General features: G+C 36.3%; 16 protein-coding genes, 1 long non-coding RNA gene and 1 other non-coding gene across 22 annotated transcripts in view; 13 read left to right on the forward strand and 5 right to left on the reverse strand.

Annotated features, from left to right (window-relative positions):
- The window catches only part of LOC130999448 (serine carboxypeptidase 1-like), a 4,605-nt gene extending 3,082 nt beyond the window's left edge, over nt 1-1,523 (reverse strand). The window contains exons 1-2 of the mRNA XM_057924975.1: nt 1,147-1,523; nt 899-1,035 (exon numbers count right to left, since the gene is read on the reverse strand). Coding sequence (XP_057780958.1) covers nt 899-1,035; nt 1,147-1,295 — 286 coding nt within the window. The 5' untranslated portion in view covers nt 1,296-1,523. The remainder of the gene's footprint in view (nt 1-898; nt 1,036-1,146) is intronic.
- Nucleotides 1,524-9,674: 8,151 nt separating this feature from the next.
- Nucleotides 9,675-12,398, forward strand: LOC130999456 (uncharacterized). Of its 2 annotated transcripts, XR_009093521.1 has the most exons (3): nt 9,824-10,446; nt 11,747-12,019; nt 12,222-12,398. XR_009093521.1 is itself a non-coding variant. In XM_057924983.1 (2 exons), exons 1-2 carry the CDS (start codon nt 10,000-10,002, stop codon nt 11,810-11,812), a joined length of 513 nt encoding a protein of 170 aa, XP_057780966.1. In that variant the 5' UTR covers nt 9,675-9,999; the 3' UTR covers nt 11,813-12,147. The 2 variants fall into 2 exon arrangements, 1 of the variants encoding a protein (XP_057780966.1); XM_057924983.1 differs by lacking the exon at nt 12,222-12,398 and having other exon boundaries at nt 9,675-10,446; nt 11,747-12,147.
- A 2,605-nt stretch (nt 12,399-15,003) lies between these two features.
- Nucleotides 15,004-18,263, forward strand: LOC130999450 (probable sodium/metabolite cotransporter BASS3, chloroplastic). The gene is made up of 5 exons (XM_057924977.1): nt 15,004-15,630; nt 16,196-16,291; nt 16,397-16,703; nt 16,777-17,024; nt 17,820-18,263. Exons 1-5 carry the CDS (start codon nt 15,254-15,256, stop codon nt 18,055-18,057), a joined length of 1,266 nt encoding a protein of 421 aa, XP_057780960.1. The 5' UTR covers nt 15,004-15,253; the 3' UTR covers nt 18,058-18,263.
- A 2,899-nt stretch (nt 18,264-21,162) lies between these two features.
- LOC130999458 (transcription factor IBH1-like) lies at nt 21,163-22,219 on the reverse strand. Its single transcript, XM_057924985.1, has one exon. It carries the CDS (start codon nt 21,925-21,927, stop codon nt 21,460-21,462), a length of 468 nt encoding a protein of 155 aa, XP_057780968.1. The 5' UTR covers nt 21,928-22,219; the 3' UTR covers nt 21,163-21,459.
- A 5,970-nt stretch (nt 22,220-28,189) lies between these two features.
- Nucleotides 28,190-32,455, reverse strand: LOC130999444 (fimbrin-2). The gene is made up of 13 exons (XM_057924970.1): nt 32,145-32,455; nt 31,892-32,065; nt 31,351-31,592; nt 31,093-31,264; nt 30,825-30,863; nt 30,678-30,746; nt 30,458-30,574; nt 30,104-30,315; nt 29,840-29,995; nt 29,481-29,680; nt 29,211-29,380; nt 28,846-28,942; nt 28,190-28,697 (listed from the first exon to the last, which is right to left on the reverse strand). Exons 1-13 carry the CDS (start codon nt 32,229-32,231, stop codon nt 28,417-28,419), a joined length of 2,016 nt encoding a protein of 671 aa, XP_057780953.1. The 5' UTR covers nt 32,232-32,455; the 3' UTR covers nt 28,190-28,416.
- A 4,414-nt stretch (nt 32,456-36,869) lies between these two features.
- TRNAK-UUU (transfer RNA lysine (anticodon UUU)) lies at nt 36,870-36,942 on the reverse strand. The gene has a single exon. It is a non-coding gene; the product is annotated as a tRNA-Lys (tRNA).
- A 3,421-nt stretch (nt 36,943-40,363) lies between these two features.
- Nucleotides 40,364-43,283, forward strand: LOC130999461 (uncharacterized). Its single transcript, XR_009093522.1, has 3 exons — nt 40,364-40,502; nt 42,356-42,422; nt 43,025-43,283. It is a non-coding gene; the product is annotated as an uncharacterized LOC130999461 (long non-coding RNA).
- A 10,823-nt stretch (nt 43,284-54,106) lies between these two features.
- LOC130999457 (uncharacterized protein At5g48480) lies at nt 54,107-55,559 on the forward strand. The gene is made up of 2 exons (XM_057924984.1): nt 54,107-54,537; nt 55,051-55,559. Exons 1-2 carry the CDS (start codon nt 54,260-54,262, stop codon nt 55,268-55,270), a joined length of 498 nt encoding a protein of 165 aa, XP_057780967.1. The 5' UTR covers nt 54,107-54,259; the 3' UTR covers nt 55,271-55,559.
- A 9,541-nt stretch (nt 55,560-65,100) lies between these two features.
- Nucleotides 65,101-67,090, forward strand: LOC130999459 (uncharacterized). The gene is made up of 4 exons (XM_057924986.1): nt 65,101-65,523; nt 65,661-65,867; nt 66,342-66,533; nt 66,779-67,090. The coding sequence occupies exons 1-4, from the start codon at nt 65,518-65,520 to the stop codon at nt 66,827-66,829; spliced, it is 456 nt and encodes a 151-aa protein (XP_057780969.1). The 5' UTR covers nt 65,101-65,517; the 3' UTR covers nt 66,830-67,090.
- A 1,542-nt stretch (nt 67,091-68,632) lies between these two features.
- On the forward strand, nt 68,633-71,762 carry LOC130999452 (uncharacterized). Of its 2 annotated transcripts, none has more exons than XM_057924979.1 (8): nt 68,633-68,885; nt 69,001-69,163; nt 69,510-69,595; nt 70,090-70,202; nt 70,317-70,382; nt 70,555-70,664; nt 70,759-70,824; nt 71,099-71,762. In XM_057924979.1, the coding sequence occupies exons 1-8, from the start codon at nt 68,791-68,793 to the stop codon at nt 71,471-71,473; spliced, it is 1,074 nt and encodes a 357-aa protein (XP_057780962.1). In that variant the 5' UTR covers nt 68,633-68,790; the 3' UTR covers nt 71,474-71,762. The 2 variants fall into 2 exon arrangements, with proteins under 2 accessions (XP_057780962.1, XP_057780961.1); XM_057924978.1 differs by having other exon boundaries at nt 68,654-68,885; nt 71,093-71,762.
- Nucleotides 71,763-77,143: 5,381 nt separating this feature from the next.
- LOC130998805 (putative pentatricopeptide repeat-containing protein At1g12700, mitochondrial) lies at nt 77,144-78,694 on the forward strand. The gene has a single exon (XM_057924212.1). It carries the CDS (start codon nt 77,144-77,146, stop codon nt 78,692-78,694), a length of 1,551 nt encoding a protein of 516 aa, XP_057780195.1.
- Nucleotides 78,695-86,893: 8,199 nt separating this feature from the next.
- Nucleotides 86,894-88,797, forward strand: LOC130999447 (putative pentatricopeptide repeat-containing protein At1g12700, mitochondrial). Its single transcript, XM_057924974.1, has one exon. It carries the CDS (start codon nt 86,948-86,950, stop codon nt 88,673-88,675), a length of 1,728 nt encoding a protein of 575 aa, XP_057780957.1. The 5' UTR covers nt 86,894-86,947; the 3' UTR covers nt 88,676-88,797.
- Nucleotides 88,798-92,105: 3,308 nt separating this feature from the next.
- On the forward strand, nt 92,106-119,901 carry LOC130999445 (pentatricopeptide repeat-containing protein At1g63330-like). Of its 3 annotated transcripts, none has more exons than XR_009093520.1 (2): nt 92,106-94,651; nt 119,764-119,901. XR_009093520.1 is itself a non-coding variant. In XM_057924971.1 (1 exon), the coding sequence occupies exon 1, from the start codon at nt 92,220-92,222 to the stop codon at nt 94,215-94,217; it is 1,998 nt and encodes a 665-aa protein (XP_057780954.1). In that variant the 5' UTR covers nt 92,106-92,219; the 3' UTR covers nt 94,218-94,752. The 3 variants fall into 3 exon arrangements, 1 of the variants encoding a protein (XP_057780954.1); XR_009093519.1 differs by having other exon boundaries at nt 119,761-119,888; XM_057924971.1 differs by lacking the exon at nt 119,764-119,901 and having other exon boundaries at nt 92,106-94,752.
- On the forward strand, nt 100,225-101,286 carry LOC130999455 (putative pentatricopeptide repeat-containing protein At1g12700, mitochondrial). The gene has a single exon (XM_057924982.1). It carries the CDS (start codon nt 100,227-100,229, stop codon nt 101,148-101,150), a length of 924 nt encoding a protein of 307 aa, XP_057780965.1. The 5' UTR covers nt 100,225-100,226; the 3' UTR covers nt 101,151-101,286.
- Nucleotides 116,586-118,612, forward strand: LOC130999449 (uncharacterized). The gene is made up of 4 exons (XM_057924976.1): nt 116,586-117,265; nt 117,342-117,441; nt 117,520-118,275; nt 118,436-118,612. The coding sequence occupies exons 1-3, from the start codon at nt 116,586-116,588 to the stop codon at nt 118,210-118,212; spliced, it is 1,473 nt and encodes a 490-aa protein (XP_057780959.1). The 3' UTR covers nt 118,213-118,275; nt 118,436-118,612.
- A 7,375-nt stretch (nt 119,902-127,276) lies between the features above and the next one.
- LOC130999460 (pentatricopeptide repeat-containing protein At5g41170, mitochondrial-like) lies at nt 127,277-129,251 on the forward strand. The gene is given in 3 exon segments (XM_057924987.1): nt 127,277-127,896; nt 127,931-127,979; nt 127,982-129,251. Coding segments are annotated over 3 exon segments (1,797 nt in total). The 5' UTR covers nt 127,277-127,320; the 3' UTR covers nt 129,154-129,251.
- A 2,331-nt stretch (nt 129,252-131,582) lies between these two features.
- Nucleotides 131,583-135,159, forward strand: LOC130999462 (putative pentatricopeptide repeat-containing protein At1g12700, mitochondrial). Its single transcript, XM_057924989.1, has 3 exons — nt 131,583-132,445; nt 132,529-133,958; nt 134,054-135,159. Exons 1-2 carry the CDS (start codon nt 131,636-131,638, stop codon nt 133,543-133,545), a joined length of 1,827 nt encoding a protein of 608 aa, XP_057780972.1. The 5' UTR covers nt 131,583-131,635; the 3' UTR covers nt 133,546-133,958; nt 134,054-135,159.
- Nucleotides 135,160-142,418: 7,259 nt separating this feature from the next.
- Nucleotides 142,419-143,526, reverse strand: part of LOC130999463 (receptor like protein 22-like) — a 13,613-nt gene continuing 12,505 nt past the window's right edge. The window contains exon 3 of the mRNA XM_057924990.1: nt 142,419-143,526. This exon is cut by the window's right edge and continues 353 nt beyond it. Coding sequence (XP_057780973.1) covers nt 142,597-143,526 — 930 coding nt within the window. The 3' untranslated portion in view covers nt 142,419-142,596.

Here is a 143,526-nt window from a genome sequence, read left to right on the forward strand (position 1 = left end):
ATGTGCCATAATATCACAAATGATGTTTAATGAATTTGCAAAGATAGAGCTCATTGTTCATTTGCATTACCCCATAAAAAAGTAATACAAATTTAACTTTCTACTTAACAAGATAGCACCAAAATCAGAATCTTTACCAAGATTTGCCTTACCCCATAAAAAATGACTACAAATTAACTTCCTACCTAACTAGTTATCACCAAAAACAGAATCTTTACCAAGAAATAGAGCTCATACAACAAGATCAAGACTCATTCTTTTCGCTAAACAACAATTTCGATACAAACTAAGCTTCACATCATTGTTACTCCACCTCAGCATCAAAGTCAAAATCTTGCCAAAACAAGTCTACATCAAGATAAAGAACACACACACAACGGTGGACACAGGTGAGGGGAAGGGGGGCTTCAGCCCCCACCAAGTAAAAATCTTATAAGATCGTCAAATTATCAGATTTTTCTGCGAATTTTTATACAACAGCCCATATCATCAAATTGAATCGTAGGATAATTGTCTCTAAAAATCTTGAACTCGAAATTTAAAAATTACAGCCTCTATCAAGAATTTTTCTTTGTGTGTGTGTGTATGTGCAGAGAGAGGGAGAGATACTCATTTAAACCTCACTGTTTATTTGCAATACCCCCATAAAAATATGACTATAGATTTAACTTTCTACCTAAAAATATACTACCAAAAACAGAATCTTTACCAAGAAAATAGCTTCTATAGTTCTATAAAAAGATCAAGACTCATAATCTTATTGCTAAACGACAAATTCGATACAAACCAAGTTCCACACCATTGTTAATCCACCTCAAACACCAAGGTCAACATCTTGCCAAAACAAGTCTACATCAAGATAGGGTGCAGAGAGAGAGGAGAGAGAGAGTGTCATTACCATGCTCGTAGATGAACCCATCGAAGCTAGAGCAACCGGGCCCACCGTTGAGCCAGAGCACAACAGGGTCCTTGGATGGATTCCCCTCAGACTCCACAAAATAGTAATACAATTTCTTCTCATCAATGGTGACATACCTGTGTGAGAGGTGAAAAAGCAGAAAGACCCTTTATCCAGAACGAGAAGAAACAGACAAAATCGAGAAGAAAAATCAGTAAAACACAGAAAAGATTCAACCTTTGACTTACCCAGAATAGTGTTTGGAAGGGAAGCTGCCATTGAAACCAGGAAGCTCTGTAACAAGAGCTCCATCAGGAGCTGAGAATGCTGGATTCGAGCTGAATGCAATTTGAATCAAAATAAGACCCACACAGTGAAAAGGGTGTAAAAATCTCATTTTGCAAAATGGAAAAAAGAGGAGATTTTTTGATAAATTATTTCTTGAATTTCCAAGCAAGAACACACACACACACACTGTGAAGATTGGGGTTATATATATTTTGACTTGGGTGTTGTTGGAGTCTTAGTTTAGCTTACAAGTAAAGTGTGGAGCAAAAGTGGGGGAGGTTATTACAGTGGAATTCCATTACACTTTTGTTTTTTTGTTTTTCCCTTTATTTGTTTTTCTTTGGGTTTTGTTCTTTAATATTGTAACCGTTATTTGTGAATGAGAACAGAAAAAAGTACTCTTGTCGTATTTAAACACAAAATCTTTTATCACAATAGTTTTGTGACTCATAGAATTCAAGATTTAGAGATAACATAAAAACTCATATGAAAAAAGGAAAAAAAAAAAACTTATGACATACTACTACTATCTTGTTGTGCATTCTACTTCTTTTCTATTTTGGTTGATTTTGAAACAGATTGATGTAATCATAATTTAATTACCACAATTAACACGGAAACAAATTAACTAAAATAAAATATGGATATTACACAGTTTTAGTAATTCGGGAAAAAATATGTAACAGAAAATTGAGATGTTAGTTATTCGGGAAAAAAAATTATAAATGTTAGTAATTCTTTCAAAAAAGGATTTTATAATGTTCAATATCGACTTTTATTATTAATGATTTATGGCGTATTTGATAAAGTCTCTGAATATTTCTAAGTTCTAACAAGCAATGTAGACTAAAGTTAATTAAAAATATGTGACAGAAGTGGGAATATTTGGGGAGTTCAAAAATTTGAGTCAACCTCATTATTATCCATAACTGTTGCATCATCTTCCATAAAACGTCAAATTAAATACTCCTACAATCTTCTGATAAATTTGACTTTGGGTCCAAACTAATGTTTGTAGAGTCAAAATTATTTTGTAAACCATAAACAGAATCCTCAATTATCGTATCCAATATGAATAAAAATAACATTTTAAAGTCCAAAATATATTATATTAATATATATACATTTTTTAATATTCCAAAATGTTTTAAAATATATATATATATATATATATATTTTCCACAATGTTGTTATTTGTGTTACACTTTAATTTCAGAATAATTGTTCGCATCTAAAACTTCTTGTTTTCGTAACTCAATGATGGTAATGCTTGGAGGTGTTTTTCATATTCATAGACCATCTAATCATGCCGTCCATTGTTTAGCTCACTATGCTAGAGATTTAGAGACCGACATTGTTGACGGTGATAACTCATAAATAAAGCTCTTCTTCCTATTTAAAAGAAAGGGTTAATTGCCGGAAAAACCATATACTTTTTCGATTTTTAGTTATTTCCCATGACAAAAAAAGTCTGAACAGAAATCCATGAATTGAAAACTTAATTACTCCCTCCGTCCCACAAAGCATGACACAGTTTCCTTTTTGGTCTGTCCCACGAAGCATGACACATTTCTAAAAATGGCAAAAAAATTATCCTTTATTCACATTTTCACTTTTTCACCTACCACAATTAACACACAAAATACCAATTTCTTAATTCTCGTGCCGAAAAGAAGTGTGTCATGCTTCATGGGACGGAGGGAGTATAATTTTCCCCCGCGTCCATTTTTTCCCCAAATTGAATCCGAGGTGGCAATCGGATTTCCAGCGTGTCATCGCCGGGAATTGGAGTTTTGCGGCGATAGTGAAGCTTTTTTTAGTCCCGTCACCTCGACCTCCGGCGCCAGCAAACCAGTCAACGGTCGCCTTGCCCGAGCCTCGTGACTCCACCCCGAGTCCCCGACGCCGGCGGCGATTGGCAGTTGGCACGACAATTAGTTTTGAGAGTACTGATTTAGATCCCAGCTCCCACCTCCGCCGCCCTCATCTCGCCTCCAACCTTCGCCCTCTCGCCTCGCCGCTTCCACACACCGCCTCCGCCCTCCTCTTTCCTCTTCCAGTTCGCTCGCCTCTATTCTCATTAATTAGGGCTCATTGCTTGACAAAGCAGGGGGAGGGAGACAGAACCAGATCTGCGGCGCCTCTTTCAGAAATTTGGGTAACTGATTCAGATCCCGGCTCCCACTTCCGCCGCCCTCGTCTCGCCTCCAACCTCTGCCATCTCGCCTCGCCGCCTTCGCCCTCCCCTTTCCTCTTCCAGTTTGCTCGCCTCCATTCTCATTAATTAGGGCTCATTGCTTGACAAAGCAGGAGGAAGAAGACAGAACCAGATCTGCGGCGCCTCTTTCAGAAATTTGGGTTTCAGGCGGCGGCGATGTGGCTGCCTAGTCATCAATTTGACAGATGGAATGAATTATGCCACGTTGGATCGGAGCTCCATCGGAGATCGCCGGAAAATGGACGCGGGGGAAAATTACAATTAAGTTTTCAATTCATGGATTTCTGTTCAGACTTTTTTTGTCATGGGAAATAACCAAAAATCGAAAAAGTATATGGTTTTTTCGGCAATTAACCCTAAAAAAACAAAAAAAATAATTATTTTCGCTTGAAATAATCTAGAAACTGTTAAAACATGGTATAAAGGATTTTGTATATAGAGAAGACATGTTATGAGGCTGTGAAGTTTGTATTCTATTTCATGATTTCGTTGAGTGTTACAGACTCCCTTTTATAGGGTTACATTTGATCTAACTAAGGTAAGAAAGTAAAAAAAGGAAACTTCTATCAATGATCTTTGATTGATAGATTGATTCTGAATCTCCTTAATTGATTTCTTTCCTTTCAACACTCCCCCTCAAGTTGAGTGACGGGATTTCCGATACTCAACTTGCCAAGAACTTCTGCAAAAATCTTGGAGTTCACGGCTTTGGTTAGGATATCTGCAAGTTGGTATTCTGATCGTACAAACGGTAAAGTCACAATGCCGGCTTCAATCTTTTCTTTGATAAAGTGCCTATCAACCTCAACATGTTTGGTTTTATCATGTTGAACAGGGTTCTCAAATATGCTGATGGCAGCTTTGTTGTCACAGCACATTTGGCATGTTTTTGTTGGATGAAGACCTAACTCCATTAATAGTTTCCTTAACCAAAGAACTTCAGTCAGCCCACTCTTGATTCCTCTGAACTCTGATTCTGCACTCGAGAGAGACACCACCTTCTGTTTCTTACTCCTCCATGATACAAGATTACCTCCGATAAATGCAAAGTATCCTGCTGTTGATTTCCGATCGATCGGGTTTCCAGCTCAATCAGCATCCGTGTAGGCCTGTATCTCCAAATGTCCTGTCCTCTTGAATAGCACTCCATAATCAAAGGTTCCTTTCAAGTACCTCACAATTCTGAGCGCAACTTCCAAATGGTCAGCCTATGGTTGGTGCATAAATTGACTCACAACACTAACTGCATAGGCAATATCAGGTCGGGTATGAGAAAGGTAGATGATTTTTCCCACCAGACGCTGATATTGTCCTCGATCAGTTAACTCAGCTCCTTTCACTATTTGTAGCCCATGATTCACAACAATAGGAGTTTCTGCTGGCTTGCAATCTAGCATCCATGTTTCTGCTAGAAGATCTAGAGTATACTTCTTCTGGTTGATGAAGATCCCCTTCTTTGATCTGAGAACTTCAATTCCAAGGAAGTATTTGAGTTTTCCTAGGTCTTTCATCTCGAATTCTTTGAACAAACCTTCTTTCAAGTTCTGGATCTCCTCTGTGTCATCCCCTGTTATGATCATGTCATCAACATAAATAACCAAACAGGAAATAAGAGCACCTCGTCTTTTTAAGAATAAGGTATGGTCAGAGTTGCTTTGTTGGTATCCAAACTTCTTCATAGCTGTGGTGAATCTCCCAAACCAGGCTCTGGGAGACTGTTTGAGCCCATATAAGGTTTTCTTCAGCTTGCATACCTCACCATCTTCAAAATCTTCTGAAAAACCTTGGGGTACCTCCATGTAGACCTCCTTATCTTCTTCAAGTTCTCCATGAAGGAAAGCGTTTGTAACATCGAACTGATGGAGGTCCCAGTCTTTATTAGCAGCAATGGAGAGGAGGACTCTAACGGTGTTCATCTTTGCAACGGGTGAGAAAGTCTCTTCATAGTCGATCCCGTACATCTGTGTGTATCCTTTTGCGACTAGTCGAGCTTTGTAACGCTCAATAGAACCATCCGGTCTCCTTTTGATTGTAAAAACCCATTTACATCCTACAGTTTTCTTCCCTTTCGGCAACATGCACTTCTCCCATGTGTGGTTCCGGTTCAGGGCACCTATCTCTTTCTTCATAGCATTTCTCCAATGCTCGATCTTGAGAGCCTGTTCTGCTGTTTGTGGGATCTCCTCATCATATAAGGCTGCTTCATAGGCTGTTGCACTCTTGGACAAGTTTCCTTTGGCAAAATTCCCAATAGAGTACCGAGAGTTTCTCCCAAACTTTTCTGGAGAATAACGTTTAGGAGGAATACCCCGAGTACTTCTTGGTGGTAACACATATCTTTCTTCATCCACCGTATGATCCTCCTGTACCTCCTCCTGTTCTTCTTCAACCATTTGAGTAATAGGATTAGTTGAATCTGAAGCTATGGTACTAGTTTCAGAAGCCCTTACCTCAGATATCAGCAGCGGAGAAGATATAGGCGGCTCATGCAGTGGACTGGATTGTTCAGATGTGGATGAGGCATGCTCGGTGGTCAGGTTAACTTTTTCTGTTGTATCTGCTTCCGGTCCTGGCATTGGTAACCAACTTAACAAGTCGATCTCACTTTCTTTCCCACTCCCACTCTCCCCCTGACTGTTAAGGTGGTGATTGTAAAAATACTCAGTTTCAAGAAAGTCGCAGTTCATGGTGGTTATGATTTGGCGGGTTTGAGGATTGTAACATCTATACCCTTTTTGATTAACCCCATATCCTACAAACACACACTTAACGGCACAATGAGAGAGTTTTGTTCGTTCATGTTTGGGAGTATGGACAAACACTGAACAACCAAAGACACGAGGTTGAAGTGTAAGGGCTGTAGGTACAGTGGCAAGAGTAGACAATTTTTGTAAAGGGGTTTTAAGCTGGAGAGTTCTAGTCGGAAGACGATTTATAAGGTAAACAGAGGTAGCAACAACTTCAGGCCAAAAAGAAGTGGGTACATGTGACTCAATCATCATAGCACGAGTCATTTCAAGTAAAATACGATTTTTCCTCTCGGCAACACCATTCTGTTCTGGGGTGTGGGGACAAGTGGTTTGGTGGATTATCCCTTTTTTCTGGCAGAAATCTTTCATGGAATTATTGACAAATTCCCCCTGTTATCAGTTCTAAGAGTTTGGACATTTTTCTGAAATTGAGTTTGTATCATGGTATAAAAATGGGTAAATTTTTCAAAAACTTGAGATTTGTGTGTGAGAAAATATACCCATGTCATCCTAGTACAATCATCAATAAGAAGTAGAAAGTATCTAAAACCTTGTCCCCCAGCAATAGGTGAAGGTCCCCAAACATCAGAGTGAATCAGAGAAAAAATAGAATCAACTTGTGTATCATTGAGTTTAAAAGTTTGTCTATGACTCTTAGCCAAAACACAAGTTTCACAAGACAATGTTTCATTTTTAACTAATTTAGGAAACAAAATTTTAAGATAACCCGTGGAAGGATGCCCTAATCGACGATGCCAAAGCCAGGCTTCCCGGTCTGCAGTTCCGTGAGCCAGCATCACCTTGCCTTGTTGAGCTATCTCATCCACATAGTACAATCCATTCCGCTCAGTGCCACGCCCAATAATCTCCCCTGTCCTGATATCCTGAAGAAAACAGAAGTGAGGATGCATTAGCATGGTACAATTGAGCTCTTTTGTAACATGACTAATAGATATTAGTTTATGAGAGAGAGACGGAACATATAGACAATTGGAGAGCCGTAGAGTTGGAGAGATTTCTATAGTCCCAGTTCCCTCAACACGGGTTAAATCACCATTTGCAGTTTGAACATGTGTTCGATATGATGGTGATGACTCAATGATATCAGTTTTATCGAATGTCATTGTATCAGTAGCTCCACAATCAAAAATCCACCCTTTATCTCTATCCCTATTATCACAAGAGGTTTGATATGCAGCGGAAGTATTTAGGGGGCGATTTTGTAATTTGTGAGAAGCTAGGGGGGCAGTTTGCATAACATGGGGTAATTTTTGCAATTCAGAACAATCAAGGGGTGGCTTTCGTAATATTTCGGAACTTGGGGGGGTAGTTTGCGAAGACACCAAACCCTCTACCTGATTTTAATTCTCCCCAATTTCCTCCAGCCGCCTCCCCCTCAAGCCCGCTGCCTCCATTCTGCCCAGCCGGAGACGACCGGTCCACGGCCACCGCCGCTGCTCTCGCGACAACCGCCGCTGCTCCGGTCTGCTCCTGACCGTCTCCGATGCTGCTCGCCACTTTTCCTTTTGCCATTTTGTGGTTGTCTTCCCACCATTCCGGGTAGCCGACGAGTTGGAAACACATTTCTTTGGTGTGTTTGTTCATGCCACAATGAGTGCAGTAAAGTTTGGATTTATCTTCTTTCTTGCGCGATGATGGATTTCCTGAGCGCGTTTGAGAGCTTCTGCCGGCGGTGGTCTGTGGCGGACGGATTTCAGTCCGTTGAGCAGGGCGGTAGGTAGTGGCGAGCCCGGTCCCGATCCCTCCCGATGATGAAGTGTCGGCGTCAGAGCGGTTGGTTGCCGGCTGCAAGATCTGTAGCCGGGCGGCCTCCATTCTTACTTTTGAGAATGTCGATTCTGCTGAGGGAGCAGGGGTCTCCTTGAGGATATCCCGTCGGACATTGTCGTATTTTGCGTCCAATCCGGAGAGAAATTGGTATAGCCGCCGGTTTCCGATCAGTTTCCGGTATTTGGCTATGCCCTCTTCGCAACAGCCAAGAGGATTTGGCTCCCTTCTATCAATATTGAGCCATATTGCCTGTAACTCGTTCCAGTAGTCTTCAAGAGTAAGTTGCCCTTGGTTCACCTTGTTTGCTTTAACCTCCAGGTCGTAAATTTGGAGCGGATCGGCGGCTCCACTTCCGTAAGTTACTGCTAAGCTGTCCCAAACGGCTTTAGCCGTCTGATGTTGGGCGAAATTCATCACCAATTTCCCCTCCATGTTCTGTATTAACCAAGAAAAAACGGACAGATCCATTTCTTCCCATTTGTAGTAATCGGGATCTGTGATTTTTGGTGGTGGTGGTTGTCCGGTAATGTGTTGGGATCTGCCTCTGCTGCCTATGGCCACCTTTATGAGGCGTGCCCATAGCGGATAATTGTTGCCGTCTAACTTGAACCCGAGTATGACGTTGTCGGAGTTTCTCATTAGATTGGCGATTTGTTGGGTTAACTCACTGTTTGTATTTGCAGAGTTGGTGGTTTGTTTCTCCTCTAACATCTTGAATTGATTTTGCAGGAAGAGTAAAAAAAAGTGTAGGAACGATGATGAAATTTCTGAGTTCCTAGGATCACTAAACCTGCTCTGATACCATGTTAAAACATGGTATAAAGGATTTTGTATATAGAGAAGACATGTTATGAGGCTGTGAAGTTTGTATTCTATTTCATGATTTCGTTGAGTGTTACAGACTCCCTTTTATAGGGTTACATTTGATCTAACTAAGGTAAGAAAGTAAAAAAAGAAAACTTCTATCAAGGATCTTTGATTGATAGATTGATTCTGAATCTCCTTAATTGATTTCTTTCCTTTCAACAGAAACAATACTTTGTATTTAATAAATATTTATATATTTTTTCTTTAGATTATTCAAACTATAGAATATTGCTTCTAGATTTACATAAGACTTGTTTATAATAAATCATACTCAAATTTCATATTTATTCAAATTAAATTTGTTGATTCAATATTTTACGTAATTTATAACTATTAGAGTAAGATTTTAAAAAATGCTAGAAATAAATTTTGACTTCTGTCGAAAATTAACAAATATTGAGATGTCTAAATGTAATTTTTCCACATTTTGTAAAATGTCTAAATGTAATCTGTCAACATCTAGCTGCTTCCGTGATTTTTTGTAATTTTTCATATTTTTTTATAATTCTTGTACATGAAAAACATAGCATTATCGGGAGTATTATATATCCCGACTAATCGATTTAGGGTTAATTGCATAAGATGTCACTAAATTATAGTACTTGTATCAAATTAGTTATTAAATTTTAATTTGTTTCAAAATGAATACTAAACTTATATTTGTATCATTTAAGTTTTTAATTTAAATTCTCTAATAAATTTATATTTGTATCATTTAAGTTTTTAATTTAAATTCTCTAATAAATTTATCCCACATGGAAATTAAAGTGCCACATAAGTAAATTAACCATATCTACCACATCATTTTTATACAAAATAAGGTAAATAAAAGAAAACCTAATCGATTTATGTCGCATTTCAATGCTCATCAATTATCACCCACTCCTCCCCCACTGGACCACACTCCATTACTCGCCCATCCATTCAAAATCCACCACGTGTCCACATCAAAATTCCAAAATCCCCATTTTACCCCTAAAGTCACAATCTCCTTCATCCGCCACGTGCCCAAAATCATAAAACAAAACAACCAATTATTTCACCACTCTCTCTCTCTCTCCCTCTCTTCCCAACCTCATCCGCCGCAGCCGCCGCCGCCGCGGCGCCACCGCCCTTACCGAAATCCAGAAACCCAACATGCCATAGCCCCCCCAAATCAACAAACCCAAAAAGAAAAATTTCAAAAAATGCTCTCCCCGCGCGATTTACTCTCTCTCTCTCTACTAATCTGCTCATCATTAGTAATACTCCCATTCTCTCACTGCGTGGAAGAAGCCTCAATCTACGAAGCTCTGCAGCTCCACGGCCTCCCGATGGGCCTCCTCCCCAAAGGGATCAAGAACTTTACGCTGGAAAGTTCCGGAATGTTCGAGGCCCGCCTCGACCGCGCCTGCAACGCCAAGTTCGAGAACGAGCTCCACTACGACATGAGAGTCTCCGGCGCCCTCCGCTACGGCCGCATCGACGAGGTCTCCGGGATCTCCGCCCAGGATTTGTTCCTCTGGTTCCCCGTCATCGGAATCCGCGTCGACGTCCCCAGCTCCGGCCTCATCTACTTCGACGTCGGCGTCGTGTCCAAGCAGTTCTCTCTCTCCTCATTCGAGACCCCCCGAGATTGCTTCGCCGTGGCTCAGGTTCGACCGTTGCTCTCGTGAATTCGGATCTCTTTTGGATTCTCTTTGTGTTGTGGAAATTCTAGAAACAGGCTGTGTTCTTTAAATTTTGAGTTCGAGATTTTTGTGAGGCATTTGCTTATGATTATGTTCGATGATATGAGCTTTCTTCACAAATAATCGATAATTTGATGGTTTTATAAGCATAACAAAGAGAAATTTTGTTGCTTGGTGGGGGCTTAAGCCCCCCCCACCTCTTGGTAAAAAAAAATTATAAGCATAACAAAGAGCTTTCTGCATAGTTCTTGGTTGATTAATTTGTGGTTGAGTATGTAAGAATCTTTGAGAAGGAAAGTGAAATTGGTACATTGAATTATAGTTAGCTTAGCTCTTTCTTTTTTCACTTGTTTTGTGGAAAAATTGTCTTACTATATAAGTATAATCTAGGTTTCTTGTTTGTGATTGGAAGTTTTCGTTGGGAGCAAGAAATAGGACTTGGGAGCTTTTTGCATGGTTCTTGGTTGATTTGTGGTTGAGTGTGTTAGAATCTTTTAGAGGGAAAGTGAAATTTGGTGCATTGAATTTACTAGTTAGCTCTTTTTTCCCCTGTTTTGTGGAAAAAATTGCTTCTTTTGCTTTACTACATGAGAGTTTTGCATAGTTGTTAATTGATTTGTGGTTGAGTGTGTTAGATTCTTGTAGAGGGAAAGTGAAATTTGGTACATTGAATTATAGTTAGCTCTTTTTTTTTTTTTCCGGCCTTTTTGTAGAAAAAAATGGATCTTTGCGAGTATAATCTAGTTTTCTTGTTTGTGATTGGAAGTTTTGGTTGTGAGCAAGAAATAGGAGTTTCTGCATGGTTCTTGATTGATTTGTGGTGAGTGTGTTAGAATCTTTTAGAGGGAAAATGAAATTTGGTGCATTGAATTATAGTTAGCTCTATTTTTTCCCCTATTTGGGGGAAAAATCGCATCTTTTGCTTACTATATAGAGGGAAAGTGAAATTTGGTACATTTAGCTCTGCTTTTCTTTTGCCCTTTTTCTTTGGAAAAAAATGGATCTTTTGCTTACTGTATGTATGGTTCTTGCACTGCATTTGGACAGTTTAAGAAGGTTTTTCAATATTTTGCAGTTATGATTCTTTTTCTGAAATATATTAGCACTAGTTTGGATTGGATTTGAAGAAGTTATCCTTTGTCTATGTTCTGTTTTTCTAGATGAGATATGATGGAACAGCTTGTGAGAATGGCTGCATTCAATTACTCGAATATATTGTTGGTTAGAGGATCTGATTGATCATCGATTTGTTAATTCTGATCAGATCCCGTCGGAGAAAGTGCAACCGTATGAGCTTGATCACGGGAATGCTGCTAGAACGACGTGGTAGCTCTTGCATATGAACGTTATGCACATTAGCTCAATCATGATACTCGCAGTTGCACGTTGCCTATGTAGTGTGCTGAGTCGGGAAAGTAGTCGTCTTGGATCCTCCCCCCGTTACACGATCAGCATTGCTTCGAAGGAGAAGGATCCCAAGAGTCGAAGATATGGGATTTTGGAGACGAGGAAGCCGGTGCTCGTGGCCGGGAATCAGGTGATAAAACTTGCCTAAGTATGTTACCATGTGAGCTGGAATTGTTGAATTGATTTCCTTTCTTGTAGTATATATTAATGTACATTGGCTGTCAAATAATGAATGAAAAGTGCCCCTTTTTTGCCTCATTGATTTTGAATTATGGAATCTTGGAGTCTAATTATTCATATGCTTACAAACTCTTATTTCATTTTGACTACAGCCATTGCTGCAGTTGTTTCTTCATGAAGAAGGTATGAATTAGATTCAAGTTTAGAGAGGGAGAGAGAGAGAGAGAGAGAGAATAGGCCAAAGGGCTAAGCATGTTAGAAATGTTAGATGACTTCTTGTGATTGTGCTTGCAATGCTCCAATATTATTTAACTTGCCTCTGTCTCTCACCTTCATCGTCGTTCTTCCTCGTTGTCTTGGTGTGGTGTTGCTAGACGCGCCTTGGCAACGACCCGGGCCTTGTCGTTTGTGATGAAACGGGGCGGGGAAGTGATCCCCGCCGCGCTTATTTTTCCGGCTTGCCGTGTGTTATAAATATAATCCAGATTTTGGTGCAGTTTGAGAGATCAGATTTTTAAAAATAATTTTATTAAGGTTCTATTTTGTATATTTTGTATAATCTAAAATTGTAATTTCGTCTGTTTCGTATTTAAAATTCTAACATTGTCCCTAACGAGAGGCACCATGAAAAAACGTTTTTTTACTGAAAATTTTCTAACGAATTTTCTTCATTAAATAATTACCGAGTATTTAGCGAGAGTTTTTTGAGAGATAATGAATTTACCTTGGTGCGTTGATTTTGGAATAGAGGATCTCGTCCCATTTTTTCAGATGCCTAAGCAAGAACATAAGAAAGATACCATATATTTTCTTTTGGGTTAATTGTAGTTTATGGTCCGAATTTTTGAGTCATTTGTAAATATGGCCCAAACTTTAAAAAATATAAAAAAATTAGTCTGAAGTCTGAACTTTGAATTCATTTGGAAAAATGACCCGGACTTTAAAAATACAGAAAAATAACATGAACTTTGTAGTCATTTGTAAAAATGGTCTGAACTTTAAAGTCATTTATAAAAATGACATGAATTTTAAAAAATACAAAAAAATGACATAAACTTTGAAGTCATTTGTAAAATTAGCCAAACTTTAAAGTCATTTGTAAAAATAACACGAATTTAAAAAAAATACAAAAATAATTTGAATTTTGAAAATTTGTAAAAATGGTCTGAACTTAAAAAAAATACAAAAAATAATTTGAATTATGAAGATTTGTAAAAATGACCTGAATTTTAAAAAATTTAAAATGGCTCAATCTTTCATAAATACTACAAAATTTAAAATGACTTGAAAAGTATGTGAAAATTCTCTGTCTGTGCGTAATGTGAATTTTATGTACTTGAAGTTTAAAAAATTCGTGTTGTCAATAATATTTTACGAGAGAAAAATTATTTGTACGAGATTAAAATTCTTATGATAAGAGAATTAATTATCATACTTTATTATAAATATTCCAAGTGAATTTATAATTTTCATATAATTTTTCGCGTCAATGTCGGACTTTCCACGTTGTCATAATTTGATTCCGAAAGTGTAAGCTCATGCCATTTTTATACATTTGATAAAAATTGAGTCACTTTTTGTATTAATATAGTTCGTGCCGTTTTTACAAATGACTTCAAAGTTCATGCCATTTTTTTGTATTTTTTAAAGTTAATGTCATTTTTACAAATGACTTCAAAGTTCAGGCCATTTTTATAAATGATTTCAAAGTTCATGCTATTTTTTTATATTTTTCAAAGTTCAGGCAATTTTTGCAAATGATTTCAAAGTTTAGGCTATTTTTTTATATTTTTTAAAGTTCGGACCATATTTACAAATGATTCCAAAATTCGGGCCATAAACTACAATTAATCCTTTTCTTTTTTGGTAATTTGATTTTTTTTTTCAATTTAATTTTAGCTAACCCTTTTCTTCATATCATTTCGTTTTCAAGGTGGGAATCCATTTCTCGAAAATACGAATTTATTTTAGAGTAGAAATGAGAGGCTGATGTTTGTAGGTTCAATTGATATTTATGTTATTTGACTATTAGAACCTAACATAATTTTCAGCTTTTGAAGTTTTGTACTATTTTAAAAAGTTTGATTCCTTGTATATGGTTATGAATTATGATAATTCCCAATGCCTTCAAATATAAGGGAAAAAATATATTGTTAAAAACTCGCGTGTTTATTTCTATAATAGTGACAAACGATGAAAATAACCACACAAAATATCATGTTCGAAAGGAAAAAAGAAAATTTCATATATTAATATTCGTGGCATAATTAGTATTTTCTTTTCCCATTTTTATGGAATATTCTGCTGAAAATAGTCTATCGTTTGTTATGGACGGAGGAGAAAAATGATCTTTTTTTTTTTACAAAAAAAAATTATGTTTTATGTATCTCTTTATAGTGTCAATAATTGCGATATTACACCAAAGAAAATTCCTATCAATAATTTTTTTTAAAGAAAATTCCTATCAATTATAAACAAGTGATTAATGATATATACTAGATTGAATATTTAAATAAAATTATGTACCTAGCTATTTCATAGAGAGTGTTAGGAGTATTTATAGATTTTAAAATATATATATAACGTGTGTATGTATTAAAAGTTATTATCCTATGGGCCTAATATGAGCCTTTTTATGAGTGTTCAATATTATTTTATTTTATTTTAAAACGAAAATTCATGAGTAGCTGTAGCTTGACAAATAAATTATTGAAACTTTCTAATAGCATAATTAAAATCTAATTTTTAGATATATAGTTTTTCAAAGATGCTTGCATTGCAAGATACCATACAAAAGCAAAACATGTGTCCCATTTTATTTGATTCCTCTATGAATGGAACCAATAATCAATTATTGATGATAAATTCCCCCAATTTATAATAATATCCATCCGTCAACAATAAATCAATAATATATCAAATAGAATTAGAAAATAGTGGTGTGATATAGATCAACGACACAACTTATTTTCATGTGATATCCATGTGATTACAACCAATCAAATTACTCCACCTATAAATATAGCATTATAAATAAATAATTTTATTTGTGACATCAAACGTGAATATATAATAATTATTCTATTAAAAAAACACTTTAATTATTACCTTATCACCTCCTCCTCCACCGCCGCCGTCCACAACTCGCCGGGAAACTCTCAGTTTCCTCCGGCGAGCCAAAGCAATGTCACAAACGCCTTGCCTCTCGCTCCAAACCGCCCCCAAAACACTTCTCCTCCGCCGTATCTCCGCCTCCAAGAGCTCAATTCCCATAAAAAGCAATCTCTTCTCTCCGATTCCAAACGCGATTTCGGGAAACTGCAGAGGTGTTAAACGGGGCTCTTTGATCGCCGTTGGGTGCTCAACTTCGTCGCCCTTCATAGGGAGGGTTGGGCTGCACAAACGGGAGGGGAATTTCACGCTGCTTTCATTCGGCGCCGAGAGCACGATTGCGGCAGCGGAGGATAAATCCGATGCGTCTCAAGTTCTCTCCGCACTGCTTCCCGTCGTGGTGGCTCTCACCGCCGTCGCCGCCCTCTCCAAGCCGTCGACGTTCACTTGGTGAGTAGTCTTTTCTTTTGGTAGGGATTGAGTTTTAAGAATTAGGATAGTGTTGATAATGTGTTTGTGAAATTGCTCAGGTGAAGTTTTCTATGCTCCTTAGTTTTATGGGAATTTGTATCCTTTTTCTTTGTTTGGAGGTTTTTCCAGTTGAGGAATTCTTTGATTTTATTTAATGATTTGTCTGCTTATTTGAAGCATGAAGAAAAAAATCACAACTTTTTCTTTTTTGTGTTATTGTTGTTTATAGTTGATTCATTAAATATCTCTTAAATTAAGTGTAGTTCATTATTTTACTGACATAACTAATCTGACAGTGATTCTATTGAATGAATTTACATTTAGTTTCCTTGAATTTCCCCTCTCTCTCACTCTCTCTCACACACACACATAGTTGTCTATCATTCAGGTTGAATTCATGGACTGTTTCAGCTCAAATTTGTTTCTTGTGTTGACGAAATCTTGGAATCTTGTCATTGGCTTTACATAAGTTTAATGCTTTCTTAAAGAGTTAAAGTTGTGTATATTTTCTCTGTTTTCTTGTAAACGATAGAGAAACGTGCAGGGTGTCGCGAGAGCTGTATGCTCCTGCACTCGGTGGAATCATGCTGTCGATTGGGATCCGGCTCTCCATTGATGATTTTGCCTTAGCTTTTAAGAGGTTTTTATTCGTTTTCGCTTTGAAAACTTTGTGAATACTTTGGTCACATTTCGATATTGAGAATTGGCATGTGTAGGCAACAACTGTGTGTGAATTTGATTGCAGACCTCTGCCATTATCCGTTGGATTCATGGCTCAGTACGCCTTGAAGCCGGTTCTTGGTGTGGTCGTTGCACGTGCCTTTGGGATGTCTCCGATGTTCTATGCTGGTTTCGTTCTGATGGCGTGTGTTGCAGGGGCTCAGCTGTCGAGCTACGCCAGCTTCTTGAGCAAGGGGGACGTGGCATTGAGCATCCTCTTGACCAGCTCCTCGACCATAGCCTCTGTCCTCGTCACCCCTCTTCTCACCGGCCTTCTCATTGGCTCTGTTGTTCCAGTTGATGCTGTTGCAATGTCAAAATCGATTTTGCAGGTGATTTTGATTTACCAAACTGTAGTTTCGTTTCGAATGGTTGATCTCATACTATTTTTTCCATGTTTTTCAGGTGGTTCTTGCTCCTATCGCTCTTGGCTTGGCGCTGAACACTTATGCCAAGCCCGTTGTATCCATTTTGCAACCCGTGATGCCATTTGTCGCGATGATCTGCACTTCGTTGTGCATTGGAAGCCCTCTTGCCATAAATAGGAGCCAGATCCTTTCAATTGAGGGGCTGAGATTGGTTGCTCCGGTGCTGTCGTTTCATGCAGTCGCGTTTACCTTGGGATATTGGGCCGCCAAAATTCAACCTCTCAGGCAAGTAACTCGGAAAACTTCTCTATATTGCAATGTCTATGCATGACACGAGGCACATGGGACGCGCAATCTTCCATTAGAATTTGTATATGTCGAATTTAGGACTAGGTGAAGAAGAAAGAGTAATACATGATCATATCATATACATTGCTCGACTCCAAATCTTGATTTCGCGAACTCTGCAACGTGCATATGCTCGAATGCTCATAGCTCCATGTAATCTATTAGTTTAGCTAGCACTAGGCTATGTGAAGTAGAAAAAGTAACGCGTGATCGTATCATATATATATTTACTCGACTCCAAATCTTGATTTCACGAACTCTGCAACGTGCATATGCTCAAATGCTCATAGCTCCATCCAATCTATTGGCTTAGCTAGCACTAGAACTAGGTGAAGTAGAAAGAGTAACGCGTGATCATATCAGATATATTTACTCGACTCCAAATCTTGATTTCGCAAACTCTGCAATAGGCATATGCTCGAATGCTCATAGCTCCATCCAATCTATTAGCTTAGCTAGCACTAGAACTAGGTGAAGTAGCAAGAGTATCGCGTGATCATATCATACATATTTACTCGACTCCAAATCTTGATTTCACGAACTCTGCAACGTGCATATGCCCGAATGCTGATAGCTCCATCCAATCTATTAGCTTAGCTAGCACTAGAACTAAGTGAAGTAGCAAGAGTAACGCGTGAACATATCATATATATTTACTCGACTCCTAATCTTGATTTCGAACGCTTCAATGTGCATATTCTCGAGTTTGATATATAAACTGATCCTCAACAGGTTAGAAGAAGAAGTTTGCAGAACAATATCACTGTGCACAGGAATGCAGAGCTCAACCCTAGCAGGGCTTCTTGCAACTCAGTTTCTCGGAAGCACTCAAGCCGTGGCCCCGGCTTGCTCGGTGGTAGCCATGGCCATCATGGGCCTCTGCCTCGCCTCGTTCTGGGGCACAGGGTACAGAATCAGAGACCTGCCGGCTTGCCTGGTCCCACAGACTAGTTCGCCCGCCAGCGCTTGAGGTAATGCTCGATTTTTGCGTCGTCCCGACGCGCCACGTCACACTGATAGTATAGTCCAACTTATGGGGTAACAGGTATAGCCACATAGAGTATAGTCAGTTGTGCAGAGTTTTTGGTTTGTTATTTCTGCTTCTTTAGCTGCACTTGATATTCTTTATGTATAGTGATCTAATTTTATAGAAATTAATCTAAGTTTTTTTACTTTTGTGTGTGTGTTGATGCGTTGTGCCTGCGGTATTAATCGGTGTGATTGTTTCGGGTTGGATTGACATCCCTCTTCGATCGATATATGTCGCTGAAAGGTATATGCATTGAAAAATCAAGTGATCAAGATTTTTGTGTATGTTGAAAAAAGTTGAAACCACACATTTCAAGAGATCTTGTTGAATTTAGGCAACTAAATTGACTTGTAGTTGAGAAAAAATGGAAATATGTTAGATATTTATAGAGGGTTGGAATTTTATTTAAATTTAAAATTACAATTATCTAGAAACACACACATGATCGATCTAAAAGAAAGAAATATAGAAATGAATCAAGTCCATAATAAGTTATTAACACAAGATATTCACGATTCTCTAACTCTAAAAATTTAAACAAAACTTCATTTGTAATTTGCTAATTATAATAAATTGATTAATTTTGAACTTATTTGACCGTCTTATTCTTCAAATACTCAAATCTTATATTATTAATTTATCACTCAAAATAAAGTGTGATTTTATTCATAGCCTCAATTTTACTCTTTATAGCCCATATCTAAAATAATATTGTAATTAAAAACTTATTATCACTAGTTTTTATTCACTTGGGTTTCGTTAAAGAAATTTCTACTTGGGCTTATGGGCTTCAATTTCTTTATTTTTATTTTTTATATATATATATATATGAAAACTTATGGTGTAATTACTTATTATCATTTGATTACTTTCTTGCGATTTTGAAACAGAACTTAAATTTTGTGAACATAATAGAATTGTTTTTCTCTTCTTTATTATTGTCTTCATTGATGATTGATATCTCCCAATCATTTTTTGCTGGAACTTAAAATATTTCTCCATTCTACTTATGTTGTAAAGTTCAATTTCTTCTTAACCGAAATACCTTGGCCTCCCAATCAGTTTTTTGCTGGAACTTAAAATATAGACGAAGCTACATCTTGGTTATAAATGATGAACTAATTATACTACAAACATGTATGTATGTGTATATATATATAGGGTGTGGTTCTAGAGAGAACTACATTATTTGTGAGAACGAGAGAACCATCAAATCTAATGCATTCACTGTAAAAATTAATGCATTCGCTGTTAAAATTAATGCACTAATTTTTTTTAAAAAAAATGCTCCCTTCAGGATTCGAACCCAGGTTCTATATTCATCCAACAAGATGATGCATCCACCGTAGATCTTGATGATCGAATGGCTGAAAATGGTTCTCCGTTCTTTTTTTATTTATGGTTTTTTCTTGAACCTCTCCCTATATATATATATATATATGCATATTATATACTCCCTCCGTCCACCAATTTGTGTGTCCTAGGGGAAGGGGGTGAGGATTTTAAGAAAAAAGTGTATTGTTTATTTGTTGAGTAGAGAAAATGGCACGACGACTTTTAAGAAAAAAATTATTTACTCCCTCCGTCCACGAAATGAGTACCACCCATTTGTGGACGGCACGAGTTTTAGGAAATGTATTGAGTGTAGCGTGAATAGTTTAAGAGTCCCATTTTTTTAGTGTGTTAATTAAAGAGATGTATGAAGTACACTTGCCAAAAAGATAAACGGGTACTCATTTCGTGGACGGACGAAAAAGAAAATATGTATACTCATTTCGTGGACGGATGGAGTATTTGTTAAGGACACAAATTGGTGGACGGATGGAGTATAAATTTAGGATTAAGCAAAAATGAAATTTTATTTGATACTTAACATAAAAACTCCTATGAAGACGTCCAGATGTAAGACCTCATTGATATTTATGGTGTGTTTATTTTGAGGTATAAGGGAGGGATAAGTTACATTTACCACTTTATACTTTGTTTGCTTTGATGTATAAAAAAATTCGGGCATGTTGTATAATTTTTCTGGCAGCCCCTTATCCCTTGGTAAAGGGATAATAATTTATACTCCCTCCGTCCCTAAAATAACTTTCTCTTTTTCCATTTTGGGACGTCCCCCAAATAACTTCCTCTTTCTTTCTTTCCATTTTTGGAAACCTACCCCACCACTAATAATACTTTATTTATTCTTACTTTTCACTTTTCACCACTCCCAATACTAATTATAACACTTTTCACAACTTCCAATAATAATTATATCACTTTTTCTCCAATATCAATTCATTTTACAACTTTTTATTAAAACCCGTGCCGTCCCCAAAGAGGAAGCCATTTCAGGGACGGAGGGAGTACCTAAGAGTGTGATATAATTTTATACCACGTTATAAGAAGTGGATAAATATATTATCCTTCAAATTAACCAAATAAGATATAATAAATGTGATCCACACTTTAAGTGATAAGTTTATACTTCATTATATTATCCCTATATTTAATTAGATGGACCTTTAATCTACATAACAAAAAAATCTAACAAGGCATCGGCCATCTCCACCCTCAACACGTACTCTTACGTTTTTATCATCATATAAATAAATAAATACATGGGATATGGTAAAAAAAAAAAATCAACTTTATTCTGTTAATGGTGAACAAACACTACTACATCACTAATAATTTGTGATTTTTATGCATAACTTGAATATATATAAAATATTATTTCATGCGGACTTAAAAAACATAATCTTGGAAAAATCATTAATATGTGAAAAAAAAAAAGCATAACTTTACAATATAAAAAACATTATTTCATGCATAAAATACCATAACAACAAAGAAATAATTAATTATTTTATGCTTAAAAAAACATAATTTTAGATATATAAATAATTAATTTGTTCAAAAAAAACAAAACATATCCAAATTTATATCTTATTTCATCTATATACATTATCCAATACAATAGTGTTGTAAATTCAATCACATAATGAACATATGTACATCGATGATAGTGAAACATAATTAATATACAAGACGAAAATGTAACGGGAAAACCCTTGCAGCTATCCCCCTTTATTTCTACTTACATAACGTAGCGCACAAATATACATATAATACAGTTAAACATATATAAATGGGTCTGGTGTAAGACAGTCTCATCATACGACGTGTCAAAATTTGGATCCAGATCCATATTCATCGGTATATTTATAATCTGAATATCCGAATCCAAATTCTAACCCGTAAGACAGTCTGACACAACTTTTTTTTTTTACATAATTAACGACAATACAACATTAACCTTAATTAAATTATACATATAACAACACATCACTTAGCTTACAATATTCTCGAGGAAGAAGAGGAAGAAGAAGAATCGAGAATCTCTCTCATGATCTGCACCTGAGCTCTAAGGCACTTTATGTAGTGACCCGTTTCACTCAACAAGCTGCAAGAATCCATGGCTTTCCCGCCCGGTACGACGTCGCACAGCTCGTTCAACCCGAGAAACCTCGTACCGATGTTTCTAGGGTTTCGCCTCGCCGTCTTTCTCCCACTCGTCGCCGTCGCCTTGCTGCGGAGCTTCCTGAGCAGGGCCCGGCTCCACGCCCTCCGCGGCCCGACCGCGGAGGCCATGGAGGCGTAGGCGGCTGCTCTCACCGCGCGGTGCCTCCTCCTCCTCTCCGCCGTTGATGGTGGCGATGGCGACGATGAGATCTTGTGGCTGAGTTTCTTCATGGCTTTGAGAAATCGGGAGGCCAGCTTCTTCTTGAGGGGATTAGGGTTTTGGGGGGAGGTGCTCTTCATTGGGAGATGTGGAGATGGTTTTTTTAGGGTTTTTGAGGGGAGAGAGAGAGAGAGGAGAGAGAGAGAGATTTGTTTCTGACAAGAAGGGCCTCCTTTGATCAGTTGGGAGTTCTGACATGAGAGATCTGTTTATATATATATAACAAAAGAGTACGTGCGTTGATCTTTGATCATGTCGGGAGAGAGAGAGAGAGAGAGAGAGAGAGAGAGAGAGAGAGAGAGAGAGAGAGAGAGAGAGAGAGAAGGATTGGAAATGGGAGGTGAGACTGAGAAGGGGGCCAGCAGAGGGGAACAATATGCTTGAAATGGAATCTCCCATTTTTATAATGTGTGTTAATTATATTATTTTTATTTAATAATAATATCTCTGGAATTAAATTAAAAGGGGAGAATATAAATGTATTTAAGTTTCCTAGCTACTTTCGTTTTTCAAAATGGAACCTTTGTCTCACTTTTTGTTTGTAATTGGAATATCAAATTTAAAGATCTCTTATGATGGACTAGAATTTGAGATTTTTGGCATCAAATTATACTCCCTCCTCCTCCGTCCAGGTTATTTTGAGACTTTTTTTTTTAACATGAAAATTAAGAAAATAGTAATTTATGTGAAGGTGAAAAAGTGTAATATGAATAAAGAGTAAAACTTTTGTTGAATAAGAAAATGTCGCAAGATCGGTGGAACGCCCCAAAAAGAAAGTGTCTCAAGATAGGTGCGACGAAATAAGTATTAACTATTCTATTATCATATCAACATCTTTTGGTGATCGATTATGCGTTCCATTTTCAATTTTTATATTGTTTCATAATTTTTTTTCCCTTCAGTGTTAATTTATTAGTATATTTTAGTATAATTATTTATTTTTGAATTTTTTTAATTAATAATTGATTATATATCATGTTACCTAATCAAAATTAGGGTACATAATTTTTTTAAAATTCTAATTATTAGTTATATATAACTAGTAACTGACTCAGAGCACTCCCAGCAAAAATCTCAAAATTATGCTCCTATATTCCTCCCTAAAACTTCCCTATTTAATTTTAGGATTTCGATTTTATAAATGCATACACCAGATCTCCTATTTTCTACATAAAAACAATAATTATGGCCCTACTAATTATAAGCTTAAAATAAATTTAGGGTGAGTGTAAATTTAAGATTGAATTTAGGTAGGTGTAAAAATTTTTGTGGGCCCCATCCAATTTAGGGGATCTGCTGGATGCATTTTTTATCTTATTTTTAATTGTTTTAGTCTAAATTTAGAGTTAGTGATGCATTTAGGTGATCTGTGCTGGGATTGCTCTCAGTCAGTATATAATAATATCGTATTATTTTTGGAACAAATTAAATAGTCATATAAAATAATAAAATTATACCGAGATACGTCCCATAAAAAGATAGTGGAATACAATAAGATACAATAAAATGTGAGACATATGGATACAATGAAGTTAATTTGGTGGGGTTTGGATTAATCCAACTACCATATGATTGCACATGGCTTCACTACCTATTTTCAAATGATGGCCCCTTCCTCTCTCTCTCTCTCTCATGCATGTTTACTCACAAATGTTTAAAATTAATCTTCTCCTTTTTGGCATGTATAATGGGTGGCGGACTTATATATATTTAAAACTATAGACTTATTTTATTTGATATATTAACTCTATATGTTATAAGTAAATAACTTTGGTAATTGAAGTTTTATATGTTTGAATAGTTTCATCAAATTTCAACACCGATCGACTAGACTACTCGAATTAATGAACGTTACGTGTCATATAGAGATGGAAAGCATGTTAAATGGGTAATTATGCAATTAAATAATAATTTAGTTGTTGAAATAATAGAGTTCTTGGCTTAAATCCGTTGTTGGAATTAATTTCATAGCCATCGTGAAAAGCCCAGATCACCTAACCCTATCCTTGGACTCTTCCAATTTGCATGCGAATATATATGTTCATTCATACATTATATAATCGTCTTTTTTTTAATTATTAATATTATATATTAATAATCTCATAATTGTACATTTGATATACAATATAGTATTTCACAACATCAATTTAGACCCTATACTAACTGCCTAATTATTTAGTTTACATCGACTTGAACTTATAAAATTATTGACGACATGTCATTACTTTTACACGAATTAATTTGAAAATACACAAATGGAGGGATTAATTAGGGCAACTACTCCCTCATTTATATTGTGTGTGTAGGTGTTTGCGCGCGCGGTGTACTCTACATACCTACCGTGAATATAATGGTCAACACTGCTCACGTTTAGTCCATATTATTATTATTTATTTTGAAAAATAAATTAATGGTATCATCAATAATATTTTCTCAAAACTCAAAATAAAATAAATGAATAAAAAATTAATACTAACATAATTTATTTATTTTTGAGACGTAATACTAATATAAATTAAACATGAACGATGCTAAAAAATAATGCTCATATTAATTGGTAGGCAACGAATCATTCCTTTACATTTATATATACACACGTATGTGCCACAAATAGAACGAATAAAATTCACACAAGAAAATGTAACTTTATTTTTGTAGTTGAAGGAACATTGTATCATATATTATAGTCATTTGCAAGCTGTCAACCATCAATCCGTGATGAAGATCGTTTTTAAACAATGTTGGTTGTGGCCTAGCTAGATTCTCTAGACCATCACATATGCTAGAAGTCTATGTCGCCAAACTATTATATATATAGGGTTGGATCTATGAAAAAATCAATATATTTCGTTCTGAATAAGTTAATAACTTTATATCGAATAAATCAAGACATCGCATGAATAAACATTTATTCATAAGGGATTATAGCCAAAAAATACACGAACTTTGATAAAAGTTGCAATTTTCACCCGAACTTTCAAATTGGCCAAAATATACCTGAACTTATATTTTTTGTTGTAAATTTCACCTCGACGGAGTTCAATCATTGCAAGTTCAGGTGAAATTTACAACAAAAAATATAAGTTCAGGTATATTTTGGCTAATTTGAAAGTTCAGGTGAAAATTGCAACTTTTATCAAAGTTCGTGTATTTTTTGGCTATAATCCCTATTCATAATTAAAAACACCACCTTCAGGATTTGAACCTCAGACGGCCTTCAGTAAATTTATTGACTTATTCAGACCGCCCTTCTCCTTCTCTCAATATTTAGCCTTCTCTATTGATCTATTCCCTATATATAGGAGAGAGCTAAAATAAGTACACTTCTTAAGATATAAAATAAGAATCATTTTCAGACCTTAATTAGATCATCAAGGTCTACGGTTGATTCATCATGTTGGATGAATTCATAGTCCTGAGTTCGAATCCCTGAGGTAGCAAAAATTTATTTTTCGCAATTCATACTTTTATACATCGAATTTATACGTGTTCTACATAAAATTCATACATCTTTCCTAATTCTTATTTCTTATTTTAAGAGATGTTCTCACGATAGCCCTCGCCTATATATATATATATATATATTCAATTGCATCCTAATTATTCTTTCATGACAATAAAAACATTCACAACCTTCATTCCCATGTTGTGAGGAAATTCCATATGCAATAATAACCCGTAAATTATGTAGGAGGGACCATTTTTTTTTTTTTTGAGGGAGTGACAAATTAATTTGAAAATACACGAATGGAGGGAGTAGGGCAACTGTCTCAATCTCTCACTAAAAACATAATATTAATAAATGAGGAAGAAAGGGATGAAATTAATTATAGAGTGAGAAATTAAATGATGATGATATATATACACACGCATGGGGCTATGAGTGATGTTAAAATTAATTAAGAAGGTAGGCTTCGGAAAGCAAAACATGAACATGGGTAGGGTCAGAATTTGGGTATCAATTGACATATATACATCAAACCCTTTCTTATATTAGGACAGGTTAACTAATTACTTCGTAATTATTAGTCTAATTATTCTTATATAAATCAATATTATCCACATGCATGCATGCATGAGTGAATGACCACTATCGTTTTGCCTCTGACTCAGCGACAGGTGTAATCTCATTATAAACTAGTATACGCGCCCGTGCGATGCACGGCCAACATCAAAATTAAATAATATTTTAAATAGAAAAGTATATCTATTTAATATATTCAAAATATAAATCATATTTTTAAAAGTGAAATATTTCACATCAATTAATTAAAAAAAATTATGAATACAAAAACATGTGAAATTTTAACTTTATATTTTCAATATTTCAAATATCAATTAATTAATTTTAATTGATAATGAGTACAATACATAAATTTATCAAATAAATAAAGATCTACAAAATCATCTATTTTTTATATAGTTTAATATATTTTTTGAATGCATATTTAAATTATCTTTACTCGATCATTTTGTCTAAATAAAAATTTTACAAATAAAGTTCTCAAAATTCTGATTTTGCAAAAAGAGATAGGATTTATTTTCATAAATAATAATTGCTCAATTGATTAAGTTTAATTTTATACTCCCTTCTTCCCACATTAATAAGTCATAAGGGCCGGACACAGATTTTAAGAAATAAATAATTTATACTAATAAAATAAGAAAGAGAGTACTTGTTTTTTTTTTTAAGATATGTTTTTCAAAAAAGTAAGAGAGATAATTATGAGTGGATCACATTGACATATGATTTAAATAATGGGTTATATGATTGCTATGTAATAAGCTTCCAATTTAGGAAATGACCTATTAAAATGGAACGTCCAAATAAGGAAATGTGACCCATTAGTATGCAACGGCGGGAGTAATATTGAATAATAATGTTCCGTTATTTTAGTTGGGTTTCGATTTTAATAAAAAAATAATTTGAATATATATGACAACATGCATATTTATATGCATTTAAATTTTAATTTGTATTTTTTATAGACAAATAATTTTTTTTATCAATCGATTAGTGGGAAAAAAATGGGGTTGAACATGGTATAATTACCATTTAAATTCAAATAGACGTGCTACTACAAAATTAAACTGTTCAATTTACTTTTTTTATTTTATTTCTAAATAGGATCAATAATGATTCTCCGATTAATGATTTTTCAATGGTAGTTTTGATGCTTAATATATACGTAAATCTAACGTAAAATTTAATTAAAAATAATAATAGTACATATGTTAATATAAGTAAATATAAAAAAATAACACAAACATAACTACAAATTTAATATTTAAGATGATATAATTAATTATTCATCTATAAATTTATATTAAAAATATTTTAACCTCTACTTCAAAAATAATATTTTTAAATTGAAGAATTTGAAATGAGCTAATATAATAAAAATATAAAATAAAATTATTTTTAAAAAAGAATAATAAAACAACCGCAAAAAAAGAAAAAAGAAGAAGAAGAATGGAGATAGGAGAGAGGAGAAAGAAGAAAGGAAAGAGAAAAAAATTAATTTTATGATTTCAAACTACAATAACTTTTTCGAGTTAATTTTATTTTATGTAATTTTTACATCAAATTGAAGATTTTGTCATGATCTTTAATTTAACATCCATATTAAATATTTTTCATGAAGAGAATTTGATGATTTTTAAAAAGAATAAAAAAAGAAAGTGAGAAAAAAATGGTGGATATCAAAAAATATTATAGATTGTGACTTGTGAGAAGTGATAGACGTGTGAGTTGGTTAGCTATGAGAGAGAAAGTGTGATGAAATAAGTGATATAAGGAGAGAGAAAAATTGGCGGGTAAAACTATCCGTTGAAAACTGGTGTTTCGTATATATATATAGATATAGATTTTTCATTAGTATATATGCAAATGCATTATTATTATTATTATTATTATTATTATTATTATTATTATTATTATTATTATTATTATTATTATTATTTTGTTAAATTATGTAATAAATAAAAAAATTTAAAGATCGTGAGACAAAAAATCGAATCCAAAACTTCAGGCATTGGGTATTAACCTTCTTACCGCTAGTTCAACACACGCGCACAATGCTGAACATTATGTAGTACTGGTTTAGGCAGCCTACTCATTACATACGTTGTAAACTAAATAAACGTGCTTATTCCAATGTGAAATATATAGTTTGGTCCAAATAAAAAAACTTTTATTTCAACCACAATTGCTCCATTTATTGGGCTGTGCAAAATCAATAATGGGCTCTTTTTTCAGCAAAAAATATATAGTAATTGATTCTTAAATTAAAATATACGAGTTGGGCTTGAGCGCCTGAGGTCTACTTATCAAATATATATACAAAATACAAAAATAAAATAAAATAAATCGAAATACTCAAATCAATCCGACTCCATTTATTTACACCTTCGTATTAAATCAGGACACTATCCTTAGAAATAAAAAATAGATGAGAAAATTACGAATACAGTATATAAAAAATTATAAGATTACTCACTTTAAATATAAATAATGGATATACAAATTATGAAATTAACTACATACAAATGAGCATTTTGTTCACCGGTTATTCAATGGCAATGTCATCTATGGATGACTCAGAGGCAGTATCTTCCATTGTCGAGCTCGAGCTCGAACTTGAACTCGTCTCACTCCATGAAGATGATGCACGAGGGCCGCGTTCATCTAAAGAAGGATTTTTCAAGCTCCAATACATAATGCTTGCTACCAATGTGAGGATCATCTTCTGGTTCACCTCTATTATGTCTTCAGGTAGCAAAAAAATCGAGCACCCGAGTTTCCTTGCAATGCTTATAATGTAGGTTGCGTTCATCTTCTTCTCCTCATCTACATCACTCAAAGTTTCCAAGAAAACACGAAACAATGAGGTTTGGATGAAGACATAGATAAACTGTGTCTGTCTGAAAACATGTATGTAGTATTCAGAGAGATGCATTGATGATTGATGTGAATGTATAGCTAAAAATGTACTCACCATTCAGACCTTTTGTCACAAGACTCCAGTTGACAGAACTGGGGTGAACGGTGCTAAGTAGCTCGAGGAAAAAGAGTCCACTAGACAAACTCTTGTCCTGCATTTTGAAGTTGAAGATACGAGAATAACAGATGACACGACAATAATATAAGTTCGTCTAGATAAATGTGGATTGACTACTGGATATAGTATCTATATTTCACCAAAGTTTGATATTTAAGAGTTCAAATGTCGGAACTCCACAATAAGATTATAGATCAAAGTATAAGATAGAGGTAGATTGATCAAAACTCAGCAAATGCACATGGAAAACCAAGAACACAAGTTGAAGGCTACAAAATTGTAAGAATCTGGTTAAATAATACCTTGAAGCTATCCATACGGCTTTGGCTCCCGGAATTTTTCACCTTGCTATTAGCCCACCCTAAAATGTCAGCATCACAAATTTCCTTTTTACTCGAGTGGCGGCACCTCAAGTTCTTCAAGAGTTGAAGCATTTGAAGAGTGTTGCATCTCATCAACTGCCAGAGATAGGCTGAGAATAAAGTATGAAACCTCCTTAGTTTACATGAAATATTCGACTTTGAAGTGATTCAACAGCACTTATGTTAAAGGGATGTGGAGGAGGAATCTACCCAATATTAGCTTCTTGTTTCCTTGAACAATGTCGTTTCCAGAAATATTGACGAGGGAAAACTTCAATTCTTTCCCGATTTTGACTACTTGGTTGCAGTTTTCGACTTTTCTGAATGGCATTTTAATTGGTGGCCTAGAAGCTATTTTCCAGTTAACTATGCCGGGGGACACCTTGTCAAGTGTCTCTAGGAGAATCCATCTGCAAATAATCACAGGCTATTTAGAATTATAACAGAAATAACAGTTTTATATGCCGAATTTACTAACCACTAAAATTAAAACTGAACCAAAAAGATCCAAAGTAGTTAAATATGAATAAGTAGTTAAATATGAATGGTGTATATGCAAGTGGACTTGCCCGTCTCTAAGATCTTCAAAGACATTATCGATATATGAGGAATTCCCATGACTATTGAGCCAAAAGCGAAACGCCCTTTCTTCTCTTGAGATCTGTGAGTCATCAGGTAGTATTTCAAGAAATGATGTCTGCTTTGTTTGAGTTGATAGTCCGTTCCTACATAAGAAAGTAGTAGTTGGCATATAATTCAAGATGTACTTGGCATGACCTCTCGAATTCAATCTTGTGGTAATACTTCAACATAAAGATAATCAGTTATCTCACCTGTGCTGGAAGATGTGTGCTACAAAGGCAAGATTGAGGTTTGGAGAACCTTCGGCAATATCTTTTGCCGTTAAGTATCGCTTGCAGCCCATCCTATCAGCATGCTCAAGAACCAACATTGCTCTTTCAAGAGGATCTTTTACTTTTAGTGTAGAAGGATTACTGAGTTCGGGGGCAAGAACGTTTAAGAGATGAGCATAAGCCTCTGCATCCTAAACCAATTTTTATCCACTTGAATGTTAATAGCGTATAAAAACAGATAATAAGGGGGAGACCGAATATTGAACTGAACTTTGTATATCAGATGCCGGCGACACAAGAATCGTTGCATTGCAATTATTTAAATCCACATACCTTTACATCAGTTGAGAAATTCGTAACTGTTTTCATGTATCCTGCCTTCTTCAACTGAAAATTCATCCATCTGAGTAAAATCTTTTCTGGTGGTAAGTTCATAAGCTCTTCCACATCCTGATATTTCAAGATACAGGGTGAATACAACGTGACAGCTAACTCAGACTTCTACAAAATAGTGTAGCACATTGTCTGACATTATACTGAAATTAGTACTCGCCTTACTATCATCGACCAGCTCCACCAATTGCGGGGTTTTCTTCAAGTTGAGGTCTGCTAAAAGTTGTATCTGAAACAGCAAATGACATAGAAATCAAATTCTAGCATTTGTAGTTTTGCTTTAGTCTTGAAGTACTATACAACTCACCTTGATAATTTGAGAGATCAGTCCAAGAACAAGATGCTTCTGAAAACAGAAAGAAACAGTGCCAACTCGTGTTAGAAGCTAATGCTTATAATGACAACCACAATTTCACAAGACCTGACGAGCATAGTGAATACAAAGCATAGTTATTTGAAAAGTAACTTATTCATGAAACAGAGTAGTATATTGCTAGTTTTTTTTGGATAAGCAGCAATGTGAGAAATAAAACTCAGGCGAGCCCTCCTGAAGCATGAAACGATAGCCAACGTACCCTTCCTTCAATAAAGTCTTCATTCCCTATATTGACAACAGTGCATCCAATTGCCTTGGCAGAGTTGAGGCATAGGGTATGATTCTCATTCCTTTCCCATGGATTAAGCATTCTCTTTGTATTTATTGCTCGTTCATCTATAGTTCCCGGTACAGCAATGTTAATAAGCTTACTGCATTCGATGCAAACATTTCGTAAATAAACATTTTAACACATGATCAAGAAACCAGCATATGGGAAAGGACAGGCGAAGTTCACCAGATAAGAACTCCATCCTTGGCAATCTCAAAGAGATCATTTGTCGTGGGATCTACAGGAAGGTCTTTCTTCAAGAACTCATCACGAGCAAGATAGTTGTTGATGTGTGCAACGTATGACGCTTTCTCAGACTCGCTTATTGTATGAAGCAGCGCGGAAGTTGGAGATTTCAAAAATGCAGAAGCACTTCTGGCTCCACTTCCCCTCCTCTCCGTTGCAAGTCCTTGAAGTTTCAAATAGACCTATCATCAAATGATAAAAAAAAGAAGCATATGTTCAATAATAAGTGTAATTATGTGTAAAAGGTTCACTAAAAATGCATTTCCGAAGCTAACAACACATTGTCTTCAAATTTTCGAAAACTCAGAAGTAACACAGATTCAGGTTTTTGATCCTTCACACATTATAAACATCTAAAAAATAAAAACTATCTCTATCAATCTAACTATTGAAAGTTCTAGCACTGAACATTTATATGTATATATATCTTCTCAATTGAACAAAAAAATTACATAAATAGAGAAAAGCAGGATGCTACTACCCTCAGAAACAGTTCGAAATCGACATCACAATCCGAATTCCCATAGGCATCTCGAAGAAACTCAGCTCTCTCATTGTCCGTCAGAATCTCTCCGACGTGTTTCAGCCTCGACATTTTCCCCGCCAGCTCCGACAGTTTCACGCCGCCGTCATTCTCTCGCCTCATCGCCGTGAACTGCGAGAACAATCGTCTCACAACAGCTCACAAAAAAATTGCCAATCAATAAATAAACCAAAAAAACATGAAATGCTACCGATGATTTCAAACTTCGGAGCTCAGCTTGAGTGAACTGATTCTGCAGCCATGAATCTGACACCAACACCCCGAAATATCCCGCCATGAATACTCGAATTTCTTCCTTTTCAACTGAAACAGATACGAGCTTTCAATCCGTGATTTTCTCTATAAATCGAGAGTAAATTGAGATAATTAAACAGTTCTTTTATTTCAATTGAAGAACCGTTGTTTGCTGGTAGTGATAGAGTGATAAAGTTGAGGGAAAAAATTGATTTTCTTTTCTTCATTGTTTGAAATGTTTAAAAATAAATAATTAAATAAATTTGTACTCAACGGTCACTTTGTTAGTTGGACTTTCCGCTCTAATAAACCTACTATCACATGTATGTGATGACTTTAAGAGCTCCATTGCTGATTTACGTTACAAATTTAATCTTGTATTTTTATTTGGGTTAATTGCATCAAAATACCTAACTTTTTCTCAAATTTTGGTTTTTTGACAAACTTTTTAATTGTAGCAAAAATTTTAGCTACGTTTCAATTTATTGCAATGTCCATCCCGCGTATATTTCCGGCCAAATTCATGCTGAGGTGGACCCCCGTAAAGCTTAGGTGGCATGTCGTGCCGGGTAATGAAACATTGTCGTCTCAAATCCATTGCAATAAATTGAAACGTAGCTAAAATAAATTGGCGGAAATGAATTGATTTGGTCGGAAATATATGCGGGACGGACATTGCAATAAATTGAAACGTAGCTAAAAATTTTGCTACAATTAAAAAGTTTGTCAAAAAACCAAATTTTGGGAAAATGTCAGGTATTTTGATGCAATTAACCCTTTTTATTTCACTAACATTCTAATATTAATAATTTGTGATTTAATTATTCATTTAATCATCAAATAATATAATTTAAAATATTATATAGATTTATTTAATTATGTGACAGATTATTTATTTATATAAACATATTTATTGTTTTTTATTTGTATTATTCGTATTTTTCTGATTTTTCTTGATTAATTCTGGGCTATTTAAAGATAAATATTTAATAATAGTATATTTTGGACTTTTAAGAGTTCAAAATTGATAAATTAAGGCTATTAATTTTGTTAGTCAAAATGAGATTGACTTAAATTATTTACTTTATAACCCATAAATTTAATAATAATAATAATAATAATAATAATAATAATAATAATAATAATTATTATTATTATTATTATTATTATTATTATTATAAAATACTCACTAAATTTAATATTTTATTCATTACGTTGATAATATTGTTATTATACACTATTTTAAATCAAATACTAATATTTAAATTAACATAATTATTTTTGTTGTCAATTAATCTAACTCATAAATAATTAATATTTTGTAATATTTTATATAATTTAAAATTTTAAAAATAATTAAATATATTGTGCCTCGTGCATCGCACAGGAAGGCGTATTAGTAATAATCTTTTAAAATATAATCGACAAATTTTCGAGTCATCACAAACTCATGCTTTAAATTTTAAACTAACTAATGAGGGCCGAATTTTTTAAATTAATTTACTCCATTTGAATTATAATATTTGCCCCTCTTTATCCCTCAAATACTTCGAATATTTTTCTGATCCATATAGTTCTTCAATCTCAAAAATAATGTTGACACAATTTAAATTTTAAAAATGCTCACATAAATTTGTCTACATCTCATTCCTCTGCATTTATTTATATATAAATGGGAAAAGGTGCAGATTGACCCCGAAGTAGTAGCCTTTATAGCGTATAACCCCTCTTACTTACTGTGTGTGCAACTAAACCCCTGAACTCCGAGAAAATGATGCAAATTCCCCCTCTGACCTAACGCCGTTAAGTGTCCGTTAACGTTTGGATTTAATTGCACCCTCTACTTCAGGGGTGGATCTACACCTTAATTTTTTTTATTTTATTTTTTTATAATTTCAGCAACCCACCTCCGGCATCAACTTAACCGCCCCCCGTACTCATCGTCTCCAACTTACACTTTGTCAACTCGCACGCGCTCAATCTCTTGATCGTCGACTGCTTACCTCCGACATGCAGCAGCATCACCAACTCCAAATGTGGAGCTGGATCGAATCCTGCTTGGTCCAAATCCATATCCGTATTTTTTTACTTAGGTCAGGATCCGGTCCAAATCCATTAGGTTCAAAAAAACGAGATTCATGTCCAGATCCATTAGATTCACAGGGTCTCGAGTCCTGACCCGGATCCATTCTTATTTCTCTTTTAAAATAAATTTACAAATATTAAATTAACCAAAAATAAAATCATAATTATTATCTAGAGTTTTAATAATTATTCAAAAATAAATAAATAATTTAAATATATATTATATAGATAAATATATACACAATTAATATCATAAGATAAGCCTAAAAGGTTAAGATGTTGGAGGATATGCTGTTGTGCGGGGCGGTGAAGAAGCTGGTGGCGTTGCTGCATGTAAGCGGTGGGCAGTCGACAACCAAGCGATTGGGCGCGTGCGAGCTGACAAGGTGCAAGTCAGAATCGATGAGTACGGGGGAGTTAAGTTGATGCTGGAGGTGGGTTGCTGAAATTATAAAAAAATAAAAATAAATAATAATAATAATAATAATAATAATAATAATAATAATAATAATAATAATAATAATAATAATAATAATAATAATAATAATAATAATAATAATAATAAAGGTGCAGATTCACCCCTGAAGTAGAGGGTGCAATTAAACTCAAACGTTAACGGACACTTAACGGCGTTAGCCTTTAGGTCAGAGGGGGGAATTTGCACCATTTTCTCGGAGTTCAGGGGTTTAGTTGCACACACAGTGAATAAGAGGGGTTATACGCTATAGGGGCTACTACTTCGGGGGTCAATCTGCACCTTTTCCCTATATAAAATATATATAATTGAACTCATAATTTGTTTTGTGTATTTAACGTATAGTTTAACTAGTATAATTAAATATGACATAAATGAAAATAAATATTTCGAACAAAAGGATGGTCCACAAATATGGTTTTTAGTAGCTGTATTGGCAACTAAAATTAGTTGATATATGAGGTCTCATAGTTACACACATGAGCTCATATCATTTCTCATCATTAAAACATATATGTGTGAGATCATTCAAATCTTATAAATGAGTGTGAGTGTGCAAATTTAGTATTTGAATAGTATCTACCGTGTCAGTAAAATCATAAATGGAACTATAATTTATGCAAAGGAGAGTATTTTAAATTAGGGATATTTGCCGTAAAATACACGAACTTTCAGCAAACTCTGATTTTTCTCATAATCTTTAAAATTTGAAAAAAAAAACACCATCTTTCGATTTTTTTTCTTATTTTTCCCACATGTATGAAATACCCCCAAATAGAAGCTGATTTTAAGACTTTTGACTTAAATTTTTTGATATTTAAGTATGATAGATTTTTTATTCACAAATACATCGACTTTATTATGCCATCCTTATTATCCGTCACGCGTAGGTATAAAAAAATCGAAGTCAAAAGCCCTAAAATTATCTTCTATTGGGAGTATTTCATACTCGTGGGAAAAGTCAGAAAAAATCGAAAGATAGTTTATTTTTTTTCAAATTTTAAAGGTTATGAGAAAAATCATAATTTATTGAAAGTTCGTATATTTTACGACAAATATTACTTTAAATTATGGAACATAACAAATCTATATAATATATAAAAGAGCAGTTTAACAACTATTTTTTCCAGCAATAATTTAAAATTTCAGTTATTTTTAAAATTTTAGTTAAAGTAATTTGTATTGCGGTGATGGAACAACTTTTTCTCCCAAATTAAACTTCTTTCTTTTTTTCTTTTATTGTTTTTCATTATTTTTCAATCTTTCTTTTTTAAAATTGTGTAATTTGAATAGTGATAAAATATTCAATATATATATATCAAATTAAAGATCATAAAATTAGCTTTAATTTGATATATATAATAGGTATAAAATAGATTTAAGATAATAAAGACATTGAAATTTAAAGTTTCAAACTAAATTATTTGTTTCTCTCGCATCTCTCTATTTTACTTATTTTTCTTAAATGATCTATTTTCATTTGATAATAATAATATGTAACACTAAATTTATCAAAATAATTTTAATTATTTAATAATTATAATTATCATCACACTTTAAATAAAATTGAAAATTTATTTTTTTCCAAATTTGAGTTTTTATTGAGTAATTGATGTTGATTATTGTATTTTAATTTTAAAATATATTTGGCATTTATTTATATTTTGATTCTCTTTAATATTAATATTAATATTTATTTATTTATTTAAGTATGTCGTTTCATTTCGTACTCGCCGTGCATCGCACGAACGGGCATACTAGTAATATAATGAAGATGAGTAGTCGGTGAACTCAATTATGTAGATTGTAGTACAATGTTTAAAAAGTAACGTGGAAATCGCATTAATTTTGAGCTCATTCAAGTGTCAAAATTGCATTAATTTGGGCCATTGACTCATTTTTTTTTTTTAGAACGGGCCATTGACTCATTGATATACCAATTTTGTTTCATTTTTGGTTTCATTAGTTTAAATTCTGAATATATGATAAATAAATGATTATGATGATTGGGCAAGAAGAATCTTACGAAGGATAAAAATAATTTCGAGAAAAAAAATAAAATAAAATTTGAATACATAAATTATAAATAAAATCATAAAAATCATAAAAAATTTAGGATTACGCCGTCTGTGGGAATCGAACCCACGACCACGTGGTTAAAAGCCACGCGCTCTACCAGCTGAGCTAAGACGGCCTTGTTAAATTATTGCAAACGTTAAACTATATATTAATGTATATTAAAGGAAGTAATGTCTTACCCATTGAATATATAACTTCCAATCTTCATGTGATTACTTTCTTCATATAAATTAGATAATCATTGTAGTACAATCTCCATGCTCGTATATCATTTATATAATACAAACTCAATTTTTTTTGAGTTGGTCTTAGGTACAATCAGTTATACCGTACAATCGAATTACACCCTAACTTGCATCCTGATTTAAATCGTATAAATAACACTATTCGACTATATAAATGATACTGCCTATAATTGACATTATTTGATTATACAAATGACACTAACCGTGTAAATGACACTATTTGGTTATACAAATGGCACTGTCTATAATTGACATTATTCTATTATACGAATTACACTATAACATTTTAAAATGTCATAGTATCATTTGTATAATCGAATAATCATTTATAATGTTATAGTGTCATTCATACACAATGTCATTTGTATAACCGAATACTGTCAATTATAGATAGTGTCATTTGTATAATTGAATAATGTCAATTATTATAGGCAGTGTCATTTGTATAACCGAATAGTGTAATTTACATGGTTTGGGTCAAGATACGGGTTGAGATCAGAATGCGGGTCAGGATACAATCCAATTGTACTCAAGTTTTTGTATTTTTTTTTAAATATCCCATTGATTTTTTATTTTTTTAGCGGTGTGTTTTAATGAATTGATCTCATTTATGCATGTTAAGCAGTTTGTGTAATATTAGAACAAGACAAGCAATGTGGGACCGGCCCATTCCGTGATCATAGGTTGATAATACGGGAGCCATGGCCCGTTTAAGTTTTCCACGTTTATGGATTTTATAAGAAAATAAATAAATACTATAATCAAATTAAAGATCTAGAATTTGAACCGGAAGCAAAAAAAATTCATATTTATTGATTTTTTTTTTTTTTTTGAGGTGGAAATCAAGAAATATTATTAACGAAGATCCCCGGCTAATCAAATCCATGAGCCAGCCCGGGAAAGCTGTCTCCCAAAACATAGCTTTAGTACAAGATACGTCATACTGAGCTAAAGCATGAGCTATAAAATTAGCTTCTCTTCTAACGCGGCGACAATCCACCACATAATACTCCCTCGCATGCGCAAACGCCTCGCTCGAGATATTTATTGAATCACATGTAAGCGATTTACAATGAATGTAATTTTCTTATATTTTTAATATCTATGTTTTAACGTTTAGGTAACATTTACTTTGTATGATTGCGTATTTTTATTTTTAAAAGTGTGATTTATTTAGTCCCACTAAATAAATCATAAATTAAAATTATTATTTTTATCTATCAAAATTAATCATTCAATGTAAATGCCCTTATTGAATACATCCTAGCAAAAAATTGTATATATCAAAATATATAGTGTATTCATTTAATTTGGGCTCATCAATCCTAATCAGCATTTCTCTTGTCCCATTACCTTTGGACACATAAATTACGAAAAATGTAGTTAATGTATAAAATGAGTTGGTAAAAATATTTAAGTGAAATGGTGTATAAAGTATACTTGAGCTTACTATTAATAATATTTTAATGATTAATTTTATATTTAAAAATGTATGAGATATTAGAGCATTCGCATTGGTGCCTACTTGATAGCTTACTTGATAGAAGTGGATCACATTCAGAGACGGATCTAGAGGTCGGGCAGCCTCGGCGGTCGCCTGGTCAAATTTTTTTTATTACCTATATATATGTATATATTTTGATGAAATCTCGGCGGTCGCCCGGTCTGTTTTCTTTACTAAAAATTCATTGAAAATATCCGATGAAATCTCGTCCGGTCCTAATTAAATTCTTAGATCCGTCCCTGATCACATTAAGTAAGGAGGCCGCATTGGGATTACTTAATAGCTTACTTGATTTTTTCAATTTTGATTTTTGTATTTTTCATTTAAGTTTAATTGCATAAATTTAAATAACATAATTTACTTCAAATTTAAATTGCATTAATTTTGAAATCCTAAAAATTACATAAAACTTAATAAAATAAAAACGAATCCTAAAAATAACTATTCCGGCTCTAGAGGTCCGAAACGTGCCCAAACATGCTCGATCAAATCACGTTGGAGTGCGGCGTGCAACTGCCTATATCGGAGAATAGTATCTATTTGCACATATTCCTCGTAGGAAATCGGGGTTGCTCGACCACTCTCCGTCGAGTCACTGCTAGACGCCCCGTGTCCTGCATCGTCATCTCTCTAATTGGTTGCTCTTTCACCTTCGTGCTCCAAAATTATGTTGTGGAGAATGATATCCTTAAGGTGCTCCACGTACTAATTACGCGCCGGACTTCGAATGATTCCCCACCGAACTTCGAAAACGACGTCAGAAAAATGTAAGCCCGTACATCGGATTGTCGTTGAAATAATCTTGCATAAGACGTAAATGAGCCTCCTCACGATCACAGTGGACATAAGACCAGAGACGTTTAACACGTCCCGGCTCCGGCACCGGTTGCCCGTAGATTTGAGCAAGCAATTGTTTCTGCAACTTAATATCGTCTATGATCGCTTGAGCTACACTGTCGGATGAATCAGACGAAGAATCGTGTTGGGGTTTCACCATTTTTTGAAGAAACAAGAATGAAATATTGAAAGAGAAATTTGGGGAACTTGAAGGAGTAGAATTGTAACACCCGGGCTTTTGATGACGTGTTTAATTGCTTAAGTTTGAGTAATTAGGGTATAGATCCCTTGTTTGATTTACTTTGTAAAGAGATGAAGAGTTATATGAAGTTTTGTTGTTATATTTTAAAGATGTTGAGATGTTCTTTTGATGATGTGAGGATGATGTGGGATTTTATATCCGTATTTGAGTTTGAGTATTTGAATAATTCTAGATAATTATTTGAATGAGAACGGTGAACTCGGAAGTGAAATCTGAGTCCGTTAAGACGTTTTTGAAATTTTTGACTTTTTGACGATGAATAGTAAAGTACGGCTATTTCGTCTTTTTGTCGACTTTCAAAATCTTACGTGCACGTCGTCGAGAAATATTCTTAGTTTTTCGATACGAGTCCAATAATGAAAGTTTTTATTTTTGGACGACGAGTGAATAGTAAATCGGGATTTCTCGATAAACGAACCGAGCTCGTTTATCAGAATTTCGAGAACGAGCTTGTATTTTCTATATTTATATAGAATTACGAGTGTAATGAAAGTGAGTAGAGGTTGAGAGGGCGAGTAACGAATAATATGGGTAGTTAGTCGTTAAAACGAGATGAAACGAGATATTTAACGACTAACGGGTTAATATCCTAAATATCTAACTTACCCTACCCCTAACCACCCCCCAACTGCCCACTATCCCTCTATCTCACCTAACTCACGCTATATCAGCCCACACCACACACACAACTCACATATTCACACACACAACACCTAAAACACACACTACACACGCCATTTTCCATTTAAGCTTGGACGGAGCTTTTGACCTCCGATTTGAGCACCGAGACGAGCGCCGATCATCTTTTCGATCACGTATCTAAGTAGGTAAGATCTCTACCTACGTTTTGATGGTTTTCTTTTCGATTTTCGTCGACGTCGAAAAACGTCGATTCTCGACTTTATTTTGAAACGACGTCGGATCGTCGTGAAATTTTAGTATGTTGTTCTTGGGTAGATGTTGAGCATGTTTAATGAAGGGAGTAAGAACGGAACGAACCGTAGCTATGAAACCCATGAGGGCAGCCCCGTTTTTCACATATTAGCTTGTCTTTCGATTTTTGTTTGATCGTTTTGACTTGATATTTGTGCTTAGGGGTATGCTAGAATCGATATATATTAAATTCGTATTTTTCCAAGCATGAAAATTGTATAAGTTTTTAGAGTATGATTATTTAAATTCGTGAAGTTTGGGACGTTGCATAATGAATATTATTGCGTATATGTGTTCTACGATATCACATGAGCATGCTAATTGATTTACAATTTATGGATGATAATTGTTGAACGAAATTAAAACTGGAATTCTGTCAAAATTTTACAGCAGTTTCAAGCTTATGTTTCGATGAGTTTTCATTGCTTGATGGCTCTGAAATTTTAGTATGTTTATCTATGATATGTGTATTTCGTCGCTGCAAAATTTCATGTCTTTTGGATGATGTTTGCTATTTTAAAGATATTTTGAAAAACCCTTGACAGAATCTGTCAACTGTTGGTAGACTTCACAAAAACGTTTATATCTATTAATCCATGAAGGATTTTGCATCACCGTTTTTTTTAAACGAAACTAGACTTCAATACTTTTCTGAAAACATAAGATTTCGATTTTTATGACCTCTGAAATAGAGCAGTTTATTATTTCAAAAATGCCCTGTTCTGCTGTCATATTTGTCCAACAGTAAAAGTGTATGAGTTTCATTGTTTATTTGGCAGATCATATGAACGTTTTCTCTTGTGAAATTTTAACCAAATCTTCAAGGATACCTTTAGTTTTGGATGATTAAATTTGATGGAATTTTATTAAGGTTTGCCTTGGTTTCTAATGGCCTAAACAAAATTGGCAGAAACTGTCAATCTTTGACAGCCTGCACTAAAAGAGCAATATCTCCAAAAACCTTTAACCTTTTTGGTTAACTACCATTTTTAGAGTGAACTACACTTCATGAAGTTTTTGAGATCAATTGGTATGAGAGTTTATGATGATTGAGTTGGTTGTTATGAATTTTTAAAGATGACACAAAAACAGCAAAACTTTCTAGAAAACAACTTGATTATATTTGTTTTGATGGATGATACGATATGACTAAATGGTGTGAGTTGTGAGAGTTATGATTAACGCACATAAATGTTGGTATCTGACACTCGAACAATTGGTGTCGAGTATAAATGATAGTTTACTGATAAAGAGTTTTGATGATTTTGAATTGTTTGGTTTGCGTTGAAAAGATGTCAAGATGTTAAGTTTTGAGTCGAGAGACGAGTTCACGTAGTGAGATTCACGCGTTGAAATCTCGTGGCTGACATTATATATGAATAGGTCATGCCGAAATTTTTAGTGAAATTAGAATTTGAGCATAGTCAATTCTTGTTGACCCGTGACTCAAATACATGCCTAATGGAAAGTTTAACTTTCTAATCGGTTAATTAGACGAGATGAGAGCGAATAGATCTGCTAAGAAAGTGGACTTTTCGATGTGTTAAATATTTCTTTTAATTGAAGCGCTGCTAATTATAACATAAGGATGTTATAATTAATGAGTAATGACGAGAGATAATAATTGTTATATTGATTAACAATCAAGAGAGATGAACATTAGAGATACTAATGTTTCATAAAAGAGATTAGATTATTAATCGAGGTTTCTTTTATAACTTCTCACCAATTCTTCATAACGATGAAGGTCCTTTTGGGAAGTAACGACTTGAGGGAGAGAGTGACGTTACTCATTGATACAGAGACACAACGAGGTGGGCATTACTTTTACTATACGTATATAGAGATCCCCTGCGTGTCGTAGGCCTCTTATACGAATGAATGCATGAGATGATCTAACTGTTAATTTCAGTTTCATATATATCAAATGAGTTTAAATGTTACGTTCAAGCAAGTTATTTCATGACAAAATCTTTGAGTTAAAGTTATTTCAACTATTGTCTTGCCATAAAATGTTTCAATTTTAGTATGATATCTATCTGCTTTGGCTTTGCCAATGATGCAATCGAATTCGGGTCCTGAGCAGTTGATAGCTATCCTGCCAGGGCTAGTGTACACCAGTGACCGTGAGTCATCTAGCGGGTTGGCCGGTCAAGTGACCGTGAGAGGTGGCCACCTCTCCGGCACACAGTTTCAGATATGATAGATTACAAAAGAACTTAGTCTGATCAGACGAACTTTAAGAATCACAAATGAACTTAGTAAGCTTGGGCATTTTTAGCGAAAAACTCCCTTGCTGTACTGATTATGATGGCATGACAATTTACAGTTTTGAAGCATGTATTTTTATACCTAGGCATACGTGCCCACTGAGTGCTTTTGTACTCAGCCCTGCATATGTTTTCTAAATGTGCAGGTTGAGCTGATGTGATGATGGTGCTGCAATGAGCGGAGTCTCCAGGGTTGTTAATAAATAGTTAACTTGTCTAGAATATGTCTTCATACATATGTCTAGCTACTTTCCGCTGCAAGATGTTGTTGATGTTATAGTATGTTATGTCATACTTTGAGTCTTAAGAGAATGGTTTCATATGATGTATAACTTGATTAATGATATTAATTAAGTTTTATGCTGTCTTTCATAGACTGTTTTCAATTGAGTATTAATGAATAAAAATGACGAGTTTTATTAAGATGAGTAAGTTTTACGACTATAAATAACGCCCGTTTTCTTCCCCTTCTTCTTTAACCCCATCCCTAGTCGTGGATCACTCGGCCTAACTATCCCTAGTTAGGGCGGGCTGTGACAGAGTGGTATCAGAGCGAAGGAAAGCTCTGAATTAGAAGTCTTGAGTTTAGTCTAGAATGAGTCACTATACTAATAGTTATTAACAACCGTGAGCTCAGCGCACCATCACACCAGGCTCAACGAGGTATGTAAAATTTCAAAGTTTATTTGACGTTAAATTTTGAAGAGCATGATGTTGAGGTTATATGATGAGTTATGATGTTACACTTTAAAGGTGCATAGTTTGAGTTTGAGGATGACAACATGATTAATAATGAGTTATTATGTTGTAAGAGCATATGTTGATGTTACATGATGAATCATGAGAGCGTTTATATCATATGATGTTATATGATTGAGGATGCATAATTATGAGTTATGATGTGATGTATTTGAGATGTTTTGTGATGAGAATTGTTTGAGCAGTTGTGATAAATCACGATGATTTAGATGAAGGAATCTAATGTCATTGTTAAGAGAGATTTTTTTTACTAAGTAGAAGGATGAAATGAGAACTTAGAGCTAAAGCTTGAGAGAATTAGCAATTGCTTTAAGTACTTGTTGGTTTGAGTTATGAGTTTGAGTTATGAGCTTGAGTATAATAGCATGATTGATGAGTTATTAGCATGCTGCAATGAGATATTGTACGATATGTTGAGTTATTTTGTGACGCGAGTTTTGCTCACGCAACCTTAATGGTACTTGAGGAGGTATCATGAGCCATGGTCTTTGGAGATGGCTTTGAGAGAGAATTGTTGAGTTGTCTTACTGAGTCACGATGATTTAGATTAAGGGATCTAATATCATTGTTTAGAGAAATTCCCTACTAAGTAAAGACGGGACGAGATGAGAATTTAGATGTTTTGAGCTTGAGTTTTAAGATAACAGTACTACTTAGTAGGAGTTTTGCTAAGTTATGTTTTGTTTATTTCTGTTGCTGGAGCCAAGTAGAGTTAGTTCCTAGAGTCACCTTTAAGTTCTAGAGTCACCTTTAAGTTCTCCTTATAGGTTGGCCAGGACTGTTGGCACTGCACGAAAGTGGACTGTTGTGAGATCGAACTCAGGAAAGATCGGATACGAGGACGAGGCGTACAGTATGTGGTACAGAGATACCTTAGCAGATTTTCAAACACATGTTCATAGACTATGAAAGGATGAAAGCCTTATGGTTGTTACTAGACTGGATGGCATCGTGCACCTAGTCCCCGTGCTACCAATCGAGTGGTAGGATTGAGCAAGGAAGAAAGCCACTCAATATGATGGGACATGTCGTCTTGAGCATTGGACCCACAGGAGATGGGATTTGTTACAGATACCCAGATTTTCTATGCGGATCTACTGACCGGATGCTTGTTTTCTACCAGGGACTCTAGAAGAGTGTAGTAGATATCGAGTCGATCCTTGAGTATCAGTTACCAAAGATGATAAAATGATAAACGATAATGAGGATGAGAAGTAGCCGAGGAGGGCTAGAGTTGATGAGGATGAGAAGAGAAGTCGATGTAGGCTAGAGCTAAGGATGATCTTGAGAGTATGCGCGGTACACCCTCGTTTTTGATTAGTTGCAATTACATTGCGATGTATATAACTTACTTAGGAGATACTGGTACTTGAGATTTTGACATGATGATAGATAAGCATGCGAATTTAGTACCCTACTGATGTTAAATAGATGGATGTTCCTAGTGTGCTAAAGTAGCAAATAGATGAGTTAACTGATAGCAATTACCGTAGGAGGTCCAGACCGAGACATAGTACTATTAATGGTGTCGATTTAGAAGGGACATTACGATAGATACTATGGTTTTTGTAGGGTTTAAATAACCCCTTTATGTAAGCCCTCTAAAAAGAGGCATTCTACTGATGGATATATTAGGTTGACCAGAGTGGTCTTTTTGTTAGCATTTCGTGAGTGCTTATTGCCTTACAGATGAATGTTAAGGTGACCGTGAGGGTTTCCTTAAAGTTGAGTTAGTAAATTGAACTTGAGTTTTGAGGATGCTTAGAGCGTTGGTCGAGTTGAGTTTTCCTTTTGTGATTTCAAAAATGCCTCAAAGATGTCATCAAGAGTGTGATGTGAAGGATAGGCGGGATAATACTCCGCCACCACCACCGCAACATGAGAGGAGAGTAAAAAAATATTGAACTTTCGAAACAAGAGTCTAGAACATAGGACCCTGAGTTTAAGCTTTTAGCTTGCTGGTGTGAACTTAAGTTTTGTTATGTATAGTATGTTGAGGGTTTAGAAGACACAGAATTTCCAAGTTCGGGATAGTATATCCCGTGTGACTGGGGAGTGATTATGTTGGACCTGGCCAGTCCGCATGATCCAAATCTCAGTAGACGTGTTTTGGGTTTATAAACCCATGTGTTTCAACTTTCGGTTGAAAAGCCAGATGGGTTCTTACTCTAGGTCATTTTTGTTCGACCTGGTAGTTACTTCATTCCACCCTCTGGTCATTCATATGAGTCTCTTGAACAATTTGTTTTGATGTCATTCTAGGGTTGAACCCTTACAACTTTTGAGTTATCTTAGTAGATTCTTTTGATGTATAAGACTAGTGAGAGGCACGTCAGAGGACTTTAACACCTGAGCAACTGGCAAACTACACTTGAGAACAATTGAAGACTACTCTTGAGAAGTATGTACAGAGGAGTACAGTAAGCAGCGAGAGGCTGATTATCGAAGTTTGATGCAAGGAAAGAAATCGGTTGTAGAGTATAATCGAGAATTTTGTGAGCTAACACGTTCGCTCATCAGAAGATGGATACTGATGAAGAGATGTCTGAGTTTTAAGTGCCGGTTTAAGGCAGGACTTTAAGGTAGTATGGGCAAGTTATTGGATGCACTAGTTAGAATCCTGTTTAATACAGGAGCATCGCATTCTTTAATTGGTTGAAGCATGTTACCTTCAAACTCGAACCAAAAACGAGCTAGTCCCAAGTTGAGAGTAATCACTCCTGTAGAAAGAGCTACTACAGTTTCTTACATGATTTCTAGCTTAGAGCTTGAGTTAGGATCACTAAAGATGAAAGCAAGAACCTTGCACTTAATGCCTATGTGGAACGTAGACATTATTCTAAGGATGGACTGGTTAGCAGAGAACTTTGCCCCGATTGATTGTAAGAAGAGACAGATAACTTTTCAACCACCTGGGAAGGAACAGACATGTTTTCACGGCATTGATAGAAAGAAGAGAGTTCCAATCGTTTCGGCACTTCAGGCGTCGAAATTGGTAAAGAAGAAAGGAGCACAAGCTTACCTAGTTTACTTGAATGATGAAGGATAATCAAGTAAAAAAAATAAACTTTGAGGATGTAGCAGTGATAAGGGAATATAGAGATGTATTTTCCGAGGTTTTACCAGGATTGCCACCAACAAGACAGTTGGAGTTCACTATCGATCTAGAACCTGGATCAGCACTAGTGTCGAAGGCACCCTATAGAATGGCGCCTAAGGAGCTACAAGAGCTGAAGATTCAGCTGCAAGAATTGCTCGAGTTAGGTTTTATTTGACCTAGTGTTTTTCCCGTGGGGAGCACCAGTACTTTTTGTCAAAAAGAAGGATGACACGTTGAGAATGTGCATAGATTATCGAGAACTGAATAAATTGACACTCAAGAACAAATATGCTTTACCGAGGATAGACGACTTGTTTGATCAATTAAGAGGAGCGAGCTTTTTCTTAAAAGTTGACTTGAGATCAGATTACCACCAGTTGAAATTTTGACAGAAGGATATACCTAAGACAGCTTTTCAAATGAGGTATGAGCACTATGAGTTCATAGTTATGCCATTCGGTTTGACGAAGGCACCAGTAGTTTTCATGGATCACATGAATTGAGTTTTCATCAATAACTGGATAAATTTGTCCTAGTTTTCATAGATGATATTCTCATCTATTCGAAGAATGAGCAGGAGCTCCAAAACATTTGAAAACGATGTTGGAAACACTAAGAGTTGAGAAGCTTTTTGCCAAATTCACCAAGTGCGAGTTTTGGTTGAACAAAGTAACTTTACTAGGACATGTTATATCATCTGAAGGAATTAAAGTTGACCCCGTCAAGGTACAAGCTGTACATGAGTGGAGATCACCAACTACGCCTAACAAGATTCTCAACTTTTTAGGCTTAGCAGGATACTATCAGAGGTTTATTGAAGGATTTTCCATGATAGCAAGACCGAGAAAAGAAGCTAAGAACAATTGGAAAAAGGAGTGTGAAGAGAGTTTTTAAGAGCTTAAAGGAAATTGACTACAGCACTAGTGCCGCTAGTCCCGGAAATAGATAAAGAGTATACCATCTACACAGATGCGTTAGAGAATGGGCTAGGATGTGTTTTGATGCAAGAAGGAAGAGTTACAGTCTATGCATAACGATAACTTAGACCCCACGAGATAAATTATCCAACGCATGATTTAGAGCTTGCAGCCGTTGTGCATGCCCTGAAAATTTGGAGACATCATCTCTACGGAGTTAGATGTGAGATTTTCACGGACCACAAAAGTTTGAAATACTTTTTCGAGCAGAAGGATATTAACATGAGGCAAAGGAGATGGCTCGAATTAGTAAATGATGTTGACTGCAACATTAATTATCACCTTGGCAAGGCCAATGTAGTAGCCGATACATTGAGCCGGAAGGTCTCGTCAAAGTTAGGATGTATTCTCACGAGAGAGGATGAGCTTATAAAGGACTTTGACAAGATGAGGATAGAGATGATAAAACCACCAGGGACGATAGCAAGTATTGTTGCGACGATGCCTAGTTTGAGGAAAATGGTGATTGAAGCACAAGGAAAGATGAGACAATGAACGAGTTACGAGAAAGGATAAGAGCAGGAGATCTCAAGAGTTACAAAAAAAAAAAAAAATCAGACAATGCTATCTTATTTAAGGGAAGAAGATGCATTCCCCGCGATGATGAACTTAAGAATACGATCATGAGTGAGACTCATGACACGCCTTACACCGCCCACCCAGGAGGCACAAAGATGTATCAGGTTGTAAAAAAATAGATTTTGTGGGACGGAATGAAATGAGACATAGCTTCGTTTGTAGAGCGATGCTTAGCTTGTCAGCAAGTGAAAGCATTACACCAACGACCCTATGGGAAGTTAAAACCGTTGGAGATTCCCGAGTGGAAATGGGATCACATAGCAATGGATTTTGTGACAGCTTTACCCAAAAGTCAAATAGGAAATACAACAATTTGGGTGATTGTAGATCGACTAACAAAATCTGCCCATTTCATACCGATCCTAATCGCGTATGGACCAGATAAGTTATCACAATTGTACGTTCGTGAGATTATAAGATTGCATTGAGTACCGGTGTAGATCACCTCAGAAAGAAAAAAAAAATTTACATCACGTTTTTGGATGAGTTACAGAAAGAGTTGGGTACAAGGATGAATTTTAGCATAGCAGGCGATAGAAGATATTATAGGAACTACTATCCTTGATAGAGGAGTACATCAGGAGAATGTGTTGCCACTAATTGAGTTTGCCTATAAGATGTGAGACAAAGTTTCGAGATTGGAGACAAAGTTTTCTTGAAGGTTTCACCCTCAAAAGGGGATGAATAGATTTGGAGTTAAAGGACAGCTTAGACCCAGAGTTATAAGTCCTTACGAGATATTGCAAAAGATAGGTCCAATAGCGTACAGGTTGGCTTTGCCACCTAGCTTTGGAAATGTGCATAACGTGTTTCACGTGTCACAATTGAGAGGATATATATTTTCGACCCAAACCATGTGGTTTACTAAGAAGAAATGATCTTAGAACCAGACTTGAGTTATGAAGAGAGACCTCAGATGATGCTAAATCATAAAATTTGGCAATTGAGTAATAAGTCGATTGCATTGGATAAGGTTCAATGGAGATATGATAGTTAGAAAGAAGTGGAAAGAGAGCTTGAGGATAAGATGTGAGAGAAGTATCCGAAACATTTACAGGAGGTACAAATTTCGGGACGAAATTTATTTTAAGGGGGAGGGTATGTAACACCCGGGCTTTTGATGACGTGTTTAATTGCTTAAGTTTGAGTAATTAGGGTATAGATCCCTTGTTTGATTTACTTTGTAAAGAGATGAAGAGTTATATGAAGTTTTGTTGTTATATTTTAAAGATGTTGAGATGTTCTTTTGATGATGTGAGGATGATGTGGGATTTTATATCCGTATTTGAGTTTGAGTATTTGAATAATTCTAGATAATTATTTGAATGAGAACGGTGAACTCGGAAGTGAAATCTGAGTCCGTTAAGACGTTTTTGAAATTTTTGACTTTTTGACGATGAATAGTAAAGTACGGCTATTTCGTCTTTTTGTCGACTTTCAAAATCTTACGTGCACGTCGTCGAGAAATATTCTTAGTTTTTCGATACGAGTCCAATAATGAAAGTTTTTATTTTTGGACGACGAGTGAATAGTAAATCGGGATTTCTCGATAAACGAACCGAGCTCGTTTATCAGAATTTCGAGAACGAGCTTGTATTTTCTATATTTATATAGAATTACGAGTGTAATGAAAGTGAGTAGAGGTTGAGAGGGCGAGTAACGAATAATATGGGTAGTTAGTCGTTAAAACGAGATGAAACGAGATATTTAACGACTAACGGGTTAATATCCTAAATATCTAACCTACCCTACCCCTAACCACCCCCCAACTGCCCACTATCCCTCTATCTCACCTAACTCACGCTATATCAGCCCACACACACACACAACTCACATATTCACACACACAACACCTAAAACACACACTACACACGCCATTTTCCATTTAAGCTTGGACGGAGCTTTTGACCTCCGATTTGAGCACCGAGACGAGCGCCGATCATCTTTTCGATCACGTATCTAAGTAGGTAAGATCTCTACCTACGTTTTGATGGTTTTCTTTTCGATTTTCGTCGACGTCGAAAAACGTCGATTCTCGACTTTATTTTGAAACGACGTCGGATCGTCGTGAAATTTTAGTATGTTGTTCTTGGGTAGATGTTGAGCATGTTTAATGAAGGGAGTAAGAACGGAACGAACCGTAGCTATGAAACCCATGAGGGCAGCCCCGTTTTTCACATATTAGCTTGTCTTTCGATTTTTGTTTGATCGTTTTGACTTGATATTTGTGCTTAGGGGTATGCTAGAATCGATATATATTAAATTCGTATTTTTCCAAGCATGAAAATTGTATAAGTTTTTAGAGTATGATTATTTAAATTCGTGAAGTTTGGGACGTTGCATAATGAATATTATTGCGTATATGTGTTCTACGATATCACATGAGCATGCTAATTGATTTACAATTTATGGATGATAATTGTTGAACGAAATTAAAACTGGAATTCTGTCAAAATTTTACAGCAGTTTCAAGCTTATGTTTCGATGAGTTTTCATTGCTTGATGGCTCTGAAATTTTAGTATGTTTATCTATGATATGTGTATTTCGTCGCTGCAAAATTTCATGTCTTTTGGATGATGTTTGCTATTTTAAAGATATTTTGAAAAACCCTTGACAGAATCTGTCAACTGTTGGTAGACTTCACAAAAACGTTTATATCTATTAATCCATGAAGGATTTTGCATCACCGTTTTTTTTAAACGAAACTAGACTTCAATACTTTTCTGAAAACATAAGATTTCGATTTTTATGACCTCTGAAATAGAGCAGTTTATTATTTCAAAAATGCCCTGTTCTGCTGTCATATTTGTCCAACAGTAAAAGTGTATGAGTTTCATTGTTTATTTGGCAGATCATATGAACGTTTTCTCTTGTGAAATTTTAACCAAATCTTCAAGGATACCTTTAGTTTTGGATGATTAAATTTGATGGAATTTTATTAAGGTTTGCCTTGGTTTCTAATGGCCTAAACAAAATTGGCAGAAACTGTCAATCTTTGACAGCCTGCACTAAAAGAGCAATATCTCCAAAAACCTTTAACCTTTTTGGTTAACTACCATTTTTAGAGTGAACTACACTTCATGAAGTTTTTGAGATCAATTGGTATGAGAGTTTATGATGATTGAGTTGGTTGTTATGAATTTTTAAAGATGACACAAAAACAGCAAAACTTTCTAGAAAACAACTTGATTATATTTGTTTTGATGGATGATACGATATGACTAAATGGTGTGAGTTGTGAGAGTTATGATTAACGCACATAAATGTTGGTATCTGACACTCGAACAATTGGTGTCGAGTATAAATGATAGTTTACTGATAAAGAGTTTTGAAGATTTTGAATTGTTTGGTTTGCGTTGAAAAGATGTCAAGATGTTAAGTTTTGAGTCGAGAGACGAGTTCACGTAGTGAGATTCACGCGTTGAAATCTCGTGGCTGACATTATATATGAATAGGTCATGCCGAAATTTTTAGTGAAATTAGAATTTGAGCATAGTCAATTCTTGTTGACCCGTGACTCAAATACATGCCTAATGGAAAGTTTAACTTTCTAATCGGTTAATTAGACGAGATGAGAGCGAATAGATCTGCTAAGAAAGTGGACTTTTCGATGTGTTAAATATTTCTTTTAATTGAAGCGCTGCTAATTATAACATAAGGATGTTATAATTAATGAGTAATGACGAGAGATAATAATTGTTATATTGATTAACAATCAAGAGAGATGAACATTAGAGATACTAATGTTTCATAAAAGAGATTAGATTATTAATCGAGGTTTCTTTTATAACTTCTCACCAATTCTTCATAACGATGAAGGTCCTTTTGGGAAGTAACGACTTGAGGGAGAGAGTGACGTTACTCATTGATACAGAGACACAACGAGGTGGGCATTACTTTTACTATACGTATATAGAGATCCCCTGCGTGTCGTAGGCCTCTTATACGAATGAATGCATGAGATGATCTAACTGTTAATTTCAGTTTCATATATATCAAATGAGTTTAAATGTTACGTTCAAGCAAGTTATTTCATGACAAAATCTTTGAGTTAAAGTTATTTCAACTATTGTCTTGCCATAAAATGTTTCAATTTTAGTATGATATCTATCTGCTTTGGCTTTGCCAATGATGCAATCGAATTCGGGTCCTGAGCAGTTGATAGCTATCCTGCCAGGGCTAGTGTACACCAGTGACCGTGAGTCATCTAGCGGGTTGGCCGGTCAAGTGACCGTGAGAGGTGGCCACCTCTCCGGCACACAGTTTCAGATATGATAGATTACAAAAGAACTTAGTCTGATCAGACGAACTTTAAGAATCACAAATGAACTTAGTAAGCTTGGGCATTTTTAGCGAAAAACTCCCTTGCTGTACTGATTATGATGGCATGACAATTTACAGTTTTGAAGCATGTATTTTTATACCTAGGCATACGTGCCCACTGAGTGCTTTTGTACTCAGCCCTGCATATGTTTTCTAAATGTGCAGGTTGAGCTGATGTGATGATGGTGCTGCAATGAGCGGAGTCTCCAGGGTTGTTAATAAATAGTTAACCTGTCTAGAATATGTCTTCATACATATGTCTAGCTACTTTCCGCTGCAAGATGTTGTTGATGTTATAGTATGTTATGTCATACTTTGAGTCTTAAGAGAATGGTTTCATATGATGTATAACTTGATTAATGATATTAATTAAGTTTTATGCTGTCTTTCATAGACTGTTTTCAATTGAGTATTAATGAATAAAAATGACGAGTTTTATTAAGATGAGTAAGTTTTACGACTATAAATAACGCCCCTTTTCTTCCCCTTCTTCTTTAACCCCATCCCTAGTCGTGGATCACTCGGCCTAACTATCCCTAGTTAGGGCGGGCTGTGACAAGAATTGTTGTTGTATGAATGAAAGTGTTTGTAAGGGTATTTATAGATAGGGAAAAAAAATTAAATATCAATAGGCTAAAATAGTAGTTGGCAACAAAAAAAAAAAAGAAAAAGGAATTGAAAATCGGCTATACTAGCTGTTAGTTTTTAAATTTCAGCACAGGTAAACATGCGCCGTATATATGGGCTATCGGGTGGTGCTTGAGCCATCGAGGACTCCTCGGGTAAGAAAGGGCTGCATTGCCCTACTCGATGCCTCCTTTACTTGAGTAAGAGGCATCGAGTAGAGCGATGACAATGCTCTTATTAGTCGGACGTCCCAATATAGCAATTGGAACATTACTAATGGGAAGGAGGTAGCATAATTTATTAATTATAATTAGGATATAATTAAAATAGATGCACGAAATTGTATTTGTTTGATAAGTATAATTTCATGAATGTTTTGCTTTATCTTATTGACTTTATTTTATCTTCTTCTTTTTTGACAAATATTTTTATCTTTTCTTGTAAAGGAAATACCGGTGAAGTTTCAACGTCAAACACCCCTATCTACTAATAAACCATCCAAATTATTCTGCTAATACAGATATAGAATGATGTCAAATAATGGAAACATTATTCTCGAAAATAAAAATATATTCACAATTTTTCTCGTTCTGTGGAAAAATATAAAGACCAATAAAAATTTAAAGCTATAAAGGGTAAAATCGTCAAATCGGCAGCTCGTATCTCACGAACGATTATTGACCGTCCGATGCGTAAGATCTGACAAAAAATACCCGTTGCAGTTAAAGCAGTGGCAACCCCGTGAATAAGACAAAACACAAGGGGAGTTACCGTGGGTAATTTTGCAAATAAAACAAAAATTGGGGGCCAACACTGAAAGATCGCAATTATTTAATACCGGAATTATCCCTTTAAACGGTTCAGCTTCCTCGCTTCCTATAAATCTAGCACCACGCTTTTGGTCTTCTTAAACTTCCATTATCCATTTACATTTTCAATAACTCCCTCTTTCTCTCTCTACGTTCTCCTCCGCGCACACGTTTTCTCTCTCTTAGGGTTTCAACACGCTTTGAGCATGGCGCAGGAGGCACAAGCAGTTTCCGGAGCTGAGAACGGGGCCAAGGCTTCTCAGGTGGTGTTCACGGCGGCGAAGCCGTGGCTGGTGGTGGAGGCTCCGAAGGCGAACGACGCCGTGCAGTTCTACAAGGCGGCGTTTGGAGCTGAGGAGCTGAGCCGAGTGAATGATCCGAAGAGGAAGGCAGAGCAGGAGCTTCCTCTCATTCGCTCCGCCGAGCTGAAGATTGGATCCTCGGTTTTCGTTGTTTCGGACCTCACAGACGACTCTTCATCTCCGTACGTGTTTTATGTGTATTTTTTTTTATCGTTTTGATAAGCTATTTTGCATCTTTACATTTTTACGACCGTGTTTCCGCTCATTTTTGCGTAGATCTGTTGATCTGATGAATGCTGCTCTGTTTCGTTCGATATTTTCTATTTAACTCAATGGTTATCTGATAGTTTTTTCGTGATTTCTCGGATATGTCTGTGTTATTTGTGCTATGTAGTTGTTTAATCTCGAATACTTGCTTTAATTTTTAAGCATTTGGTCAGTTGTAATTTTTTCTACGTACGTACCTTTTATTTGTCTCTTACCATATTCTTTTTGACCGGATTCGATTTATTTCAAACTTTTACATACATACATACATATATATATATATATATATATATATGTATTTTACAATTTTTATATTCTCTCTGTCATGAGTTGCAGCCAAAATATAAATAAAATATGATAATCCTCTTATAATATTTAAATCAAGTGGATAAATGTTGCTAATGATATGTGAATCTATTTTTCGCCAGCTTGAAATCTGCCGTGAGCGGCCTCGTTTTCTGCCTGGAGACCGAAGCCGTGGAAGCTGCTATCGCCAAGGCTGTTGCCGCCGGCGCCGTTTCCGAAGATGAGGTGGCGGAGGGTGAAGGCGCGTGCTGCGGCGGGCGCGTGGGCAAGGTGAAGGATCCATACGGCAACGTTTGGCTAATCTGCTCGCCTGCGAAGAAGTGCGGCGACGTGGCTGCTTAGATGCCGTCCACGCCTTCTGATCCGAGCCGTCCATCGCGAACGTGTCCATTTTGGCGAGTTGTGGCGGCTCTTTAACTCGTTTTATCTTTTTCTATCTTAATTCCTAGTTGACTCAGTGTCGCTCGCTGTTATTATGGGGGAGGAGAGGGTGTTATCTGATTAACAGTATTTTCGATGCTTTAGTTGCTTAATTATCATGATAATATTTTGCAGTTGCAGCGACTGATTAATCAAAACTCTATGTAACTCTTTTAAGCTTAATTATTAGTTAGTTTATGTTACCCTCTAATTTCTATCTTGTTTGATTATTAATTTCTGTTTTTACATGCTTTTTTTATTGGATTGCTGGTGGAGTATTATTTAGATTGAAATTTAACCTTTGTTAAGCAAACTTAAAGTTACACAACCTTTAATTTCTGTTTTGCCCTACTTTTTTTTAATCGATTACTGGTATTTTTTAGATTTTTTCTTTTTATTAGAAATAGTTGTTGTATAAGTGGGTGGCAGTTAATAAATATTAAAATGAAAAGCTCTTTTACGTGTCCCGATTTACATGCTTTAATGGGTTATGGGTTTTGGCGTTAGCTTATCAAATTCTTCTGATTGGAGAAATTTATATACTTGTCTCTCTCTCTCTCTGATATTATAATATAAATATATATATATATATATATATATATTTATTATTAAAATGAATTAGTAGTAGGTTTTGCATGATAAAGGTAAATGGTTTCCGTGAGCCACCGAGTTTTGAGGACACGTGTCGTTCGAATGGAGATGGTTTGGGGAAATGAAATGCGGGCCCCACTGAGTCGGCTTGTCATAATTTGGTTTGTGCGAGAGTAGGTATCTCGTGATATGTGAGTTCTTTCGGCCTCGTAGTTTTTATGCTTTAGTTATAGAATTGTTTGAGCCCAAGTTAACAAAGACCCAAATACTATAAAATTAGGCCCAAATATTGAATAGAATTAATAATAGCAAAAAATAACTAATAACTGCATTCTTAATTAATGGCATGAAATATACATGATTTTTATTTTTAGTTCTTAATGTAATAAAATATCAACGAATAAAATAAACTACCACACGAAATATCAATTGAAATTTTATTTCAATTGGGACTCAATTGTCTTATTCGTAATAATAATAGTAGTAACAATTATTATTAATAATTAATTGCAGCGATAAATACAATCACAAATATCGGTAGCAGTGTTGCAGTGTGCTCGCACATAATTTCCTCCTTTAATCCCTTGCTTGCACAGTGAATTACATACATCATCACTACACACTCCACAACCACAAGAGATTTGCTGTATGCAATTTCCAGCCTTAATTACTTCATTATCACCTACACCATCACCTACAGCAAAATTAAAATGCAATTAGCTAAAAAAATAGATATTTATTATATATAAAATTGAAAAAATTAATTTTCGATTAGAGCATTCACATTGGATAAGTCAATACTAAACTCTTTATGAGTCAAATGCTGCATTGAGTTGGCTCATCATGTCAGCATGTTGACTCGTATGAATTAATTTTTAATTTTTAAATTTTTGATTAATTTAAATGACACAAATATAAATAAGACAATTCCTTAAATTACAATTACATAAATCTAACTTACTATAATTTAAATTATAGGAAATTAAATGACATAAATTTAAAAGAAATTGGGATTGTTGGGATGCATTTGAGAGAAAACTTTGAGAGAAAATAGGAGAAATAGAGAATAAAAGTTGGAGGAGTTGATGTTATGTGAGAAATAGGTATATATAGAAGATAAAAAAAAAATGTTTTTTTTTTTATAATAGCCGTTTATATATGTCGGCAACATGTCCCTAAGGGGACACCAAGCGGTGCGACTTCCTGTGTGTGAACAGTGAGGTCCCGGGTTCAAACCCCACTGCTCCCCCTCCCCAACTCCCCCAAGTCAAAAAAAAAATATATGTCGGCAACATTTTTTCATTTTTTTAAAATATGGTGTTTGTAACACACGCGCTGAAGTTTAAGCCATCGAGCTCAATTCATCCGAATGAGCCGCACTACGAGTGAGGGGCATGTGCATCGATTGACTCATCGATGCAATTGACTCAAGTTATCCGCATGAGCCAACTGATGCGGATGCTCTTAGTAGCGATGAAGCTTTCCTAAAGTACCTCATATAAGAATAGCTAGATGCATTGCATTAATAATTATTTATATATGGATGTAGAACAGAAAATTTACCTCTACAAAATAGAATTAACGAGAGAAGCGTAAGAAGCCTTGCAAAGTTGTTCATGGTTTGAGAATTGAAAAATATATAAGTTGATTAATAAAATATAATATAATACTTATGTGAGATGATGCAATTTATAGATAAAAGAAATTGGTTGTATTGTCAACTTCCCTTTTTCGCAAAATATAACCGTTGAGGCGGATAGCAACAAATTTAATGATTTTGGCCTTTTTAAAATATTTAAAGAGGGATATTACTCGCATTAAAGTTAATAAATTTAGAATTTCTGCAATCCATCTAAAATCCTGGGTGGCGTTACAAAAATTTAGAATTTCTAATTTTCTAAATTATCAATATCTTTTTTTTTTGAGGAACTAAATTATCAATATCATGCATGCTTTTATGATTTCAAATTTATAGTTCATGGAAATAAATTAATTATTAATATATGAGTATATAGTATCTTATCTTGGTAAAAAAAAAAAAATAACAAATCATCTCTTGTTTTACAAATGTCACAACTAAAATCATTCAACTTCTATATGCATTGTTTGTAATTAATTTCTTGATTGGGCTTTTCATATTTTTAAATATTCATTAATTATTTTGATGAATGAAAAATAGTCATTTTATAAATTAAAAAAAATCTAATATCAAATTTGTTCGATTCTTGGAAGAGATGAAATGGGCTGGGCTGACTTGGTTCAAGACATAGCTCTCTATTATTTGGGTTTAAAGAATAGGGAAAGGCCATTTTCAATTTATGGTAATAATTTGACATGTTGTGGTCTAGTTACTTTATCCACATATTAAAAATATACTCCTATCTATTACTCTATCCGTCCAACGAATCTTGACACGTATTATTTTTTGGACCGTCCAATAAATCTTTACACATTTCTAAATAAGGTAATAATTATTATTTTTTCTCTCATACTTTATCATTTTTATTATTTTTTCTCTCCTACTTTATCACTTTTATACTTTATTAACTACACACTTAAAATATTAATCTATAACTCCTTAATTCTCGTGTATTTTACCACATGTATTTCAACCATATGTAGCAATGAAATTACACACTCATACAGTCATACTAATGTACGCTAATTAATGTAAATAATTCGAACTTCGATTTATTAATTCAAAAAGAAAATGAGTTATATAATCAATTAAAGTTGGACTCAACATTATTTTCAAATAAACATTTTTCTAAAATTGGTCAATGCATTAGAAAAATAGTCAAACGGGTACGGTTTCATAAATGTTGCTTGTTGAGGAAAACAATGGATCCTTAATTGAGATCTGATAATTATTTGGGTCACTTCCAATTATTTTCCCTTCACGCCAACATTTATACCTTTTAGAAACTTTTGTGTGTGTGTGTGGTTACAAATTGGATCCACATCTTCTATGCGTGTAATAGATTCTTAAAAATGTTGATGTAAAACAAATTCATGATTCTTAATTACGACTGGATCCACTCACTTTAAAAAATAAAATCCAGTTCGACCTAATTTAATTTATGCAATTTAATCACATTTCTAAAGTTTCTACATATAACATGTTATTGCTCATGTAAAACATTTTAATTGTTAAAAACAAAACAAGCAAAAATGTAACTACGATTATTTTCATTGGGGTGAATCTGGCAATTACGGAAGTGACGCCAGTCACGTATGGATCGACGGGCACTAGCAACTTGAAACTACAAGCAACGTTAGAGCCCTCTGATGAGCACCGGTGGAGGTGTCGATAGAAGGACCTCTGACGCTCAAGTCAGTGACTAGATATAAGCAACAGACGTAAGTAACGTAAGGAAATAAGACACTAGAAAAGAGATAGTAGTAAGAGTGGTCTCCGGAGGATCGGGGAGTCCCGGTAGCTATCGAGCAATGTGGAATAAGGGGCGACGGATGTTCGGTCTAGCGGGGCTAGTCAGGCGATCGGAACCCTAGAGTGTTGTGAGAGTGGAGGTGAAACAGAAGAGCGGGGAATGCGGGATAGAATGAGAGTCAGAGATCGTGTGCGAGTGCAAGAGTGAATATGATTGATTGTCGATGGTCTGATTTCATTACTGAGTTGGTATATATATATGTGACGGACCTATGGAGAGGCGGCTAGGGTTTGGGTTTGCTGGAATGCCCGTTGCAATCCTAGCGGTTCCGACTTCTTAGAAAACGATATCTCGCAACTCTCGTTTGACTTAGTCGCCAAATAATTGCCGCGTTTAAGATTTTTCTTGGCGGATTCAAGTATCTCCCGCATATGGGCTTAGCTTTGAGCTTTGTGCTATAAGCGTGGTATGGACCGTTTTACCGAACAAGTTCGTTGGGCCGTATGGTTATTATTAATTAGACTTATACGGATTTTACCCACTACAATTTTAGCTTATAAACTATATAACATCTTGCAAATTATTTTAGAAGTTTTATTATGAAATAATTCAAACACTATGGTCTTAACCTTAAGTTGCCGTATTTTAGTTCTTTTTTTAATATGAAGTTCTTTTTTTTTTTTTTTTTTTTTTTTTGGTCGGTCAAAGTCATGTTAGATGTTAGTAGTTAGTTCCCCATCCACTCCAAGAACTACCTTATCTCTCCATTCACCAAACTCCAACCTTATATCTCCAATCACCAATTCGTTCCCAAGAGGGATCGAACCCGGGTCACTTCACTTAAGTGAGGACCCGGTGGCCAGTGGGCTAAGCCCCCTGGTTGTATATGAAGTTCTTTAGTAGCTGGATTTTATTATACACGAATTTGGTGTCTTTACGCGTTGCCTACATGAAAAAAAAAATATTTAATTTAATTACCACAAAATTTCTAAATAGTATATACCTCAAATATATTTTTATATATATTGAGACAGGGAAACAGTGGTTTCGTTTATAATGATGGTGTTGCTACATTTTTGGACATAGAGTGCAAATCTAACCGTTTTTAACTATTCGTGCTATAATGAGAAAGATAAAGATGCATATGGTTTTATAATATTTTTAATTTACGATTTCTATTATATATATAACTATATATACTATTTAATTTAGTATAAGTTATGATTGTGTCGGGTTCCAAGAGTGATTGAATAATTAGGATCGAATATAAAGCATTTTGAAACCATCATATCCCATATTACAAATGATGTTAATTATATCTTTTATCTTAATGTCACTAATATATATATCGACAATTGGATATATAATTTTATATGTTAATTAGTCATATGTCTTGTAGAAAAAAGAAAAAAAAAAAACGATTTGATCCATAGATATTGATTAAATGAATGTCCAAGATTGGAGTTTCACGTGAAATAATGCTTCTTTATACACCATAAAAAAAGCCGACACCGACAAATTTACCAACGGAATAATATTCGTCATAGAATACCGACGATTTGTGCGACGGAACAACGACGGAATTACAATCATAGGCATAACGGCAGATATACCGACGGACTTACCGACGGATTTGTATGGGTATGATATATTAATGTTAAAAGAATGTGCGTTGAATAAATGATTTTGTTTCTGCACTTAGTTAAACTAAAGAACATTGAATTTGTATTAAAAAAAAATTAATCAATGAATCTGAACCAATTATCTTAATACCATGTGAATATATGATGGACAGGTAGCTAAGAATAATTTGTCACTCATAAAAAATGAAGTATTCATTATTGCCACTCACTACTATTTAAATCATCGACCCTCAATTATATATTTTTAAAAACAATAATACTATTTAAAAAATTGATTTATTCAATTTTTTTGGTTCAAATATAAAAAAGTAGATAATTTTATTGTTTTGTCCATATTGTAGTTTTTTTTTGTAATTTTTTAATATATATATATATATATATATATATATATTTTTAAATTTGTTACAACCAAAGAAAGGAAAAAACCCACTCACACTCTAGCTCCTAGGGTGACTCGAACCCCCGACCTATTGGTTGGAGGGGAAGCGTCTTACCAACAGACTGTGCTTCATCGTCTTTTTAATATTTTTATTTCTTATTATTTCTTAAGTAAAAAATTATAAAAGAATAAAAATTTATTAAAAAAAATTACATAAAAACTACAGTTGACCAAACTTTTTAAATAAATAAATTTTTTAAAGTTGACCAAACTTTTTAATAAATTATTTTTTTAATTATTTATTTATTTTATTCGAACATATTTTATCCTAATATCAATACTATTTGAAAAAAGGGTTAATTGCCCATAAAATACTGAACTTTTATCTAATTCTGGTTTTGCATACAAACTTTAAACTGTGGTGTGATAATTATTAAACTTTTGATTTTATCTGATTTTGCTATTAATCTAATTTTCGGCCAAATTTCGTCCAAATTACGTGCCAATATTTGATGTGGTGTATTTATTCTTGCGTGGCAAATAATTCGACTCATTTGCTTTCTTTAAATATTTTATTGCAAATAATATGTACAGATCAAATTAATAGAATATTAGCACGAAATTTGAACGAATTTTGGCCGGAATTTAGATTAGTAGCAAAATCAGATAAAATCAAAAGTTTAGTATTATCACGCCACAATTTAAAGTTTGTATGCAAAATCAGAATTGGAAAATTAACCCTTTAAAAAAATAATAAATTCATTAATTTTAAGAACTTTGAATCCTCGAAAAAACAACCATTAAATCTTCAACTTTAGCATTAAATGGAGACATAAGGCGCAGAACACCAAGTAAAACGCATGTGGGGTTAACGTAAAAGCGCATTTATTGCTTTTCATTTCTTTTTTAAATACAAAGTTAGTTATGAAGGCCTCCTTGATTTTTGAGTCGTTAAAATTTTCTCTATTGAAATAGTGACTATTTTATATCAAGATTTTTATTGCACATGTATAGAAAATTCATGCAATACAATTATAAAAAAAATTGATTCTAATTTTTGGGACGGTTGAAAATAATAAGAAGATAGTATTTGATTTTTAAAACTACTCTTTTTAGGTTTAGACCAGCCAAAAAATATAGAAAGAGATTAATATGGATTGATGAAGCATAAGTGAAATGATTTATTTGTGATGAGTAAGTTATTGGTTCATCAAGTTTTATAAATGAGCCAAGTAAAAGAGCAAAATAAGACTAATTATTTATTACTCCATATTATATGAATTATATGTCGATTTGTGTAAATTACTTTTAAAAATTCTCAATGCAACCATGATTTGACCATAGTACAATTTTGAACAATTTTGAAAATAAATTTATAATTCTGTAATTAAAATAGTATCTATTTCGCATTCAATTATAAAAAGGCATTCAAATTGATATACTACTATTAATTTACCACAAACAATATTGGTGTTAAAAATTATCTTGGTACCATAAAGTTGTACTATCAAATATATATATATATATATATATATATATATATAAAGAAAAAGATAACATAATAATCACACTTTCAAATCCAACAAAATCTTTTCAACATAAATGTTTCAAACCAATCTTCTGAGAGAGACACTTCAATGCCTACCAACATTTTGTTCATCTCATTAAATTTGGCCCCTTTTGCTTTTCATTTCCACCGCATGAACTCATTCAAAACATATATTTGACCAAATACTATCATTTTATTTTCAAAATATCCATCAACTTTCAAATCACATGATATTTTTTTTTGAGGAAGAAGAACAACTTAAATGAACTCAAATCGGAGAGAGCAATATTCGAAAGCCAAGTAGAAAAGCATGACTTCCAAATCATTACATCAGATAAAGATAAAGCATGTCGAGCAAGTTCATGAGCAGCTCTATTAGCCTCACGACGAACATGAAAGAAATCCAAACACCAAATATCCTTTTTCAAAACACACACACACACAATATATATCCAAATACATATTTATTCTAATGTACATTTCCAAATTATAACATTCAAAATACTCTCAATTAAGTCGAAAAGCTCGTCTCATTTTACGATTGACTTAGTTGGTAAAGTGACAATCTCATAACTTACGTTATGTATTCGAATCAAAATACTCTTTATAAGACAAAAGTCTATATCGTTCCATGAATCGCGATTGACTTAGTTGGTAGAGTGACAATATCACGAACGTAACGTCACGTGTTCGAATCATATTAATTACTTATAACATTATTAAATGAGGATTGTTGCACCCAAATACATAGTGAAATGATTTATTTGTGATGAGTAAGTTATTGGTTCATCAAGTTTTATAAATGAGCCAAGTAAAAGAGCAAAATAAGACTAATTATTTATTATATTATATGAATTATATGTCGATTTGTGTAAATTACTTTTAAAAATTCTCAATGCAGCCATGATTTGAGCATAGTGCAATTTTGAACAATTTGAAAATAAATTTATAATTCTGTAATTAAAATAGTATCTATTTCGCATTCAATTATAAAAAGGCATTCAAATTGATATACTACTATTAATTTACCACAAACAATATTGGTGTTAAAAATTATCTTGGTACCATAAAGTTGTACTATCAAATTTATATATATATATATAAAGAAAAAGATAACATAATAATCACACTTGCAAATCCAACAAAATCTTTTCAACATAAATGTTTCAAACCAATCTTCTGAGAGAGACACTTCAATGCCTACCAACATTTTGTTCATCTCATTAAATTTGGCCTCTTTTGCTTTTCATTTCCACCGCATGAACTCATTCAAAACATATATTTGACCAAATACTATCATTTTATTTTCAAAATATCCATCAACTTTCAAATCACATGATATTTTTTTTTGAGGAAGAAGAACAACTTAAATGAACTCAAATCGGAGAGAGCAATATTCGAAAGCCAAGTAAAAAAGCATGACTTCCAAATCATTACATCAGATAAAGATAAAGCATGTCGAGCAAGTTCATGAGCAGCTCTATTAGCCTCACGACGAACATGAAAGAAATCCAAACACCAAATATCATTTTTCAAAACACACACACACACAATATATATCCAAATACATATTTATTCTAATGTACATTTCCAAATTATAACATTCAAAATACTCTCAATTAAGTCGAAAAGCTCGTCTCATTTTATGATTGCCTTAGTTGGTAAAGTGACAATCTCATAACTTACATTATGTATTCGAATTAAAATACTCTTTATAAGACAAAAGTCTATATCGTTCCATGAATCGCGAATTCGCGATTGACTTAGTTGGTAGAGTGACAATATCACGAACGTAACGTCACGTGTTCGAATCATATTAATTACTTATAACATTATTAAATGAGGATTGTTGCACCCAAATACATACTTTCAGTCTCCAAATATACAAACTTCATGTAATTGTTCAAAATCGATTATCAGTTGCCCCCGAATTAGTATATCAATTGTTCATCCATCTCAACACTAATTCGCCAAAAAAATTGACAAACGTGTTAAAAGATCAAACAATAAAAAATTGATGTATTTGAAAATATATTTTTTGAGTTAGTATGCAAAAAAATAATTTCATTGAAGTTTCGTATATTAATTGCAATTTACCCAAAACAAAAAAAAATCCACCAAATCTTCAAACATGTACCTAAACTTCTGCAACTGATGAAAGTTAGACCTATAAATATGGGCATCAATGTTGAGTTCCCAAACTTCTCATAGGTATTATACCCCTCCCCTCACCACCCCCCACCCCCAACTACCATCTCCATTACTACAATCCCTTCCTCCTCTGATAAAAGTGATAAAGATTTCACCAAATAAAGCTGAACTCAGAGCCTCTCCCTCTCTCTCTCTCTCTCTGTTATTCTTTGATATCTGGGCTTCTTTGCTTTCCCTTTCTCATCTGTATACTAGCAGTGACATATACTCTTTTTCCCCCTCTTTCACTTTTAGTCTTTTCCTTCAACTGTTTCACAATCAAGAAAGCAACCAAAACCATCCCATTTTACACTCATTCCCCCTTTAAATTCCCCCCCATGCCCACCAACACAAAAGGCCATTCCACCACTCCAAATTCTTGATTCCCAAGTCAAAACAATTTTTTTTTTCAAGATTCTTGGTCCATGGATGTGAGCACATTATTTTTCAACAACCCTTTTCTTTAATTTCATTATTTCGTGCTTGGATCGGATTTTGTTTGATCGAATCAGTCTAGAAATGGATAAAGATTCGATTTTTATTTTTTGAATATTTTTTTTTCTCGCAGGAATTCAACTTTAAGAGGAGCCATGTTCCTGCATTTGGGAGCTGGGATTGCAACGGCGAGTTGCCGTTCACGCAGTGCTTTGAGTCGGCGAGGGAGGCGGGGCTGCTGCGGTGCAGCTACACCGAGGAGCGTGACTTGTACGTCGCCGGCGATTTGTATGAGAATGATGCGTTCACTCCTGCTATGATTGTTGTACCTCGCCACAGAGTAAGCCCACATCCTCATTTCTTGTTCTTGATCGATCACACACACTGCAGTGTGTGTTTTTATGCCTTAAAAAACCAATCTTGGATTCAATTCTTGTTGTTGTTAATGTGTGTGTGTGTTTGATCACGTACTAATGTGTGTAGAATCATGAATGTTGAGTAATTGAATTAGTGTTGGTGTGTATGTGTGTGTGTGGAGTGTGTGTTTTGAATCTTTGATGCCTTGGAACCAATCATGATCTTTCAAGTGTGTGTGGGATGTTTATTTGACTCCATAAATATCAATTCTTGGTCACTTACTACTGTGTGTAAATGTGTGTGTTCAATTAAGTGAATTGTAATATTTTGGAAGTACAAATGAAGAGTTCTTAAATTTGTTTTGTTGGATTTACTTGAATGTTTCACAACTTTGGATGAGATGTTTTTTTATGATGCATTGATTAGTAGTATTGTAATTTGATTGCCTTTTATGCAGGGGAAAAATTCAAGAAAGAAAGAAGGGAAAAAAAAGAATGGGAGTGTGGTGTGGGATTGTGGCTTTGATGACTTGAAAGCACCACCAAGCCCCGCCGGTGCGGCGGCCCCACCGTGCCGGCCGCAGCCTAAAGCCGTCGACGAAGATTTGTACAAGATCTCCCCTGACCTCCTTCGTGCCCAATCGAAAAGGGCAAGTTAATTACAAGAATTCTTGAAAATTTTGTGTCATTGTTCGTTTACTCCCTCCGTCCCGATTATAACGTCCCAAATATAAGACAATATTATAGGTTTGGGACGATATAATCGGGACAGAGGGAGTATTATTCATTATATACTTATTCTAATGTTTTTTTTTTTTTTTTGTATAAACTACATTCAATGTACGAGTACTAATATAAATCATATTTACTTTTATGTTTTTTCTTTTTTTAACAGAAGAGGCCATGGAAATTATTCTCGAGCTGCCTTCCCTCGTGCCTTTACTAAATCTACTCGACTCGAAAGCTCGTGAGCATATCGTACATAATCTGAGGCCCAAATGTATTGCTAAAATCACTCTTGGGAACACCATTATGATGTTAGGCTCAAGAAAGATCAAACTCATCATTTTAGGGTTCTTGTCTTCTTGTAAAAAGTGAAGAGGCTTTGATTGAGCATGTTATATTTGAATTATTGTCACTCATTTTGTGAAGTTGATTTGATGCTTGGTGCAGTTGCATGATATTTTTTGCTTTTGTTTTGCCGTGATTTTGGAGAGAGAGAGAAACAAGAATTATTTTCAGAGATTCCACTTTTAGCATATACATATAATATCAAATATGGAGTTGAGTTGAGTTGAGTTGAGTTGAGTTGAGTTAAGTATACTCTGCAAGAAACAACAATTATTTTCACCAGTTTCCAGTCACAATAATCAACTACTACATCGGTTCACGAATTTTTTTCACAATTTTTCTTTTCCTTTGTTCATATTTTCTTTTCTTTTTTTGTTGAAAATAATTTTACTCTATCTTTAAACTCACTGATTAAATACATATAAATTTTTCTATATTTCCTATTCATTTCATTGAAGAAGAATTTTATTTCAATAATATTATTTGGATAAAATAAAACTGGATTTTTAACTAGTTTTATTATTTTCTTCACGTTACAATTTTTTTTTTGTAATTTTTACTCCCTCCGTCCCATGAAGCATGACATACTTCTTTTCGGCACGAAAATTAAGAAATTGGTATTTTGTGTGTTAAGTGTGGTAGGTGAAAAAGTGAAAATATGAATAAAGGGTAATTTTTTTGCTATTTTTAGAAACGTGTCATGCTTCGTGGGACATACCAAAAAGGAAACTGTGTCATGCTTCATGGGACGGAAGGAGTATTTTTAAGTATAAAAATATAAAAAATTACAAAAAAATTATAATGTGGAGAAAATATTAAAACTAACTATATAGTGCTCCCTCCGTCCACCAAAAGTAGTCCTAAAGGTGGACGACACGAGTTTTAATAGAAATAGTTTTTGTATTGTGAGTGGAGAAATGATCCTATTTAAAAAGTAGTGTTTATAATGTTAACTAATTGTATTGTGAGTGGAGAATAGAGCCCACCATATGATAGATAGTTATAAAAAATAAAAAATGACTAATTTTTTTGGACATTCCAAAATGGTAAAAATAAACTATTTTTTGTGGACGGAGAGAGTATTTTTTAAAAATTTGAACCAAAATTTCTAAATAAATTGATTTCAAGTATTTTTATTTTTTTTTATTTTATCTTCAAATAGTACTACTTATTTCAATTTTTGATAATTTGGAGATGTGGTGAATACAGATAGTGTTGTAATTGAGCATTTAATGTACTCCCTCCGTCCCACTCCAATAGGCTCACTTCATTTGGGCACGGAGATTAAGAAAACTTACTTTTTAGTAGAAAAGTGGTAGTAAAGTGGTGTGGTCCACACCAATTAAGTACAATTTTTTTTACCTAAAAAAGAAACTGAGCCTATTGGAGTGGGACAACCCAAAAAGGAAACTGAGCCTATTGGAGTGAAACGGAGGGAGTATTTACAAAGCATGAATTTTTTTTTTTCTAGAAAAATGACGTTTTCTTACAATACGGTTCAAATTAAATTTCTGTCGTAGAAATATTACAAGGATAATTAATAAAGTAGGCAATATCGTGACAATAGGATAATGAGTTTTTTTTTTCTTCAAAGAAAAAATATTATACGCACACAATAACTTATCTACAATAAAATAAAAAGATTAATGAAAAGCCTTGTGCCTTTCAAATCCGGCCGTCCAAATGACGCGTTTTATCAGCACCTCGGATTAACGATAGATCCAACGGCCGATCTTCACTCTCAGCGTTACGAAAATTTCTACTTCATTTCTTCCCGCTTTGAATCGCGAAAAACCCTCGAAACCAAAGCCCGCGAAAGAGGGGAAAGAGCAATCGATGTGTGGAAGAGGAAGGTGTACTCTGCGGCCCGATGATTTTTCTCGGGCCTGCCATCTCAGCTCTCGGCCAGTCCGCCACATCGATATGGATCGGTATGTTTGCACAAACTGCGCTGTGATTTTCGATTGTGTTTTCGTCGATTCGAGTTTGATTTGTCAGTCGCTTCGAGAGTTGTTGATTTTGAGTGAAAAACTGGTATTTGATTAGGTATCGGCCCTCGTACAACGTCGCGCCGGGGTTCAACGTGCCGGTGGTTCGACGAGACGACGGAGGAGATGGCGGCGGCGACGGCGTCGTTTCGCACTGCATGAAATGGGGACTGGTTCCCAGCTTTACTAAGAAGACTGATAAAATCGACCACTTTAGGATGGTAATTGGCTTTTCTCCGGTGCTGTAGTCTCTAATTTTGACTCGCATTTGTGCTGGTGTGTACATTTATGAGAGAGAGAGAGTAATGGTTTACTACTGCTCTGGACTCTAATTTCAACTCACATATGCATGTTTGTGTCTGTGTACATTTGTGTGTGAGAGAGAGAGAGCAATGGTGTTGTAGCCTGTAATTTGGACTTTCACATAAGCATGTTTGTGTCTGTGTACACTTACGAGAGAGAGAGAGAGAGAGAGAGAGAGAGAGAGAGAGAGAGAGAAATAGATGACTGAAGCATCGAGCATGTTTGTTGTTTCGGAGCTATTTCACTTGTCTTGTGATTTTACAGTTCAATGCGAGGTGTGAATCGATAAGAGAAAAGGCTTCCTTTCGTCGACTTCTTCCAAAGAACAGGTGTTTGGTGTCTTTTGAAGGGTATGCCCTCTGCAACTCTATACATATCTATTATCTGCTGTTGCTAAAAGTTCTTACATACGTTGATTTCCTCCTTCGTGTCATGTTCTTTAGTTGCCATTCTATACTCTGTTTTGAAAGGGTGGTGGAGCTCTGTTCTTGAGTATCAAATTAGGATGTGTGTGTGTGCGTGTGAGAGAGAGAGAGAGAGAGAGAGAGAGAGAGAGAGAGAGAGAGGATTCTCGGCAAGAGTTGAATCCCCTGTTTTCTTAGTCTTGAGTATCACATAAGGATGTGTGTAATAGAGAGAGAGAGAGAGGAGTTGAATGCCCTGTTTTCTTAACTTGGTCCATCATCATACAACTTATATCTGTCTGTAGAGTTTTCATCGTTTCTGAATTTTCTTGAAAAAGCTCTGGAAAATGTGATTTAATTATTTAATGATGTAAAATTTGTAACTCTATTAGTTCAATTATTTCCAGTTCAGTTTTTACATGCTAAAATCTTGGTATCAGATTCTATGAATGGAAGAAGGACGGATCTAAAAAGCAGCCTTACTACATACACTTCAAGGATGGCCGTCCATTGGTTTTCGCTGCTCTATTCGATTCTTGGAAAAATGCAGAAGGTCAAAGAAAAATACATATTACAAAAATTTTCATCATGAACATGCTCTATAACGAATGCCAACTCTTTTGCTGAGCCATTTTTGTGGTACTGTTTTTCCCATTTTTGTATGCAGGAGAAACTCTCTACACCTTCACCATCATCACAACTTCATCCTCGTCGTCTCTGGCATGGCTTCATGGTTCGTACTCTCCCTCCACGCCTCTGTTTTCAACGAATCATTATGTGTTTTGTTTCATTCAAGTACACAGCATCTCTCTCAGCTGTCACGACCACGATTCAAATTCTAATTCCTGTCTGTCTGCATTTGTATTTCCAGCAATAGTTTGATTATTTGTTACACTCCGTTGCAGATAGGATGCCTGTGATCTTGGGGAGCAAAGAATCAACTGATTGGTGGCTCAGTGATTCTTCTTTGTCCAATCTTGACAATATACTCAAACCATATGAAGAAACAGATTTGGTAAGAACCAAAATCTCTGTTTGTTATTTGTCCTTGGTGATATACTGCTGCAGATGTGAGCTGGGATTTGAAAGAAATTGGCCTTTTCTTATAGGCCTGGTATACTGTGACACCTGCAATTGGCAAAATTTCTTTCGATGGACCCGAGTGCGTTAAGGAGGTAATTTTCATTTATTATTTTGAGCATGCAGATATTAATCAAATCAAAACTTGATTATGAAGTTGGTCTATGCTGCTTTAGTCAATTAAACTAATCATTATAAAGAAATTAGCTGAGGTGATATTCATGCTTTCTTTCATGTCTAGAAACTATTTCTCAATGTCATCAATAATGAGATACTAATATAACACGTTTCTAGTGATAGAATGGGATTGTTTAAGAGATGATCTATTATTACTTTCTTGTAAGTCGAAACTTGTTACCACAGATACAGGTAAAAATGGAGGAGACCAAGACAATCTCGCAGTTTTTCTCAAAGAAACAAGCATGCAAATCGGAGGAGCAAAAACTTGAGAAAACACCGATCAAGGAAGAGCTTCAGGAACATCGATCTACGCTTGAAAGTGCTGCAATGAAGGATGAAGCTAGTGTGATGGAAGAACCGGAAAAGGGCAAGGTGGATGAAAGTAATGAGCGAAAATGTGTGAAAGAGGAACCTCATAGCCCAGAAGAATCTGATACGGAGATAGACAGCAGCGACACGAAAAACACAGATCACGCGAAGCCATCTGCTAAAGATACTGATAGGCTACTTATGAGTCCAGTCAAGAAAAGAAGAAAGGGGGCTGACGACAAACAAGTGGGATAAGGTGCGAACGATAAACAACCAACTCTCTTTTCCTACTTTGGCAAGAACTAATGATCAGTTGCTCTGTAGTTTTGTTGTATTAGCACATCTAATGTACATAAAAAGCTCATGTAGAATACTAGCTAGAACTCGAAGATCTGAACTAGGGTTAGACTGCTTAATCACAAGAATAGAAGCACTAGAAATTTTGTGTTGTAATCACCAACCATCATCAATTAAGGCTGTTCTTGAACTTGATGGTTTGGTGTTTCTCTAGTTATATCTAATTCTTGAAGCAGTGTTTTGATCACTCTCTCTTTATGTCATGTTTTCTAAGAAATCTTCAAATTCCTAATTCGGTTTTGGTTTTAATTTTTTTCTAGCATTTGGCCTAATTTTATAGCTAGATTGATGAAACAACACATGAAATTGAATGATGTAATAAATATCTATACACATCCCTAATTGCGTACAATGGCTGCCAATGTCAAATAATTACTTGAGCTAGATAGTGGAATCTCACTATTTCATAGTGATATATAGCAGTACCTACTTAATAATGCAATTATTAAAATTAAATAGTTGTCTTTAAACTTTTTTTTTTCCCCAAAAAAAATGATGATTTTACTAACCTTGGTATGTTTTAAGAATGGTATTTTTTTGCTATGTTTTCCCTCGTGTTTCATTTAATTTGAGTACAAACAAATACACATACAATACCTAACAACTATTCACAAGCTAATCTATATCTATCTATACTAAAAAAAAAGAGCCTACGACATTCTAAGACATAATTTGTGGATTGCTTATTTTACCCCTATTGCATAGATATATACTTATTTTATTTTAAGATTATTTTACATATTATATATTTATAAGAATATATTAATTCATTAGATATTACACTTAATCTATGTGATATATATCTACAGCTATTGATAAGACTTATAGATAAATATATCCATTCAATAAATTATCTAATAAAAGTAATGAATTAATAGATTTTCTTGTCTCTTGGGACACCAAGCGGTGCGATCTCCTGTGTGTGAACAGTGAGGTCTCGGGTTCAAACCCCACTGCTCCCCCTCCCCAACTCCCCCAAGTCAAAAAAAAAAAAAAAAAACAAATTATCAAAAATAAAATAACAATAATTACTCGTACAAGGTACGTTTGTTTTGCTGTATATGTAAATAGACCAATTTACAAACTAGTTAGAAGCAAAACACAATAATTAAACATCATTTACAATTGCAGATACAACTACATAGCATTATATATAATATATATATATCGATTAAAAAAAAAACTTTCTTGTAAATTCCACAAAATATATACTCCTTCCTTAACAAGAAAGAAGAAAAAAGAAAAAAAGAAAAAGATGTGGACATAATTCTAATCAAAATTCGAATTACATCCTCACCCCAATCATCCAATCAATGATCGATGATGAATCAGCACAACGGGAAGAGCTGAGGGCGGAGCAGCGGCAGAGTCCGGCAATACGCCTCCAGCAGCCGCCCGTTCGCCGCCATCTCCGCCACCAATTTCCTCAACAAACGGAAGGGCCGGGCGATCACCGCCCATTGCACCACCGGCGGCCGGACGCCGAGGAAGAACCCCCGCCGCCGGCTCCCGAGGCGCACCGTGCCGCGCTTCGGCCTCCGCCGCTGCCGCCGCAGGCGGCACCACCCGAGCTCCACGGCGGAGCTGGGTGGTGCGGTGGTGGCGATGCCTCTTCTTAGCATGATTGATTTGTTTAATTTCTTTTAGTGCAACTTCTTTAGCTCCGTGCCGTGATATTTGCTTAATTTGTGGTTTATATATAGTGGTTTGAGTTTAAAGCTAGGATTAAATTATTCCTTGTTCATGATCAGATTCTTTAAATGTTTATTTAGTAGCAATTTATTTGATCAGTTCATTAATTTTTTTTATCTAAAATAAAAGAATAAAATGAACTTTAATTTTTTATTTAATTGCAAAATTAATAATGAGAAATGCTAAGATAGTCATTTTTCAAATTTTCCAAATTTTTTTTGGGCGTTTCGTATATAATATTTCAACCGGAAAAATGAAATAAATTATTTTATCCACTATCTCTATCTCTCTGCTCATTTACTTTATATCTCTTTTATTTTTTCATTATTCATTTTTATCTCTCTCCTTATTTATTTTATCTCTCTTTTACTTTATTTACAGTTTTTGAGTGTCTCATTTTTTTGGGACGTTATTATTGGGACGGGGGGAAGTATTCAAATTGCTTAATTTAGCTATATAGACACACGAGTGTCGCCTACGATAATAAACTAAAATGATTTTGTATATCCATTTGCACAATTTACATTCATTCTTGATAAGAAAAATACATATATGTATATACACTATGTACAAATGTATTGAAAATTTATTTTGATTTGAATTTTACATTTCCTTTTTGTTGAAATTCGTTTATACAGTGGGATCGATAGTGCAGTGTGGTAATCATTAAGGTCATTATGGTGATAATATAAAATATCACTGTGAATGTTTTATTAATACTTAAAGCTAATTAAAATATTTTGTCAAGAAAAAGTAAGGGTATAATATATTTTCAATTTTTCACAATCCTTAAAGGTCACATTGTCATGATTACGTGATATGGGCTTCTCATGAAAATAATTAGGTGTATACTTTATTTTTTATTTTTTATTAATAATCAAGTTTGTGGGCCTTTGGTATGAATAGTTAAATTAAGTAATTGTATAATTCATTGGAGATTAAAACGTAGGTCAAAGTCTATAAGGGTGTTACACCCTAGCCAATTTTCCTACTTACATTTATTGGAAGAAGAATCTTTAGGCTATCTTCAAATTTTGGACTCTAATGATTTAAAAAAAATAAAATATAATTTGTTTTAAAGATAAACATCATTTCTTATCGTCTTTTCTTGAGATACAGCCCAAAAATATTATTACCAAGATTCAATTAAATTTGGACAGACTATATGGATTGCTTAATAGGTTAAGCTCGGTCCAAAATAAATAAATGGATTAATTGTATGTGAATTCACAAAATTTTATTTTTTTCAAACATTTTCTACGATTTTTTAATTTGCATAATAATCAATCACTTATGAATTTCTTCTTAATATTCCGCACTGACAAAATCTGATCAAGTTTCTTCTTTTCCAATACCCTACAAGCTAAGTTGCATAGGTACGGGGGTGCGGATGCGGGGGCGATACGATACGAGTACGGAGATACGAATTTTTAAAAATTATAGGGTGCGATTCGGCAATGATACATCCAATTATTAAAATTTTATGATATATAATGCTTATAAATTATATACAATTTAAATTTTCTTAAATTAATTCTATGTAATTTACATTTTATTTTACCCAAAAGTTAAGCATTTTCAATTATATAAGTTAATTGAGCAACAATATAACGATTCAACTATTATTAGTCCAATATATAAGTCATAACTGAAAATAAAATTATCAAAATAACCTTGTGTAGGCCTTTCGTGCACGAGATACGTGAATTTCGTCTATGAAATTTGCGAATCCGGTTTATTTTTATAAATTGTTTTAAAAGATACGTCACGTGGCGAATCGGGTGCGAATCCGACGAGAATCCGAGAGAATCGCACCCTAAAAGAATCCGATTCGCCGTACATGCTGATTTTTGAAGAATCCGTGCATCATAACCTACAAGATTACAAATACCAAGAACAAAGAATTCTCAGCCATCAATTAATAGATTAGAGTTCATAAATGATTGTTGTGTAATTTGGCTGGATTTTGTCATAGCAGGAATATTAGGAAGAAATTTATGGATGGTGGATTATTACTATGCAAAATTAAAAAATCGTTAGAAATATCTGAAAAAAAAAACTTCTTGAATTTACTGGTAACTAACTCATAAATAAATATAATAGAAAGTCGAATTAGCAACTTTTACACGAATTTTCAAAAGTAAACCCTCATCTTAATTTGTTTTGTTTTTTTTGAGGGAAATCTTAATTTGTTTTAGTTAAGGCGTGCACTTAACCTTCTCTTTTTCTAAAAAAGAAAAAAAAAATCTTTTAAAACTCATCATTGCGAGCTTCTATATTTTATTAGCTACTTTTGGTTGTTAGTTAATTAATAGGTGCATCTAAGATAGATTAACTTAAAAGTCAATTAATTTTACAAAATGCGAGCTTACTGTTAGCAGAATATGTATATATATATACTTACGAATGAAGCACGAATAATTATAGTGTTATCTACAAATATATTTCAATTAAACACAAAATATCCTGTACACTCGGGTCATACCCAATCCGAATCCTGATCCAATTGGACTATTATACCCGAATGTTAAGTGTTAGTGTCATTTCAATATAGTGTTAGTGTAATTTTCGAAATAATGTCATTTGCAAAACAAAATAGTGTTAGTGTTATTTTCGAAATAATGTCATTTGTAAAATAAAATAGTATTAATATCATTTCATGCCAGTGTTAATGTCATTTCAAGATAATCCAATTGGATTAGAATTTGAGTTGGGTACAATTCGAGTGTATGGTATACCCGAGTGTACAGGAGACCACCTCTTAATTAAATTACGCCATGATATATAGTATCTCACGTTTATTAAGTAGAATCAGAACAAATTCATACTTTTAAATTATTAATTCATTAAAATAGTAAGAAACTCTTCTCAATGTTTGGATTGGTCTAAAGGGCATAATATTACAATCATTAGTGAATGAGTTCAAAAGTATTAAACAGCCGCTCACGAGATTGCCCTTTGATTATAAATATATTATTTCTCTTTGGCATACATTCTCTAATAATTACTTATCATAAAATATTATATTCATTTGGCTCCAAATAATATACGACCAGCTTTCATAATAATCAATCTCATTGTTTTCATTGTAATACTAATATTAATACTAACCTCTTCTTTAACAGATTTTGTAAAATAAATTAGAAATATAATTATTTGAAGATAAGTTAGTATATAGATATGGATTGGGAATATATTATTTTAATTCTATTCTAAATTGGATCCTTGCACTCACATTTGAAGCTCGTTTGTATTTAACTAGAAAGTCTTTTATGTGAAAGGTATAATTTATCACTCCCTCCGTCCCTCTTCAAATGAAACAAAAAAATTAGACACAAAAATTAAGAAATATGCAATAAAAATGTAAAGTGATGATTGGACAATCCAAAAATTAGTGTTAAATGCTTAATTTTATTTTTAAGTTTAGATTGAATCATTTGAGGTTGATCAACCCAAAATAAAAATTGGGTCATTTGAAGTGAAGGAGTATTATATATAGTAGTAACTTATTTTCTTCAAAAAATAAATTATGGCATGAAGATTTTAGTTTGGATAATTCAATCAATTAATTTATGGTAAAAGGGAAAAATTATAGTAATAATTTACCACGGCACCCACATTATTTTTTTTTCAATTAACTTAACTTTATTTATTTATTTTAAAGTTCCTTGTTTTTGCACTTATCATCATAAACCTCTTATTTTGTTATCTGCAAAACCCTAGAAAGAAAGAGTGAGAATGAGTCGGAATCACGCTGCCATGATTTTGGGAAGAATTATCTCCAATTCTTCTTTCAATTCATCCACTCTCCCCTTTGCTTCTCTACACTCGTTTCTTACCAAACCCAGATTCAATTTTGATAATGCCAGCTGCCAAATGAGACACTTCTCCACCTATCCCAGATTCGATTTTGGATCTATACGTGAGCCCAACGATGCCGTCGCTCTATTTCGGAAGATGATGAGAACGGAGCCGCTTCCTTCTGTTAAGCTTTTCTCGAAATTGCTGAGTGCTGTGGTGAAGCTGAAACAATACTCTGCTGCACTTCATCTGTTCGACAAAATGCTTCAAAGGGATGCTCCCATAAATCACTACACCTTGAGTATTGTGATTGATTGCTATTGCCGACTCAAAAGGCCTGATTTTGGGTTTGCGATCTTAGGCAGTTTTTTCAAGCGTGGGTACGAGCCTACTGTGGTGACCTTTACCATTCTCATCAAAGGGTTACTGTTGGTTGGAAGGATCCCAGAGGCAGCTAAAGTGTTGTGGAAGCTGTCGGTCTACCGATTATGCGAGCCCGATGAACAGACGTATAGTACTATGATTAATGGGATATGCAAAGCTGTAGGTACTCTCAAAGCGCTGGAATTGCTCTGCGTATTGGAAAAAGAAAAGGGAATCTGCAAACCCGATGTCTATTCTTACAGTGCACTCATTGATGGTCTATGCAAGGAAGGAAAGGTGGACGATGCTCTCCAACTCTTCTCCTCTTTGGGTGATAAGGGGATTTCACCCGATGTTGTGACATATAGTTCAATAATTGAGGGGTTAGGCAATAGGAGAAGAATGGACGAGGCCCAAGACATTTTGAAGAAGATGATTGCTGATAAGGTCTGTCCGAATGTGGTGACATGTAATATCTTTGTGACTGCTTGGTGCAAAGATGGAAAGGTGCAAGAGGCCGAGCATATGTTGGTATCTATGAAGGAGATTGATGTACAACCTGACATTTTCATTTACGCTACATTGATAAATGGGTATTGTATGGAAGGAAAAATGGACGAAGCCAGACGCATTTTCCGATTGGCAGTAAATTCCGGAATCAAGCCCAATATCAATTGCTACAATAGCTTGATGAACGGGTATTGCAAAAAGGGCCAAGTCGATGAAGTTTTACGACTTTTTACCATAATTCCCTACCAAAGGTTAGAGCGCAATGTGATTTCTTATAGCATAATGCTAGAAGCCTTATTTCGTGAAGGCAAATGTGAAGACGGCTTAAAGCTATTCAAAGAGATGGAAGCTCAACAAGTGTCTCCTAATATATGGACTTACAATGTTCTCATTGAGGGATTGTGCATTAATAATAAAGTTAGACAAGCTAAGGATCTTTTCGACGAGCTTCCATCCAAAGGTATGCAGCCCAACGTCATAACATATACTATTCTGATTGATTCATTTTGCAAAGAAGGGCAGATGGAGGAGGCTAAGGATCTTTTCGACGAGCTTCCATCCAAAGGTATGCAGCCCAGTGTCGTAACATATACAATCCTTATCGGTGCACTTTGTGAAGAAGGACAGATAGAGGAGGCTAAGGATTTGATGATGCTAATGGTAAACAACGGTTGCGTGCCTAATAGTGTGACGTACAATGTTTTTGTTCAAGGTCTTCTCAAAAGGAACAAGGCTATGAGGGTTACACCCTAGCCAATTTTCCTATCATTTTCCTACTTACATTTATTGGAAGAAGAATCTTTAGGCTATCTTCAAATTTTGGACTCTAATGATTTTAAAAAATAAAATACAATTTGTTTTAAAGATAAACATCATTTTCTTATCGTCTTTTCTTGAGATATAGCCCAAAATCTTTATTACCAAGATTCAATTAAATTTGGACATACTATATATGGATTGCTTAATAGGTTAAGTTGGGTCCAAAATAAATAAAAGGATTAATTGTATGTGAATTCACAAAATTTTATTTTTTTCAAACATTTTCTACGATTTTTTAATTTTACATAATAATCCACCATTTGTAAATTTCTTCTTAATGTTTCCGCACTGACAAAAACTGATCAAATTTCTTGTTTTCCAATACCCTACAAGATTACAAATACAAATAACAAAGAATTTTCAACCATCAATTAATAAATTATAGTTTATTAGATTATCTTTTGCCGAAGAAATGAAGGTCTAATCATAAGTGATTGTCATGTAATTTGGTTGGATTTTGTCATTGCAGGAAAATTAGGAAGAAATTTATGGATGGTGAGTTATTACTATGCAAAATTAAAAAATCGTTAGAAATATCTGAAAAAAAAAACTTCGTGAATTTACTGTAACTAACTCATAAATAAATAGTATAATTTTTTTTTTGACATGGGGGAGTTGGGGAGGGGGAGCAGTGGAGTTTGAACCCGAGACCTCACTGTTCACACACAGGAGGTCGCACCGCCTGGTGTCCCCTTGGGGACAAATAAAATAAATAGTATAATAGAAAGTCGAATTAGTAACTTTTTACACGAATTTTCAAAAGTAAACCCTCATCTTAATTTGTTTTAATTAAGGCGTGCAGTTCACTTTTTTTTTTCCTAAAACAATAAAACAAATCTTTTAAAACTCATCATTGCGAGCTTCTATATTTTATTAGCTACTTTAGGTTGTTAGTTAATTAATAGGTGCATCTAAGATAGATTAACTTAAAATGTGAATTAATTTTACAAAATGCGAGCTTACTGTATATATATATACTTACGAATGAAGCACGAATAATTATAGTGTTATCTAAAAATATATTTTAATTAAACATAAAATATCCTGTACACTCGGGTCATACCCGATCCGGATCATGACCCAACTGGACTATTCTATCCGAATGTTAAATGTTAGAGTCATTTCGATATAATGTTAGTGTCATTTCAATATAGTGTTAGTGTCATTTTCGAAATAATATCATTTGCAAAACAAAATAATGTTAGTGTTATTTTCAAAATAGTGTCATTTATAAAATAAAATAGTGTTAGTGTCATTTCAATATAATCCAACTGAATTAGAATTTGAGTCTGGTACAACTCAAATGTACGGTATACCCGAATATACATGAGACCACATCTTAATTAAATTAGGCCATCATATATAGTATCTCACGTTTATTAAGTAGAATCAGAACAAATTCCTACTTTTAAATTATTAATTCATTAAAAATAGTAATAAACTCTTCTTAATGTTTGGATTGGTCGAAAGGGCATAATATTACAATCATTAGTGAATGAGTTCAAAAGTATTAAACAGCCGCTCACGAGATTGCCCTTTGATTATAAATATATTATTTCTCTTTGGCATACATTCTCTAATAATAAAATATTATATTCATTTGGCTCCAAATAATATATGGCCAGCTTTTATAATAATCAGTCTCATTGTTTTCATTGTAATAATACTAACCTCTTCTAACAGATTTTGTAAAATAAATTAGAAATATAATTATTTGAAGATAAGTTAGTATATAGATATGGATTGGGAATATATTATGTAAAAACAAATTACTTCGGCTGAGATTGATCAAGAACAAATCCAAAAGCTGCAATTGAAGATGCAAAACCAGAAACAACAACAGAGAATTACGTGGTTCGATTCTTGCGAATCTACATCCACGGAGGGTCAATCGATCGTTTATTGATTATGAAGAACAACGCTAAGATACAAGAAACACTCAAGAAATCCAAACTGAAAAACTCTCCAAGAAACTCTCTTGTTTTTCAATCTCTCTCGAATTTTCCCTCTTGATCCTAAACTATCTCTCTCTTGCTCAGATGTTACATTACATTGAAAGTAAAGTAAAAACCCTATCTATAAAGCTAACAAACTAAACAGCACGCAGCAGAGCTCAAAAGTTCTAACGGCTCTTTTCCAACTAACTAGAGCAGTTGGTTAGAACTTATAAAAGCGTGAATGCGACTTTCAAATTCTATTGTCAATATTAACAATCTCCACCTTGACATAGAATTCAAATCAATGAAACAATCATACGACTTCCCCTCAATCCAGCTCCATCACAGAGCTTCCCCACAAATGATCAACAGTTCACCACAGACACCAAATCAAGGCAGTGTCTAAGCTTTGCAACAGGTAATGACTTTGTCAACATGTCTGCGGCGTTTTCTTCTGTAGATACCTTCACCACTTTAACAGCTCCCTTGTTCACTTCATCTCTTACAAAATGAAGTCTCACATCTATATGTTTCGAGCGTTCATGAAATACTTGATGTTTCACCAAGTGTATGGCGCTCTGATTGTCACACTTTATTTCAACTGAATCTTGATTTATTCCCAGTTCAGAGATAATCCCTTTTAGCCATTTTGCTTCCTTCACAGCTTCAGTCATAGCCATGTATTCTGCCTCGGTGGTGGACAAAGCTACCACAGACTGTAGTGTAGACTTCCAACTGATTGCTGTCCCATAAAGTGTGAAAACATAGCCCGTTTGTGACTTCCTGGAATCCAGATTAGCTGCATAATCAGCATCTACATACCCCATCAATGGATCTCCTTGGAAATCATCATTCCTTTTGAACATAATTCCCATATTCATAGCTCCCTTCATATATCTGAGTATCCACTTAAGAGCATCCCAGTGATATCTCCCTGGATCAGACATGTACCTGCTTGCAACACTTATAGCATAGGATAGATCCGGCCTAGTACATATCATGGTATACATAATACTCCCTACTACGTTTGCATAAGGGATTCTGTTCATCTCTATCCTATCATCATCATTTTGTGGCCTTTGAGTATCAGAAAGTTTCAGGTGTTGTCCAAGAGGAACTGACACAATTCTAGATTCATGCATATTAAACTTCCTTAACACCTTGTTAATATAATCATTTTGTGTTAACCACAGTAAGCCTCTATTCCTGTCTCTTCTAATGTCAATGCCAAGAATTCTTCTAGCCTCTCCTAAGAATTTCATTTCAAACTTATCTTGCAGTTTAGATTTTAAACTCTTAATTTCATTCGAGTTATTGCTAGCAATGAACATATCATCAACATATAATAATAGATAAGACATATCAGATTCACTCATTCTCTTCATATAAACACAACTATCATATTGAGATTTCTCATAGCCTATATCATGCATATACTCATCAAACTTAAGGTACCATTGCCTAGATGCTTGTTTTAGACCATACAAAGATTTTTTAAGTAAGCAAACCTTTGTTTCATCACCTGGTAAGATGAATCCCTCGGGTTGTTGCATGTAGATGGTCTCATCAAGATCTCCATGGAGAAAAGCTGTTTTTACATCAAGCTGTTCCAGTTCCATGTTTCTCTGTGCCACCAAAGCTAAAACAAGTCTTATAGAACAATGTTTTACCACAAGAGAGAATATTTCATTATAATCAATACCACTCCTTTGTGTAAAACCCCTGGCAACCAAACGAGCTTTGAATCTGATATGCTCTCCCTTTGCTGTCACTTCAATCTTCTTCTTGAAGATCCACTTACAACTAACAAGTTTCTGGTTCTTGGGCTTCTCCACCAGTATCCATGTTTTGTTGTTGGCTAATGAATGTAATTCATCCTGCATAGCCTTTAGCCATTTATCCTTTTCAGGACTGTTCATTGCTTCATCATATGTCTTTGGCTCAATATACTCTAGCTCTTCAGCAGTGCACAATGCATAATGCACAAGGTCAGCTTCTGCAAATCTTGCCGGCGGTTTTATGGTCCTCCTAACTCTGTCTCTGGTGAGCTGGTAGCCCCTCAGATCTTGTCCTGCAGAGTCAGCCTGTTCTCCACTTGACTCTTCATCAAAATCAGTGTTATTCTCATGATTGTTGACATCAAGCTCCACCTTAACCTGTGTCTGCACATTTTCTTTATTGACAGAAGCTTTTACCTCATTTGAGGTGGTTAGAAAAGGCATATTATTTTCATCAAAAATAACATCCCTGCTAATCACAATCTTATTGTTTCCAGGTTCAATACACCACAATCTATAACCTTTAACACCCTTTTGATAACCAAGCATAACACATTTAATAGCTCTAGGATCAAGTTTATCTTGTTTTACATGAGCATAAGCCATACATCCAAAAACTCTTAAATGAGAATAGCTTCCAGTGGAACCATACCATATGTCATCAGGAGTTTTAAAATCAGTGGCTGAGCAAGGGCATTTATTAATAAGATAAGCAGCAGTATTAGCTGCCTCACCCCAAAACCTTTTGGGAAGGCCAGATTCGAATAACATGCACCTAATTCTCTCAAGTATGGTCCTATTCATGCGCTCAGCCACACCATTTTGTTGTGGTGTACCTGGTACTGTCCTATGTCTTTTTATGCCTTTATCTCTACAATATTTTTGAAAATTTTCAGACAAGAACTCAAGTCCATTGTCAGTTCTCAAACATTTCAGTGTAGAGCCTTTTTCAAGTTCAACTTCATTGCACCAATCCTTAAATCTATCAAAAGCATCATTCTTATTCTTTAAAACATAAATCCATAATTTCCTAGAATAATCATCTATTATGGATAAGAAATACCTGCCTCCACCAGAAGTTTCTGATCTTGAAGGGCCCCAAAGATCAGAATGGGCATACTCCAATGGTGCTTTTGATGTGTGTTTTCCAGTTGGGAAAGGAAGCTTCTTGGATTTGCTAAGAATACACTGCTCACAGCTAGATAACTTTGCCTTACCAATATTCTGGAGGGTTCCTTGTTTTGATAGTTCAGTGAGTCCCTTTTCACCCACATGCCCCAGTCTCTTGTGCCAAATGATAGTGTCATCCTCATTAGTGATGTCAGAATTCCCTATGACAGTCTCAGCAATGAGATGGTACAGGCTATTTTTCCTTATGCCCTTTAAAACAACTGCTGAGTCTTTCATAACATTCATGCACCCATCTTTTGACTGGAAACTGTACCCATTTGATTCCAACATACCAAGAGATATTAAATTTCTCTTGAGTTGAGGAATATACCTGACTCCAGAAAGAACTTTGATGGTATTGTCATGCAGCTTCAATTTGATGCTGCCAATGTCCTTCACCTTGCAGATTTGGTTGTTGCCCAACAGAACCGATCCAAGATCTTGATAATCAAGATTAGTGAACCATTCTTTATACGGGCACATATGGAAACTACATCCAGAATCCATAATCCATGAATTCTCCATATGCCTATCAACAACATTCAACATCTCTGCACTTCCCAGATCCTCTGTGCAATCTGCAGTGTTAGGTTGCTTGTTATCCTTCTCCGATTGTTTTCTTTTCCAAGCATAACAATCTCTTTTAAGGTGCCCCGGCTTCTTGCAGTGGTGACATTTCCTGGTTTCCTTTGTGTCACCTTCTTTTCCCTTTTCTTTTCCTGAAACCTTAGCTCCTGATCCTTTCTTCTTTGCCTTGTTGAACTTAGCATTCTTGACATTCAAGCCCTCTGCAAGAGAGTCTGGTTTTTCATCGTTTTGCCTCTGAAGTTCTTTGGCCTTGAGTGCCGACTGCACTTCTTCAAGAGATATAGTATTCTCACGGCCAAATAACATAGCATCTTTTAAATTTTCAAAAGATTTCGGCAGGGCATTCAGGAGGATGATAGCCTTATCTTCATCTGCCAACTTTACATCGATGTTTTCAAGATCATCCAAGGACTTGTTGAAATCATCAAGTTGCTCCCCAACACTCCCATCTTCAGAGAACTTATATGAATACAATCGTTGTTTCATATAGAGTCTATTCGCAAAAGACTTCGTCATATACAGCTGCTCTAGCTTCTCCCATACGCCTGCTGCTGTTGTTTCTCTTGAAACTTCTCGGAGAACTTTATCCGATAGGCAGAGGATTATGGCGCTGTGAGCCCGTTCCATAATCTCCTCCTTTTTTTCCTTTGTCACATCAGCAGCGAAACCCTTCTCACCTCTAAGGGCTGCGCCTAAACCTTGCTGTACCAGTAACGCCCTCATCTTTATTCGCCAAAGCCCAAAATCGTTCTTGCCGGAGAACTTCTCCGCCCCCAAATTCGCCGAAGCCATGATGTCGTGGAGAGATGATTCCCACAGACGGCGCCAATTTGTAAAAACAAATTACTTCGGCTGAGATTGATCAAGAACAAATCCAAAAGCTGCAATTGAAGATGCAAAACCAGAAACAACAACAGAGAATTACGTGGTTCGATTCTTGCGAATCTACATCCACGGAGGGTCAATCGATCGTTTATTGATTATGAAGAACAGCGCTAAGATACAAGAAACACTCAAGAAATCCAAACTGAAAAACTCTCCAAGAAACTCTCTTGTTTTTCAATCTCTCTCGAATTTTCCCTCTTGATCCTAAACTATCTCTCTCTTGCTCAGATGTTACATTACATTGAAAGTAAAGTAAAAACCCTATCTATAAAGCTAACAAACTAAACAGCACGCAGCAGAGCTCAAAAGTTCTAACGGCTCTTTTCCAACTAACTAGAGCAGTTGGTTAGAACTTATAAAAGCGTGAATGCGACTTTCAAATTCTATTGTCAATATTAACATATTAGTTTAAAAGTATTAAACAACCGCTCACGAGATTGCCCTTTGATTATAAATATATTATTTCTCTTTGGCATACATTCTCTAATAATTACTTATCATAAAATATTATATTCATTTGGCTCCAAAAGTATTACTCATTTGTTTTCATTGTGATAATACTAACGGCCTCTTCTAACAGATTTTGTAAAATAAATTAGAAATATAATTATTTGAAGATATATAAGTTAGTATATAGATATGGATTGGGAATATATTATTTTAATTCTATTCTAAATTGGATCCTTGCACTCACATTTGAAGCTCGTTTGTATTTAACTAGAAAGTCTTTTATGTGAAAGGTATTATTACTCCACCCACCGTCTCGCTTCAAATGATCTAAAAATATTAAACACGAAAATTAAGAAATATATAATAAATGTGTAAAGTGGTGGTGAGGCAACCCAAAAAATAGTGTTAAATGCTTAATTTTATTTTTAAATTTGAGTAATTCGAAGAGGATCAACCCAAAATAGAAATTGGATTATTTGAAATGGGATGAATGAAGTATTATATACAATAGTAACTTATTTTCTACAAAAAATAAATTATGGCATGAAGATTTTAGTTTGGATAATTCAATCAATTAATCTATGCTATATTAAAAAGGGAGTTTTCAATTTAAAATCAATTTCAAAATTGAGTGGCAATTTTGTAGTTATAATAAAATTGAAGGTTTATGTTTAAACTATATATTTTTCTTCTTATTTTCATTTTCTTTAACTTCTTATTTGTTGTTACATTTTTTTTCTCCCAAAATTGTGAAATTAACCTAATTATAAAACATTAATATGCATATCAAATTAAATATCATGATAAGAGCTTTAATATGATATATTTTATGAAAATATTTTGATTTAAAATGTAAAATTAAATTTGTTTAATTATTAAAGTTTTATAAATTTCTCTCTACTCTCTCATCTTTTTTGAATAAATATATTTTTAATTAGTAATTTATTTTTAATTTGTTAATTTATTTTTTTGAATTTGTTTTTCATAATATCAAATTTTATAATTGTGAATTCTTTTTTATTTTTGTAATATCCAATTCAATTATATTCAATTAAAATCAATTTTTTAATTATATTTATAAGTATAATAATTGAATTAGTATTAATTTTATATAAATATAAAAATAAAAAATATTTTCCAGTGCACATAATGCAAATGCTAGTTTATGGTAAAAGGGAAAAATTATAGTACTAATAATTAACCGCGGCAACGAACATTATTTTTTTTACAATTAACTTAACTTCTTTTTTTTTTGTCGTTTTAAAAAAAATTAACTTTATTTATTTATTTTAAAGTTAACGTACTCTAACTACTTTTGCACTTATCATCATAAACCTCTAATTTTGTTTTCTGCAAAACCCTCGAAAGAAAGAGAGAGAATGAGTCGGAATCACGCTGCCATGATTTTGGGCAGAATTATCTCCAATTCTTCTTTCAATTCATCCACTCTCCCCTTTGCTTCTCTACACTCGTTTCTTCTCAAACCCAGATTCAATTTTGATAATCTCACCCACCAAATTAGATACTTCTCCTCCTATCCCAGATTCGATTTTGGATCTATACGTGAGCCCAATGATGCCGTCGCTCTATTTCGGGAGATGGTGAGGACGCAGCCGCGCCCTTATGCTTCTGTTTTCAGTAAATTGTTGAGTACTGTGGTGAAGATGAAGCAATACTCTCTTGCCCTTCATCTGATCGACGAAATGCTTCAAAGGGATGTTCCTGTAAATCACTACATATTGAATATTGCGATTGATTGCTACTGCCGACAGAAAAGACCTGATTTTGGGTTTGCGATCTTAGGCAGTTTTTTCAAGCGTGGGTACGAGCCTACTGTTGTAACCTTTACCACTCTCATTAAAGGGTTATTGTTGGTTGGAAGGATCCCAGAGGCAGTTAAAGTGTTGTGGAAGCTGTCGGTCTACCGATTATGCGAGCCCAATGAACGTACGTATGGTACTATGATTAATGGGATATGCAAAGCTGTAGGTAGTCTCCATGCGCTGGAATTGCTCTGCTTATTGGAAAAAGAAAAGGGAATCTGCAAACCCGATGTCTGTTCTTACACTGCAGTCATTGATCGTCTTTGCAAGGAAGGAAAGGTGAACGATGCTCTCCAACTCTTCTCTTCTTTGGGTGACAAGGGGATTTCACCCGATGTTGTGACATATAATTCAATAATTGAGGGGTTATGCAATAGGAGAAGAATGGACGAGGCTGAAGACATTTTGAAGAAGATGATTGTTGATAAGGTCTGTCCGAATGTGGTGACATGTAATATCTTTGTGACTGCTTGGTGCAAAGATGGAAAGGTGCAAGAGGCCGAGCATATGTTGGTATCTATGAAGGAGATTGATGTACAACCCAACATTTTCATTTACACTACATTGATAAATGGGTATTGTATGCAAGGAAAAATGGACGAAGCCAGACGCATTTTCGGATTGGCAGTAAATTCTGGAATCAAGCTCAATATCAATTGCTACAATAGCTTGATGAACGGGTATTGCAAAAAGGGCCAAGTCGATGAAGTTTCACGAATTTTTACCATAATTCCCTACCAAAGGTTAGAGCGCAATGTGGTTTCTTATAGCATAATGCTAGAGGCCTTATTTCGTGAAGGCAAATGTGAAGACGGCTTAAAGCTGTTCAAAGAGATGGAAGCTCAACAAGTGTCTCCTGATATAAGGACTTACAATGTTCTCATTGAGGGATTGTGCATTAATAATAAAGTTAGACAAGCGAAGGATCTTTTCGACGAGCTTTCCTCCAAAGGTATGCAGCCGGACGTCATAACATATACAATCCTTATCGGTGCACTTTGCAAAGAATGGCAGATAGAGGAGGCTAAGCATTTGATGACGCAAATGGTAAACAACGGTTGCTTGCCGGATAGTGTGACATACAATGTTTTTGTTCAAGGTCTTCTGAAAAGGAACAAGATGCATGATGCAATGCCACTGTTGGAAGAGATGGATTCAAAGGGATTCACACTTAACGAAACTACTTTATCAATGTTGATTGAACCTATGGTAAGGGAAGGTAGAGATAGTGTTTTATTTGATAAGGTTAAGAAACTTGTACCGAAGGACCTCTTTTCAAAATAGGTGTTATGGTAAGGGAAGGTAGAGATAGTGTTTTATTTTGATTATTTTAAATGCTCAATTGTTTCTCGACTCCATCTACACTATGAGGCTGTGATGATGAATTGATGATTCTTCCATCTCTATCTGCAGTTGATTTTGCGACTTTCATTCTTTTCTAGTTTGCCTTCGTTTTGATGTTTTCATGGTTAATATAAAATCAATGATAAATTTTTCATTAATGTAGTGCTGGATGAAAAATCATATAGACTTTTAATGTAAATTTAATAAATTAATATATTCCTATAGTATTTTTGGGATCTTATTCTTCTTGTTTTAGTAGAAAAGTGCAGTGATACCTATAAATATATTTTTTAATGTAGCGATGGAAAAATAAAACAAATAGAATTTTTATGTAAATTTAGTACTCCCTCTGTCCCTCGAAGATTGAGCAGGTATTCCTTTTCGGGTTGTCCCGCAAAGCTTGAGCACTTTCCTTATATGTCAAATTTTTTCCCTTTATTCATATTTTCATTTTTTTTCACTTATCACACACTTAACACACAAAATACTAGTAAATCCTTAAAATCCGTGTCAAAAAGAAATTGCTCAAGCTTCGCGGGATAGAGAGAGTAATTGATATATTCATGTAGAATTGTTTTGAAAAAATTATAAAGTTATATATAGTAGTTTAAAGAGGTTATTGCCGTAAAATACATCAAGTTTGTCAATTTTCTCGATTATATCATAACTTTTTTTTTTTGTCACAAAATACATGAATTTAGAATTGATTCTTAAATATCCCATAAGTTGTAATTTCGCCCAAATCCAATCTGGGGTGGCAGGCATTGCAGTACAATATCTAGAAGCATGCTTGGTTTTCTCCAACTTTTTCATAACCATAGGGCAGATCAAATCAAACACACGAACATATCATTCAACTTCTTAACCTGCCTAACCATTAATGAGCTCCTAATTTCTTCACACGTGTGTATAATGAGCTTGCCTCTGACATTTAGAATATATCCATTAAAAGTCTCACTAATATTGTTATCTATCATATCACTACGAGGTTCAGTAGAATTGAATGCCTTACAGAATCGAGAGACATCTCTATCAATAAAGTCTTGATATGCAGCAACACTCTCCTTCTTGATCTCCACAGTTGCTAGCTTGTATTCCTCAACGTTGGTGCAACTAATTGTGGAAGTTTCAGAACATGTTCTTCATAGTAGACCCTTTATGTTGCTTCTAACAATTCATATAGACATGTCTGGCACAGTTCCTGTGTTCAGCCCTAGGTGCAAGTGTATGTACAACATGCTCTAGTCCCTGATAGTCATAAGATAAACATAATCAATCCCTAAAAATCAGAACATGAAAGGGAAATAGTTGTTACATATCTTATATTGGTCACTGATAAAAGTCCATCCTCCACCATGTGCCAGACCAACATGAAAAAAGGAGCTTCAGAAACCAAGACCAACATTCTTCATTCTCAATCTCAAATACTGCCCAAGCTATTGGGAATATTTGATTGTTCCCGTCATTCCCAACAGCACATAAAAGTATCACACCTAGATATGTCTTAAGAAAGCATCCATCAAGCCCTATGATTAGTTTGCAACTCTTATTTGGCTTCATTTTTCCTTTTCTATAAAATCTTATTTTAGCATTTGAATTAGATGAGAGTATTTTTTTTTTTCATTTTTTCAAGCACCTAATAATTAGATATTTTTTTCAATAGAAATGCCATGAAATTTACAATACTAGTTTGAGGTGGTCTTGGGTACATCCGGGTGTACCGTACAATTGGGTTGCACCTTCACTTAGACTTTGATCCATACCCTGATTGGAACCCATATCCTGACTCAAGCACCTTCACTTAGACTTTGACCCATACCCTGATTTGAACCCATATCCTGGCCCAAACCATATAAATAACACTATTTTGGGTACGGGTCAACCCGATTGTACGGTACATCCGAGTGTACCCAAAATTTTGTGTACTAGTTTTATGGTGTAATTTTATAGGTATGGATTGGAAAAAAATATGGAACCGAAGGAAATATTAAGCATGCTAAATAAGAAGTTACACGGGTACATAAAAGTTGAATTCCTCGATATTCGAGCTAATCTTCCTCTATTTTACTAAACAATTTCCAACTTTTATCCTCATTTTTAAAAGGTTTCATGGTATAGAAATAACTAGTTCTAGAGACTCTCTCTAGCAACGGTTTGACAATCTAGTTGTAAGAAACACCTCACTTCATCGCAGGTTTTGAGACTCCATAAGTTGTCTAATTTTGGTTAAGCTTATAAGCTTTTAAAAACAATTCGTAAATAATAAGACTAATTCATATTTATTACAATAGATTGAAACTTTGAAATAGCGCAAAATTTTAATAATTTTTATCATTTAAATTAATTTTGCTCGATAACTAAATTTTGATAAAAAAATTTCGAGCAAGAATAGTCCTACCAAAAACCTATTGAAGGTTGTGGCCCATTTTTAAAATGGGTTGAACCCACAAAAGTTATCGGGTCCAACTCTCCAAATAAATGGGCTTTCGTTTCGAGTCAGGCCCAGTAAATCATAGACTAGTATTTGAGGGGAATTGTGGAGATTGATCAAGATAAACTCGTACTTCTATATTTGAAAAAATAATTACATATCTCTAAACAGTAAACAAGATTTCTTATTCTATTTTTTCTTCACATTCTTTCGTATAGTGACGATTTATCTCACTACTATTTATAGGTTGGGGCACTTGCTATTAGCAAACATGACAAAACTTTGATCAATTTCGGAAAAAGAAAAAATGAATTTGTACAACTGAGCCTATAATGAAGAAATGTATTTTACAAAATAATATTATTAAAAAAATACTTTCTTTAAATAATTTAATAGCATGCTCTCATAACCATTTAGTTTGATTGAAATCAATTTATTTCATAATCTAAATCTTGCTGCTCTAAGGAAAGTATTTTTAACACTTCACCGGTAATAGGCAGCGGTGGTTTTGGCAAATAAAATCACAAACTAGTTCGAGATCGCAATTTTAACGTGACTTTTGAAGTGTGGTGAATCAAATCACCATATTTTCAATTTTCGCAATTCCATCCCCTCAAATATTTTTTGGGTCGTCAGAGTGTTGAATTGGAGCTTATGTGGATTAGTAAAGACGACGTCGTTTTTGTGAGGTCTAAGTGACGTTGTTTCGTGCAATTTCAATTAAAAATTTCCTCAGATTATAAAGGGACTGTGTCATGTATCTGCACCTTAATTTTTAATATTTAGCAATTTTATTGCAAGTGTGAATATTATGTGGTGAACTAATACTCGTAAACTCCAACTCAATAATCCGATGACCGAAAAAAATTGGAGGGACAAACTTAGAAAAGCCTTTTTTTCTTTTTATATTAATTTTCTCTTAGCCCAAATATTTTGAAGCCCAAAATTGAACGAGAGAACGCACTGTTACAAGAAATCGCTCAACTTTTAGATACCATTCTTCAGATCCAATCACAAACAAAAAGAAAAGAGATCCAATCTCACCGATTAAGGATGATGAGCAGAAGGGCTGCTGTTTCTGCAATTGATCTCATTCATGGAAGAGGTTTTCTGTCTCAGAAATCGGGTATTCTCTCTCCTCCATTCTCTCTCTTCTCTTCCAAGGCTTTTCAACCTAAGCGGTCCAGAATCGATTTCAGTTGTGTTAAAGAATTAAATGATTCTATTGAATTGTTTCAAAAAATGAAGAGTATGCGGCCGGAGCCTTCTATTTACATGTACAGCAAGCTTATGAGTGTTACTGCAAACATTGAGCAATACTCATTTGCACTTTATGTGTTCGATGAAATGCTTAGGATGGGTGTCCCAGTCGATACTCACACAATGACTATAGCGGTGAACTGTTGTTGTCTCTTGAAAGATATAAACTCTGGTTTTTCTCTAATGGGATTCTTTTTCAAGATAGGCTACGAACCAAATGTCGTGACTATAAGCACTCTCATTAAAGGGTTTTTCTTTGTTGAGAAAGAGGCCGAAGCCGTGAAATTGTTTGAAAAGGTTCTGAATTTAAATCTTTGTGTGCCTGATGATGTTATGATTCTGCAAATGATAGATGGGCTGTGCAAAGCTGGACAGGTCATTGCAGCCCATGATTGGCTTCATAGATTAGAAGGTAGTGGGAGGAGTCCCAACATTATGGCTTATAACGCACTAATTCATGGATTATGCAAGGAAGGAAGGATGAAAGAGGCTGGGAATGTGTTGGAAAGTATGACGCAACAAAATGTTTCTCCCAATGTCGTCACTTATTCAGTGGTAATAAATGGATTTTGTTCGATGGGTGAAATCGACAGAGCAAAAGAGCTACTTGACACCATGGTAGAGAGGGGCCTTAAACCCGATATTGTTTGCTATAACAGCTTGATAAATGGATATTGTAAGAAGGGGAGCGTGGATGAAGCTTGGCTTCTGTTCCTTGAAATTCCCGATAAAGGTCTCGAGCATAATACGCGTACTTATAATACGATGATACATGGATTATTTACGACAGATAGATTTGTTGAGGGCTGGAACCTTTTCGAGGATATGGAAGCTCAACACATACATCCCAACTTGTATACTTATAATACATTATTGGATGGGCTGTTGAAGCATAGGATGGTTGATGATGCTCTGCAGTTGCTGTCCGAGATGGTGGAGAAGGGTGTCTCGCCTAATGTTGTCACGTGCAACATATTGATAGATGGATATTGCTCGCACGGCGAGATGGTTAGAGCGAGAGAGCTCTTCGATTCAATGGCAGAGATGGGAATCAAGCGCGATACAGTCACCTATAATATCTTGATTAAGGGATACTGCAAGGCTAGAAACCTTGATGAAGCATGGCGTTTCTTTGATGAAATCTCGCATGTAGGTCTCAAGCACTGCACCGTGTCATACACCACGATGATGCATGGGCTAATACGCCAAAGTAGTTTTTTAGACGGATGGAAGCTTTTCCAGGATATGGAAGCTCAGAAGCTGCATCTGAATATGCACACCTACAACATCTTGTTAGATGGCTTGTGTAGGATCCATCGGATTAATGAGGCGTTTGCGTTTTTGAGGGTCATGGAGGCTAAAGGCGCGAATCCTGATATTGTAACGTATGGTGTTCTGATCAACGGCTTGTGCAAGGACGGAAGACTTGATGATGCTATAAGGCTGTTCAACCATCTCCCTTCCAACGGCTTAAATCCAAAGGTGGAAATTTACAACATGATGCTCAACTCCCTCTTCCACAATGAGTGTGAAGGGGAGGCGAAGAGGTTGATGGAGGAGATGGAGAGAAGAGGGTGCACGCCTAGTGGCGTGACGTTCAACATTATTGTGTGGAATATGGTGAAGGGCAATAAGATTTATGAGGCGATTCCTTTCTTGGAGGAGATGTGCAGGAGAGGATTCAAGGTCACTTCGGAGATCATTTCTGCTTTGCTTGAGGAACTAAGAATAGGAGAAGGTAAAGATGAGAAATTGCAAGAGATTATTAAGAAAGTTTGTGCTCAAAATTGACCAGTGAATGCTATATGTTGGAGTTTGTATACGTGAGATCAAAGTCCTCGGATATATTGATGAACAAAGAAGGAAACCTGAAGATTGCAGACTTTGGGCTTGCTTATTTCACGAGGCCTAAGAGCCGGGAGCTGCTAACCAGCTGCTTCGTGACTCTCTGGTATCGGCGACCTGAGCTCCTTGGTTCGACAAACTATGGAGGCGAGGTGGATCTCTGGAGATCTTCTTAATAAGTATCTCTATCTCTCCCGGAGAGTCGACATGAAGCAAATCGAGAAGACTATCCAATATCTGATCGACATCGAAGACTCGTTGTCTGCTGCGTTTCCACTGCAGAGCGAGGATTCGTTCAGCCTTAGAGCCAAAGTATTCTGTCTCGGAGCTGCAAACCTGAGTTTGATTCTTAATATGCTTGAATGGCTTTGTTTTAGTTGGTAAGGCAGTTTCGTTGTTCACTTTTAATACATTGCACTATATTGAAACATATTGCTATGAACAACGATATTGTGAAAGAGATATTCTATTCATAGCCGTCTACAGATTCTTGCGTAACCTCATCGATTCTCCGTATTTCACTGCACGCTCACAACAACATCAATAAAGACGAGAGAGTGTATCGACGATTTACTTTTCTCGGTAATCTAGGTTTGAAAGTTCTATAATAATCTATTACAATTCAAATCTGTTTGAAGATATGCCTGACCGGGAGAACCTGCAGACTAACTGTTCGGGATTAGCCGAGCGACCCAAATCTGTTCGATGAAATGCCTGAGTTAGAACTTGCCCACCAACTGTTTGCTCTTAATTATCGGCAGTTTGTTATTTTTTATTAAACATTGTGTCATGTCATAATATAGATATGTGGTTGATTTAATTATATTGATCATTAGTTTGAGATTATGACATGGCACAATTTTTTTTTTTGAAATAATGATCAATGTAATTAGTTTGACACAATGTTAGTTTGTGATGAACTTATCTTTGTTTTACGTTTGAGCTGCCGTATGTAGTGCATGCTTCTCTTCCTTGTTATTTCTTTAGTTTTCCACAGATGCCACGTGTCATCTGCTAGTTTGTTACTTGCTCATGCTATCATCTATAAATAGCATGAGTATGGTTGTTTTGTGGTAACTTTTTCTCTAAGAAATAAACGGCAACAGCTCATTTGCTTTCACTCAATTTCTCTCAAACACACAAAATAATCTTGGTATCCAGAGCACAGTAAGATCTCTGAATCATGGGTAAGGTTCGACATACTCCTTGGAGTGTTCTCGCGAGTGAGGAAGCTGGAGAGCAACACGATGAAGAAACGATTTCGTCTTCTGGTTTTCGCAATCAATCTGATGGAGATCGGGCTCGATCTGGTGGAGATCGGCGAATTGAGCAAGAAATTCCGCAAACCTTGGATTAAAAGCAGATTGAGGAAATTCTGCAGCTCCACAGTGCGGATCACCCTGGTATGCATCTGGTTTCAGCACAATTAACGGGTAATAACTTCTTAAATTGGAGTAGATCTGATAAGCGTGCTTTAGGAGCTAAGAGTAAGCTAGAATTGCTTGATGGTACTCTCTCAGAACCTGATTCTTCTTCCCCATATTATAAGGCATGGATTAAAGCTGATTATATGGTGTCATCTTGGATAATAAACTCTATTTCAAAGGAATTGGTAAATGCTTTTGTGCATATTGATAATACTAAGAAGTTATGGGATGCTGTGAGTCAGAGATTTGGTCGTAGTAATGGTCCTAAGATTTATAGGCTACAGACAGAGATTAGTAGCTATACTCAAGGGAATCAAAGCGTACTTGTGTATTTCAATAATCTCACAGCCCTATGGGATGAGTTGGATATGCTATTACCACCATTGACTTGTGTGTGTGGTACGCGAGCAGCTGGAATTAATAGGGAGGAAAATCAGCGTTTGATGCAATTTCTGCTTGGTCTAAATGATTCATTTGAAAGTGCAAGGAGCCAGATCTTATTCTTAGATCTGTTGCCTAGTGTGAACAGAGCTTACTCGATGGTTTTGCAGATTGAAGATCAAAAAATCACCATTGAAAGTTTTGGTGATACACATGCTATGCAAACTATGACAGTAGGTGTAAAATGAAAGGACTATGTTTCTTATGGGAAACAACGACAACAATCATTTAAGCCGAGGAAAACAAAGGAGGAAAGGCAGAAATTATACTGTTAACATTGCAATCGAACAAGTCATGAGGAGAGCGAATGCTTTAAGGTTCATGGCTTTCCGGATTGGTATAAGAAATTAAAAGAAGGGAGAAGTAAGGCCAAAGTTAATTATGCTGAGGCAGCATCAGATGGATCTAATGGAGAACAAGGGAAGATATCCACTACTGCCAGCAATTCATTGGTTAAGCTGATTCAGACTGAGATCAACAAATGTGTTGGAGGAATGGCTATTCCAGGAAGCAGTAGCAGTGTACAAAATAATGATGTACACATGGTGCAAGGAGGTTTGGATGCTGGAGGGGAATTTCAGGGGCACTATGCTTTTAGTGTAACCACAGAGAGCTCTCAAAATATTTGGATTCTTGATTCTGGAGCAAGCACTCATATCTGCTGCAACTCTACATTGCTGAGTGAAATTCACAGCTTAGATAAGGCTCGGAATGTTCATCTTCCAGATGGAAGTATAAAGAAAGTTACTCACATGGGAGAAGCCACCTTGACAGAACATTTGATATAGAAAGGAGTGTTGTATGCACCTCATTTTACGCACAACTTGATATTTGTTGCTCAGCTTACTAAAGATAATGAAGCGAGATGTATGTTTCTGAAGACACATTGCTTAATTCAGAGGGCGAACAATGACCATATTCTAGCCATGGGACGGTTATCTAGAAATCTCTATATGATAGAAGGAGTTAGAGTCAGCTCAGTACTCAATGTCAGCAGTCAAGCTCAGAAGAAGGATGTAGAGAAATGGCATGTTGACCTTGGTCATCTATCAGTGGGAGTAATGGAGCATATACCTTTGTTTGCTGATTTGCTCACTGCCACAGCAGCTGCCAAACTAAAGGAATGCGAGGTATGCATTAAAGCTAAGCAAACGAGGGCTCATTTCCCTGTTTTGCATAGAAAATCTAATGTTTTATTTAAAACTCTGCATGCTGATATCTGGGGACCATACAATGATGAAAACATTAGTAATGTGAGGTTCATGCTCACTCTTGTTGAGGACCACAGCAGGGTCACTTGGATATATCTACTGAGTTCTAAAGGCTTAGTTTGTTCTACCTTGAGAAAGCATATTATTATGGTATCTACACAATTTGGTAAACATATTAAGAACTTAAGAACAGATAATGGCACAGAATTTGTAAATAAAGATATGGCTGAGATGTTGTCAAACTTTGGTATTCATCATCAAAGAACTTGCACTTACTCACCACAGCAAAATGGGGTTGTGGAAAGGAAACACCGAAGTTTGCTACAGATAGCAAGAGCCTTAATGATTGAGAGTCATTTGCCTATCACCTTTTGGCCATTCTCTCTACTTACTGCTACATGGCTTCTTAACCGATTGCCTAGTAAAGTTCTTGGATGGGAAACTCATTTTTCAGTGATGTTTAACAAGGAGGTTGATTTATCTTTGTTACAGCCTTTTGGATGCTTAGCATATGTTGTGGACTTGTCCCCTAGCAGGAAGAAATTTGATGCTCGCGGCATTCGATTCGCCTTTCTGGGATATGCCATGAATAATAAGGGGTATTTGTTGTATGACTTAGCTGAATGCAAAGTCATTACTTCCAGAGATGTGAAATTTCTACCCTCTACGTATCCTTATGCTCTTGGCTCTTCACCTACTTCTGTTTGCTGCTTCAATACACCACCTTTATTTACTGATGAATTCATACCACTCCCATCATCTTGCCAGCCAGATACTCCTATCACTTCACATAACACACCACCAATATCTGATATCTCCTCTGATTCAGTCACTTCACCTACACCACCACAATCCACTTCCACTGAAATTCCTACCTCTACCATATCTGAAGTTCCTACTGTTCCTGTACGACCTAGTACTCGAGTGTGCAAACCACCTTCTTGGATGAAGGATTATGTTGGACAAATTATCACTACCTCACCACATCATTTGCCAATGATACTCTTACCCCATACACTTTTCCTTACATTACTTCTCCTGCACTGGCCCCTCAATACACTGCCTTCCTCATCAATATTCAAAATATTCGTGAACCTGAATCTTATCTTGAAGCTAGCCACTCAGCGGATTGGGTTGATGCCATGAGAACAGAGCTGGATGCTCTTGAAACAAACCAAACTTGGTATCTTACTGCCCTACCTGCAGGGAAAAGAGCTATTGGATCTAAGTGGGTTTATAAGATCAAAATGAATGCTAATGGTACAGTGGAGCGCTATAAGGCTCGCTTAGTAGCTAAAGGTTACAACCAAGAGTTTGGGATTGATTACACAGAGGTATTCTCTCTCGTTGCTAAACTTGTTTCGGTGCGCTTTCTGATTGCTGCAGCTACTTGTAACCAATGGCATATTCATCAAATTGATGTGAATAATGCGTTTTTACATGGCTTCTTACATGATGAGATTTATATGCAGCCACCCCAAGGATATGATAAGGCTCAGCCAGGACAAGTTTGCAAACTTGTTAAAAGCTTATATGGACTTAAGCAGGCATCCAGAGAGTGGAATGCTGAGTTTTGCAGACACCTCTTCAGTTATGGATTCTCTCAATCCCAGTCTGATCAAGCTTGTTTGTCAAAGGTACTGGTGATACCTTTATTTGCCTGCTCGTGTATGTGGATGATGTATTAATAGCAGGCCCTGATTTAGCTTTGATTGCAGAGTTAAAGGAGTTCTTACATAACACCTTTACTATTAAAGATCTTGGTGTTGCCAAGTATTTTTTGGGAATGGAGATTGCTCAAGGGGATTCGGGTACTTGTTTGAATCAGTGGAAATATATCCTTGATCTCATTGATTCAGCTAGGCTTCTTGGTTGCAAGTCAGTTGCCACTCCTTTGCCATTAGATTGCAAACTCTCTCGCAATGATTCTTCTTTATATTCACAACTAGATGCTTATCGCAGGTTGATTGGGCGGCTGCTCTACCTCAACTTGACCCGACCGGATATTACATATGCTGTTCAACAATTGAGCCAGTTTGTTGGCTCTCCTTCTGTGCTTCACTGGGAAGCAGCTCTTCATGTGCTTCGGTATTTGAAAGGATGTCCTTCGCTTGGTTTGTTCTATCCCACCTCTGGCGATCTCACTCTCACTACATACAGTGATGCTGACTGGGGTGGATGCCTTGACACTCGACGGTCTCTCACTGGCTATTGCATCTTCCTCGGTGGTTCTCTTGTATCTTGGCGATATAAAAAACAAGCAACGATTTCTGCTTCTTCTGCTGAAGCAGAATATCGCGCTCTCAGCGCTACAACTTGAGAAATAACTTGGCTGTCACATCTTTGTGCCGACTTTGCTATTATTCTTCCTCTCCCATTATCACTCTATTGTGATAATCAGGCTGCGCTTCATATCACCAAGAATCAGGTGTTCCACGAGCGTACCAAGCATCTTGAAATTGACTGCCATCTTGTGCGCGAGAAGTATCGAGATGGATTTCTGGTGCCGCTGCATGTTTCTACTCTTTCCCAGCTTGCTGATGTGTTTACCAAGTCACTCGGAGGGCCTCGGTTTCGCCAGTTGCTCTCCAAGCTGGGCATGGTGGATCTCCACCATGTCCAGCTTGCGGGGGGTGATGAACTTATCTTTGTTTTACGTTTGAGCTGCCGTATGTAGTGCATGCTTCTATTCCTTGTTATTTCTTTAGTTTTCCACAGATGCCACGTGTCATCTGCTAGTTTGTTACTTGCTCATACTATCATCTATAAATAGCATGAGTATGGTTGTTTTGTGGTAACTTTTTCTCTAAGAAATAAACGGCAACAACTCATTTGCTTTCACTCAATTTCTCTCAAACACACAAAAAAGAGTAAGAATGAGTCGGAATCACGCTGCCATGATTTTGGGAAGAATTATCTCCAATTCTTCTTTCAATTCATCCACTCTCCCCATTGCTTCTCTACACTCGTTTCTTGTCAAACCCAGATTCAATTTTGATAATCTCACCCACCAAATTAGATACTTCTACGCCAAACCCAGATTCAATCTTGATAATCTCAGCCACCAAATTAGATCCTTCTCCTCCTATCCCAGATTTAATCTTGATAATCTCACCCACCAAATTAGATACTTCTCCGCTTATCATAGATTCGATTTTGAATCTATACGTGAGCCCAATGATGCCGTCGCTCTATTTCGGGATTTGATGAGAACAGAGCCGCTTCCTTCTGTTAAGCTTTTCTCGAAATTGCTGAGTGCTGTGGTCAAGATGAGACAATACTCTCTTGCCCTTCATCTGATCGACGAAATGCTTCAAAGGGATGTTCCTGTAGATCACTACATATTGAGTATTGCGATTGATTGCTACTGCCGACTAAAAAAACCTGATTTTGGGTTTGCAATCTTAGGCATTTTTTTAAAGCGTGGGTACGAGCCTACTGTGGTGACCTTTACCATTCTCATCAAAGGGTTACTGTTGGTTGGAAGGATCCCAGAGGCAGCTAAAGTGTTGTGGAAGCTGTCGGTCTACCGATTATGCGAGCCCGATGAACAGACGTATAATACTATGATTAATGGGATTTGCAAAGCTGTAGGTAGTCTCCATGCGCTGGAATTGCTCTGCTTATTGGAAAAAGAAAAGGGAATCTGCAAACCCGATGTCTATTCTTACACTGCAGTCATTGATCGTCTATGCAAGGAAGGAAAGGTGGACGATGCTCTCCAACTCTTCTCCTCTTTGGGTGATTGTTACAACTCAGGAGCTATCTCAAGTTGGGCCGAGGCAACAACAAGAAGGTGAAGCCCAAGAAGAATCCCATGACCCAGCAGAAGGAAATCGGCCCAAGAGAGTGACAAAGATGCCAAAACGCTTTAAGGATTATGAGCTGGAGTAGGAAGAACACGTGGAGTTTTTGGTCCCCTCTTTCTGTTAGAGTTAGGACTGCTAGTTCAGAGTTTGTTATCTCTTTTTGTTGATTAAATAGCAGATTGTGCTGTAGAGAAAATCATCTAATTAATGAAAAGTTCTCTGCTCTCTTTTATCTTTGTGCTCTAGGAGTTTGGCTCACTCGAAGTAGCCGTTGTTATCCTTTCAACCCTATCATTGGTGCTTTCATTGTTTTGTTCTCTTTCCTCATAGCAGTGCTCTTCTATTTCCATGGCTGACTCTCACGTTTTAGCTGCTATCAAAGCCCTTCAATCTCAGTTAGAAGGTCAACTCGTGGCTACCAACACCACTCTCCAAAAGTTCATGACATCGGTGGATTCACGCTTCGCTCAGCTACAGTTGGATAATTCCGGGTCTCGGCCACCCCCTCCGCCACCCCCACCAGATCCGACAGCGCTTCCTTTTCGATCTATGAAAATGGAGGCACCCACCTTCGATGGCACAGATCCAGCTGGGTGGATCTTCCGCGTCGAAGAGTTCTTCAGTTATCACCAAACGCCGGAGCCCCAACGCGTGCGGATTGTTTCTTTTCACATGGAGGGTCGCGCCGCCGCGTGGTTCCAATGGATGAAAACGAACCAGCTGCTCTCGACCTGGCCGGTGTTCCTTCACAGCGTTCGCCATCGCTTCGGCGGTTCCATTTATGATGATCCCCAAGGTACTCTGTCCAAACTAACTCAGAAAACAACCGCGGCGGAATTCCAAGCTGAATTCGAAGACCTTATGAACAAGGTAGAAGGTATTTCGGAGACTTTGCTCGTGAGTTTCTTTGTTACGGGATTAAAGGCCGACATTCGCCGGGAACTTTCCTTTGCGAAACCCACAACACTCATGGAAGCCTTTGCGTTAGCACGCGCGTACGAGGCCAGGTTGGAGGAATCCCGCCTCGAGCAACGTTGGTCCGGGCGTACCCTAGTGAAGTCGACGCCGGTAGTCTCCCATACTCCGTCCTCCTCAGTTATTGTTTCGGCGTCTCCTCCATCTGCTTCCTCGACGCCCTCATCCACAACAAAAAGCCCCCTGCCCTCAGGCCCCACTCTGCCCATTCGCCGATTTTCGCCGCAAGAACTCAAAGAAAAGCGTGAAAAGGGCCTATGCTATAACTATGACCAGAAATGGGCTCCATCCCACCGCTGTCGGAGCCGTTTCTATGGCTTATTGGGCACGGATGACGATGAGAATATTGTAGCGTCGCCGGAGGAATCTGCACCTTCCAACGAAGACCTCAATCCAGAAATCTGTGGAGACATTTCTACTCTCAACACCCTGTCCGGGTTGGGCCGTCTGAGGTCCCTCCACCTTTTTGGGGCGATTCACCATCACGCCGTCAAAGTGCTTGTGGATAGTGGAAGCACGCACAATTTTCTCCAACCATCGGTGGCCCAAAAGTTGAATTTGAACACCCAAGCTATTCCACCATTCCGGGTGTTTGTTGGAAACGGCGATTTCATCGTGTGCGACCGCGTCTACCCGGCGGTTCCCATCGATCTCCAAGGTTATACGGCCACGGTGGATCTCCATCTACTGAAGATAGCAGGGCCTTCCGTGGTGCTCGGCATTCAATGGCTTCAAACTCTTGGGCTGGTTACTCATAATTACGCCACCCAATCCATGGATTTTACGTCTGCCGGCGTTGTGACGCGCCTAATCGGCGACCCCTCCATCGAGATACAACCTATTTCTTTTGCTTCGTTGCAGGCTGCCGTTCGCAAGAGAGCGATAGACCAGATCTATGCAATTTTTATCCCGGCCCAAGCCCACCAAAATTGGGCCTTCTCACTTGGCCCAGTTTGAAATTGCTGAATCCACTCCAGATATTCTCCACCCGTTGCTGCGTAACTTTCAACATTTGTTCACTCCTCCCACCGGCCTCCCGCCGCATCGACGAGTGGACCACCGAATCCACCTCCTTCCCAATGCTGCGCCGGTCAACGTCCGACCATATCGCTATCCCCAATTCCAGAAACAAGAAATGGCTAAGCTAGTGGAGGAGATGTTGTCTCAAGGCATCATTCGGCCGAGCCATTCTCCCTTTTCGTCGCCGGTCTTATTGGTCCGTAAGAAGGATGGTTCATTTCGCTTCTGTGTGGATTACCGAGCTCTCAACGTCGTAACGGTGCGAGATAATTTTCCGATTCCTACCATCGATGAGCTGCTCGATGACTTGGGAAAGGCGCAGGTGTTCTCCAAACTTGATCTACGAGCAGGCTATCATCAAATCCGCGTGCACCACCGCGACATCGCCAAAACCGCGTTCCGAACTGCCGATGGCCATTTCGAATTTCTGGTCATGCCATTCGGGCTCTGTAATGCCCCATCCACTTTCCAAGCCACTATGAATCAAGTATTTGCTCCGTTCTTACATCATTTTGTAGTTGTTTTTTTTGACGATATTTTGGTCTACAGCCCCACCTTAGCCGATCACAGCCAGCATCTCTTCCTTGTGTTTGAGCTACTACATCAACAGGAATTCGTTCTCAATGCATCCAAATGTGTCTTTGGCCAAACCTCTGTCTCTTACCTTGGTCACATTGTTACGAAAGGCACGGTCCTCGCCGATCCCGAAAAGATTGAGGCAATGCGCACTTGGCCGAGGCCTCAGACTATCAAACAACTCAGGGGGTTCCTTGGACTCACCGGCTATTATCGACGCTTCGTGAGGCATTACGCAGGCATAGCCGCTGCCCTCACCAATTTGCTACGCACTGATGCTTTCCAATGGTCGTCGGAGGCGGAGCTTGCATTCGAAGCTTTGAAAGACGCCTTATGTTCGACACCGGTGTTACGGCTGCCGGATTTCTCAGTAGAGTTCGTGGTGGAATCCGACGCCTCTGAGGTTGGCATTGGGGCGGTGTTGATGCAGCAAGAGCAACCAGTGGCATACTTTAGTAAGAAGCTAAGCCCCAGATTGCAAGCTTCGTCCACATATACTAAGGAGTTACATGCTATTGTAGAATCAGTTCATAAGTGGCACCAATACTTTCTTGGCAGGTTCTTCATTATCCGAACTGACCATAAAAGCATCCGCGAGCTCCTCCAACAGACTATACAGACGCCAGAGCAACAAAAGTATGTTCGAAAATTACTTGGGTTTCATTTTCGAATAGACTATCGAACATGAGCTTCTAACTTGGCTGCCGACGCTCTCTCTCGACGTCATGACAAGCAACCGGAGAAGCGGCGATCGTGTCAGGATCCGGGCATGCCTACTACACTATCAGCACACCAGTGGCAGATCTGCTGCTACAACTTCGTCAAGACAACTTGGCTTGTGCTGACTTGCGAGAGTTGCACGGGAAGGTTTTATCTCAACAGTTAGGCCCGGCTTTTGCAGTCGTTGATGGAATCCTCATGTACAAGCATCGATTCTACATCAGTAAGACGTCTTCTCTCCTTCCCAAATTATTGCATGAGGCTCACGCGACACCTATGGCGGGACATGGTGGAGTTAAGCGCACGATGGTACGCTTGGCAACTACTTTCTACTGGCCAGGTATGCATAAGTATGTGAAGGAGTTTGTGGCAAGTTGCTTGGTATGCCAACAAACCAAGTATTCAACGCAGCCCCCGGCGGGTCTACTACAGCCCCTCCCTGTTCCTACTCAAGTGTGGGATGAAGTCACGATGGATTTCATCACCGGCCTCCCTCCTAGTCGGGGCTTCACGGTGATTCTAGTCGTGGTGGATCGCCTCACCAAGTTCGCGCATTTTGGGGTGCTACCCATCTCTTTCACCGCTGCTGTCACGGCGAAGTTGTTTGCAGACATGGTGGTTCGCCTACATGGAATCCCTACTGCCATCATATCGGACCACGATCCGATCTTTCTTAGTAGTTTCTGGCAACATCTCTTCAAACTCAGTGGCACCACCCTTCGCCACAGCACGGCATATCATCCCCAAACCGACGGGCAGACGGAGGTCGTGAATCGGACCCTCGAGCAATATCTGCGAGCCTTCGCACTTAATAAACCAACGGCATGGTCCTCTCATCTCACGTGGGCTGAGTACTCGCACAACACTTCTTACTGCACTGCTATCCGAATGTCTCCTTTCGAGGCCTTATATGGACGACGAGCTCAAATGATTCCTAAGTATGCCGCTGGGTCCACTCACATCCAAGCCTTGGATGAGTTGTTGCAAGAGAGGGATGCCCTGCTTCAGCAGTTGAAAGACACCTTGTGCCAATCCCAACGCAGAATGGAGCAGCAAGCCAATCGCCACCGCCGCGAGTTGGAGTTTCAGGTGGGAGATAAGGTGTTGGTGCGGTTACAACCTTATAGGCAAAATTCTCTTCGCCACCGCCAACCCCCAAAGCTGGCTCAAAGGTATTATGGGCCATTTACTGTTGTCGCAAGAATTGGTAAGGTAGCGTATCACCTGGATCTTCCCCCGGGGAGTCGCGTTCATCCCATCTTCCACATCTCGAAGTTACGCCCCTTCAAAGGAGAGACTACAACACCACCGATCTGTTCTTTACCGGAGGATTCATCAAACTCTGTCCCAGCGCCAGTGCCATTAGCTATTTGCAGCCAACGGGTGGTGATAACTTCGTCCGACCCCAGCAGCAGGTCTTGGTCCAATGGCAAGGTGAGCCTCCAGAATGTGCAACATGGGAACCACTTGATGAGATTAAACTAAACTATCCCAGCTTTGACCTTGAGGACAAGGTCTCTTTTGAAGGGGTAGGGAGTGTTACAACTCATGAGCTATCTCAAGTTGGGCCGAGGCAACAACAAGAAGGTGAAGCCCAAGAAGAATCCCATGACCCAGCAGAAGGAAATCGGCCCAAGAGAGTGACAAAGATGCCAGAACGCTTTAAGGATTATGAGCTGGAGTAGGAAGAACACGTGGAGTTTTTGGTCCCCTCTTTCTGTTAGAGTTAGGACTGCTGGTGCAGAGTTTGTTATCTCTTTTTGTTGATTAAATAGCAGATTGTGCTGTAGAGAAAATCATCTAATTAATGAAAAGTTCTCTGCTCTCTTTTATCTTTGTGCTCTAGGAGTTTGGCTCACTCGAAGTAGCCGTTGTTATCCTTTCAACCCTATCAGTGATAAGGGGATTTCACCCAATGTTGTGACATATAATTCAATAATTGAGGGGTTATGCAATATGAGAAGAATGGATGAGGCTGAAGACGTTTTGAAAAAGATGATTGTTGATAAGGTCTGTCCGAATGTGGTGACATGTAATATCTTTGTGACTGCTTGGTGCAAAGATGGAAAGGTGCAAGAGGCCGAGCATATGTTGGTATCTATGAAGGAGATTGATGTACAACCTGACATTTTCATTTACGCTACATTGATAAATGGGTATTGTATGGAAGGAAAAATGGACGATGCCAGACGCATTTTCCGATTGGCAGTAAATTCTGGAATCAAGCCCGATATCTATTGCTACAATAGCTTGATGAACGGGTATTGCAAAAAGGGCCAAGTCGATGAAGTTTTACGACTTTCACTACAAAACATCGCGTGAACAGTGGCGGAATTTTACGACGGAAGGGGTTCCGTCGAGAAAAATGGCGGCGTTCTCGACGGATTCTCGACGGAATTTAATTCCCTCCGTAAATCCATCACAAATCCGTCGAGAATTTTTAATTTCTTAAAATATATATATTTTTTTAATTCGTCCGTCGAGAATCTGTCGATAATTATTAAATTTAATTAAAAATTTACGTGCCCGTCGACAATCCGTCGAGAAATATAATTTTTTTATAATTATTTTTAATATTTTTATTTCCCGTCATTAAACCGTCGAGAATATTAATGCTGAATAGTGAATAGTATCTTCTCCCCCAAATTCAATTGACCTACACCATTCCCCCAAATTAAGGTCAGTTCACCCAAATTCAATTGCTGCCGGATTCCGCCGCCGCTGCTCGCCCCCTGCCGGAGTCGATTTGCTGCCTCTCCCTCCCTCGACGTTCACCATCGGTTCTCTCTCCCTCTCGCTCACCACGGTTCTCTCTCCCTCTCGCTCTTTCTCCCTGCCATTTTGAAGTGCAGTCATTCCCTATATAGCAACTCATCTCGCACACTATTGTTAGCTAGCAGGAGCAGATCACATTTTGATTAATTAGCTGTCTATTGGAGAGAAGAAAGGTGATTCTAGTATGCTGCGTCGTCGGATTTCTCGGTCTGCTATCTGCTGCGACAGGCTTTGCTGCGGAAGCTAAGCGGATTAAGGTAGCTGTCGATTTTGATTATTAGTTTTGCTTCTCTTTTTCCCCCTTTTTTGGTGAAGATGAATCAGTTGCGTACTGGCTAAACGAAATGAAAGGCGAAAATAAAAACTCGGATTCCTCTTTCAGTGTAGAGAATTGTATCACTAGCATCCGGGTTTAGGTTTATATTCCTCTTCCAACTTCTAGCTTAGTTCTACTTTAGCAATAAGCAAGCACCAATTTAGCAATGAATGTTTGAGGATGAAATTTCTCATTTCTTCTTTTGGCTAATTAAGATTGTGCTTTTGGTTGGATCTTGGATGTTGATAGATGTGTTTGTGTAGCATTTACATGTTATTATATTTTTCTTGTTTATTGGGCTGCTCCTTGTTCCTTCTATAAGTTAATTGCTTAATCATATGAGTCATGAGTTTACTTGTGATTTCACATGAGTTCACAGTGAGCCTTAAGTGTTTGTTGGCTAGTTGACACATTTGTGAACTAGATGAACACTAGTTGTTGACTGTCGTCCCACTTTCTCCAATTTCATCTTGTATAATCTTTCAATGGGCTAGAAAGCAACATGCTGTCTCTAAAGTTGTTGACTGTTGAGGTACCTTGCTTGACGTAGTTCATTACAAAACGCGCAGACAAGCAAAAGTCAAGCTGTTTGTTTTTGTATTAGTGGTGATAATGATTTATGCTGCAATTCATCAGCAGATCATGATATATTTTCGTGTAACAGCTCGGGGAACGAATTTGATATCACCGCTCAACGCGTAGCAGCTTCAAATGGTTTTCTAAAGGATGCATTTGTTGATGCTCTGAAACAATCAGAATAGAGATGGCGAGTGGTGCATGAAACACTCATATGGTCTCTGTTTTTCTAATTCTTGAAAATTGAAAAAAGAGAGGGGGGGGGGGGGGGAAGAGAATAATGTATTATGACCCTCTGAGTTAGAGGAGTTTTGGGAGAGTCTAGGATCACTTCTTGTGCTTGGTAGATTTGAAAATGGTGCCATCTTTAATTGGAATTGCATTTTGTTAATCAGATGCTACGCCTACAGTTCTTTTATTTGATTCCTGATACTTTAATAAGCAAATAAAAGAAGCATATTCCATATTTGGTTGCCCTTCATGTGCTGAAATAAAATTTTCTTTGATAAATTATAGTATTAATGCATTATCAAATACTCTTAACTCTTTGATATATTCATAGTAAGAAGTATTATTGAGCTGATTAAGAGTGATTTCAAGTTACTAATATTATGATAGATATAATAGTATTTTTGACGACTAGTAACTTTCATCTCTTAGCTGTAGATTATTTGTTTTCAAATTAGTGGACTCATGCATGAATGTTGAATTATGTTTGGGCCGGTCTCGAAACAGCTGAGTGCTCACTTCAGAGATTTGGAGCAGCTCACTACGTTTGACTTTTTAGTGAAGATATAGATTGAGAAATTCAGAATATTTAAGGTAGGGAATGAAGTCATTGCAACAAATATTATAACATATTGTACTCATTCACTTGTTTGATTCGTACCCATTATTAGTCTTCTTTGCTTTTGATAGTGAACTTGAGCTAACTTGAATGTATTTGTATAAAATTGTAGCTTTTGCAAGATTGTTGGGTGAGCTTCAATACAGACATCTCGTGAGCTTTTATCAAGATTTGCTAAAAGGTTAGTCTTTTATAAACTTACTTAATTTATGTGTTAGGTTTTAGGATTATTGTATGAATACATGCGTAATTTTATTTTTGTTAATTATGTCGCCGGTGGGGGAGAGGCGAATAACATGTTTGATTGAATTTGAATAAGCATGATTATGTGCGTTGAGCATGATTTAATTTTAATATTAGTATGCTTGTGTCGCCGGTGGGGGAGAGGCGATTTTCTATTTTGGAGTTTGGGCCGCCGGTGGGGGAGAGGCGGAGGCGGTAGCAATGGCTACTGCCCTGGTTTTTAATAACTATTGTGACTAAAACTTAAGAACTAAAAAAATTAATAACAAACATTCAACCATCAACTACAATATAAAATTAATTCTAGTTATAATTCTATTTCAGGACGTTTAGAAATGAGTTTAGATCGAGGGTGGATGTATAGGCGTGTTGCGAATGGATCTCTAACTACGGAATTCATAGAGGGTGTCGAAGTTTTTGTGCTTTTTGCTAGTTCTCAACCAACACACATGAATGGGGAAAAGATTAAGTGTCCGTGCACTAAATGCAAAAATCGAAAATATGATTATCCGATGACTGTGAGACTTCATCTCGTAAGACATGGTTTTGTTCCTAATTATCATAATTGGGTGTATCACGGGGAAACAATCCATTCTACACATGAGGTAGAAATCAATACGCCTGAAACTGTAGCGAATCGGTATGAGTCGATGATAATGGATGCGGCTAATGTTCAGATCAACACTGCGTCATTAATAGTGGAAGAACCTCCAAATGCTGCAGCCCAACACTTATATGATATGTTAAAAGCTGCAGAGAGAGAGTTGTGGCCCGGTTGTAGAACTCACACACAACTTTCATTAGTAGCGCGATTGATGAGTTTGAAATCAGAAAACAACATGTCAGAGCGTTGTTTTGATCAAATCTGTGAGTTAATGAAGGAGCTTGTTCCTGGAGATAATTTGGTGACAGAAAACTTCTACGGTGCCAAGAAACTGATGCGTGGGCTGGGTTTGCCAGTAGAGAAGATAGACTGCTGTCGAAACAATTGCTGTTGGGAAATTATGTGCAATTTCCCTCTAACTAGATATGCGAGAGCGAAATAAATGCGGAATAATAAAGACACAAATTTGATAACGGAGTTCGGCCAATTATGCCTACGTCTCCGGAGCTGCTGCAGATCTATTTAAAAGGAGAAAAATATACAATGTTTACAACACTCACAACACTCAACTCACAACCCGTTATACCCCGTGAAAATTACTATCTAATTTTCACTATTCACGAATTTCACTATTCGCGATTGTCACTATTCACTTTCTCTCCCAACCCTCACCTGCTACTCTCTCTCTCTAGATTGCAGATGAATCTTTTCTGTTTTTGGTTTTGGTGTATTAGTTGTGTTGCTGCAAGGCTCCATTTATAGGGAAACTGAGCCGTAAGAGTTGAAAACTTAGCAGCAACTTTTGACAATGTAGTTGAAAATAATGGCAGTATCTTTTGACACTTTAGCCACAATAGTTGAAGCCTCTGCCTGCAACTTTTTGACTAACAATCTCCCACTTGAAGACTGATTTCAATCTGTCTTCACACCCCGATCAATGCAACAGCTCCTCTAGTCTTGTTACTCAAGCATACCAACTGAAGTTGAACACAACCTCAGTTTATCAATGGTTACCGTCTTCGTTAGCATGTCCGCTGGATTTTGAGCTCCACTTATCTTTTCGAGTTTCAAAATCCCATCTTCCAGAAGTGACCGGATAAAATGATACCGCAACTGTATATGCTTCGTTCTGGAATGGAAGGACGGATTTTTTGCTAGATGGATAGCACTCTGACTGTCACAATACAAGACATTGTCTTGTTGTTTCTTGCCCAATTCCTCCAAGAAACCTTGTAGCCAGACCATTTCCTTGCTGGCTTCTGTGACTGCAACATATTCTGCTTCTGTTGTGGAGAGAGCAACTATCTTCTGCAGTTGAGAAACCCAACTCACTGCTGTTCCGCCCAGAGTATAGATATACCCTGTAGTGCTCTTTCTGACGTCAACATTTCCAGCTAAATCAGCATCCACATAGCCTGTCAATGTCGTATCTCCACCTTTGAAACATAGTGCTTTGTTAGTGGTACCCCGTAGATATCTGAGGATCCATTTGACTGCTTCCCAGTGAACCTTGCCTGGATTATTCATGTACCTGCTCACTGCTCCCACTGCTTGAGCAATGTCTGGTCTGGTACAAACCATGGCATACATCAGACTTCCAATTGCTGAAGCATATGGCACCTTAGCCATATGTGCACGTTCTTCCTCCGTCTTCGCTGATTGTTTCTTGGAAAGCCTGAAATGAACACCTAAAGGTGTACTTACTGATTTAGCATCTTGCATGTTAAATCTGGAGAGTACTTTGTTGATGTACTCGGCCTGCGACAACATCAAAGTCCCCGACTTTGTGTCCCTCTTGATCCTCATGCCAAGAATTTGCTTCGCAGCACCCAGATCTTTCATTGCGAACTGCTTTGACAATTTATGCTTCAAATTATCAATCTCTTGCATGTCTGAACCTGCAATGAGCATGTCATCTACGTATAACAATAAGATAATGAAGCTATTGTCAAACTTCTTAATATAACAACAATGATCTGCTTGGCATCTAGTGAAACCGATTTCACCCATAAAGCTATCAAATTTCTTGTACCACTGCCTCGGAGCTTGTTTTAAACCGTACAAGCTTTTCTTCAACCTGCACACCAGGCTTTTCTTGTCTGCTTTTATGAAGCCTTCTGGTTGCTTCATATAGATTTCCTCCTCCAAGTCACCATGAAGGAAAGCTGTTTTTACATCCAGTTGCGCAAGATGTAAATTCTCCGCAGCTACAATTTTCAACACCAGTCTGATTGTAGTCAGCTTCACGACTGGAGAGAAAATTTCATTGTAGTCAACACCTTCTTTCTGCTGAAAGCCTTTGACAACCAATCTCGCTTTGTAGCGTTTGCTCCCATCATGCTCTTCTTTGATCCTGAAAACCCACTTGTTATGAAGTGCTTTCTTGCCAGGTGGTAACTCAACTAATTCCCATGTCTGATTTGACATGAGTGAGTCCATCTCATCTTTCATGGCAGACTCCCACTTGGCTGAATTCTCCACTTGCATGGCTTCATCATAACACTCTGGTTCTCCACTATCAGTTAACAACAGATAGTGCAAAGAAGGCGAATAGCGTTGGGTTGGCTTGGGAACTCTGGAGGAGCGTCTTAGTACTGGCGTGCTTGGTTCGCCATCGACTGTTTCAGGACTGACCTGGACATCTTTTTCAGAAATCTCCTCAAACTCAACGAATTCCTCATTTGTTTCAGCATCATTGTTTGGACTTCTGGATTCTGCTGTCATCCGGTCTTTGTACATCACATTCTCATTGAAAATGACGTCCCTGCTTCGGATGATCTTCCGATTTTCATAGTCCCAAAATCGGTAGCCAAACTCGTCTCCACCATATCCAACAAAAACACATTTGTTAGATTTTGCATCGAGTTTACTTCTTTGAGCAGAATCAATGTGTATGTACGAAATACAACCAAACACTCTTAAATGTGAAAGGTCTACCTCTTTTTTGCTCCAAACTTCCTCTGGTATTCTCCCGTCCAACGGGACTGATGGCCCACGATTGATCAAGTAGGCCGCGGTGTTGACAGCTTCAGCCCACAACATTTTGGGCAAGCCGGCATGTATCCTCATGCTCCTGGCACGTTCATTCAGAGTTCTGTTCATGCGCTCTGCCACGCCATTTTGCTGCGGCGTCATGGGAATTGTTTTCTCCATCTTAATTCCACTTTCTGCGCAAAATTCTCTGAATCTGCTATCTCTGTATTCTCCTCCATTATCCGACCTCAACCGTTTGACTTTCAACCCGGTTTCATTTTCCACCATCGCTTTCCATTTTCTGAAGGTATCAAAGACTTCTGATTTCTTCTTCAGAAAATAAACCCACACCTTCCGTGTGGAATCATCAATGAAGGTGACGTAATACACTGAGCCTGAAAGAGATGGAACTGGTGATGGTCCCCATACATCTGTATGAACCAATTCCAACTTCTCTGTCTTGGGTTCCTTGCCAATCTTTGCAAAGCTAACTTTCTTTTGTTTGCCAAAGATGCAATCTTCACAAAGCCCGACATCTACTTTCTTCAGATGCGGCAGCTTCCCTTTTGACAGTAATGTCTTCATCCCTTTCTCGCTCATATGTCCAAGCCGTTGGTGCCACAAACTGGATTCCCCTTCAGCGTCTGCTACTGCAATGATATTCTCTAAGTTTGAGGTTACATAGAGAGTACCGTTCATCTTTCCACGAGCAATGATGAGTGCTCCTTTGGTAATCTTCCATTCATGATCTGAGAAAGTTGTACAATAACCTTCTCCATCAAGTTGACCCACCGAGATCAAATTCCTTTTAAGACCGGGAATGTGTCTTACATTTTGCAGCTTCCAAGTAGTCTGATTTGGCAGCTTCAAACGTATATCACCTTTTCCCACGATCTTTAAAGCTTCATCGTCAGCTAGATGAACCTTCCCGAAATCACCAGTGACGTAGTTCTCCATGATTTCTCGGCATGGGGTAGCATGGAATGATGCCCCTGAATCCAAAATCCATGATTCAATCGGGCTGTTGACGCTTAGAATCATAGCATCACCTGCTTCCTCGGCTACGTTGGCAGATTCTTGAGCACCACCATTCCTTTTTAGTGCTCGACAATCCTTCTTGAAGTGACCCGGCTTGCCACAATTATAGCAGCTAAGATCTTTCTTTCTCGATCTAGATTTGCCTCTTCTAGATTTGGATCTACTGCGATTTGTATTTCTTTCTGAAGTTCTTCCTCTAGATTCGGTGTGTAGAGCCGAAGAGGTTGATGATTCACCCGATTCCCTCCGCCGAATTTCTTCACTCAATACCAGATCCCGAACATCATTGAACTTTAGTTTGTTGTTTCCCGATGAACTGCTAACTGCTGTAACAGTAGCATTCCAACTGTCTGGTAGAGATGATAAGAGAATCAAAGCTCGAACTTCATCATCAAACTCAATCTCCACAGAACTCAATTGGGTTGTTATTGTGTTGAGTTCATTGAGATGTTGAGCCACCGATGCACCTTCCGCCATCCGTAGGTTGAATAATCGCCTCATCAGGTGGACTTTATTTGAGGCCGATGGTTTTTCATACATACTGGAGAGAGCCGTCATAAGACCCGCCGTGGTCTTTTCTTTTGCTATGTTGAAGGCAACATTACGGGATAACGTCAGTCGAATTACTCCGAGGGCTTGTCTGTCGAGAAGGATCCAGTCCTCATCCTTCATGCCCTCTGGTTGTTTTCCTGAGAGAGGTTGATATAACTTTTTCTGGTACAGATAATCTTCAATCTGCATTTTCCAGAAGCCAAAGTCCGCACCATCGAACTTTTCGATTTTCACCTTTCCTTCATCTGCAGCCATCGCTCCCACTCGATCTGGACTCCTTGGATCGTTTCTGATTTTTTTCAGCTAACCACCTGTGTTTAGAACACCTTTTGTCGACAAACCGGAACCGCCGACAAATTTCACTATTCACGGAATTCACTATTCACGTGAATACTAACAGCAAAAAATATATCAGAAAGTATCTGCCACCAACGTGGCTCTGATACCAGTTGTTGGGAAATTATGTGCAATTTCCCTCTAACTAGATATGCGAGAGCGAAATAAATGCGGAATAATAAAGACACAAATTTGATAACGGAGTTCGGCCAATTATGCCTACGTCTCCGGAGCTGCTGCAGATCTATTTAAAAGGAGAAAAATATACAATGTTTACAACACTCACAACACTCAACTCACAACCCGTTATACCCCGTGAAAATTACTATCTAATTTTCACTATTCACGAATTTCACTATTCGCGATTGTCACTATTCACTTTCTCTCCCAACCCTCACCTGCTACTCTCTCTCTCTAGATTGCAGATGAATCTTTTCTGTTTTTGGTTTTGGTGTATTAGTTGTGTTGCTGCAAGGCTCCATTTATAGGGAAACTGAGCCGTAAGAGTTGAAAACTTAGCAGCAACTTTTGACAATGTAGTTGAAAATAATGGCAGTATCTTTTGACACTTTAGCCACAATAGTTGAAGCCTCTGCCTGCAACTTTTTGACTAACAATTGCATGCTCTTTTGGGGGGTTGATCAAAATTTAAATGAGTGTAAGTTTTGTGAGGCAAAACGTTACAAAGATTTGAGTGGTGCAAGTGGGAGCCGACAACGACAGCGTGTTGCAGTCAGCCAGATGCACTATTTCCCAATCACTCCAAGACTTCAAAGGTTGTATGCATCTAAAGCTACTGCAGCTGAAATGCGTTGGCATCACACCTCGGTGTCTGATGGTGTGATGAGACATCCTTCTGATTCGAAGGCGTGGAAGCATTTCAACGATACATTTCCAGAATTTGCAGCCGAGATTAGAAATGTCAGATTGGGGCTCTGTACAGATGGATTTCAACCATTCAATAAATATGGCAAACAATACTCATCATGGCCATTAATAATTACCCCATATAATCTTCCACCTTGGATGTGCATGAGAGAACAACATATGTTTCTCACCGCTGTAATTCCTGGCCCACATAATCCAAAGGACATGATTGATATCTTTCTCCAGCCACTTATAGCTGAATTGAGTCATTTGTGGGAAGTAGGTGTCCAGACTTATGATGTTTCACTGAAGAATAATTTTCAAATGCGTGCAGCATTATTATGGACCATCAGTGATTTTCCTGCATATTCTATGCTATCGGGGTGGAGCACAGCTGGTAGATTGGCATGCCCCCATTGCGGTGATGATACAGATTCTTTCAGGCTTCCTAAAAGTGGAAAGCAGTCATGGTTTGACTGTCATCGAAGATTCTTACCTGACCATCATCCTTTTCGGCGTAATAAAAATGCTTTCACAAAAAATAAGCAAATCTTCGATGGTCCACCCATGAATAAAAGTGGACATCAAATCTTAGCCGAAATTGATAGTATGGGGATCAAGAAGGTGACTGCTTTGACAGTTGATGAAACTAGATTGCGAATTGCTAAAAGGCAAAAGACTAATGTGTCGGGGTGGAGAAAGAAGAGCATCTTTTGGGATTTGCCGTATTGGAGTTCATTACTAATTCGACATAATCTTGATGTTATGCACATTGAAAAAAATGTGTTTGACAATATCTTTAATACTATAATGAATGTTAAGGGCAAAACAAAGGACACAACCAAGTCTCGTGAAGAGTTGAATATATTTTGTCGCAGGCCCGAATTGGGAACGATTGATGCCTTGGGGCGGTATCCAAAGGCTTCTTACATGCTTGATAATGATGAGAAGAGAATCTTTTTGAAGTAGATAGAAGACCTCAAATTTCCTGACGGCTATGCATCGAATATGGCTAGGTGTGTTAACTTGAGCACTCTTCAAATGTTTGGGATGAAAAGCCATGATTGTCATGTTATGATGCAACGGATCTTGCCTGTAGCATTTAAGGAACTTCTTCCAAACAATGTGTGGAAGGCAATAACTGATCTTTGTCTTTTCTTTAAAGAATTGACATCTCCCAACATTCAAGTTGACAATCTCCGGCAAATGCAGCAAAACATTCCAGTAATTCTATGTAAACTGGAGCGAATTTTTCCACCAAGTTTTTTTGACTCCATGGAACACCTTTCAATACATTTAGTAGATGAAGCAATGATAGCAGGGCCCGTTCAATATAGATGGATGTATCCATTTGAAAGGTATCTGGGAAAGTTGAAAAAAACTGTGAAAAATAAAGCCAAGGTAGAGGGATCAATGACAAATGCCTACCTTGTTGAAGAAGCCACTGCATTTTGTTCTTATTACTTCGAAGAACATGTAAGAACAAAGCAGCGGAACGTTCCTCGTAACTTTGCCGGTAGTTCATCATCAGGTGGTATGGAAGAACACCATGATACGTTGTTTGTTTTCAAGAATGTCGGTAGAGGGTTTGGAAAAAAGTCAACAAGATTTTTAAGCAAGGATGAGTATGATGCTGCACATTTGTATGTCTTAAACAATTGTTCAGAGATAACAGAAATTTACACACGGTACATAACTTCTTCATTATAGACCTCATTACTATAATCATAACAATTATGAATTTCTAACTTCTTAATTATATAGATTGTTTGTTGATGAAATCAATGCCAAGTACCCAAACATTTCACCGAATCAACTTCAAATCAAGCTCAATAAGGAGTTTCCCGATTGGTTCAAGTTATATGTAAGCATATGAATACCCTTAACTTTCTCACCAAGTTATGATATAATTAGTTATTAACTCTACATTTCATTATGTTAGGTTGCAGATCCAAATAATCGAGTGGAGAACTCTGACTTGAAGAGTTTGTCTTTAAAACCATTTCAAAGAGTCACTTCTTTTCAAGGATTTTATGTGAATGGTTTTAAATTTCACACGATCGAATACGGATCAAAGAAATCAACCTACAATAGTGGATTGTGTGTAAAAGGTTTGGAGTTGGATTATTATGGACGTTTGGTTGAAGTAGTGGTGCTTGAGTATTCTGGTGTACCAACTAAAACGATCACACTTTTCAAGTGTGAGTGGTTTGACCCCAGACCATCAGGGACGTTAGTTGATCGTGACTTCAAATTGGTTTCAATTAACCAACGTCGTCGATATGACAACTATGAACCATTCATCCTATCAACTCAAGCTTCTCAAGTATTTTACTGCACATATCCAAGTAAAAATCAAAGTAGGAAAGATTGGTTGGCAGCTTGTAAGGTGAAGGCAAGACCACTTGTAGAAGTATCAACTATTCAAAATATTCCTATCGATCCTACTCCTTTTCAAGAAGAGCTTGTTGGTAGAACCCCTCACACGACAATTGATGATGATACAATGCCAATTCATCCAGATGGTGCTTTGGTATATCTAGTAGATGAGGATGATGAAGAAGATGTTGACACCAATGAATATGTCTTAGAAACATCTGACTCTACAAATAATGATTCAGATGATAGCGAATAAAACACGTGCTTGTGTTTTATTTTAGGCATGGTGTTTTTTCTACCTTTGATCTTTGAAATTCAGGTAAATAGTGATTCAAATGATTGCTTAGATCTTTGAAATGACTATCATCCTTGTTTTTTTCTACCTTATGCAATGATATGATATTATGATATTAAAGTTTCATTATTCCATTTTTACTTGAATATATAGTTTTAATTCGATTCAACTAAACTAATTGTAGGTGGAGATTGAGAGTCGCATTCAAGATATTCAAGCCACTCAAGGTAGGGATCCGACACCAGAAGAGGTACACGCCATCTTTAAGGAGGTGGTGAAGAGGGACACGAAAGGCCGTGTGCTCGGGATGGGAATGATGACACAGATGGTGTCTAGTGGATCTAGTACTCAGTCCACTAACACGTCTCAGACTGCCCCTGCTGCTTCTCTTGAGGAGGTCGAGGCGCTAAGAGTTGAAGTGAATGCTCAGGCTACTAGAGGGAACGAACTCGAGGCACGTCTGCTGGAGCAAGATGGCACCATTAATGATCTCAAGAGTATGGTGGCGCAGTTGATGGCAAATATGAATAAGGGTCATAATTGATACTTTTTATGAAGTTTGAATTTGGATTTATGTAGTAACTATGGAGTTAGAACTTATGATATTTGATATTTAGCTTAATTTAGGTATGTTGAATTTGGATGTTTAGTAAGTATGTTTGACTTTGGATGTTTAGTAAGTATGTTTGAATTTGGATGTCTAGTAAATATGTTTGAATTTGGATGTTCATTATAAGTATATTTGAATTTGAATATTTTATATTGATTTTTACAGGATATTCAATATTGAGAAATATATATATATACAAACTGAATAATTGTCGACGGATTCTCGACGGAATCCACTTTAAGAGGGAAAACAAATTCTCGACGGATTCTCGACGGAAAGCAAAACTTGTCGAATTCTCGATGGATTCTCGACGGAATCCACTTTAAGAGGGAAAACAAATTCTCGACGGGAATTTCCGTCGAGAATCCGCCATTAATTAGTCAGATTTGGCATAATTCTCCAACAATCTATCGACGGGCTAAAATATTTTCTCGACGGAATTTTCCGTCGAGAAATTCTCGACGGGAAATTCCGTCGAGAATTAATTTCCCTACGATTAAATTAATGACTCCCGATTTCCGTCGAGAATCCGTCGAGAACAAAAATAACGACGGGTTTTTGATATTTGTCGACGGGATTTTCCGTCGAGAATTGCGAATTTTTTTGTAGTGTTTTTACCATAATTCCCTACCAAAGGTTAGAGCGCAATGTGGTTTCTTATAGCATAATGCTAGAGGCCTTATTTCGTGAAGGCAAATGTGAAGACGGCTTAAAGCTGTTCAAAGAGATGGAAGCTCAACAAGTGTCTCCTGATATAAGGACTTACAATGTTCTCATTGAGGGATTGTGCATTAATAATAAAGTTCGACAAGCGAAGGATCTTTTCGACGAGCTATCCTCCAAAGGTATGCAGCCCAACGTCATAACATATAATATTCTGATTGATTCATTTTGCAAAGAAGGACAGATGGAGGAGGCTAAGGATCTTTTCGACGAGCTTCCATCCAAAGGTATGCGGCCCAGTGTCGTAACATATACAATCCTTATCGGTGCACTTTGTGAAGAAGGACAGATAGAGGAGGCTAAGGATTTGATGATGCTAATGATAAACAACGGTTGCGTGCCTGATAGTGTGACATACAATATTTTTGTTCAAGGTCTTCTCAAAAGGAACAAGACATGTGATGCAATACCACTGTTGGAAGAGATGGATGCAAGGGGTTTCACACTTGACGAAACTACATTTTCGATGTTGATTGAACCTGTGGTAAGGGAAGGTAGAGATAGTGTTCTATTTGATATGATTAAGAAACTCGTACCAAAGGACCTCTTTTCTAGATAGGTGTTATGTTGTGTTAGAAGTTGAATTTTTATTTTACCAGAAAGTAAGGGGAAAGTACACGTGCTTAAATTGTTTGTTTAATCTCTATGTTTTGATGATTTTAAAAGCTTCAATTGTTTCTCAACTCCATCTACACTATGAAGCTGTGATGATGATTCTTCCATCTCTATCTGCTGTTGATTTTGGGAGGAAATGTTTGTTTCCAAATCTGAGCCTTACTTTTTTCCCATTTCTAGTTTCAATATTTTTTCCTATTTTTTTGTTGCTGAACATCGCTTATATATAAATTAAAAAAAATAAATTTCTTAATTTTCTGAAAGAAATTGTTTGTTTATGGGTTTAATTGTAGTACTTAATGAACTTTGGGGTGTTAATTGCTATCAACGTTAGGTTAGGGGTTTAAGTGTAGTTGGGGTGGTAACGTTAGGGGTGTTTTTGTATATTAATAATCAAGTTTGTGGGGCTTTGGTATGAATAGTCAAATTAAGTAATTGTATAATTCATTGGAGATTAAAACGTAGGTCAAAGTCTATAAGGGTGTTACACCCTAGCCAATTTTCCTATCATTTTCCTACTTACATTTATTGGAAGAAGAATCTTTAGGCTATCTTCAAATTTTGGACTCTAAAAAAAATAAAATATAATTTGTTTTAAAGATAAACATCATTTTCTTATCGTACGTCTTTTCTTGAGAAGCAGCCCAAAAATATTATTACCAAGATTCAATTAAATTTGGACAGTCTATATGGATTGCTTAATAGGTTAAGCTCGGTCCAAAATAAATAAATGGATTAATTGTATGTGAATTCACAAAATTTTATTTTTTTCAAACATTTTCTAGGATGTTTTAATTTTGCATAATAATCCATCACTTGTAAATTTCTTCTTAATATTCTGCAGTGACAAAATCCGATCAAATTTCTTCTTTTCCAATACCCTACAAGATTACAAATACCAATAACAAAGAATTCTCAGCCATCAATTAATAGATTAGAGTTCATGAGATTACTTTTTGCTGAAGAAATGAAGGTCCAATCATAAGTGATTGTCATGTAATTTGACTGGATTTTGTCATCGCGAAAAAATTAGGAAGAAATTTATAAATGATGGATTACTATGCAAAAAAAAAAAAAATAATGAAACTTCGTGAATTTACAGGTAACTAACTCGAAAATAAATATAATAGAAAGTTGAATTAGCAATTTTTACACGAATTTTCAAAACTAAACCCTCATCTTAATTTGTTTTAGTTTTAGTTTTTTTTTTTCTTTTTTTTTTCTTTTTACTTGGGGGAGTTGGGGAGGAGGAGCAGTGGGGTTTGAACCCGGGATGCAGTTAACTTTTTCTTTTTCTAAAAAAAGTTTCTATATTTTATTAGCTACTATTGGTTGTTAGTTGTTAGTTAATTAATAATTTAATAGGTGCATCTAAGATAGATTAACTTAAACTGTGAATTAATTTTACAAAATGCGAGCTTACTGTTAACAGAATATGTATATATATATATATACTTATGAATGAAGCACGAATAATTATAGTGTTATCTAAAAATATATTTTAATTAAATTTTTTTTTTTTGATCAGTAAAGTAAAAATTTTATTAAAAGAAAAGGGATCAAGGCATCAGGAATGCCAATCAAAACAACAAAACAAGTTTGAAGTCTTTGGAACACCAAGAAGTAAAAGTAATTCCTAACTCCACGATTTTGTAGGCCTCGTTCCAACTCCAAAGTCTCCCCTTAATCTGTAAAACAAGTCTATCAATATCCCAAGCCTTGTCCCGGAAACGACTACCATTCCTGCTTTCCCAGAGCAACCACACTGTTCCCACCCACAAAGCTTTAAGCAGTCTTCTTACGCCATCATATATAGTATCTCACGTTTATTAACTAGAATCAGAACAAATTCCTACTTTTAAATTATTAATTCATTAAAATAGTAAGAAACTCTTCTTAATGTTTGGATTGGTCGAAAGGGCATAATATTACAATCATTAGTGAATGAGTTCAAAAGTATTAAACAGTCACTCGCGAGATTGCCCTTTGATTATAAATATATTATTTCTCTTTGGCATACATTCTCTAATAATTACTTATCATAAAATATTATATTCATTTGGCTCCAAATAATATATGGCCAGCTTTTATAATAATCAGTCTCATTGTTTTCATTGTAATTATACTAACCTCTTCTAACAGATTTTGTAAAATAAATTAGAAATATAATTATTTGAAGATAAGTTAGTTTATAGATACGGATTGGGAATATATTATTTTAATTCTATTCTAAATTGGATCCTTGCACTCACATTTGAAGCTCGTTTTAACTAGAAAGTCTTTTATGTGAAAGGTATAATTTATTACTCCCCCGTCCCGCTTCAAATGATCTAAAAATATTAAACACGAAAATTAAGAAATATATAATAAAGGTGTAAAGTGGTGGTGAGACAACCCAAAAAATAGTATTAAATGCCTAATTTTATTTTAAAATTTAGATTGAGTCATTTGAAAAGGATCAACCCAAAATAGAAATTGGGTCATTTAAAATAGGATGGAGGGGTATAATTTATTCAAGGGTAAAGTACCAAATACACCCCAACGTTGGCGTCCCTATCGCGTATAGTCCCCCATAGTCAGGGTAAGCGCTGTTTACTACTCTAACGTGGCAAAATCGTAGCAATTAACCCCCCGCCTTTTAACGGCCCTAAACGCCCTCTGAATTTTTTTTATATGAAAAGTGGGCCCCTCACCAACGGTTTTCAGCGGGAGACGAAGGGGTTTCGTGCTACTCCTAATACACCCAAAGGTCTTCTCCGCTGCCATTCCAATTTCAAATCCGAAAAACCTTCTCCTTCGCCGCTGCTCGTCTGTGAATTCAAACCTTGCATGCAATGGCAGAAGACGACATCGACGGTTCAGGGTAAGTGTGTTGATTGAGAAAATCGCGATTTAGCTTCGTTTGTGTTAGTTCGAGCACTGATTTTTTTTGTTTGGTGTTTCAGTAACGTTTTTTAGGGCTTCTGGTTCAACTACGGGGGGTATTGGGAGAAGAAACACACTTGGTGTTATGAAGAGGTAAATACTAACTTTGTGAAGAGTGAAAGTATTGATTCAATGACATTCGAAAAGATTGTGAAGAAATATGAAGAACTAGGCTTCCCAAATCCTAAAGCATATTACGTGCAAGATTCGAATGGACTTTATGCTATTTACGATGAAGAATCAACGAGGAGAGTGTTGGATTTAGGTTTCATTTATGGTTGGGAAGAGGTCTGTATATACATAGATCATGAGATGCTTCCTTTTCCTTCTGAATTGGGGGATAGAGTACGCGGGTTCCTAGATGAAGAAGAAAGGGTAAACCTTGATAGGTTACAATCAAAGGGGGAGAGTGAAAAGTCGCGATTGATTCAGGGTGAATGAGGTAAGTTTGATGGAATTCAGGGTGATGGGGATAGGATTGAGGAAATTCAGGGTGATGGGGATAGGATGCCTAAACATATAAATGAAGATAGGATTGAGGAAATTCAGGGTGTTGGGGATACACTGTCTAAACAGATAGATGAAGATAGAATTGAAGAAATTCAGGGAGAGGGTAGAGATCAAAGAGGGGTAGATGCAAAAGAGGGTGATGCTTTGGTCGAGAAAGATCTTCATACTGTCAACAGGATAGAGTCTGAAATTGCTTTTGGATATGCAACTTGTTTAGATATGCAAACTTGCTTAGCATTATGTTTTTTTGGATACAACACTTGTTTATGACTATGTTTTTTGGGTTAGATTTGCTAGTTTTGGAGAATTCAGTGCTGGTTTTGTACTTTACCCATTTTGAATTGGCTTTGATGTTTACTACCCATTGTGTTTATGCTATGTCGAGAAGTTCCTGCGCACTGAAGTTCCGGCGCAGCTTAGAGAACCTGAAGTTTTGCGCAGCGCTGGCGGAGACAGTCCTGCCAGATCGGGCAGCGCTGGCATAGACAGCCCTGCCAGAGTACAGCACTGACGGAGACAGCCTTGCCAGAGTGCAGCGCTACCAGAGAAAGCTCTGCCAGAGTGCAGCGCTGCCAGCCCTGCTAGAGTGCAGCGCTATCAGTGACAGCTCTGCCAGAGTGCAGCGCTACCAGAGAAAGCTCTGCCAGAGTGCAGCGCTACCAGCCCTGCTAGAGTGCAGCGCTACCAGAGATAGCTCTGCCAGAGTGCAGCGCTACCAGCTCTGCCAGAGTGTAGCACTACCAGCCCTGCTAGAGTGCAGCGCTACCAGAGACAGCTCTGCCAGAGTGTAGCGCTACCAGCCCTGCCAGAGTGCAGCGCTACCAGCCCTACTAGAGTGCAGCGCTACCAGAGACAGCTCTGCCAGAGTGCAGCGCTACCAGCTCTGCCAGAGTGCAGCACTACCAGCCCTGCCAGAGTGCAGCGCTACCAGAGACAGCTCTGCCAGAGTGCAGCGCTACCAGCCTTGCCAGAGTGCAGCGCTACCAGCCCTGCTAGAGTGCAGCACTACCAGAGACAGCTCTGCCAGAGTGCAGCGCTACCAGAGACAGCTTTGCCAGAGTGCAGCGCTACCAGCCCTGTCAGAGTCCACGAAGTCATTAAAGGTGCTATCACCCTCGTGCCATCAATTTTGCACATACAAAAACGTGGAGTACCTTCCATGTCCGTGTCTATCGTCCTTCTTCGGAATGAATTGCCAGAACCACAAAACGAATTGGAACTCATAGGTATTATACATACCAAGAACGAATTGAAACCCCAATTTAATTTACAGAAATTCGCTCGCACAAGAAGAGAAATCGAAATCGAAAAACTAGGGTTCTTCGATGGGAAAATTATGAGTTCACAACCCTAACATTTGATCTTAAAACCATTGGTGATGGGCCCACTTTTCATATAAAAAAAATTCAGACGGTGTTTAGGGCCGTTAAAAAGCAGGGGGTTAATTGCTACGATTTTACCACGTTAGGGTAGTAAACAGCGCTTACCCTGACTATGGGGGGCTATACGCGATAGGGACGTCAACGTCGGGGGGGTATTTGGTACTTTACCCTTTATTCAATAAATCTATGCAGCCACATTGTGGCCACTCACACACTAATATAATAAGAAAAATATTAATTTATTTAATTTATTTTTTCAAATAAAAATAGAATTTAATTATTTTATTATATTCTCTTTATTGTACTCCCTCCGTCCCACTCCAATAGGCTCACTTCATTTGGGCACGGAGATTAAGAAAACTTACTTTTTAGTAGAAAAGTGGTAGTAAAGTGGTGTGGTCCACACCAATTAAGTACAATTTTTTTACCCAAAAAGGAAACTGAGCCTATTAGAGTGGGACAACCCAAAAAGGAAACTGAGCCTATTGGAGTGGGACGGAGGGAGTACTATTTTTTAATTTTTTTTCTTTTGCATTTCTATTTTTAATTTATTTTTTAATAAAAATAAAAATATTATCAAAAAATTGCAAAAAAATAACTACAATGTAGAGAATATAATAAAATAACTAAATCTTATTTTTATTTTAAAAAACAAGTTAAATAAATTAAGTTATTTTTTATTTAGGTAAATTGTGGGTGGCCACAATGTGGCTGTTTAGCATCACTCTAATTTATTACTCCACCGTCTCGCTTCAAATGATCTAAAAATATTAAATACGGAAATTAAGAAATATGTAATAAATGTGTAAAGTGGTGGTGAGACAATCCAAAAAATAGTGTTAAATGCCTAATTTTATTTTTAAATTTGAGTAATTCGAAGAGGATCAACCCAAAATAGAAATTGGGGTTTTTTTTTTTGATTTGGGGGCGTTGGGGAGGGGGAGCAGTGGGGTTTGAACTCGTGACCTCACTATTCACAGACAGGAGGTCGCACCGCTTGGTGTCCCCTTGGGGACAGAAATTGGGTTATTTGAAATGGGATGAATGGAGTATTATATACAATAGTAACTATGGCTGGGAATCGGATCGGGATCGGGTACCCTACCCGAAAAAATCGGGTACCCGATCCCGAATAAGACGCAAACTCTGTACCCGATCCCGAACCCGATTTTTAATTGGGTACCCTAATACCCGATTCGGGTACTCGAATCGGGTATTCGAGTACGCTAAATTACCCGAAATTGATGCTGAGAGAAAACTGTATTCAATGGTCTTGCCCGGTTTCTGGATGGACATTGGGCAGCCAAGGGATTATACATCTGGAACTCCTAAATTGGGGCTCCAAATCCAAATACATCTACTTGGACTCCTTGGGGAAGAATTCTTCTCATAAATTGGCCTCTGGAACTCACATAATCGGAAACATCTTGGCCTCCTGCTGGGAGCTCGGAGGCGGCGCGGCTGGTGGGACGACGGAGGCGGCGCGGCTGCTGGGGCGAAGTCCTAGGCGGCTGCTTGGGCGAAGTCAATCAATTAATCTATGCTATATTAAAAAGGGAGTTTTCAATTTAAAATCAATTTCAAAATTGAGTGGCAATTTTGTAGTTATAATAAAATTGAAGGTTTATGTTTAAACTATATATTTTTCTTATTTTCATTTTCTTTAACTTTTTATTTGTTGTTACATTTTTTTTCCAAAATTGTGAAATTAACCTAATTATAAAATATTTAATATGCATATATTTTATGAAAATATTTGATTTAAAATGTAAAAATTAAATTTGTTTAAGTATTAAAGTTTTATATATTTCTCTCTCCTCTCTCATCTTTTTTGAATAAATATATTTTTAATTAGTATTTTATTTTTATTTTTTTTGTTTTTGTTTTTGTTTTTCATAATATCAAATTTTATAATTGTGAATTCTTTTTTAGTTTTTTAATATCCAATTCAAATATATTCAATTAAAATTAACTTTTTAATTATATTTATAAGTATAATAATTGAATTAGTATTAATTTTATATAAATATAAAAAAAAATGTTTTCCGGTACTCGGGATGCAAATGCTAGTTTATGGTAAAACCGTAAAAGGGAAAAATTATAATAGTAATAATTTACCGCGGCAACCCACATTATTTTTTTTTACAATTAACTTAACTTCTCTTTTTTTTTTTTTTCTGTCGTTTTTTAAAAAATTAACTTTATTTATTTATTTTAAAGCTAACCTACTCTAACTACTTTTGCACTTATCATCATAAACCTCTAATTTTGTTTTCTGCAAAACCCTAGAAAGAAAGAGTGAGAATGAGTCGGAATCACGCTGCCATGATTTTGGGAAGAATTATCTCCAATTCTTCTTTCAATTCATCCACTCTCCCCTTTGCTTCTCTACACTCGTTTCTTGTCAAACCCAGATTCAATTTTGATAATCTCACCCACCAAATTAGATACTTCTCCGCCTATCCCAGATTCGATTTTGGATCTATACGTGAGCCCAACGATGCCGTCGCTCTATTTCGGGAGATGGTGAGGACGCAGCCGCGCCCTTATGCTTCTGTTTTCAGTAAATTGTTGACTACTGTGGTCAAGATGAAACAATACTCTCTTGCCCTTCATCTGATCGACGAAATGCTTCAAAGGGATGTTCCTGTAAATCACTACATATTGAGTATTGCAATTGATTGCTACTGCCGACAGAAAAGACCTGATTTTGGGTTTGCGATCTTAGGCATTTTTTTCAAGCGTGGGTACGAGCCTACTGTTGTAACCTTTACCACTCTCATTAAAGGGTTATTGTTGGTTGGAAGGATCCCAGAGGCAACTAAAGTGTTGTGGAAGCTGTTGGTCTACCGATTATGCGAGCCCAATGAACAGACGTATAGTACTATGATTAATGGGATATGCAAAGCTGTAGGTACTCTCCATGCGCTGGAATTGCTCTGCTTATTGGAAAAAGAAAAGGGAATCTGCAAACCCGATGTCTATTCTTACACTGCAGTCATTGATCGTCTATGCAAGGAAGGAAAGGTGAACGATGCTCTCCAACTCTTCTCTTCTTTGGGTGATAAGGGGATTTCACCCGATGTTGTGACATATAATTCAATAATTGAGGGGTTATGCAATAGGAGAAGAATGGACGAGGCTCAAGACATTTTGAAGAAGATGATTGCTGATAAGGTGTGTCCGGATGTGGTGACATGTAATATCTTTGTGACTGCTTGGTGCAGAGATGGAAAGGTGCAAGAGGCCGAGCATATGTTGGTATCCATGAAGGAGATTGATGTACAGCCTAACATTTTCATTTACGCTGCATTGATAAATGGGTATTGTATGCAAGGAAAAATGGACGAAGCCAGACGCATTTTCCGATTGGCAGTAAATTCTGGAATCAAGCCCGATATCATTTGCTACAATAGCTTGATGAATGGGTATTGCAAAAAAGGCCAAGTCGATGAAGTTTCACGAATTTTTACCATAATTCCCTACCAAAGGTTAAAGCGCAATCTGGCTTCTTATAGCATAATGCTAGAGGCCTTATTTCGTGAAGGCAAATGTGAAGACGGCTTAAAGCTGTTCAAAGAGATGGAAGCTCAACAAGTGTCTCCTGATATAAGGACTTACAATGTTCTCATTGAGGGATTGTGCATTAATAATAAAGTTAGACAAGCGAAGGATCTTTTCGACAAACTCTCCTCCAAAGGTATGCAGCCCAACGTCATAACATATAATATTCTGATTGATTCATTTTGCAAAGAAGGACAGATGGAGGAGGCTAAGGATCTTTTCAACGAGCTTCCATCCAAAGGTATGCGGCCCAGTGTCGTAACATATACAATCCTTATCGGTGCACTTTGTGAAGAAGGACAGATAGAGGAGGCTAAGGATTTGATGACGCAAATGGTAAACAACGGTTGCTTGCCGGATAGTGTGACATACAATGTTTTTGTTCAAGGTCTTCTGAAAAGGAACAAGATGCATGATGCAATGCCACTGTTGGAAGAGATGGATTCAAAGGGATTCACACTTGACGAAACTACTTTATCAATGTTGATTGAACCTATGGTAAGAGAAGGTAGAGATAGTGTTTTATTTGATAAGGTTAAGAAACTTGTACCGAAGGACCTCTTTTCAAAATAGGTGTTATGGTAAGGGAAGGTAGAGATAGTGTTTTATTTTGATTATTTTAAATGCTTCAATTGTTTCTTGACTCCATTCTACACTATGAGGCTGTGATGATGCATTGATGATTCTTCCATCTCTATCTGCAGTTGATTTTGCGACTTTCATTCTTTTCTAGTTTGCCTTCGTTTTGATGTTTTTTGGTCTCTCTCTTTGCGGATTTGCATCATTCACTTAAATGATGTCTAAAACATTCGTTAAGAATGTAAAAATGGGGTACATCATAAAAGCAATCCATTCAATGTTTTATATTGGAACTACCAGAGCGTGCGTTGCACACAATTCATGAACTTCGCATCAATAAATTGTTATAAATTTCACAATATATAGTAATTAATATATTAAAAAAATTGAAAAAACCATTATTTTCATGGTTAATATAAAATCAATGATAAATTTTTCATTAATGTAGTGCTGGATGAAAAATCATATAGACTTTTAATGTAAATTTAATAAATTAATATATTCCTATAGTATTTTTGGGATCTTATTCTTCTTGTATTAGTAGAAAAGTGCGGTGATAACTATAAATATATTTTTTAATGTAGTGATGGAAGAATAAAACAAATAGAATTTTTATGTAAATCTAGTACTCCTCTGTCCCGCGAAGATTGAGCAGTATTCCTTTTCGGGTTGTCCTGTGAAGCTTGAGCAGTATTCCTTTTCGGGTTGTTCCGCAAAGCTTGAGCACTTTCCTTATATGTCAAAAGTTTTTCCCTTTATTCATATTTTCATTTTTTTTTTCACTTATCACACACTCAACACACAAAATACTAATAATTCCTTAAAATCCGTGCCGAAAAGAAATTGCTCAAGCTTTGCGGGATATAGAGAGTAACTGATATATTCATGTAGAATTGTTTTGAAAAAAATTATAAAGTAATATATAGTAGTTTAAAGAGGTTATTACCGTAAAATACATCAACTTTGTCAATTTTCTCGATTATATCATAGCCTTTTTTTTGGTCACAAAATACATGAATTTAGGATTGATTATTAAATATCCCATAAGTTGTAATTTCGCCCGAATCCAATCTAAGGTGGCACTGGCAGGCATTGCAGTACAATATCTAGAAGCATGCTTGGTTTTCTCCAACTTTTTCATAACCATAGGGCAGATCAAATCAGACACATAGACATATCATTCAACTTCTTAACCTGTCTAACCATTAATGAGCTCCTAATTTCTTCACACAGGTGTATAATGTGCTTGCCTCTGACATTTAAAATGTATCCATTAAAAGTCTCACTAATATTGTTATCTATCATATCACTACGAGGTTCAGTAGAAATGAATGCCTTACAGAATTGACAGACATCTCTATCAATAAAGTCTTGATATACAGCAACACTCTCCTTCTTGATCTCCATAATAGCTAGCTTGTATTCCTCAACAGTGGTGCATCTAACTGTGGAAGTTTCAGAACATGTTCTTTAGAATAGACCCTTTATGTTGCTTCTTCCAATTCATATAGACATGTCTAGCACAGTTCATGTGTTCAGCCATAGGTGCAAGTGTATGTACATCATGCTCCAATCCTTGATAGTCATAAGATAAACATAATCAATTCCTAAAAAGTCGTTGAGGGCTTCTATTCTAAATGGCATAATTGCACTCACATTTGAAGCTCGTTTCTATTTAACTAGAAAGTCTTCTACGTGAAAGGTATAATTTATTATTCCCTCCGTCCCGTTTCAAATGTTCCAAAAAATTTAGACACGAAAATTAAGAAATACTCCCTCCGTCCGCCAAGATTATGTAAAAATTACTATATTTGGCGTCCGCCAAGATTATATCACTTTCCTTTTATGGCAATGGTCCCACCATTCTCGTTAATATTTTATCCTTACTAACACTCTTTATTTACAAAAAACACACTCAAAATTCAATCTCAACCACACATCTCATAAAGTGGTGGGACCCTTTCTCCACTACATCAAAATCATCACCAATTTTATTAAATCTCGTGCCCAAGCAATTTTACATAATTTTGGCGGACGGAGGGAGTATGTGATAAACGTGTAAAGTGATGGTGGGACAATTTAAAAAATAGTGTTAAATGCCTAATTTTATTTTTAAATTTGGATTGAGTCATTTGAAGTGAGACAACCCAAAATAAAAATTGGATAATTTGAAGTGGGACAGAAGGAGTACTACAAATATTAACTTATTTTCTACAAAAAATAAATTATGGCATGAAGATTTTAGTTTTGATAATTCAATCAATTAATTTATGGTAAAAGGGAGAAATTATAGTAATAATTTACCGCGGCACCCACATTATTTTTTTTTTTAATCAACTTAACCTTTAAAAAAAAAAACTTTACTTTATTTATTTATTTTAAAGTTAACCAACTCTAACTAGTACTACTTTTGCACTTGTTATCATAAACCTCTAAAATTTTGTTATCTGCAAAACCCTCGAAAGAAAGAGTGAGAATGAGGCGGAATCACGCTGCCATGATTTTGGGAAGAATTGTCTCCAATTCTTCTTTCAATTCCTCCACTTCTCTACATTATCAATCATTTCTTGTAAAACCCAGATTCAATTTTGGTAATGTCAGCTGCCAAATTAGATACTTCTACGCCAAACCCAGATTCGATTTCGGATCTATGCGTGATGCGGATGAAGCCATCGCTCTATTTCGGGAGATGATGAGAACGAAGCCGCTTCCTTCTGTTATTGATTTCAGGAAATTGCTGAGTGCTGTGGTCAAGATGAAACAATACTCTCTCGCCCTTCATCTGTTCGACGAAATGCTTCAAAGAAATGCTCCTGTAGATCACTATACGTTGAGTATTGCGATTGATTGCTACTGCCGACAGAAAAGACCTGATTTTGGGTTTGCGATCTTAGGCATTTTTTTCAAGCGTGGGTACGATCCTGATGTTGTAACCTTTACCACTCTCATTAAAGGGTTATTGTTGGTTGGAAGGATCCCAGAGGCAACTAAAGTGTTGTGGAAGCTGTTGGTCTACCGATTATGCGAGCCCAATGAACAGACATATAGTACTATGATTAATGGGATATGCAAAGCTGGAGGTACTCTCCATGCGTTGGAATTGCTCTGCTTATTGGAAAAAGAAAAGGGAATCTGCAAACCCGATGTGTTTGCTTACAATGCAGTCATTGATGGTCTATGCAAGGATGGAAAGTTGGACGATGCTCTCCAACTCTTCTCCACCTTGGGTGATAAGGGGATTTCACCGACTGTCGTGACATATAATTCAATAATTGAGGGGTCCAACCAATAGGTCAGGGGTTCGAGTCACCCTAGGAGCTAGAGTGTGAGTGGGTTTTTTCCTTTCTTTGGTTGTAACAAATTTTTTTAAAAAAAAGAAGAAGGGATGAGGCTGAAGACATTTTGAAGAAGATGATAGCTAATGAGGTGTGCCCAATTGTGGTGACATGTAATATCTTTGCGGATGCTTGGTGCAGAGATGGAATGGTTGAAGAGGCCGAACATATGTTGGTGGTTATGAAGGAGATTGATGTTCAACCCGATATTGCCACATACAATGCATTGATAAACGGATATTGTTTGCAAGGAAAAATGGACGAAGCCAAACGCATTTTGCAATTGGCAGTGAATTTTGGAATCAAGCCCAATATCATAAGCTACACTAGCTTGATGAATGGGTATTACAAAATGGGGCAAGTTGATGAAGTTTCACATCTTTTTACGATAATTCCCTACAAAAGGTTAGAGCACGATGTGGTTTCTTATAACATAATGCTACAGGCCTTATTTCGTGTAGGTAAATGTGAAGATGGCTTGAAGCTGTTCAATGAGATGGAAGCTCTACAAGTGTCTCCTGATATAAAGACTTACAGTGTTTTGCTAGATGGTTTGTGCGGAGCTCATCGTATTGCTGATGCATTTTTGGTGTTGCATACCATGGAAGATAAAGGCATCGTTCCAAACATAGTAACATACAATATTCTCATTCATGGATTATGCATTGATAATAAAGTTAGACAAGCGAAGGATCTTTTCGACGAGCTTCCATCCAAAGGTTTGCAGCCTAACGTCATAACATATAATATTCTCATTAGTGCACTATGCAAAGAAGGGCAGATAGAGGAGGCCAAGGATTTGATGACACAAATGGCAAACAACGGTTGCTTGCCTAACAGTGTGACATACAATGTTTTTGTTCAAGGTCTTCTCAAATGGAACAAGACATGTGATGCAATTCCACTGTTGGAAAAGATGGATGCAAGTGGTTTCACACTTGACGAAACTACTTTTTCCATGTTGATTGAATATGTGGTAAGGGAAGGTAGAGATAGTGTTTTATTTGATAAGGTTAAGAAACTTGTACCAAAGGACCTCTTTTCTAGATAGGTGTTATGTTGTGTTAGAAGTTGAAGAATTGTTTTACCAAAGACTTAAGGGAAAGTACCAAGTGCTTATTTGTTTGTTTAATCTCTATGTTTTGATGAATTTAAATGTAATTAATTTTTCCCACTCATTTTCAAAATCATAGCTCTGTCTCTGTTGGTTTGCGTATCTCCATCCTACTGATTTCGCCTCTTTTGGTGGTATCTTTGGATTCTCTGGTAGGATATGCATCTTTTTTGTTGAATTCTTTATCTAAATTCCATCGCTATGCACAATATATGAACTTCTCCCACCCTCTGATCAAAGCCAAGTTTAGTCCCAAGGCATGCGCGTGGGCTTATGGTATGAACTTCTTCGACTTGGATGCTTGGAGGAGGGAGAAGTGCACTGAGGAGTACCATTACTGGCAGAATCTGGTGAGAACACACGTTTAGAATCACTATGTCTCGTCGTTTTTCCTTTATGCAACTTAGTTATTCAGTCATACTTATATCTATGCTATCTCTTGCAGAATGAAAATCGAACATTGTGGAAACGAAGCCATGGCATGACATCGCCATCACCCAATTCCGGCCTCTCTGGACCAAGTACGTCGACTATGAAAACGAGTACGTTCAAGCCTGCAATTTCGATTTATGAATGAAGGACTAGCTAAGCTAGTTCAACGTTATCGCTACTTACACGTAGATTTTGCCCGTCGTATTTAACCTAGAGACCTTCTCGCTGTTTAATTTTAAGCATCTATTCCTCAGAAAATTAGTACAGATATCATCTCTCCTGTTGTTAATATTTGTTCACTGTTAAGTGCAGTGGCTGAAAGCTGATTATATCTCAATTATGAAATCCTTGCAAAATCATTATTTCTTCCAACCTTGTGCTTGAAAATATCACAACTTTTTTTTAATAATGTTGCGTTTTGTTTCTCTCATTTTATGAAAAATTGGTACAAGTAACGCTCTGTTATTCTTTTAATCAAATTTTCAAATACTCAACTCTGCATTGCATTTCTCTCCATCATACATGGATTATTTACGATAGATAGATATGTTGAGGGCTGTAACCTTTTCGAGGATATGGAAGCTCAACACATACATCCCAACTTGTATACTTACAATACATTATTGGATGGGCTGTTAAAGCGCGGGATGGTTGATGATGCTCTGCAGTTGCTGTCCGAGATGGTGGAGAAGGGTGTCTCGCCTAATGTTGTCACGTGCAGCATATTGATAGATGAATATTACTCGCAGGGCGAGATGGTTAGAGCCAAAGAGCTCTTCGATTCAATGGCAAAGACGGGAATCAAGCGCGATACAGTCACCTATAATATCTTGATTAAGGGATACTGCAAGGCTGGAAACCTTGATGAAGCATGGCGTTTCTTTGATGAAATCTCGCATGTAGGTCTCAAGCACTCCACCGCGTCGTACAACACGATGATGCACGGGCTAATACGCCATAGTAGATAGTGTTTTATTTAATAAGGTTATGAAACTTGTACCAAATGACCTCTTTTCTAGATAGGTGTTATATATGTTGTGTTGAAACTAAGGGGAAAGTATGTTTGTTTAATCTCTATGATTTGATGATTTTAAATGCTTCAGTTGTTTCTCAGCTCCATCTACACTATAGATACGTTCCACCCATTTTGATACATCCCCTTTTGATACTGCATCATAAACTTCTTTTTCTATATTAATGCCTTGTTCTATATTTCTTTTCAGGGCCTTCTTCTGTATTTATTTTACAAGAAACTAAGGGAAAGTACACGTGCTTAAATTGTTTGTTTAATCTCTGTGTTTTGATGATTTTAAATGCTTCAATTGTGTGGTTGTGATGTTTCTTCAAAATCTGCAAACGGAAGGTAAAGATTGTCTTTGGGAGGCTGTGATGATGATTCTTCCATCTTTAATCGAGTATCCCTCGAGCCGGTAGCAAGCCACAGTGGCTCACTCGTTCCCTACCTTACTCGAGTAAGGGGGAACGAGTCATCCACTGTGGATGCTCTAACTGCACTTGATTTTGGGAGGAAATGTTTCTACCTTCCAATTTCCAAATATGAGCCTTACTTTTTCCCGGGATCAATTAAGTTCCCGAGGCGCACGTCCACCGCCGCAGGCGGCACCACCCAAGCTCCACGGCGGAGCTTGGTGGTGATGCCTCTCCTTAGCATGATTGATTTTGCTGAAGTTTTCTTTTAGTATAACTTCTTTAGCTCGATGCTGTGATGTTTGTTTAATTTATGGTTTATATAGTGGTTTAAGTTTAAAGTTTGGATTAAATTATTCCTTGTTCATGATCAGATTCTTTAAATGTTTATTAAGTAGCAATTTATTTGATCAGTTCAAAAATATTTTATCTAAAATAAAAGAATAAAATTAATAATGAGAAATGCTAATATAAATTAAATGTAAACGGTATATTCACATATGACATTCAGAAATATCATTTTTCTAATTATAGGATAAGAGTAAACAGACTTTTAATATTAAAATTGCTTAATTTTGCAATATTTGTATATCTATTTGCACAATTCACAAATCTTGTTCAGTATGAATAGTTAAAGTAATACTACTCTCTCCGTCTCAATAATAACGTCCCAAAATGATCTGTATGACATATAGATCACGAGCTGGAAGCTTGAATTTGATTAATTTATTCATGGGTTAAGATATAAATCCACCCCTAAACTAGACACCCCTAAAGCGTATACCCCTCATTCTCGACCTTGGCTCAACTACACTCCAGAGTCCATAAAAAGGGTGCATTTTAACCCAACAAGTTAACGGCTGTTGCTGGGTTAAAATGAACACTTTTTATGGACTTTGGGGGTGTATTTGAGCCAAGGTTGAGCGGGTTTTTTTTTTCTAAGTTGGGACCTCCTGCTCGCCGGATGAAAAGAAGTGTCATCAGCAATTACACAGAGGCAACGACGTTTTCAGGAGAAGGGGGCAAGGCATAGAACAACGGCCTCACCAATTTTTGGAAAGCTACCGGTGACGACGTTGCCAGATTTTAGAGAGAGGGACGGTGGCGCCAGGAGTCGACAGACGGGCACCAGCCTTGCCTAGTCCTTCAGCAGCAAACTTTTATAGAGGAATTAGGGCTCGGTTTGGGTATTCAAAATTTCACGAGAGAAAGAGAGAGAAGAAGGCTGTGTGTGATTGAGAGGGGAGGCCAAGGAGCTCGCTGGCAGCCCATTCATGCTAGATCGCCGCCGTGTTCGTGGCAGCATGGAGGAAAAGGCGCCTTGAGCTGCCCTCTGACCCCTTGTTTCTGTTCAACGTCGATGAAACTCAGAGCAAGAAGAAGAAGCGGATGTTTCCCTACAACAAGAAGTTCTGATGAGTTTCGATTATGTACGGCAGTGCCGGAGCTTGCAGGAGGCGCTCCTGGGCCCCACTCAAAAATTTTAGAAAAATAAAAATTAAGTTAACGACAAGAAATGGCCGTTGACTTGCTGGGTTTAAATGCACCCTTTTTATGGACTCTAGGGGTGTATTTGGCCAAGGTCGAGAATGGAGGGTATACGCTTTAGGGGTGGATTTGTACCTTAACTCTTTATTCATTTCTTATTTTGGATATTTTAATAAAACATATCATCATTATATTATATTATTATGTATATAGTGCAATTTGAGATTCTTGCATCCTCCTTAATTTTTGGTGTATGTGGATTAATGAGAGATTTTTTTTGAAATTATATATTTATTTTCTTTAATAATAATTTATTGTTCCTTTTATATTTTTCAATCTCTCTCAAAATGAAAACTTTTCATAAAGGAATTGTTACTTGTAATGTTCGGATTTTATTGACACAAAAAATTAACCAATTATTATAATTATCTATATTTAGCAATGTAGATATATTATAAATGAATTTTGATAATTAACGGGTATTACTATACGAGTTCGAGACGAGACTATGTACAAGTATATAAATTCCATGTAGACATATTTAAATTCCACGAGAATATGTACATGCAATTAACACGTTTATTATAATTTTAAATAAATTAATTTGATTGAGCGGTGACTCTAAATAACAATATTGACAAAAAAATATTAATATTGAGGGTTATATTTAAGTGAGTTGTATGGGTGGAACAATGATTCCATTTTTATTGTAGTTTTCAATTAATTTATTTGGATGATTGTTGAGTTGAGTAGTGATAATATTGATAAATAAATGGTAACTAGCATTTGCATCCTGTGCAATGCACGGAAAACATTTTTAATTTTTATATTTATATAAAATTAATAATAATTCAATTATTATACTTATAAATATAATAAAAAAATTAATTTTAATTAAATATATTTGAATTGAATATTGAAAAAATAAAAAAGAATTCACAATTATAAAATTTGATATTATGAAAAATAAAAACAAAAAAATAAGTTATAAAATTAAAAATAAAATAATATTTAAAAAGAATTAAAAATATATTTATTCAAAAAAGATGAGAGAGGAGAGAGAAATTTATAAAATATATTTAAAAAATTTATTAATTACATTTAAAATCAAATATTTTCATAAAATATATCATATTAAAACTCTTATCGTGATCTTTAATATGATATGCATATTAAATATTTTATAATTAATCGAATTTCACAATTTTGGAAAGAAATGTAACAATAAATAAGAAGTTAAAGAAAATAAAAATAAAAAGAAAAATATATAATTTAAACACAAACCTTCAATTTTATTATAACTATAAAATTGCCACTCAATTTTGAAATTGATTTCAAATTGAAAACTCCAATTTTAATATAACTAGCATTTGCACTCGTGCAACACATGAAAAATATTTTTATATTTTATTATATATAAAATTGATATTAATTTGATTAGGGTAAAGTACCAAAATACCCCCAACGTTGGCGTCCTTATCGCGTACAGCCCCTCATAGTCAGGGTAAGCGTTGTTTACTACCAAAATCGTAGCAATTTCCCCACTGTGTTTTAACACTGTTAAGTCACCGTTAATTTTTTTTTTTTAATTTTAATTAAGATGGGCTCTCTCTCCCTCTCTCTCTCTCTCAACAAGAAAAGAATCGATTCGAGCCAAGAGAAAACACTCCAACAATGGCGAATCAGTCATCGAAATTCGCCGGAGACGCCACCCTCAACGGCCACCCTCATATTGCCTTAATTAACACCTTCTGCGAGATCACCGCTTGCCCTTCCAAATCTGAAGCCCTATTTTTCCTGGAGTCACACAATTTCGATGTGGACGCCGCGGTCTCCACCTTCCTAGACGACGCTAACCCCGTGGAGCCCGCCGCAACCGGTCCGGCCTCCCCGACGGCGCAGTCGAATGCTCACTATTCGCCTTCCGAGTCACTGTCGCCGTCTCCTTCCCACTCGCGATCCCCGTCGCCACCGCCTACGTCCCGCCTGTATCGCCTCCGCTCCGCCGCTAAAACTGGTGCTGGTGCTTCTGCTGTTGGAGGCGCGAGACGTGGAGGCGATGGTGGTGGAATTAGGACTCTCGCCGATCTGAATAAGAACCCTAATAATGAGGAATCTGATAGAACCCTAATTTTAATTAAGTCACCGTCAATTTGTGAGCAGGCCACCAAAGCTCGGCGGCGGCGGCGGCTGTGCCGTCGTTCTGTCCTGAGCAGGGGAATGAGCCAATTTGTGAGAAAGGCCAAGGGAGACAGAGGCGGTGTACATCGCCGGCGAGGGACAATGAGGGAAAGGCAGATGGATGGTCGGCCGAAGGGTTCTTTCAAGGAGGGAAGTCGTGGTGGCGGAACTCGGGCGAGAGAGATTTGCTGAGTTCGCGGTGGGGAGGTTCATTGGGGGAAGGGAGATGCCGACCGTGTACCACGGCGGAGGGGCGATGTTCTCTCGCCGGGAAAGGATGCTCGATGGGGGGAAGGAGGGGGGGGGAGAGAGAGAGAGAGAGACCATCTTAATTAAAAAAATTTAAAAAATAATTTTTTTAACGGTGACTTAACAGTGTTAAAACGCAGGGGGGAAATTGCTACGATTTTGCCACGTTGAGGTAGTAAACAACGCTTACCCTGGCTATGGGAGGTTGTACGCGATAAGGACGCCAACGTTGGGGGGTATTTGGTACTTTACCCATTTGATTATTATATAAAAATTCTAAATATAATTAAAAATACTATAATTTAAAATAAATATATTTTAGTTTAATATAAAAATAATAAAGAATAATTCATATTAATAATAATTGATATTGTAAAAAAAGAAAACAATATAAGTTAAAAGATACTCCCTCCATCCCACTAGAATTGACACACTTACTTTTTTTGTTTGTCCCATTAGAATTGATACTTTCCTAAAATGGTATGTGGCCCTACATTCTCTACACACATAAAATAAGTGGACCCTACTTACTTTACACTCTTAACCCTTTATTCTTAATCTCCGTGCCCAACTCAAAAGTGCCAATTCTAATGGGACAGATGGAGTAATTGAAAAAAAAAGAGGAGAGAGGAGAGATAATTTTCTTAAGTTTTAATCTTTAAATAAATATACTTTTTATATTTTAAATTCAATATTTATCAAATTAAAGCTCTTGCCATGATCTTTAATTTGATATGCATGTCAAATATTTTATAATTAGTAGAATTTCACAATTTTAAAAACGAAATAAAATAAAAAAATAAGAAGTTAAAGAAAAAGAAAAAAAAAGATGTACATTGCTTATAAATAGACCTTCAATTTTATTCTAATTACAAAATTGCCGCTCAATTTTGAAATTGATTTGAAATCAATTTGAAATTGAAAACTCTATTTTAATATAGTATAGATATAGATATTGAAGGTTAAGAGAATAATTATATAATTTAACATCGTAAAGAAGAAGCCTAAGCAGATGCCCTTTTTATTCAAAGCTAAAACCATTTTTTCTAAGTCAAGTCCCATTGCAAAATGAGTCAATTTTGGAGGCAATAGCGCCAAAGACTATTTAGAAGTCAAGTCAATTGCATATATATATACCCCTAATTTTACTGAGATCTAGGACATAATCTGGTGCGTTTATTTTATCAATCATATGACTGATATTGTATCTGGATGGCGATTTTTTTTCGCAGGGTTCGAATCCTGGAGGAAGCAGAATATTTTAAATTTTGTTATTCATCAGTATATACTGTCTTGTTCATCAATATATGTCTTATTCATTACCAATTTTTTAATTTTTTGAATCAGTATATACATCTTGTTCGTTAGATATACGTCTTGTTCATTAGTATTATATATCTTATTCATGTTACACGAAAAATATGGGGTCTCACTGGAGCGCGCCCCTATATATATATATATATATATATAGGGAGAAGATCCATAGAGAATGCTAAATATTTTGAGAATAGAGAATGCCTGAAAAAATAACGAATAAGTCTATAATTTCAACAAATAAATCAATGTAGCGTATGAATAAGATTTTGGCCTGGGTTCGAATCCTGAGAGGGGCGAAATTTTCTCTATATTTACTGAACACATCTGTTCATTAATTATGCTGATTTATTCGTAAAATTTATAGATTTATTCGTTATTCTTCATTCTCTCGAAAAATATAATTCTCTATGGATCCTCCCCCTATATATATATATATATATATATATATATATATATATATATATATATATATATATGGTTGGAATCTATGAAGAAGTAACTATATTTCGTTCTGAATAAGTCAATAAATTTGCCGAATAAATCACGCGACCGCACGAATAGTTATTTTACTGAATAAACACGTACATTTTTCGTTCATGCGCTCGTGTGATTTATTCAGTAAATGTATTGAGTTATTCAGCCTTCGTTGTTTCCTTCTACATCTAGCATTCTTCATTGATCCCTTCCCTATATATATATATATATATATATAGGTCAAGGTTCAATGAAGAAGGCCTAAATGTAAGAAAGAAGAAAGAAGTAATATCATCCGTTGATCTTATTTTAATCTAACGGACATGATTTATTCATGCTATATATTTAATGAACTTTACTGTAAATTCTTGAACTCGCGGTTGATCTGGGGTTCAATTCTTGGCTGTAGCATTTTTTTTAACAAAATAAATAGATTTGTGGGTTCATCAGTTATATTGAAAAGTTCAAAGAATTTATTGAAAAGTTCATTAATCTCATTTACAGCTTCTCTCTAGAATTGAACCCTATATATATATATATATATATATATGGATTGGCTACCGTGAAAATACTTCTTAAAATAAAAATAAAAATATTTTTCAATGTACCAATTTTATGTAGAACACGTATGAATTCATCCAACAGGGGGTTACAAATTGTGAAAAATAAATTTTGCTATTTTTGGGATTCGAACTCAGGTCCACGAATTCATCCAACAGGGTCACGAATCAACTATAGATCTTGATGATCTAAGAGTTGAAAATTGTTTATATTTTATATTTTAAGAAGTGTTTTTATTAGCCCTCCCCTATATATATATAATTTTGTTTTTGGTTTCGTTCGGTTTTACAAAACTAAACCGAACTGACCGAATGCCCAAATTCTTTTGAAAAATCAAACTGAACCAAATCGAAAAACTGATCTATATTTCAAAATTTTGATTTAAATCGATTCGATTATTTAGTTTCAATTATTTTGCTCACCCCTAGAAACCATGCAATTTTAACCCGTTAAAGAGGGAAGCTTCTCTAATCAATTTTAACTTTTCGATTTGGCTGTGCAAGTCATAATTCTTTGTCTTCACGTGTAACATTTTTGCTTGAGTAAAATTATTAGCGTGGAAATTCAAGTGTTCTCTGTCCCTAAAACGACGTCATTTTTAAAAATCTACAAAGTTACCAAATAAAATCACAAAAAAACTAAACTAAACTGTTTAAATAAATCTAAACAAGATAAAATTAGAACTTAACATATGCAAATATACAACAATATTTCTTAAACTCTAAAAGTTGAATTCAAGCAAAACACACTAAGTTCCAAATTGCAATAAAAAGAAAACACAAATCAAGCACAAACTCTCATTTCTAAAAGAAAAAAAGAAAAAGCAGACCAGGATTTCCAAATGAATTCTTTTGGGCTTCAATTTGGTGTTGGTGTTGGTGTTGGTGTTGTAGCTCTGCCGCGTCTCTTCTTCATCTTATAATTATATCCAACGCCAAAAAAGAATTCCACTAACCATCTTGGCCTTCCATTTCTACTAATAATGTAACCAATTCCAATTCCAACTAAGAATCCGCTTCCATATCCCATCACAACACTTCTCCATCCAAATCCATCTATAAATCCATACTCTTCTTCTTCTTCTTCTTCTGACTGCATCGGAGGGGAAGCTTGTTCGTCAATCCTTTCACATTTTCTTGTCAAAGGAAATCCACACAATCCTACATTCACCCCATATGAACTATTCTCAAAAGTGGAAAACTGAGTAGATTGTGGAATTTTTCCGACAAGATTATTCATTGAAAGGTTTAATGTCGAAAGAAATGTCAACCTGGTCATTTCACTTGGAATTTCTCCATCCAACTTGTTCACTGACAAGTCCAAGGATTCAAGTTCACTCATATTTCCAAGAGATGAGGGTATATTTCCTATGAGGTTATTATGGGACAAATTCAAGTATTTGAGAATCTTAAGATTTCCTATGCAATCCGGAATACTCCCAGAAAACCTATTAGAGGATAAGTCAATCGTTGTAAAGGCTGACAACAATCTCTCTAATAATCGATCCAGACCTTTTATGGTGAGCCTCATCTCCAAAAATGCGCGAAAGGTGTCGTCCTTTGACAAGTTTGTTTCATTTACCTGTATCATTGCTTTGAAATTCTTGAAATATCTCAGAGGTAGAGAACCCACAAATCTATTGCGAGATATATCTAAAACTTGCAAATTAGAAAATGGAATCTTGGTTCGCGAAAGAAATGACATGTTACCATGAAACCTGTTAGACCTCAAGACCAACACCCGAAGCCAAGGAAGGCCGTCCATCCAAAAGGGAAATTCATCTTGTAT

The sequence above is a fragment of the Salvia miltiorrhiza genome, chromosome 8, assembly GCF_028751815.1.
Source record: "Salvia miltiorrhiza cultivar Shanhuang (shh) chromosome 8, IMPLAD_Smil_shh, whole genome shotgun sequence".
NCBI lineage: Eukaryota > Viridiplantae > Streptophyta > Magnoliopsida > Lamiales > Lamiaceae > Salvia > Salvia miltiorrhiza.

Coding starts and splice junctions, on each gene's coding strand:
- LOC130999462 (XM_057924989.1), top strand. CDS start 131,636: ATGAGGCGGAATCACGCTGCCATGATTTTGGGAAGAATTGTCTCCAAT. Junction 132,446..132,528: donor CAATAATTGAGGGGTCCAAC/CAATAGGTCAGG, acceptor CAAATTTTTTTA/AAAAAAAGAAGAAGGGATGA.
- LOC130998805 (XM_057924212.1), top strand. CDS start 77,144: ATGAGACACTTCTCCACCTATCCCAGATTCGATTTTGGATCTATACGT.
- LOC130999452 (XM_057924978.1), top strand. CDS start 68,791: ATGTGTGGAAGAGGAAGGTGTACTCTGCGGCCCGATGATTTTTCTCGG. Junction 68,886..69,000: donor CGCCACATCGATATGGATCG/GTATGTTTGCAC, acceptor GTATTTGATTAG/GTATCGGCCCTCGTACAACG. Junction 70,665..70,758: donor CATATGAAGAAACAGATTTG/GTAAGAACCAAA, acceptor CTTTTCTTATAG/GCCTGGTATACTGTGACACC.
- LOC130999447 (XM_057924974.1), top strand. CDS start 86,948: ATGAGTCGGAATCACGCTGCCATGATTTTGGGCAGAATTATCTCCAAT.
- LOC130999459 (XM_057924986.1), top strand. Junction 65,868..66,341: donor TTGTTGTACCTCGCCACAGA/GTAAGCCCACAT, acceptor CCTTTTATGCAG/GGGAAAAATTCAAGAAAGAA. Junction 66,534..66,778: donor TTCGTGCCCAATCGAAAAGG/GCAAGTTAATTA, acceptor TTTTTTTAACAG/AAGAGGCCATGGAAATTATT.
- LOC130999450 (XM_057924977.1), top strand. CDS start 15,254: ATGTCACAAACGCCTTGCCTCTCGCTCCAAACCGCCCCCAAAACACTT. Junction 15,631..16,195: donor AAGCCGTCGACGTTCACTTG/GTGAGTAGTCTT, acceptor AGAAACGTGCAG/GGTGTCGCGAGAGCTGTATG. Junction 16,704..16,776: donor TGTCAAAATCGATTTTGCAG/GTGATTTTGATT, acceptor CATGTTTTTCAG/GTGGTTCTTGCTCCTATCGC.
- LOC130999457 (XM_057924984.1), top strand. CDS start 54,260: ATGGCGCAGGAGGCACAAGCAGTTTCCGGAGCTGAGAACGGGGCCAAG. Junction 54,538..55,050: donor ACAGACGACTCTTCATCTCC/GTACGTGTTTTA, acceptor ATTTTTCGCCAG/CTTGAAATCTGCCGTGAGCG.
- LOC130999456 (XM_057924983.1), top strand. CDS start 10,000: ATGCTCTCCCCGCGCGATTTACTCTCTCTCTCTCTACTAATCTGCTCA. Junction 10,447..11,746: donor ATTGCTTCGCCGTGGCTCAG/GTTCGACCGTTG, acceptor AATTCTGATCAG/ATCCCGTCGGAGAAAGTGCA.
- LOC130999458 (XM_057924985.1), bottom strand. CDS start 21,927: ATGAAGAGCACCTCCCCCCAAAACCCTAATCCCCTCAAGAAGAAGCTG.
- LOC130999445 (XM_057924971.1), top strand. CDS start 92,220: ATGATGAGCAGAAGGGCTGCTGTTTCTGCAATTGATCTCATTCATGGA.
- LOC130999449 (XM_057924976.1), top strand. CDS start 116,586: ATGGCTAGGTGTGTTAACTTGAGCACTCTTCAAATGTTTGGGATGAAA. Junction 117,266..117,341: donor ATAACAGAAATTTACACACG/GTACATAACTTC, acceptor TTAATTATATAG/ATTGTTTGTTGATGAAATCA. Junction 117,442..117,519: donor CCGATTGGTTCAAGTTATAT/GTAAGCATATGA, acceptor TCATTATGTTAG/GTTGCAGATCCAAATAATCG.
- LOC130999455 (XM_057924982.1), top strand. CDS start 100,227: ATGAGTCGGAATCACGCTGCCATGATTTTGGGAAGAATTATCTCCAAT.
- LOC130999444 (XM_057924970.1), bottom strand. CDS start 32,231: ATGGCGGGATATTTCGGGGTGTTGGTGTCAGATTCATGGCTGCAGAAT. Junction 29,681..29,839: donor TTTGAAGATCTTAGAGACGG/GCAAGTCCACTT, acceptor GATTATTTGCAG/ATGGATTCTCCTAGAGACAC. Junction 28,698..28,845: donor TGTGACAAAAGGTCTGAATG/GTGAGTACATTT, acceptor TGAGTGATGTAG/ATGAGGAGAAGAAGATGAAC.